The 144,179-nt window shown below is 45.7% G+C and overlaps 1 protein-coding gene across 1 annotated transcript; it reads left to right on the top strand.

Moving 5' to 3' along the window:
• The first annotated feature begins 27,015 nt into the window (after positions 1–27,015).
• SNTA1 (syntrophin alpha 1) lies at positions 27,016–143,219 on the top strand. Its single transcript, XM_073606338.1, has 8 exons — positions 27,016–27,364; positions 94,992–95,177; positions 112,759–112,957; positions 114,465–114,651; positions 119,607–119,737; positions 130,119–130,315; positions 132,385–132,572; positions 142,055–143,219. The coding sequence occupies exons 1-8, from the start codon at positions 27,022–27,024 to the stop codon at positions 142,145–142,147; spliced, it is 1,524 nt and encodes a 507-aa protein (XP_073462439.1). The 5' UTR covers positions 27,016–27,021; the 3' UTR covers positions 142,148–143,219.
• The last annotated feature ends 960 nt before the right edge of the window (positions 143,220–144,179 follow it).

Raw genomic sequence — 144,179 nt, 5'->3', positions numbered from 1 at the left:
AACTTCAGATATAGAGATGTATGGACACTAGGTTTGTTGGTTCAAATCCCAACCATGACACTACCTGCCTGGAGTTTGCCTGTTCTCTCTGAGCATGCATGAGTTTCCTCCTAAACCCCAACATGCTGGTACTGGTAGGTTTATTGGATCCTGCCTAAATTGGTCCTAGTATGTGTATGTATGAATGAGTTAAGTCTGGTACACACAATGAGATTATCGGACAAATGATCATCCTTTTTTTTTTTTTTGCATGCTAGTCTCCATATCAAAAACAAAGAGGTTACTAAAGTACAAAAATTCTCATATGACAGATTAAAAGAAGAAGTGATGTAATGTATTTGTATTGTATTTTCAGATGAAAACTGTATTGATTAATGAAAATTGTATGATCCAGTGGTGGCCTGTCCATAGGAGGCGCATGGGCGCCGCCCCCCAAAGCTAAAAATAAAAAGTAAAAATGGCCCTTTAAGAGTGTCCAGGCGCCGGACACATTGCAGTCTATGGGAAGCTTCCCAGCTTGCAATCAGCTGATTGCAAGTTGGGAAGCTGATTTGCCTGTGTTAAGGGAGGGTTCAGGGCGCAAGGGGTGCGCCCGCAAACACTCCCACTCCCCACTGATTCGTACATGGCCTCCTTTCCGATTTTTAATTGGCGGGGATGAAGTACGTCTGGGCGGTGCTTTTTGCGGCCACTGCTGCGTCACTTCCGGTATCCCGGCTCACTACTGTGTGGAGAGTGGCGTCACTCGCTATGGCGGTACGGAGCCGCTCTTCCTCCTCCTAGCTTACCTCCTCCCTGTCCTCAGCTCCTACACATAGGCGTGCTCCAGGTGGACGTCTCTCACGCTGTGACTGTCCCCAGGTAAGAATCAGACCTCTCTTTGGGAAGCCTGCAATCGGCACATAGTACTCTGGCATCAGTGACTTGTCATGGGACTTTTCTCAGCTCTGCCATCCTTACTGACAGGTCGGCAGATTAGGGATCTCAAGAATGTGAGGAGATAATGTGAGTCAGCGATTGACAGCATCAGCTTTAACCCCTGTCAGGCTGAGCAGTAATTATTGCAACATCTCAGCCATATTTTTGGAGACAGTGAACAAGTGCAAGAAGGCAAAGTGTAGGGGGATGGGGGCCAATGTGTACAAGTAGGATGCAATGCATGAGGGGTTTGTGCAAAAGGAAGGGGGGGTAAATGTGGGCAAGAGGGGGTATTGTGTACAGGGAGGGTGTACAAATATGTACAGGAGGGGGTAATATGTACGGGGGGTAATATGTACAGGGGGGTAATATGTACAGGAGGGGGTAATATGTACAGAGGGGGGTAATATGTTCAGGAGGGGGTGGTAATATGTACAGGAGGGGGTAATATGTACAGTGAGGGGGTGTAACATGTACAGTGAGGGGGGTGTAATATGTACAGGGGGGTAATATGTACAGGAGGGGGTAATATGTACAGGGATGGGGGGTGATATGTACAGGGGGGTAATATGTACAGGAGGGGGTAATATGTACAGGAGGGGTAATATGTACGGGAGGGGGTAATATGTACAGGGAGGGGGGTAATATGTACAGGAGGGGGGTAATATGTACAGTAGGGGTAATATGTACAGGGAGGGGGTTAATATGTACAGGAGGGGGTAATATGTACAGGGGGGTAATATGTACAGGAGGGGGTAATATGTTCAGGAGGGGGGTAATATGTTCAGGAGGGGGAGGTAATATGTACAGGAGGGGGTAATATGTACAGTGGGGGGTGTAATATGTACAGTGAGGGGGTGTAATATGTACAGTGAGGGGGTGTAATATGTACAGGAGGGGGTAATATGTACAGGGAGGGGGGGTGGTATGTACAGGAGGGGGTAATATGTACAGGAGGGGTAATATGTACAGGAGGGGGTAATATGTACCGGGAGGCGGGGGTAATATGTACAGGAAGGGAGTGTAATATGTACAGGGAGGGGGTAATATGTACCGGGAGGGGGTAATATGTACGGGAGGGGGTAATATGTACAGGGAGGGGGGTAATATGTACAGGAGGGGGTAATATGTACAGGTAGGGGGGTTAATATGTGCAGGTGTGTGTAATATGTACAGGGAGGGGGTTAATATGTACAGGAGGGGTTAATATGTACAGGAGGGGGTAATATGTACATGGGGGGGTAATAAGTACAAGAGGGTGTAATATGTACAGGGAGGGGTAATATGTACAGGGAGGGGGGATAATATGTACAGAAGGGGATAATATGTACAGGGGGGGTAATATGTACAGAAGGGGCTAATATGTACAGGGAGGGGGGTAATATGTACAGGAGGGTGTAATATATCTGTGACTGAGGCTGCACTATATACCCTGATCTGAGACTGCGGCTGCACTATATACCCTATCTGTAATGCTGAGCTATATACCCTGATCTGTGAGGCTGAGCTGTACACTCTGTCCTGTGATGCTGAGCTGTACACTCTGTCCTGTGAGGCTGAGCTGTACACTCTGTCCTGTGATGCTGAGCTGTACACTCTGTCCTGTGATGCTGGGGCTGTATACTCTGCCCTGTGATGCAGGGGCTGTATAATCTGTCCTGTGATGCTGGGGCTGTATACTCTGTCCTGCGGTGTGAGGCTGTATACTCTGTCCTGTGATACTGGGGCTGTATACTCTGCCCTGTGATGCTGGGGCTGTATAATCTGTCCTGTGATGCTGGGGCTGTATAATCTGTCCTGTGATGCTGGGGCTGTATACTCTGTGCCTGGATGCTAGAGCTGTATACTCTGTGCAGTGATGCTGGGGTTGTATACTCTGTGCTGTGATGCTGGGGCTGTATACTCTGACACTATGGGTGGAAGCAAGTGGAATACAGGGGGCGGCGTGAGTAGATTCTATAAGGGGTGGGGCGTATGAGAAGTGGGAGAGGTAAAAAAGGAAGGGCGGGGTCTGGCACCCCCCATCCTAAAACTTCAACAGCCGCCACTGGTATGATCTGATATCATATGAGAAAAATTGTCACGTTTGTCCCTTCGGATAATTTCGGATGAAAGCTGTGTACTAACGATCAGATTATCGTACGAATGATTCGAAAGCGGTATTTTTCATCTGGTTTTCTGATCATGTGGCCTTTAGGGACCTTAGATTGAAAGCTCCTTGAGAGCATGATGTACAATATACACTCACCGGTTACTTTATTAGGTACACCTGTTCAATTGCTTGGTAACACAAATTGCTAATGGGCCAATCACATGGCAGCAACTCAATGCATTTAGGCATCTAGACATGGTGAAGACGACTTGCTGAAGTTCAAACTGCGCATCAGAATGGGGAAGAAAGGGGATTTAAGTGACTTTGAACATGGCATGGTTATTGGTGCCAGATGAGCTGGTCTGAGTATTTCAAAAACTGCTGATCTACTGAGATTTTCATGCACAGCCATCTCTAGGGTTTACAGAGAGGTCCGAAAAAGAGAAAATATCCAGTGAGCGGCAGTTTTGTGGACGAAAATGCCCTGTTGATGTCAGAGGAGAATGTGCAGACTGGTTCGAGATGATATAAAGACAACAGTAACTCAAATAACCACTCATTACAACCACGGTATGCAGAATACCATCTCTGAACGCACAACACATCGAACCTTGAAGCAGATGGGCTACAGCAGCAGAAGACCACACCGGTGCCACTCCTTTCAGCTAAGAACAGGAAACCAAACCTACAATTCACACAAGCTCACCAAAATTGGACAATAGAAGATTGGGAAAACTTTGCCTGGTCAGATGAGTCTGGATTTCAGCTGCGACATTCAGATGGAAGGGTCAGAATTTGGTGTAAACAACATGAAAGTATGGATCCATCATGCCTTGTATCAATGGTTCAGGCTGCTGGTGGTGGTGTAATGGTGTGGGGTATATTTTCTTGGCACACTTTGGGCCCCTTAGTACCAACTGAGCATCATTTAAACACCATGACCTACCTGAGTATTGTTGCTGACCATGTCCATCCCTTTATGACTACAGTGTACCCATCTTCTGATGGCTCCTTACAGCAGGAAAATGCTCCATGTCACAAAGATCAAATCATCTTGCCACTGGTTTCTTGAACATGACAATGAGGTCAATGTACTCCAATGGTCTCCACAGTCACCAGATCTCAATCCAATAGAGCACCTTTGGGATGTGGTGCATCTGCAGCAACTGTGTGATGCTTTAATGTCAATATGGACCAAAATCTCTGAGGAATATTTCCAACACCTTGTTAAATCTATGCCAGAAGAATTAAGGCAGTTTTGAAGGCAAAAGGGGGTCCAACCCAGTACTAGCAAGGTGTAGTAAGGTAAGGTAAGGTAAAGTGGCTGGTGAGTGTATATATGTAAAGTGTTGCGTAAATTGATGGTGCGTAAATTGATGGTGCGTAAATTGATGGTGCTACATAAGTACCTGTAATAAATAAATGAATAAAATGTATGGATTCGTATAGCTGTGCTGTAAAGTATTCTGTGTTTTGGATGTTGTGAATGCATTTATGGAGATTGGATTTTTGAAGGCTCAGCTGGGTACCTCCATTTCAAAACTATTAAAGCTCTGCTTTTTAAGCTATTTGTATTTGGAAACATTGGGGAACTGTCGGTAAAGTAGATCTTTTCATGGAGGAGGGTCAACTTAAAGAGGAGTTCCACCCAGGGGGTCGGGTAAAAAAATAAATAAAAGTCAGCAGCTACAAATACTGCAGCTGCTGACTTTTAATTGGACACTTACCTGTCCCAGGGTCCAGCGATGCGGGGGATCTAAGCCCCGCTCGTCTCCCCCTCTGTTCAGCGGCACCGGCATTGCAACTGTGGGCGCCGGGCTGTGGCTTCACAGCCTGGCACCCACTGCACATGCGCGAGTGGCGCCGCGCCGTGATTGGCCGCTCAGTCACCTGGGAACTGTAATGGGTCCCAGATGATTGACAGCGGCGAGGGAGCAGAGCGGAGCCCTTCCTGTGCCGAGGGGGAAGTGATGTCACCAGCCCAGGCACTGGAAGGGGCAGACTACGAGCGACCCCCTAGCAACAGGCATTTAGAGGTAAGTTAAAAAAAAAAAATATCCAAATTTTTTTGGGGTTTTTTTTTAGGATTTTTCATGTATTTTTGTTTTTTTGGGTGGAACCCCACTTTAAATATCCTGCACAGAAAATGGCACAAAAATACCAAACATCTCCATTTCTGTTTGGTTACTTTTATGAAAATATTTTGGAATATTTAGTCGGGCTCCTTCATACAATGTAATGACTGAGGTTTACTGCTCTTTACATGATAGGAAACATCCTTGGTAACCGTGAAAGTATGTTAATTAACAAAAAAAAGATACAACTGCTGTAACTTAGCAGTTGACAGTTCAGCCCTCTTGACCTTTTTTTCCTGCTGTGTACCATTAACGCAAAACAATGGACATGTACGTTATTGCTGTAATAAAGGTTTTGTTTAAGGATGTCAGCGAATCCAACAGCAAACATCATCTAGAGAACAAAAGTACATGTTGGCTTTTTGGGTTTAGAAAAGGCAAAACTGGATGGCATACTGGACACACTCTGAGCAAGCTTTCCTTATATAATGGTCCTGCGTGACCAATGCTGAGCTTATGGTGGGGTAGGGAACCTCATGAAAAAAATGAACATCAATTGGCCTATAGAATTTTAGCTGGGCTAGAAGTTGCCGGGAGATTTTGGGGCAACCCGAGGTAAAAGCTTTGCTTTCACCTTACCAGACCACCTCATTCTTGCATGAATATTGGATTTGTTAGAAGCTCAAAGTTGTCACAAGACAGTAGAACCTTTAAAGGGACCACGGAAGGCCTCCTTATCAAAAAATGTGAGGTCCAAAAAGTTGGATTGTCCTCTGATAACTATAGATTTATTATAAATCTGATCTTCATGCAAGGTGTGCTGGTGAGAATCACTTCATAGAATTTTGGGGAAGACCCCAACCATCTTGTCAGTGTCGCATCTGCTATAATTGTGGCTTTTGACCTACCTTTTTAGGCTCTACATCAGGCCAGCACTCAGGGTGCCTCAGGAACACATCATGCATCCCCTTTTGAGGCCTGTGTTAACGAAGCTGAAGGTGAACCAGTGACTAGGCTATGGACATTTTGGTTTTATATCACACAGGAAAGGGTGTATTAAAACAAACCCTCAAGTGATCTCTTTTGTTACAAGCACTGTGGAGAAATGCATCTTCAAAGTTTCAAAGTTCATAGCAGAAGCACTTGTTCTCTCAGCGGCTCAGATCCTCTTGCTCTGTAAGCCTGCTTAGTCGCTATGTGGAAGGGGGAGCTGAGCCGCTGAGAGAACACCTTTAAAGTTCTGAACTTTTTAGTTGGGATTACACCACAGTGTCTGCAGCTACAGAGGTCAGTGAAGACTTTCTTTACCACTTCCGGACCACCCACCATCATTATACGTCGGCTGTTTGAAGGAGGTTATCGTTGTTATGGCAACAGCTAGCTGCCATAACCCCGGCATCCTCTTTTTCAGTGATCCAGCTTGAGCTAAAAGTGGTCTCTGCGGCGGATTCACCGCAAGATCAATTTTATCGGTGATGGGAGAGGGGCCCCCCCTCCCTCCGCAATCCGGTGCCCACCGCCGCTTACCGGAGCCGTCAGCAGCAGCGGAGTCGATTGGATCCTTCCTGTGGCCTGACTTGGAGATGAGTGAGGGGAAGATGGCCCCCATCCGTCTCCATATCTTTGCAGGGCGGACGCGATGTAAAAAAGTCACTTCCACCCATAGCTCTTAAAGGGCCATTTTTTTCCCATTTTTTTAAATGACAACATTTTTTTTTGTTTTAATGCATTTTAGTGTAAATATGAGATCTGAGGTCTTTTTGACCCCAGATCTCATATTTAAGAGGTCCTGTCATGCTTTTTTTCTATTACAAGGGATGTTTACATTCCTTGTAATAGGAATAAAAGTGACGCAATTTAAAAAAAAAAAAAAAAAATGTGTAAAAATAAAAAATAAAAGGTAAAATAAATAAGAATTAAAAAAAAAAAATTTTTTTAAATGCGCCCCATCCCGATGAGCTCGCGTGCAGAAGTGAATGCATACGTGAGTAGCGCCCGCATATGAAAACGGTGTTCAAACCACATATGTGAGATATCACTGCGATCGGTAGAGCGAGGGCAATAATTCTAGCCCTGGACCTCCTCTGTAACTCAAAACATGCAACCTGTAGAATTTTTTAAACGTCGCCTATGGAGATTTTTAAGGGTAAAAGTTTGTTGCCATTCCTCGAGCGGGTGCAATTTTGAAGAGTGACCTGTTGGGTATCAATTTACTCGGCGTAACATTATCTTTAAAAATATAAACAAAAATTGAGCTAACTTTACTGTTGTCTTATTTTTTAATTCAAAAAAGTGTATTTTTTTCAAAAAAAGTGCGCTTGTAAGACCGCTGCACAAATACGGTGTGACAGAAAGTATTGCAATGACCGCCGTTTTATTCGTGTATAATGTTTTGGGTTTCTAAGTAATTTTCTAGCAAAAAAAAACTGTTTTTAACTTGTAAACAGCAAATCTCAGAAAGAGGCTCGGTCCTTAAGTGGTTAAAGCGGAGTTCCGCCGAAATTCTTTTTTCAAAAGTTAGCAGCTACAAATACTGCAGCTGCTGACTTTTAAAATATGGACACTTACCTGTCCAGGGCGCCCGCGATGTCCTCACGCGAAGCCGATCTGTCCCACGGCTCTCGGGTGGAGGCGCCACTATCTTCGGTAAGGGAATCAGGAAGTGAAGGCTTGCGGCTTCACAGCCTGGTTCCCTACTGCGCATGCGCAAGTCGCGCTGCTCATCCTCACTGGTCTCTTCTGGGACCTGTGTCCCCCCCAGAAAACAGCGGGGGGGACGGAGGAGGGGCCGGACATGGCGTAGATCAATGCGGAGCCGATCTATGCCCGTAAGTGGGAGCAAATACCTGTATTATACAAGTATATGCTCCCCCCCTCCGCCCTGAAAGGTGCCAAATGTGACACCGGAGGGGGAGAGGAATCCGAAAAGTGGAAGTTCCATTTTTGGGTGGAACTCCGCTTTAACAACTTGCCATCCAGGCCAATTCTGACACTTTGCTCCTACATATTACTTAGAACCCCCAAACATTATATATATTTTTTTAACAGGGGCCCTATAGAATAAAATGGTGGGTGTCACATAGTATTTGCGCAGCGGTTTTTCAAATGCAATTTAAAAAAAAAAAAAAACACTTTCATGAATAAAAAACCCAAAACACAAAAGTAAGCCCAATTTTTTTGTATAATGTGAAAGATGATGTTACGCTGAGTAAATAGATACCTAACATGTCACGCTTTCAAATTGAATCTGCCCGATGAATGGAGGCAAACTACGGTGCTTAAAATTCTCAATAGGTAGCTCTTTAAACATCTTTGCAGGTTACCAGTTTAAAGCTGCACAGGAGGTCTGGTGCTAGAATTATTACTCTCGCTCTGACATTCGTGACAATACCTCACATGTGTGGTGCCATCACCATTTACATATGTGTGCGGGAGTAACGTATGTGTTTGCATTTGCGCGTAAGCACGGTGGGACGGGGGCGCTTTAAATTTTTTGGATAAACTTTATTGCTATCACAAGGAATGAACAACATCCTTTGTGACAACATGGGCTGTGACAGGTCCTCTTTATGGAGAGATCTGGGGCCTCTAGGTTCCCATGTAGCCGATCAGAGACTATCTGATCAGCTGCTTTCCTGGCTGCTTGCGTCCAGGTAAACAAAGAGGCGGAACATGAAGTGATGACATACTCGTTCTTACCGGTTTCTGGGGTTGCAGAGAGAGAGGAGCGATGTCAGTTCCTCTCTCTCTGCTCAGGGCAGCCATCGCTGCCGGCCGCATCGCTCCCATACACCGCAATGGGACCGGAGAGCCCGGGAGAGGCGGGGGCGGGAGGGGGTGAGACCCCCCTTCTGCCACCCGCATACCTCCCAACTTTTTGAGGTAGGAATGAGGGGCACCTATCAGGAAAAGTATGCAGGCATAGGACACACCCCTTGCCACGCCCCCTTAAAGGAGAATTGTACAAAAAAACAAAATTGGTTAAACCCACAAGTGCTTTTTTTACCACTACTATCCCTTTATATTGGCTTTTGGAATTTACAAATGCAGCAATTTAGAAATCAGATGAAAGGTTTATCACTGGAAAACACTTTTTGATAGGTAAAAAATGCATTTTATATACATCTATATAGATCAGACCAAAATGAGGAGGAATGAGGGACAGAGGGACATTGCTCCAAATCAGGGACAGTCCCTCGAAATCAGGGACAGTTGGGAGCTATGCACCCGCTGAAGTGATTGAGTGGCTAATTAGCCACTCGGATCACTTCTGTTTGAAAGAGAATCGCTGGCTGAAAATATACATATCGGAATGATGTCTGTAGGTGCAGTCATCATTCCGGTATAACCACTGAAACCAGAAGACGTCCATGGACGTCCTCCGGGCAGGAAGTGGTTAACACTTGAGCTTCCGAAGGTTTTACCCCCTTTGTGACCAGGGCATTTTTTACTATTCAGCACTGTGCTAATTTAACTGGTGATTGCGCGGCCATTTTAACACCTTGCCAACCAGCTGCCATCGTTATACAGCCGTAGTTGTACAGCGGTCGCTTTAAGACCTATAGGGGGCGCGATGCGCATGGCCGGCAGCCGCAATCGCTCCAGAGAGAGACAGAACGGGGATCTGTCAATGTAAACGGACAGATCCCCGTTCTGTCAGGGAAGTAGAGAGAGATCTGCTGTTCCTAGCGATCAGGAACAGCGATCTCTCTCTACTCCCAGTCAGTCCACTCCCCCCACAGTTAGAAACACTCCCTAGGACACACTTAACCCCTTGATTTCCCCCTAGTGTCAACCCCTTTCCTGCCAGTGACATTTACACAGTAATCAGTGGCTGTTTTTATCTCTGATCGCTGTATAAATGTCAGTGGTCCCAAAAGTGTCAAAAGTGTCCGATCTGTCCGCCGCATAGTTGCAGTCCCACTAAAAATTGCTGATCGCCGCCATTACTAGTAAAAAAAGAATTATGATAAAAATGCCATAAATATATCCCCTATTTTGTAGACGCTATAACTTTTGCGCAAACCAATCAATATATGCTTATTGCGATTTTTTTTACCAAAAATATGCGGAAGAATACATATTGGCCTAAACTGATGAAGAAATTAGTTATTTTTGGGGGGGATATTTATTATAGCAAAAAGTAAAAAATATTGTTTTTTTTTTTCAAAACTGTCGCTCTCTTTTTGTTTATAGCGCAAAAATTAAAAACCGCAGAGGTGATCAAATACCACCAAAAGAAAGCTCTATTTGTGGGAAGAAAAGGACGTCAATTTTGTTTAGGTACAACAGCGCACGACCCCGCAATTGTCAGTTAAAGCGACGCAAGGCCGCATCGCAAATAAACGGCCTGGTTAGGAACTGGGTAAATCCTTCCAGGGTTAAATCTTTACATTTTTATCAAAATTGTTCACACAAACAGAGTTTTCTTTTGGTAATATTTGATCACCACTGGATTTTTTTTTATTTTTTTGAGATATAAATGAAAAAAGAATGAAAATTAAAAAAAAAAAAACTATATAATCTACTTTCCGTCATAAAACATATTCAATAAAATCAAATTTCGCCATAAATTTAGGCCAAAATGTATTCTGCTACATGTCTTTGATTAAAAAAATCCCAATAAGCGTATATTGATTGGTTTGTGTGAAAAATTCTATAAAGTATGGTATATGTACATCATATTGTCGAAAGTATTGGGACGCCTTCCCTATAACAGCTTTAATTCTCCTGGGAAGGCTGTCTACAAGGTTTAGGAGTGTGTCTATGGGACAGAAGCCCATTTGTGGGGTCAGGCACTGACGTTGGATGAGAAGGTCTGGCTCGCAGTCTCTGCTCTAATTCATCCCAAAGGTGTTATCAGGTTGAGGTCAGGACTCTGTGCAGCACCAGTCAAGTACCTTCACCCCAAAATCGCTCATCCATGTCTTTTTGGGCCTTGATTTGTGCACTGGTCCAAATCATTTGGTGGGGGGGGGGGGGGATTATGGTGAGGGGTTGTTTTTCAGGGGTTGGGCTGGCCCCTTATTTCCAGTGAACTCCTAAGGCGTCAGCATACCAAGACATTTTGGATAATTTCATGCTCCCAACTTTGTAGGAACAGTTTGGGGATGGCTCCTTCCTGTTCCAAGATGACTGTGCACCAGTGCACAAAGCAAGGTCCATAAAGACATGGATGAGCGGAGTTGACAATTGACCAATCCTGATGTACTGACAGCTCATTTCCCTAAAATGTCAGGGAAGAATTTCCCCCAAATGACCCCTTTTTGTAAAGTAGATAGTAGTATAATACTATACTATAATACTGCAGTATTTAGTAAGATGCATGGTGAGCTTTTTGAAGTTGTAATTTTTTTGTCACAATTTTTTGAAAGTGAAGAAGTTACCTTTTTTTTTTACAATTTTTTTTTTTTACATGCCATTGCCATGTCACCAGTGCAGTACAGCGTCATCATATAACTGATGTGGCGGTGATCAGGGACACTGGTGACAGCATGTTAAAAAAAATAAATAAAAATAATTTTTTATTAAATTTTTCTTCATTGTTTACGTTTTTTTTTTTTTTAATTCTGTTTATTTTACATCCTGTCATCAGAGTGATTCAGTGTCACCATAGTAACACTGTACTAATCTGGGCGGAAGGTGATCAGGTTTATTTTTTTTTTTTTCTTTTTACATTTTGTTTGTTGTTACAATGAAGATCATTGTAACAGCAAATTTTTAAACTGCCACAAATGGGTTAACTATTCATGGCAGCTGTGATCACTAGTGATCCGTGATTGGCAACAGCTAATCACATGGTACAGGGTCAGCGCTGCTGTTAGAAGATACGGGGCCTAGGGTGACCACATTTCCAAACTGACATTCAGGGACAACCCCTCCCCCCTTCCCAAAAAAAGATAAGGGGGGGGGGGGGGGTTTGGGGGAATGTAGTCTCAGGGACAGGGAATTCGGTGGCGGGGGTGATTTGTCGGGCGAATGGCTGGTGTTGTACTACATTGTAATATATAATGAAATAGTTCAACGCACCATAAAGCAGAATCAGTGGGAACCCTGAGCTTGTCACTTGCCACCAGATGTAGCATGTCACTTGCCACCGTTGCCTGCCGCCAGATGCAGCATGTCACTTGCCACCGTTGCCTGCCGCCAGATCCAGTGTGCCACTTGCAAGTTGCCACCCATAGCCTACCACCAGATGCAGTGTGCCACTTTCCACCCATAGCCTGCCACCAGATGCAGTGCCACTTGCCACCCGCAGCCTGCCACCAGTCCGACACACCGGAGCCCCGGGAAAGTGAATGCCCCTCCCGCTCATGATGTGACTCCCCCCATGAGGGGTCAGGGGGGTGTCACATCTTCTCCTCTGAGGGGTTCATGCTGGGACTTGTAGTCCTTCACTTTTGGGGGGGTCACATCCCCCAAAAGTGAAGGACTACAAGTCCCAGCATGAACCCCTGATATCTAAGAATGTGACTCCCCCTACAAAAAAATTGAAGTAGTACAAGTCCCATCATGAACCCCTGAGAATAAAAGGTTTGACCCCATAGATTTCACAGGCTCATGCTGGGACCTGTAGTTCTTCACTGATTGGGGAGGGCATCACTTCTTCAGCTCCCATCACATCCCCCAAAAGTGAAGGACTACAAGTCCCAGCATGAACCCTGCCCTGATATCAAAGGATGTGTCCTCCTTCCATCCCTCCGAGGATGTCATATGTCAGTGTCCTTTCCCTTATCTGCCGACCCTCCTCTCTGCACAGTGCGCTGATAGGCTTGCTAGCTCCAGGCTGACACACACTCAGTTCAGCATAGAACAATGGCTGCTGGGGGTGAGCTGACTGAGGATTTTAACCCCCAATCTCTTATCTGTTGGTGAGTGCTTTGGAATTTACTTGCCTTTCTACCTAAACTCATCTCTCTGTTTTTGCACTGCAGTCAGTGTCCCAGATGTTTCTTCTGCATGCCGCTGCCTGCCTGGACTCGAGAAGATACAGGGAGAAGGTGGGTGGAGCTAAGCAGTAGGCGTGAAGGAGGAGGAAGTTAAATCCTCCTCCGCTGTGAATGCTGGGCCTCTGCCTCTCTCCTCCTTGTGACGTTCAGGGTTGCTAGACGCCAGGTGGGCGGCGGCTAGCAACCAGTTTGGGCAGTGAGCTAGCGGCGGTGGTGAACAATGTAAAAGGGGTCTCCTCCAGCCAGGGGTCCACCACAGGCTGACAGTGAGTGACAGCGGCGATGCGAGGGCTAATTTAGGGGCCTCATATCAGGCCAGGGGGCAATGCTGAACACTGTATTGTCCTGGAATGAGGGATCCCAGGACCCAGGACAGAGCTGCCAATTACGGAACTGTCCCGGGCAATCCGGGACATGTGGTCACCCTAACAGGGCCCCATACAGCCAACCTGACAGGGCCCCCCACAAATAAACACAGCTTCAATTATGAATAAACACAGTGAGTGAGTGGTACATTCATTGTGTACATTCAGGAAAGGAAGGGGCAGGTAAATGTGACATTTTTACTGAAGCCTTCCCTCATTCTCCATCCTAAAGGATCCTATCGTGTGTTTGCAGTTGCCGGTGGGAAGGGGAGCAAGGAAAGCACTGCAGGCGTGAGGGGGGCATACAGGAGAGCAGGGGGAAATGTATGGTGCACACACAGGGAGGGTGACCAGTACAGTAGGGGGAGGGTAATTACTGGAACCAATCCCCTGTATGGCTCTCTCTGTGGCAGCTGAAAGCTGGGGGGAGGGAGAGAAGAAGAAGCCAGCTTTCAGTTGCTACAGAGAGAGCCATACAGGGAAGCAGTTCCAGTAATTGCCTCTCCTCCCTGCCCACATCCGATTCACCCAGTTGGCTGTGCCCCCTGCCAGCCTGGGCCCCGCACAGGAGGACTGGTTGTACCCCCTTATCCATTGCTCTGTGCAGGTGCTGTTATTGGCCCAGGTACCATGTGATAGCTGCTGGCCAATCACAGCATAGGCAACACAGCTGTTATGAATTCATACATTCATAGAAACTTTGTTGACATTGTGATCATGTGATTGCACTGGGCACCGACTACTGACACAGTGGTCATGGGGGTGGGGTAGATTGGGTGAGCAGCGCGGTCCTAAACTCGGTGCACTCACATGACATAGAGGTACGTGATTGTTCCTGCACGTCCCGACCTGCCACAGTATATGTACTGTGGCAGGTCGGCAAGTGGTTAAAGTGGATGTAAAGACGATTCATGAAAATTTGAGCTGGGCACATATATCTGCAGTGTTTTCTTATCTCTCTTCAAAGCACTAAGTCCTGTAGCTGTCTCCTGCTCCATTCTTCTGTTATCAGCATGATAACTCCTGACAAGGTTTCCGTCATGTGATAAAAGCAGCCTGAATTTTGTGTTGGGGAGGATGCTATAAATGGATTAGCAGATTGAATCATTTGGTGGAGGAAGTATTATGGTGTGGGTTGTTTTTCAGGGCTTGGGCTTGGACCCTTAGTTTTTCAGGGGTTGGCCTTGGACCCTTAGTTCCAGTGAAGGGAACTCTTAAGGCGTCAGCATACCAAGACATTTTGGACAATTTCATGCTCCCGACTTTGTGGGAATAGTTTGGGGATGGCCCCTTACTGATCAAACATGACTGCACACCAGTGCACAAAGTAAGGTCCATAAAGACATAGATGAGCGAGTTTGGGGTGGAGGAACTTGACTGGCCTATACAGAGTCCTGACCTCATCCCGATAGAACACCTTTGGGATGAATTAGAGCGGAGACTGTGAGCCAGGCCTTCTTATCCACATAAGTGCCTGACCTCACAAATGCACTTCTGGAAGAATGGTCAAACATTCCCATAGACACACTCCTAAACCTTGTGGACAGCCTTCCCAGAAGAGTTGAAGCTGTTATAGCTGCAAAGGGTCGGCCAACTCAATATTGAACCCTACGGACTAAGAATGGGATGCCATTAAAGTTCATGTGTGTGTAAATTCAGGTGCCCCAATACTTTTGACAATATAGTGTAAATATATATGTGATCCTGCGCAGCGTGGCCCCCTTGTAGCAGTAAAACTGCTATAGGGCGGTCGGCAAGCGGTGATCTCTATATCCAAAACTTTTTTTGTTTTACTTTTGGATAGTGCGAAAAAGGACTTCAACCCCTGTGAGGATTTTCTCTGACGGTCTCACTGGGGATGTTTCCCTTTACACCTCATTCAGGAAACACAACACGAGAAAGGAAATCACTTCATAATAATGGAAAATTCCTGTCTTTGGCAGTTATCACTGCAACAGGTGTCACTACTAGAAAATTTTCCCTCACCCCCTATTATGGTGACAACCATAAAATGATGACGCCGGGTGTCATTTAACCTGTAAAAGATGAGTATTGCAGGGAAAGCTGCTTTAATTTAATTTAATTTTTTTAAAACTTGCTGGGCAAAATATTTTTTCATTTGAGGCTGTATTTCATGAACCTGCTGCTTTTACCTATATGGGCAAAGTACACATTTACTTAAAATACTGGACTTACCTTATTAGCAAAATTATCACTACCAAACCTTAACATCCTGTTTCAGAACACAACAGCACCCAATCAGGAAATGGTCTTTTTTAAAAAAAATTTATTTATTTATTGGTATGCATCAAAAAAATTTAACACAACATGACAAAACAATATGAATGGGTACAAAATAGGCCATGAAGAATAATCATCAGCAACACTAAATAAGAAAACCATAGAAGTAGAGAGTGTACAGAAGATTGCACTGCAATACAAATTGGTCACCAGCACCATAAAGGAATACTTCCCAATCAAAACTAGGGAATGGTCTTTTATTACTAATACTATTGCCTGGGAGTAAGGGTGTCTTTTATAACACCCACTGAAGCTGGGGCACTTTATACTGCTACAGATCACCAATGCTGGGGCACTTTATACTTTACAGACCACCAATGCTGGGGCACTTTATACTCTATAGGGCACCAATGCTGGGGCACTTTATAATCTACAGATCACCAATGCTGGGGCACTTTATACTCTACAGATCACTGATGCTGGGGCACTTTATACTCTACAGATCACTGATGCTGGGGCACTTTATACACCTACAGACCACCAATCCTGGGACACTTTATACTCTACAGACCACCAATGCTGGGGCATTTTATACTCTACAGGCCACCAATGCTGGGGCACTTTATACTCTACAGACCGCCAATGCTGGTGCATTTTACACTCTACGGGCCACCAATGCTGGGGCACTTTATACTCTACAGGCCACCAATCCTGGGGCACTTTATACTCTACAGACCACCAATCCTGGGGCACTTTATACTCTACAGATCACCAATGCTGGAGCATTTTATACTCAACAGGCCACCAATGCTGAGGCACTTTATACTCTACAGACCACCAATGCTGGGGCACATTATACTCTACAGACCACTGATGCTGGGGTACTTTATACTCTACAGACGACCCAAGCTGGGAGACTTTATACTCTACAGGCCACCAATGCTGGGGCATTTTATACTCTACAGACCACCAATGCTGGGGCACTTTATACTCTACAGGTCACCAATGCTGGGGCACTTTATACTCTACAGGACACCAATTCTGGGGCACTTTATACTCTACAGGTCATCAATGCTGGGGCACTTTATACTCTACAGGCCACCAATGCTGGGGCACTTTATACTCTACAGGCCACCAATGCTGGGGCACTTTACAGGCCACCAACGCTGGGACATTTTATACTCTATAGGCCACCAATGATGGGGCACTTCACATACCACTAATGCTGGGACATTTTATACTCTACAGGCCACCAATGCTGGGGCACTTCACAGACCACTAATGCTGGGACTCTTTATACTCTACATACTTCCGATGGTGGGACATTTCATACTCCTACAAACCACTGACACTGGGGCATTTTATACTCTGCAAACCACCAATGTTGGCCAATTTTATACTCCTACAGTTTACTGACACTGGAATTTTATACTCTACAGATCACGGATGAGTAACATTGTACAATTCTACAGACCACTGACACTAGGGCATTTTATATTCTACAGACCACCGATGTTGGGGCACTTTATATTTCAGTCTATAGACCTCTGATAGTGGGGCATTTTTTACACCTATAAACCACTGGCAAAGGGCATTTATACTGTACAGATCACCTATGTTGGGGCATTTTAGGCACCTTTTATACAGGTGGAAAGAATTAAGCTTTTAGCTGCGGATAGATGAAGTTATCTACCGCACCTATACTCTCACAATGTTTTCCCATGGCTCCATTCACACACTGCATTTAGCGATGGTTTTGTTACATGGGGTTTTGTGTGGTTAAATAAAATAAATTTGACTGTGACCAGGACCGATATAGCGCAGCTGTCTGACATAACCGCAGGTAATCGCAGTGTACTATTTCTCCTGTGGATGGTAGCGGCAACGAGGAAAGGAAAACAACAGGAAGCACATTAGAAATGGCAAGAATGTTCCACCGCAGCCACATGTAAACGCTGCTTATCATCAATGTACAACTGTAAGTGATCACTGTGCCTGGAGTCTTGGAATTATCAAAATAACAACACATGCTTTTAAGAGTGGCAGAACAGACGTCCGTGTGAAAGAGGCCTTATACAGAGGCCTTATACCCCTACACATAGTAAACCACATGCTGCACTAAAATCTTGTGATTATAAAATAATGTGAAACATAAAGGACCAAAAGTTGAAAAAAGTTCATATAAATGATGTGATGAGTCTGCAACCATAAGCTAAATACAGGTGATTCTGATTAGAATATTCATGTGTCTTGGCTCCACTTTAAACACAGCATGTATGGCCATCATTGGATAATGATTTTTTTTTTTTAGATTTCTCATTTGTAAAAAAAAAAAAGTTTGGACAGACAGATGTGGGTCCCATAGAGGGGCAGACAGATGTGGGTCCCATAGAGGGGCAGACAGATGTGGGTCCCATAGAGGGGCAGACAGATGTGGGTCCCATAGAGGGGCAGACAGATGTGGGTCACATAGGGGGACAGACAGATGTGGGTCACATAGGGGGACAGACAGATGTGGGTCCTAAAGAGTGACAGACAGATGTGGGTACCATAGAGGGGCAGACAGATGTGGGTACCATAGAGGGGCAGACAGATGTGGGTACCATAGAGGGGCAGACAGATGTGGGTACCATAGAGGGACAGACAGATGTGGGTACCATAGAGGGACAGACAGATGTGGGTACCATAGAGGGACAGACAGATGTGGGTCACATAGGGGGACAGATGTATGTGGGTCCCAAAGAAAGACAGACAGATGTGGGTCCCATGGAGGGACAGACAGATGTGGGTCCCATAAAGGGACAGACAGATGTGGGTCCCAAAGAGGGAGAGACAGATGTGGGTCCCATAGAGGGACAGACAGATGTGGGTCCCATAGAGGGACAGACAGATGTGGGTCCCAAAGAGAGAGAGAGACAGATGTGGGTCCCATAAAGGGACAGACAGATGTGGGTCCCAAAGAGGGAGAGACAGATGTGGGTCCCATAGAGGGACAGACAGATGTGGGTCCCATAGAGGGGCAGACAGATGTGGGTTCTATAGAGGGGCAGATAGATGTGGGTCCCATAGAGGGGCAGACAGATGTGGGTTCTATAGAGGGACAGACAGATGTGGATCCCATAGAGGGACAGACAGATGTGGGTTCTATAGAGGGACAGACAGATGTGGGTTCTATAGAAGGACAGTGAAGTGTGGGTTCCATAGAGAAACAGACAGATGTGGGTCTCATAGAAGGACAGACAGATGTGGGTCTCATAGAAGGACAGACAGATGTGGGTCTCATAGAAGAACAGACAGATGCGGGTCTCATAGAAGGACAGACAGATGTGGGTCCCCCATAGAAGGACAGACAGATGCGGGTCTCATAGAAGGACAGACAGATGTGGGTCCCCCATAGAAGGACAGACAGATGTGGGTCTCATAGAAGGACAGACAGATGTGGGTCCCCCATAGAAGGACAGACAGATGTGGGTCTCATAGAAGGACAGACAGATGTGGGTCTCATAGAAGGACAGACAGATGTGGGTCCCATGGATGAACAGACAGATGTGGGTCCCATAGATGGACAGACAGATGTGGGTTTCATAGAAGGGCAGACTGATGTGGGTCCCCCATAGAAGGACAGACAGATGTGGGTCTCGTAGAAGGACAGACAGATGTGGGTCTCGTAGAAGGACAGACAGATGTGGGTCTCATAGAAGGACAGACAGATGTGGGTCTCATAGAAGGACAGACAGATGTGGGTCTCGTAGAAGGACAGACAGATGTGGGTCTCGTAGAAGGACAGACAGATGTGGGTCTCGTGGAAGGACAGACAGATGTGGGTCTCATAGAAGGACAGACAGATGTGGGTCCCATAGAAGGACAGACAGATGCGGGTCCCATAGAAGGACAGACAGATGTGGGTACCAAAGAAGGACAGACAGATGTGGGTCTCGTAGAAGGACAGATGTGGGTCTCGTAGAAGGACAGACAGATGTGGGTCTCATAGAAGAACAGACAGATGTGGGTCCCATAGAAGGACAGACAGATGCGGGTCCCATAGAAGGACAGACAGATGTGGGTACCAAAGAAGGACAGACAGATGTGGGTCTCGTAGAAGGACAGATGTGGGTCTCGTAGAAGGACAGACAGATGTGGGTCTCGTAGGACAGACAGATGTGGGTCTCATAGAAGAACAGACAGATGTGGGTCCCATAGAAGGACAGACAGATGTGGGTCTCGTAGAAGGACAGACACATGTGTGTCTCGTAGGACAGACAGATGTGGGTCTCATAGAAGAATAGACAGATGTGGGTCCCATAGAAGGACAGACAGATGCGGGTCCCATAGAAGGACAAACAGATGTGGGTACCAAAGAAGGACAGACAGATGTGGGTCTCGTAGAAGGACAGATGTGGGTCTCGTAGAAGGACAGACAGATGTGGGTCTCGTAGGACAGACAGATGTGGGTCTCATAGAAGAACAGACAGATGTGGGTCCCATAGAAGGACAGACAGATGCGGGTCCCATAGAAGGACAGACAGATGTGGGTACCAAAGAAGGACAGACAGATGTGGGTCTCGTAGAAGGACAGACAGATGTGGGTCTCGTAGAAGGACAGACAGATGTGGGTCTCGTAGGACAGACAGATGTGGGTCTCATAGAAGAATAGACAGATGTGGGTCCCATAGAAGAACAGACAGATGCGGGTCCCATAGAAGGACAGACAGATGTGGGTACCAAAGAAGGACAGACAGATATGGGTCACATAGAAAGACAGACAGATGTGGGTCCCCCATAGAAGGACAGACAGATGTGGATCTCATAGAAGGACAGACAGATGTGGGTCCCATAGAAGGACAGACAGATGTGGGTCCCCCATAGGACAGACAGATGTGGGTCTCGTAGAAGGACAGACAGATGTGGGTCTCGTAGAAGGACAGACAGATGTGGGTCTCGTAGGACAGACAGATGTGGGTCTCATAGAAGGACAGACAGATGTGGGTCCCATAGAAGGACAGACAGATGCGGGTCCCATAAAAGGACAGACAGATGTGGGTACCAAAGAAGGTCAGACAGATGTGGGTCACATAGAAGGACAGACAGATGTGGGTCCCCCAAAGAAGGACAGACAGATGTGGATCTCATAGAAGGACAGACAGATGTGGGTCCCATAGAAGGACAGACAGATGTGGGTCTCGTAGAAGGACAGACAGATGTGGGTCTCGTAGAAGGACAGACAGATGTGGGTCTCGTAGGACAGACAGATGTGGATCTCATAGAAGGACAGACAGATGTGGGTCCCATAGAAGGACAGACAGATGCGGGTCCCATAGAAGGACAGACAGATGTGGGTACCAAAGAAGGACAGACAGATATGGGTCACATAGAAGGACAGACAGATGTGGGTCCCCCATAGAAGGACAGACAGATGTGGATCTCATAGAAGGACAGACAGATGTGGGTCTCATAGAAGGATAGACAGATGTGGATCTCATAGAAGGACAGACAGATGTGGGTCCCCCATAGAAGGACAGACAGATGTGGGTCCCCCATAGAAGGACAGACAGATGTGGATCTAATAGAAGGACAGACAGATGTGGGTCTCATAGAAGGACATACAGATGTGGGTCTCATAGAAGGACAGACAGATGTGGGTCTCATAGAAAGACAGACAGAGGTGGGTCTCATAGAAGGACAGACAGATGTGGGTCTCATAGAAGGACAGACAGATGTGGGTCTCATTGAAGGACAGACAGATGTGGGTCCCATAGAAGGACAGACAGATGTGGGTCTCATAGAAGGACAGACAGATGTGGGTCCCATGGATGAACAGACAGATGTGGGTCCCATAGATGGACAGACAGATGTGGGTTTCATAGAAGGGCAGACAGATGTGGGTCCCCCATAGAAGGACAGACAGATGTGGGTCTCGTAGAAGGACAGACAGATGTGGGTCTCATAGAAAGACAGACAGATGTGGGTCTCATAGAAGGACAGACAGATGTGGGTCTCATAGAAGGACAGACAGATGTGGGTCTCATTGAAGGACAGACAGATGTGGGTCCCATAGAAGGACAGACAGATGTGGATCCCCCATAGATGGACAGACAGATGTGGGTCTTATAGAAGGACAGACAGATGTGGGTCTCATAGAAGGACAGACAGATGTGGGTCCCATGGATGAACAGACAGATGTGGGTCCCATAGATGGACAGACAGATGTGGGTTTCATAGAAGGGCAGACAGATGTGGGTCCCCCATAGAAGGACAGACAGATGTGGGTCTCGTAGAAGGACAGACAGATGTGGGTCTCATAGAAGGACAGACAGATGTGGGTCTCATAGAAGGACAGACAGATGTGGGTCTCGTAGAAGGACAGACAGATGTGGGTCCCCCATAGATGGACAGACAGATGTGGGTCCCCCATAGAAGGACAGACAGATGTGGGTCCCCCATAGAAGGACAGACAGATGTGGGTCCCCCATAGATGGACAGACAGATGTGGGTCTCATAGGAGGACATAGAGATGTGGGTCCCCCATAGAAGGACAGACAGATGTGGGTCCCCCATAGAGGGACAGACAGATGTGGGTCTCATAGAAGGACAGACAGATGTGGGTCTCATAGAAGGACATTGAGATGTTGGTCCCCCATAGAAGGACAGACAGATGTGGGTCCCCCATAGAGGGACAGACAGATGTGGGTCTCATAAAAGGACAGACAGATGTGGGTCTCATAGAAGAACAGATGTGGGTCCCCCATAGAAGGACAGACAGATGTGGGTCTCATTGAAGGACAGACAGATGTGGGTCCCCCATAGAAGGACAGACAGATGTGGGTCTCATAGAAGGACAGACAGATGTGGGTCTCATAGAAGAACAGACAGATGTGGGTCCCCCATAGAAGGACAGACAGATGTGGGTCTCATTGAAGGACAGACAGATGTGGGTCTCATAGAAGGACAGACAGATGTGGGTCCCATGGATGAACAGACAGATGTGGGTCCCATAGATGGACAGACAGATGTGGGTTTCATAGAAGGGTAGACAGATGTGGGTCCCCCATAGAAGGACAGACAGATGTGGGTCTCGTAGAAGGACAGACAGATGTGGGTCTCGTAGAAGGACAGACAGATGTGGGTCTCGAAGAAGGACAGACAGATGTGGGTCTCGTAGGACAGACAGATGTGGGTCCCATAGCAGGACAGACAGATGCGGGTCCCATAGAAGGACAGACAGATGTGGGTACCAAAGAAGGACAGACAGATGTGGGTCTCGTAGAAGGAAAGATGTGGGTCTCGTAGAAGGACAGACAGATGTGGGTCTCGTAGGACAGACAGATGTGGGTCTCATAGAAGAACAGACAGATGTGGGTCCCATAGAAGGACAGACAGATGTGGGTACCAAAGAAGGACAGACAGATGTGGGTCTCGTAGGACAGACAGATGTGGGTCCCATAGCAGGACAGACAGATGCGGGTTCCATAGAAGGACAGACAGATGTGGGTACCAAAGAAGGACAGACAGATGTGGGTCTCGTAGAAGGAAAGATGTGGGTCTCGTAGAAGGACAGACAGATGTGGGTCTCGTAGGACAGACAGATGTGGGTCTCATAGAAGAACAGACAGATGCGGGTCCCATAGAAGGACAGACAGATGTGGGTACCAAAGAAGGACAGACAGATGTGGGTCTCGTAGAAGGACAGACAGATGTGGGTCTCGTAGGACAGACAGATGTGGGTCTCATAGAAGAATAGACAGATGTGGGTCCCATAGAAGGACAGACAGATGCAGGTCCCATAGAAGGACAGACAGATGTGGGTACCAAAGAAGGACAGACAGATATGGGTCACATAGAAAGACAGACAGATGTGGGTCCCCCATAGAAGGACAGACAGATGTGGATCTCATAGAAGGACAGACAGATGTGGGTCCCATAGAAGGACAGACAGATGTGGGTCCCCCATAGGACAGACAGATGTGGGTCTCGTAGAAGGACAGACAGATGTGGGTCTCGTAGAAGGACAGACAGATGTGGGTCTCGTAGGACAGACAGATGTGGGTCTCATAGAAGGACAGACAGATGCGGGTCCCATAAAAGGACAGACAGATGTGGGTACCAAAGGAGGACAGACAGATGTGGGTCACATAGAAGGACAGACAGATGTGGGTCCCCCAAAGAAGGACAGACAGATGTGGATCTCATAGAAGGACAGACAGATGTGGGTCCCCCAAAGAAGGACAGACAGATGTGGATCTCATAGAAGGACAGACAGATGTGGGTCTCCTAGGGCAGACAGATGTGGGTCTCGTAGAAGGACAGACAGATGTGGGTCTCGTAGGACAGACAGATGTGGGTCTCATAGAAGGACAGACAGATGTGGGTCTCATAGAAGGACAGACAGATGTGGATCTCATAGGACAGACAGATGTGGGTCCCATAGAAGGACAGACAGATGTGGGTCTCCTAGGACAGACAGATGTGGGTCTCGTAGAAGGACAGACAGATGTGGGTCTCGTAGGACAGACAGATGTGGGTCTCATAGAAGGACAGACAGATGTGGGTCTCATAGAAGAACAGACAGATGTGGGTCCCCCATAGAAGGACAGACAGATGTGGGTCTCATTGAAGGACAGACAGATGTGGGTCCCCCATAGAAGAACAGACAGATGTGGGTCTCGTAGAAGGACAGACAGATGTGGGTCCCGTAGAAGGACAGACAGATGTGGGTCCCCCATAGATGGACAGACAGATGTGGGTCCCCCATAGAAGGACAGACAGATGTGGGTCTCATAGAAGGACAGACAGATGTGGGTCCCCCATAGATGGACAGACAGATGTGGGTCTCATAGAAGGACATAGAGATGTGGGTCCCCCATAGAAGGACAGACAGATGTGGGTCCCCCATAGAGGGACAGACAGATGTGGGTCTCATAGAAGGACAGACAGATGTGGGTCTCATAGAAGAACAGATGTGGGTCCCCCATAGAAGGACAGACAGATGTGGGTCTCATTGAAGGACAGACAGATGTGGGTCCCCCATAGAAGGACAGACAGATGTGGGTCTCATAGAAGGACAGACAGATGTGGGTCTCATAGAAGAACAGACAGATGTGGGTCCCCCATAGAAGGACAGACAGATGTGGGTCTCATTGAAGGACAGACAGATGTGGGTCTCATAGAAGGACAGACAGATGTGGGTCCCATGGATGAACAGACAGATGTGGGTCCCATAGATGGACAGACAGATGTGGGTTTCATAGAAGGGCAGACAGATGTGGGTCCCCCATAGAAGGACAGACAGATGTGGGTCTCGTAGAAGGACAGACAGATGTGGGTCTCGAAGAAGGACAGACAGATGTGGGTCTCGTAGGACAGACAGATGTGGGTCTCATAGCAGGACAGATAGATGTGGGTCCCATAGCAGGACAGACAGATGCGGGTCCCATAGAAGGACAGACAGATGTGGGTACCAAAGAAGGACAGACAGATGTGGGTCTCGTAGAAGGAAAGATGTGGGTCTCGTAGAAGGACAGACAGATGTGGGTCTCGTAGGACAGACAGATGTGGGTCTCATAGAAGAACAGACAGATGTGGGTCCCATAGAAGGACAGACAGATGTGGGTACCAAAGAAGGACAGACAGATGTGGGTCTCGTAGAAGGAAAGATGTGGGTCTCGTAGAAGGACAGACAGATGTGGGTCTCGTAGGACAGACAGATGTGGGTCTCATAGAAGAACAGACAGATGTGGGTCCCATAGAAGGACAGACAGATGCGGGTCCCATAGAAGGACAGACAGATGTGGGTACCAAAGAAGGACAGACAGATGTGGGTCTCGTAGAAGGACAGACAGATGTGGGTCTCGTAGGACAGACAGATGTGGGTCTCATAGAAGAATAGACAGATGTGGGTCCCATAGAAGGACAGACAGATGCAGGTCCCATAGAAGGACAGACAGATGTGGGTACCAAAGAAGGACAGACAGATATGGGTCACATAGAAAGACAGACAGATGTGGGTCCCCCATAGAAGGACAGACAGATGTGGATCTCATAGAAGGACAGACAGATGTGGGTCCCATAGAAGGACAGACAGATGTGGGTCCCCCATAGGACAGACAGATGTGGGTCTCGTAGAAGGACAGACAGATGTGGGTCTCGTAGAAGGACAGACAGATGTGGGTCTCGTAGGACAGACAGATGTGGGTCTCATAGAAGGACAGACAGATGCGGGTCCCATAAAAGGACAGACAGATGTGGGTACCAAAGGAGGACAGACAGATGTGGGTCACATAGAAGGACAGACAGATGTGGGTCCCCCAAAGAAGGACAGACAGATGTGGATCTCATAGAAGGACAGACAGATGTGGGTCCCATAGAAGGACAGACAGATGTGGGTCTCCTAGGACAGACAGATGTGGGTCTCGTAGAAGGACAGACAGATGTGGGTCTCGTAGGACAGACAGATGTGGGTCTCATAGAAGGACAGACAGATGTGGGTCTCATAGAAGGACAGACAGATGTGGGTCCCCCATAGAAGGACAGACAGATGTGGGTATCATTGAAGGACAGACAGATGTGGGTCCCCCATAGAAGAACAGACAGATGTGGGTCTCGTAGAAGGACAGACAGATGTGGGACCCCCATAGAAGGACAGACAGATGTGGGTCTCATAGAAGGACAGACAGATGTGGGTCTCATAGAAGAACAGACAGATGTGGGTCCCCCATAGAAGGACAGACAGATGTGGGTCTCATTGAAGGACAGACAGATGTGGGTCCCCCATAGAAGGACAGACAGATGTGGGTCTCGTAGAAGGACAGACAGATGTGGGTCCCCCATAGAAGGACAGACAGATGTGGGTCCCCCATAGAAGGACAGACAGATGTGGATCTCATAGAAGGACAGACAGATGTGGGTCTCATAGAAGGACAGACAGATGTGGGTCCCCCATAGAAGGACAGACAGATGTGGGTCTCATCGAAGGACAGACAGATGTGGGTCTCATTGAAGGACAGACAGATGTGGGTCCCCCATAGGACAGACAGATGTGGGTCTCATTGAAGGACAGACAGATGTGGGTCCCCCATAGAAGGACAGACAGATGTGGGTCCCCCATAGAAGAACAGACAGATGTGGGTCTTATGAAAGGACAGACAGATGTGGATCCCCCATAGAGGGACACGTGGGATGTGTGAAGTTCCATACGATCCCGGTTCCTCTCTCTTCTATGACAGATGTGATTTGTTACATTGACCGATCCTTTCCTGTCCCCCCGGTGACCCCTGTGCGGCTGACCTGTGCCGTAGCGCAGCACCTGCTGAGGACTGGTAGTTGGGGGGATCGGGTGACCCAAGAGGGGGCGGGGGGTGTGTCAGTGTGGGTGGAAGGATTTGGGGATGGGCGTTCCCAGCTCCCCTCCCCTCCCGGAGAGGTTTCCCCTCTGTCCCCCTCCTTCCATCACTCCCTCTCCGGGCTCACCGACCATGGCTTCCCCAGCCCGGACTGCCAGGAGCGGCTTGCTGGAGCTCAGGGGTCCCGGGGAGCGCTGGAGCCGGATCCTCCTACTGCTGGGCGAGGAGACTCTCAGCTTCACCCCGGAGCCGGAGAGCGGGACAGCCGAGGAGAAGGCGGTGAATGGAGGGGAGCCGGCTGGAGGGGTCCCGGACTCAATCGTCAACCTGCGGAGGACTGTCCGGGTGGTGAAGCAGGAGGCTGGAGGACTGGGGGTCAGCATCAAGGGTAAGGTGACATGTCTCTGGATCTGTCCCTAAAAATGTCCATGGAAATGTCCCTGGATCTGTCCATGGAAATGTCCCTGGATCTGTCCATGGAAATGTCCCTGGATCTGTCCATGGAAATGTCCCTGGATCTGTCCATGGAAATGTCCCTGGATCTGTCCATGGAAATGTCCCTGGATCTGTCCATGGAAATGTCCCTGGATCTGTCCATGGAAATGTCCCTGGATCTGTCCATGGAAATGTCCCTGGATCTGTCCATGGAAATGTCCCTGGATCTGTCCATGGAAATATCCCTGAGTCTGTCCATGGAAATTCCCCTAAATCTGTCCATGGAAATGTCCCCAGGTCTGTCCATAGAAATGTCCCTGGAGGTGTCCCTGGATCTGTCCATGGAAATGTCCCCAGGTGTGTCCATGGAAATGTCCCCGGAAATGTCCCTGGATCTGTCCATGGAAATGTCCCTGGATCTGTCCATGGAAATGCCCCTGGATCTGTCCAATGCAATGTCCCTGCATCTGCCTAGGTGAGTGTTTCCAGAGACGTCTCTGGAGGTGTCCCTGGATCTGTCCATGGCAATGTCCCTAGAGGTGGCCATGGGGATGTTTCTGGAGGTGACCAACGGAATGATTTCAGAGATGTCTCTGGATATGTCTATGTAAATGTTTCCAGATATGTTCCTGGAGCTGTTCTCTGGATCTGTCCATGGGAATGTTCCTGGCGATGTCCCTGGAGGTGGCCATGGGAATGTCTCTGGAGGTGGCCATGGGAATGATTTCAGAGATGACCCTGGAAATGCTTCTAAAAGGTTTCCCGGGATCTGTCCATGTGAATTTTTCCAGAGATGTCCCTAGGGATATCCCTGGATCTGTCCCTGGAAATGTTTCTGGATCTAGCTCTGGAAATGTCCCTGGATCTGTCCACAGGAATGTTCCTGGAGGTGTCCATGTGAACGTTTCCAGAGATGCCCCTGGATCTGTCCATGGGAATGTCGCTGGAGGTTTCCCTAGATCTGTCCATGAGAATGTTCCTGGAGATGTCCATGGGGATGTTCCTGGAGATGTCCCTGGATCTGTCCATGGGGATGTTCCTGGAGATGTCCCTGGATCTGTCCATGGGAATGTTCTGGAGGTGTCCCTAGCTCTGTCCATGGGAATGTCCCTGGTAGTGTCCCTAGATATGTCCATGGGAATGTCCCTGGAGGTGTCCCTGGAGGTGTCTCTAGATCTGTCCATGGGAATGTCCCTGCAGGTGTCCCTGGTTCTGTCCATGGAAACATTCCTGGAGGTGTCCATATGAATGTTCCTAGAGATGTCCCTAAATACATATTTCCGGAGATATCCCTGGAAATGTCCCTGGAGATGCCCCTGATAATGGGAATGTCTCTGGAAGTGTCCCTAGGCATGTCCCTGGATCTGTCTATGGGAACATTCCCAAAAATGTCCCTAGAAATGTTCCTGGAGATTTCTGTGGAAATGCTCCTAAATATGTTCCCGGAGATGTCCCTGGGAAACTCCTAGGATACAGTATGTAGCTGGAAATATTCCTGAAAATGTTTATGGAGATGGTTGTGGAAATGTTCCTGAACATGTCCCTGATCTCATTTGACATGTCTATAAAGGCAACCTGTGGCCAGGTTGGGTTGATTGCAGGGACATGGGCCAGGTTTGTCCCTGGAATTTGTATTTGATCATGTCTGTGGCATTATTTTTGGATGGGTATGACCTCCAATCACACATGAGTGTAACATATGAAGGTGATTTAGAGGGATTGTAGCTCACGTGTGTGTCTGTGTCTTTAGGAGTGACGTGCCATACAGGACCGTCTATGGGGCAGGATGGCACATATTGGCCTATTTTATTATGAGATCCTGAAGAACGTTCAATACATAACACACGTTGGAGCATTTTATACATTTCTTTCGCACTCCTATTGAAATCAATGGAGCCCAATACACTCCATTCTGCTTCAAAACTAACTCCCGTCTTTGAGCCTCGGGCACCTTAAAGCTCCAATGTGGACACAGATATGATTTACAAACCTGGGATTTTGGTTGTAGAACGTTTTGATGCTTTGAGCTTCAGGCTAGAAATGTGATTGATGGATGAAGCTGGCCATACACACAGAGGTTGGCTTTAAATTGGAACTGAGTGGCAAAAGTGAAGCATTATTTTGTTATAGATCAGGGGTGTCAAAATTCAATTGCACCACGGGCCGAATCAGCATTATGGTTGCCCTCAAAGGGCCGGTTGTATCTTTAGGACTAGATGTCAAGAGCCCTCCTTCATCAGTCCCTCACCCTCCCTTACATCATAGTGCACCCCCTTACCTTGTGCTGCTGCTGGGAAGCAGATGGGGGCGGAGCTGGGAGGTAGAAAGTGCAGGGTCTGGAAGAGGGCCAGAGTCCGCTGAATGCCAAGACTAGGGGAGGAAGAGATGTGGGGGTGCTGTGGCTGCACAGAGAGGTGCGGGATCTGGTGGAAGAGTTCATCTCACTTGACAACTGCTGAAAAGGGGGGGCAGAGACGAGGCTCTCCCTGGCTGCACAGAGAAGACCAGGATCTGGAGGGGGAGTTCTATCCTCTCTCCTGCCAACTGCTGAAAAGGGAGGGGGGGGCGGATGTGAGCCTCTCCATGGCTGCGCAGAGAAGCGCAGAATCTGGAGGAGGAGTTCTGTCCTCTTTCTTGCCAACTGCTGAAAAGAGGGGGGGGGGGGGCAGAGACAGGCCTCTCTGTGGCTGCGCAGAGAAGAGCAGGATCTAGAAGAGTAGTTCTGTCCCCTCTCCTGCCCACTGCTAAAAAAGGGAGGGGGCAGAGACGAGCCTCTCTGTGGCTGTGCAGGATCTGGAGGAGGAGTTCTGTCCTCTCTCCTGCCAACTGTTGAAAAGGGAAGGGGCAAAGGCGAGCCTCTCCGTGGCTGCGCAGAGAAGCAACAGGATCTGGAGGAGGAGCTCTGTCCTCTCTCCTGCCAATTGCTGAAAAGGGATGGGGGCAAAGATGAGCCTCTCCGTGGTTGCGCAGAGGATCTGGAGGAGGAGTTATGTCCCCAACTGCCGAAAAGGGGGGTGGGGGCTGAGATGAGCCCATCCGTGGCTGCACAGAGAGGCACAGGTTTCTAGAGGAGGCGTTCTGTCCTCTTCTCTGCTGCCAACTGCTGAGACAAGGTGGTGGCGGAGATGAGTGGGTTACTGCAGCTGCAGGAGAGGTGTTAAGGCCACATGAAATGTCCTGGGGGGCCAGACTCGACCCGCGGGCCTTGCGTTTGACACGTGTTACAGAGAATCTCTAGAAGTGTTAATTGCGCCTGGGCACTACCATGAAAAATATACCTGTTTAAAAATTCCTTCTACAAAATTGCAGCAGACTTCCTGGTGTGTGAGTGTGCCTAGGCACTTGTGTATCTACAACCTGTATACCTGCAGTGTGGGATCTCAGGCACACCAGCCTCTGCTTGCTGGAGGCTCCAACATAGGGAAGCAAAGCCCTGTCTCTACCAAGATGGCCGCCTCCTCATGGCGTAAATCAGAACAAGCCATGGTAAGTCAGTACTGGGGAAAGATCAGCTGAAGAGAGCCCACAGACAATAATGGTGACTATTCCTTTGTCCTCCAAATTTTGGGCACAATTTCCATTGTTCATTTCCTCTTTACAATATCCCCATTGGTTTGCCAAGTGATATTTAAAGGGACATTCTGCCCAAAGCAATATTTTATTTATTGGAGGAGCCTGGTGGGCAGAGTCAGCCTCTGGCTTCTTATATGTCTTGGATACTCCAACAAGAAGATCTGTCTCTTAGTTCCCGACTATGTTCCTGTCCACTTTGGAGTTTTTGTGTGTTCTCAGCTCCTCCTCTTACATTCCCTATAATATAAATTACATTCAGATCCTCCATGGAGAGTGGGGCCCCTCATAATGGACACAACAGGTATGCAGACCTACGAAGTCAGAAAAGATCTCACCAGTAGAGTCCACGGAATACCTAAGATACTGCCCAGTGGTTTAAGCCCCCGTTCTCATTGGAGCGACTTGTCATGCAGATCGCCATATCGACAGGCCAAATCGCATGACAAGTCGAAACATATTGCCGGCAATCGCACCGTTCAAATCGGTGCGATGCCAACTTTGTGGTGCCGCATCGATTTGAAAAAGTAGTACATGCACTAATTTTAGTGATTTTGGACACAACTTTAATAGACATCTGTGCATGAAGCCGCACAGATCTTCAAAGTCGCACTGACATGTGACTTTGAAGTTGTGCGATTTCAGATGAAGCTGCAGTCAATGTGAATGGGGGCTAATTTGTCAGCATTTATCAAAAACTAGAATAGCAGTTTTTCGGTGGACTGGCTCCTTAAGGCTTCATTTACACTTTGTGTGACTTGTCATGTGACTTTGGACACTACACCCCATGGTTTTTAATGACAGCCATTCAAATATGTGCGACTTAGACTCAGTTCACATGTACGTGATGCGGGAAATTCAGCAATTCCTGAGCACTTCCCGCACTGCACTGAAATCGCACTTCGGTCATGGGATCTGCCACCAGTGTCAAAACAGATTGCAGAACACAGTGCAAATGCAAGAATCAGATCGCATGGGTGTGAGCACCCATGCGATCCAATTCTAACCAAAAACAAAAAGATGCCTGCAACTGTTTTATGCAGTATGAATTGGCTTAAATCACACTGCAAAGAATCGCATGTGATTTGAATAGGAATGTGGTGCGATTTCTATCCGAATCACACGCGGTGTCTCATGTATGTCATCATATATGTGAACCCAGCCTTAAAGTCGCAGCAACTTTAAAAAGGTTTCTGCACTACTTTGGTCCGACTTTCATGCGACTTGAGTGCCATAGACAGCAATGTAAACCCTCAAAAGTCACATTAAAGTCGCACCTGAATGTTACACATGCGACAGTTGTGCAACAGTTGTCCATTATCTTTGAAGTCGCATCCAAGTGCACCCATCTAAAGTTGCATCCCAAAGTCGCACAACTTTCACTAGTCTGAATGGAGCCGAACATGTGCCTGTCCAAAAAATATAATTCTGCAAAAAGATACCTCTCTTGCTGCCTACTCTCGTGAACCCCGCTCCAACCAGAGAACTCACAGCCCAAAGTTTGTGCAGAACCAGCATTTCTGGCAATCTTTAGGTCGTTACGTTGTGCTCAGTTGTTCCCCAGGATGTCCAGGAACCAGGAGATCGACACTCCCAGGAAGGCCCTTCATCATTCGCCAGGCGCGGGCAGCGGGAAAATATTTACTTTTTTTTTGCAGGGACGTCATTTTGGGAAAGGGCAATTTTCGGGACAGGGTTACTTCAAGATGCCAAAATAATGTATGCGATTATCCAGCTAGATTTGGGGATTAAATTATGTGTATGGTGCTGGCTAAATATGCAAGATCTCAACAAATCCTGACTTGTTTGACCCTCCATTCTCTTTGTATGGATTCCCTACACCCCTGCACTGCAACCAATCAAGGCATTGCTATCATTTAGAGTGGCCATTCTCAACCAGGGGTCCATGGAACCCTAGCATTCCCCTAGAGCAGTGGTCTCCAGACTGTGGCCTGGGGGCAGGATGTGACCCTTTGCTTGCCATTATCTGGCCCTTGAGGCACTATATTCTCACTGATACGAGACACTATTCTGCCAATTGACATCAACAATGGGGCACCATTTCTCTCACTGACACCAACCATGGGCCTCCTAATAATAAGAATGATGGGGCACTATTCCTCCACCTTATACCAAATGTTATGATATTTACTCCCACTGATGCCAGGAAAATTTCCACACTTGCTGGCCATGGTCCAGCCCCCCTAAAGTCTGAAGGACAATAAACTGGCCCTTGGTTTAGAAAGTTTGGAGACCCTTGCACTAGAGGTCCCTAGGGGTTCTTTGATCTGTGGCTGATTGACCCTCCAATTGATGGTGCTGGCATGGTTTTGCGGCTAATGCCACTTGGCAGCACCAGGTATGTGACACCCGTCATCTTTTTAGTGGTCTGTAAAGGGTATTCTTCCCACTGGCCAGCAATGTAAGGAGCACTTTGACCACTGACCCTCAAGAATTGGGGTTCCCTGAGACTTGAAAATTATTTCAAGGTTACCTCTGGGGTAAAAAAAAGAGAGAGGCTGATTTAGAGCAGCGGTCATAACCAGTGGTGGTCATCAACCAGTTTGGAGGTCTCCAGGGGTTCTGATGCAAATCCATATTGTGGCGGATGGTGTTTTTCTTAATGTGCATTGACGGTTGATACTGTCAGCGCGCATTGATACCCAATGCCTCCTCTGTAGTTCCGGCTCATGTGAACTCAGAGGGAGGTGCCGGGAGTACTGCAGAGAGCGTGAGGTAAAGAAGGAGGGGACTTCCAATGGCAACGCTGATCACAGACTGTGGGAGGGAGCACGGAGCTCGAGCACATGGCTGGATAAGGAGAAGAGATCACATGATGAGTCTACGTGTAAGGCAGCAGAGGGATGCAGATATTTACTACTCCATGGAGTCCAGCATTGTCTACCTTCCAAGTGAAGTTCTCCACCAGCCACTCTGGTCCTATGCCACCATCTTGAGACAAGATCAAGCGCATGCGCAAACTCAGCGCGGCTTTCCACCAGGTCCATGGCATGCCTGTGCTAGTGCCAGACTCCCCCACACACCCGCAGGCACACCGTGCCTCTGGGCACTGGCTAGACCTCACAAGCTGCCTCCTGGGATGTGTGTATTCAGAACTTTCTTTTTAACACCTTCCGTCCGGCCAATGGCAGAATGACAACCGGGCAGTAGCTTTACTATTGTAAGTGGACGTCATACGACGTCCTCTCAGAAAGCACCACTCGCGGAGCAGCATCAATCTGTCACCGGCTGCCGATGAGTGATCAGTTTACCGGTTTGCTGCTGGTACCATGTGACCGCTGTGACCAATCACAGCTGGTCACATGACAGTTGTAAACTATGGATGGCTTCCTTTCATGCCACCCATTGTGCACAATTCTGGTTGCTAGCTGTGATTGGTGAGAGTGATCACATGGTGCAGACAGGGCCAATCACAGCCCATCTGTGCCCATCTATGTGATTAGCTTTGACCTTAGCTTTCAATTAGCTTTCATGCCATCCATTGTGTACAATTCTGGTTGCTAGCTGTGATTGGTCTGTACCATGTGATTAGCTTTGACCAATCACAGCAAATCACAACAAAACAAACTGAATGAATCAGTTTCATTCAGTAAAATTCTTGCTTATAGCAATGTAATTCACTGCTATAAACAATCATATTGTGTAGTAAAAAAAAATCCTGATCACTTCCCCAGAGTAGTACAATGTAACTACGGTAACATTATATTGCTCTGGTCACAGTATGTTAAAAAAAAAAAAAAAAATCATAGCAAAAAGAAAAAAAATGTAATTTAAAAAAAAAAAAAATGGAAGAATAAATTCTTCCATTTTTTTTTTGTACCGTAACCAGTCAGTGTCTTTGATCATCGCCACACCAGTTATACGATGATGCTGTACTGACAGTATGTAAAAAAAAAAAAAAAAAAAAATCGTGAAAATTGAGAAGAAAAAAAAATAATCCTTAATTTTTAAAAACATTATGACAAAAAGTTACAACTTCAATAAACTTGCCATACCTCCTACTAAATACATTGGACTGTCTACTTTCCAAAAAGGGGTTATTTGGGGGATGTTTGTTCTGGTCTGGCATTTTAAGGCTTCAAGAGTTGGCCGACAGTACATTAGAGCTGCACAATTAATCGTCAAGAATCGTTATCGTGATCTAGACTAAAGTGTTTCACAATTCTTTCTATGTAAAGAATTCTCTCTGCTATTCTGAAGCCACAGCCCTCAAAAGAAAGGAAGATAAAAACCGGGCAGTCTGCCAAGAAACAAAACATTCTTTATCAGTTGAACTTAAAGTGGAGTTCCACCCACTTTTACAACTCTTCAGCATCCCTCACTAAACTGTGCACTGTAAACAAATTGGATATTTTTTTATTTTTTTTCTCAGCACCTACTGTATATCTGCTGTATTCATTTTTCACTTCCTCCTTCCTGGCCATGGCCCATCGCCTCATTTCCTGTTTGCAATGCCTTCTGGGAAGGGGCGGCAACTTCCTCTGACACTGCCGTTGCTATGGAAACCTCTCTTGAAACCTATTACACTGCTTGTGCTGCACTGAGCATGTGCGAGATCTGCAAAGATGAGATGCAGGAAGAAATACAGTCTGGCTTCAGATGCCCACACTTAAGATGGCCACTGCCTGCTGTAAGTTTATAAAATAACAAACTACTGCTATAAACTAACAAAACAGACCTTAGTTTACAGACTAACTTTACTAGAATACGTTAAGCTAGTGTATTATAGGGGTATTTTTATTTAAAAAGTATAATTTCGGCCGGAACACCACTTTAAGTATAAACATTGTAACAATTTGTCAATGGAATAGACTTTGTGTGTAAGTGAAAAAAGTTTAACCACTTAAACACTTTTTCTGACATTTGTTGGTTTCAAGTTAAAATCTTTTTTTTTTTGCTAGAAAATTACTTGGAACACCCAAACATTATATATATATATATATATATATATATATATATATATATATATATATATATATATATATATATATATATATATATATATATATATATATATATATTTTTTTTTTTTTTTTTTAGTAGACACCCTAGAGAATTAAATGGTGGTTGTTGCAATATTTTATGTCACACTATATTTGCGCAGCGGTCATTCAAATGCAATTTTTTTTTTCAAAAATTACTTTAATACATTAAAAAAAAAAAAAACTAACCAGTAAAGTTAGCCCATTTTCTTTTGTATAATGTGAAAGATTTTACGTCGCGAGAATCGTGAGAGAATTGTGATCTTTTTATTCTAAGCAAAAAATCGTGATTCTCATTTTGGCCAGAATCGTGCAGCTCTACAGTACATCAGGATTAATTAATTTTCAGACACTGTATATACCATAGTTTGTGGACTCTATAACTTTTCTACAGACTAAATAATATACACTGATTTGGGTTATTTTCACCAAAGAAATGTAGCAGAATATATTTTTGCCTAAATTAAATGAAGAACATTCTTATTAGGCCCCTTTCACACTGGGGAGTTTTTCTAAGCGCTTTTGCGTTTAAAAAAAAAAGTGCCTGAAAAGCCCAAGAAAAATGCTTCCCTTTAAAATCAGTGAATACTTTCACACTGGGGCAGTGCGCTTGCGGGGCGGTGAAAAATAATCCTTTTGAGCTTGTTTGGGGAGCTGAAAAATGTGCACCAAAAAAACACTCCTCCCCATTAAAAAGAAAGGGAAGCTCCTGAAAAGTGCATCAAAAACACCCCACAGTGTTTTTGGTGCAGTCACGTGTCCTTTAAAATACTGCTTTGCAAGCGCCGCAAAAGCGTTTGGCGTTTTACTGGCAGTTTTGAAGCCAACTAGTGTGAAAGGGGCCTTATTTGCAAAATTTTATAACAGAAATGAAGAAAAACTGTTTTACTTCAATTTTTTTTGTCTTTTTTTGTTTATTTAGAAAAAAAAAATAAAAAACTCAGTGGTGATTAAATACCACCAAAAGAAAGCTCTATTTGTGTGAACAAAATGATAAAAATTTAGTTTGGGTACAGTGATGTATGACCGCGCAATTGTCATTCAAAGTGCGACAGCGCTGAAAACACCTCCCCAGGGAACACACTTAATCCCTTAAACTAGTGTTAACCCCTTCCCTGCCAGTGTCATTTACACAGTAATCGGTGCATATTTTTAGCTCTGATCGCTGCATAAATGTCAATGGTCCCAAAAAAGTGTCAGAAGTGTCAGATCTGTCCACCGCAATGTCGCAGTCCCGCTAAAAATCGCTGATCACCACCATTACTAGTAAAAAGAAAAAAAATGAATAATAAAAATGCCATAAATCTATCCCCCATTTTGTAGGCACTATAACCAATCAACATACGCTTATTTTTTTTTTTTTTACGAAAAATTTGTAGAAGAATACCCTAACCTGTCCATCTTTAGGAGATCCCAGAAAACTCATTTATTCAGGGAAGCCTGTCCCACACCCACCTAACAACCCCCCACCAAATCATTCCCCGCATCTATTACCTTTTGTACCACCACCCCCTCCCTGTAGAATGTAAGCTCTTCGAGCCGGGCCCTCCTGTCCCTTCTGTATTGTACTGTAATTGTGCTGTCCCCCCTCTACATTGTAAAGCGCTGCGTAAACTGTTGGAGCTATATAAATTGTGAATAATAATAATAATAATATTGGCCTATACTGATGAAGACATTTTTTATTTATTTATTTTTTATTTCATTTTTTATTTTATTTATTTATTTTATTTATTATAGCAAAAAGTAAAAAAATATTGTTTTTTTTTTTAAATTGTCGCTCTTTTTTTGTTTATAGCGCAAAAAATAAAAACCACAGAGGTGATCAAATACCACCAAAAGAAAGCTCTATTTGTGGGAAAAAAAAAGGACATCAAATTTGTTTGTGTACAATGTCGCACAACCGCGCCATTGTCAATTAATGTGGTTGAAAACCCTTACAGACCACTTTTCCCTAGAGGTAAGCCTATAATAAGGCTTACCTGTAGGTAGTGGAAATATCACCTAAACTTGCACGGTTTAGGAGATACGTACCATTTACGCTTGCGCCAACGTCATCGGCGCATGTGCACTTTAGAAAGGGCGCGATTGTGCAGTTTCTATAGGGCCCGTGCCGTGACTGTCGGCTCCCGCGCGCATGCAGGGGGGTGACGTCACGTGACTCCGGTCAATCACAGAGCCGGAGTCTGCGGCCCTGGAAGGAAGTGGGTAAAGATCGATGCTTATATATACCCAATGTGCAGTGCTAAGAAAATATAATATTCTAAAAATGAAAAAATAAAAAATAAATAAGTAATAAACAGATGATATTATATAAAAATACCCCGAATTACAGTGCAAGTGCTCAGTAATAGTAAAGTGCAAGTGCTCAGTGTGTATATATAGTCCTCAATAGTGATAAGCAAGAAAAAGTCCATAAACATATGTTTATGGACTTTTTCTTGCTTATCATTATTGAGGACTGTATATACGCACTTTACTATTACTGAGCACTTGCACTGTAATTGGGGGTATTTTATATAATATTATTATTTTATATATTATTATTATAATATTATTTTTTCATTTTTAGAGTTTTTAGTATATTATATATTTTTTTAGCGCCGCACATTGGGTATATATGGTCATATTGTCACATTTTGAAGAAAGTGGTGAGTGCTGGCAGCTATTCCCTAGTATATTTCTATATTGTTTTTTTTAGGTTTTTGAGGTTTTAGTTTTGGCAGCTCACAAGGTTTATACATATATAAAGATCGATGCTTCCACCCACCAGCTTCGTTTGCAGGTAAGTGGCACATAATGGGCTAGTATGCGCTGCATACTAGCCCATTATGCTTTTACTTTGAAGGGGAATAAAGAGGAAGTAAAACCCATCAGGGTTTACTTTGTCTTTAAAGCGACGCAGTGACGTATCGCAAAAAATGGCCTGGTCATTAAGGGGGGAAATCCTTCCGTAGCTGAAGTGGTTAAAGGGGCGCCAGGGCGGGAAGGGATTCAGTCGCCCCGCACAAAGTTTTTTGCTTACTTTTGGCCAATAATCTTTTTTGCATTGGAAGCGAACAGATTGTGTTTTTTTTTTTAAATCGAGGGATCGATATCCTATTATCGATTGCGCCAAAAATCACCAAGCGTTCGGCCAAGCGTTAGACATCCTGTTCCTGCAGCAAAGTGTCCCTGGAAACAAAAAGAAAAAAAAAATGTCACCGCCTGTTCCTGATGCCTGTGACTCTCCCAAAATAAATCCCCCTCTTGCTATGTTTAGCGCGCTGTGCATCCGTGTTGTGGGGGATCATATGTTACTTTCATTTTAGGAGCATTATATAAGTACCTTGTCGCTGACAGATTGGCTGCCTGAAGTTTTATAGGCGTCAGGATATTGTGTCCTGAATGTGCAAATGGCACGGCAGCCTCATGTTCACAGCGAATGGAAAAAGTGAAAAAAGAAGTTGTTTTGTAAGCATATTAGATGTGAGCCGGGATCCAGCATTCCTGTGCTGGGAGAGTCGCACTCCCTGCGATCTGTTTACTGGGCAGCCCACCAGGGAGGAGGAGGAGGAGGGGGGAGAGGACCTTTCATGCTGCTGGCTCTGGAAGGGGATCTAAAGTTTGATAAATGGCCTCTACTGAAACAATGTTGTCACCTTTTTAAAGAAGATATATATATTTATTAGCAGTGTGTGTTATATTTAGAGTTATGACCACAGTGTTTGCGTGTATTTGTGTTACAACATTCAAATGTTACATGTTTGCTCTTCTGTAATTTTTCTTACAGTAAAAGTCCCCTTTCACACCGATCGTTTTTTTCTTCAGTTTTTACCTTAGGCCCCTTTCACACTTGTGCGACTTTTCCTGCGACTTTGGACATAAAAAAAATATACTTTAATGCAAAAAACCACAATACATAGAATAGATAACACATATATATGAGTTGTTGGAGCTGCACACCCCCGAAGAAGATCCCTCAAGGGGTTTTTAGAAGCAAAGTGATATTCAAGGCAAGTAACAATGATTTTCTTAAAAATAGAGGGATATCATGTGAAACTCTACATACGTTTTATGGTTTTTAATATAAATTGAGTTCATGTGCAGTTTTTCTATTGTTGATGGGATATGCTTTTTTATGTCAAGACCAGAATTGCTTTTTACGACTCCTATGTGTTCATGAGAGGTAAACGAGAAATCCTGGACAGCTGCACTCAAAAGTAATCTTCGATCGTTATTTAACTGCTTGCTGACCACCGGCTGTCAATTGACGGCCAGGCGGTGCAGCTCTCGTTGTGGGCGGGCGTCATAAGATGGCCTCGCTTTCCCGGCCCACCAGGGGGCACACGCGCACGCCGACGGCGATCGCGCGTGCCCGCCGTGTCACTGGGCACCTGGTGCGCGTACCCGGCGGCCGCGATGTCCGCCGGGCACCCGCGATTGCCAGTAACACAGCAAGACCATGGATCTGTGTGTGTAAACACACAGATTCACGGTCCTGTCAGAGGAGAGGAGACCGATGGTGTGTTCCCAGTACAGAGGAACACCGATCAGCCTCCTCCCCTTGTGAGTCCCCTCCCCCTACAGTTAGAAATATTCCCTAGGAACACAGTTAACCCCGCGATCACCACCTAGTGTTAACCCCTTCCCTGCCAGTCACATTTATACAGTAATCAGTGCATTTTTATAGCACGGATCGCTGTATAAATGTGAATGGTCCCAAAAATGTGTCAAAAGTGTCCGATATGTCCGCCGCAATATCGCAGTCACGATAAAAATCACAGATCGCCGCCATTACTAGTAAAAAAAAATAAATAAATAAAATAATAATAATAAAAATGTTATAAATCTATCCCCTATTTTGTAGACGCTATAACTTTTGTGCAAACCAATCAATATATGCTTATTGCGATTTTTTTTTTTTTTTACTAAAAATATGTAGAAGAATACATATCGGCCTAAACTGAGGAAAAAAATAGTTTTAAAGAAAAAAAAATTGGATATTTATTATTGCAAAAAAGTAAAAAATATTGTGTTTTTTTTCAAACTTGTCACTCTTCTTTTGTTTATAGCGCAAAAAATAAAAACCGCAAAGGCGATCAAGTACCACTAAAAGAAAGCTCTATTTGTGGGGAAAAAATGATAACAATTTCATCTGGGTACAGTGTTGTATGACCACGCAATTGTCATTCAAAGTGTGACAGTGCTGAAAGCTGAAAAATGGCTTGGGCAGGAAGGGGGTGAAAATGCTCAGTATTGAAGTGGTTAAGTATAATCATAAAAATACATGCCACAGCATCACAAAGCAGGAAAGCTGACACGTTTCACACTGTAGTCAGTGCTTAATCGCTATGATTAAGCACTGACTACAGTGTGAAATGCGTCAGCTTTCCTGCTTTGTGATGCTGTGGCATGTATTTTTATGATTATACTTAAATGAAGATCGAAGATTACTTTTGAGTGCGGCTGTCCAGGATTTCTCGTTTACCGCTCAATTACCAGGATTGCCTGCACCTGTTACTTCCAGCATGGAGAAAATGTTTGTTCCTCACAGACCTCTTTCAGAGCGGTGATATTTTTCTCTCTCCTATGTGTTCATGTCATATATCCCCTTTTTTGATATTATGACATAAATAAAGAACCACTCATTTTTAAGAAAATCGTTGTTACTTGCCTTGAATATCACTTTGCTGCTCAAAAACCCGTTGAGGGATCTTCTATTCGAAAAACCACAATACATAACCCAATTTTTTTTTTTCGTAAAATATAAAAGATGAAGTAATGCTGAGTAAATAGATGCCAAACATGTCACACAAGTCATACCCCATGATTCCCAATGATAAACATTCATATCTGTGCGATTTTAAAGTAGTCCCTGTACTACTTTGGTCGGACTTTGATGCGAGTTGAGGTCCATAGACCTCAAGTTTACGCAGGTGTTGAAATCGCGGCAAAATCACGGCTGCAAAATCATGTGACTTTCAAGTGTGAAAGGGGCCTTAACAAAAGTGGAAGAAAAATCCATGACAATGACATCCTATGGTGCTCCTCACATTGTCAGTTGCATTTTTAACTACAGTCCGGGCCTTTTCTGGCACTTTTTGTCCACATATAACAATCTGTATTTTTTTGCTAGAAAATGATTAAGAACCCCCCCCCCCCCAAATATTATTATTATTTATTTTATTTTTTTTTAAAGCAGAGGCCCTACATCAGGGATGCGCAACCTTTTGAGGAGCGATTGCCACTTTAGCGACTTGGTAACCAGTCGCGGGCCACAATGAGCGGAGCGGGCTGGTGACAGGCTTGTGTCCGCTCTGCATATGCAGAGACTGACTGGACTGATCTCCTCCATGGGCCCTCTGATCTTATTCGCTCAGACAGAAGGGGACGGATCCCATTCTGTTTTTTTTAAGTGGATCAGATTGGACATAGGCGGGTGTAGACGGACATAAGTCCGTTTACATCTGCCGCTCCATAGAGGTGAATGGAAGGTCCGATTGGGCACACCTGAAAAACAGATAGGCAGACCGATCGTTTGCTTTCACACTGATGCACTGCGGTTTACCTGCACCTCAACTGACCTCAATCTTTATTTCTTCCTCAGGATTCATGCAGGTATTGCGGCTGCTGCTGTCCCCCAGGCGGGTATGGCTTGTGGCTGCTGCTGTCCCCCAGGTGGGTATGGCTTGTGGCTGCTGCGGTCCCCCCGGGGGGTATGGCTTGTGGCTGCTGCTGTTCCCCAGGAGGGTATGGCTTGTGGCTGCTGCTGTCCCCCCCAGGGGTTATGGCTTGTGGCTGCTGCTGTCCCCCCGGGTGGTATGGCTTGTGTCTGCTGATGTCCCCCAGGCAGGTATGGCTTGTGGCTGCTGCTGTCCCCCAGGCGGGTATGGCTTATGGCTGCTGCGGTCCCCCAGGCGGGTATGGCTTGTGGCTGCTGCGGTCCGCCAGGCGGGTATGGCTTGTGGCTGCTGCGATCCCCCAGGCGGGTATGGCTTGTGGCTGCTGCGGTCCCCCAGGCGGGTATGGCTTGTGGCTACTGCGGTCCCCCAGGCGGGTATGGCTGGTGGCTGCTGCTGTCTACCAGGCGGATATGGCTGGTTGGTACTGCAGGCGGGTACTGAGCCAATGCTTCCTGTATTGCTCCTGTCACAGGCAGAGTACCTTTGGTATCACTCCGCCTGTGACCGGAGTTGGCGCTATACAGGAAAGTATGTGCCCTGCTTTCTCTAGTGCCGACTCCGTTCTTCACACTGATGCTCGGGGATGGCGGGTTGGGAACCCGCAATCTGGGCATGCCGACCCGCCATCCAAGAGCAGAAGGAGGCGGGCCACATCAGAGGGTGGTTGGGACCCCTGCCCTAGAGAATAATTTGATAGGTGTTGCAATTTTTTATGTCGCACTGTATTTGTGCAGCGGTTCAAACTCAATTTCTTGGGGGAAAAAAATGTACTTTTTTGAATTTTAATGCAAAAAAACCACAACACATAACCCAGTTTTTTTCGTAAAGTATAAAATATGAAGTTATGCTGAGTAAATAGATGCCAAACATGTCACGCATTAAAATTGCGCACTCCCGTGTAACGGCGACAAATTACATAAATTCAACTATCCATAGGCGACACTTTAAAAGCCTCTACAATTTACCACTTTAGATTTACAGAGGAGGTCTAGTGTTAAAATTACTGCCCATGATCTGACGTTCGCGGCGATACCTCGATCAAAGCGCGTGTTTGCCTTTGCACGGGAGGACGGGGCACTTTAATTTTTTTTTTTCTTTTTACACTGTTGCTTTCATTTATTTCTTTTTTTTAATCATTTTTATTGCTGTCACAAGAAATGTAAACATCCTTGTGACAGCAATAGGCATGTATCAGGTACTCTTTATGGAGAGATCTGGGGTCTATAAGACCCCTTTCACAGTCACAGTGCGGCCGAAGAAAGGTTAAATGCGGCCGAAAAGCGGCGCTGCTGAAGCGCTTTGCAGGTGCTTCGGCAGCGGTGCCCATTTATTTCAATGGGCAGAGGAGGTGGAGGGACAGTGTATACAGCGCTCCCAAACCGCTTCAAAGATGACTTTTTCTAAGGTCCTGCAATCGCACCGCCCCAGTGTGAAAGCACTCGGGCTCTCGCACTGGGACTGCAGGGGAGGCGTATTTCAGGCGCTTTACAGGTGCTATTTTTAGCCCTTTAGTGCCCGAAAAACGCCTCAGTGTGAAAGGGGTCTAAGAACCTGACTCCCTCCTCTGCACTTACACCAAGATCGGTGTTTCTGAATGCTTTAGATTTTTAAAAACTAGCGCTGATTGTTTCCAAGTAAACCGAAATGTCATGTCATCGCTTACGGTTTACTATAACGAACAGCCGATCAAAGCCGATCCCGGGACAGGAGAGCCCGATAGAGCCTGTCGAAGGTGGTAATAGCAACTGAGAGGCTGGGGAACCGGGATAGCAGGGTGATGACTGTAGCTACAGGCATCATCCCGGTATAACCACCAGCAGCACGTACCGGTACGTCGCTGGACGAGAAGTGGTTAACCACTTGCCAACCAGCCGCCGCAGTTTTACTGCGAAAGAATTGCAAGGCTGGACGAAACAACGTTATGTTACGTTGCTTTGTCCTGTGGCCACTAGGGGCACGCGCCCCCTGCTCGCCCCCGGAGCCGATGCGAGTGCCCGCTGGGCGTGATGACCGCCGGGCTCCCGCGATCGCTTGTGTCATACCGAGAACTGGCATCTGTGTCTGTGACACCGAGAACCGGGATCTGTGTCTGTGACACCGAGAACCGGGATCTGTGTCTGGCACACCGAGAACCGGGATCTGTGTCTGGCACACCGAGAACCGGGATCTGTGTCTGGCACACCGAGAACCGGGATCTGTGTCTGGCACACCGAGAACCGGGATCTGTGTCTGGCACACAGATCCCGGTTCTCTGAGGGGAGAAGAGACAGAAGGTGTGTTCATACGAAGTATGAACAGCAATCTGTCATCTCCCCTGCACAGTCCCCTCCCCCCTTCAGTTAGAACACATAGAGGGAACACAGTTAACCCCTTGATCGCCCCCTACTGTTAACCCCTTCCCTGCCAGTGACATTTTGACAGTAATCAGTGCATTTTTATAGCACTGATCGCTGTATAAATGCCAATGGTCCCAAAAATGTGTCAAAAGTGTCCGATGTGTCCACCATAATGTCGCAGTCCCGATAAAAATCGCAGATTGCTGCCATTACTAGTATAAAAAAATAATAAAAATGCTACAAATCTATCCCCTATCTTGTAGATGCTATAACTTTTGCGCAAACTAAATCAATATACGCTTATTGCAACTTTTTTAATATGTAGAAGAATACATATCGGCCTAAACTGAGAAAAAAATTAGCTTTTTTTAAAAAGGAATGGGCATATTTATTATTGCAAAAAAGTACAAAATATTGTTTTTTTCAAAATTGTCGCCCTTTTTTTGTTTATAGCGCAAAAAATAAAAACCGCAGAGATGATCAAATACCACCAAAAGAAAGAAAGCTCGTTTTTCCAGAAACATAAAAATGGGTTCAGACACAAAAGTTTTCCACGTTTCAGACGCCAAACGTGGCTAAACGCCGGTACCCGCGTTTAGCCGCGTTTGCGTTTATAAGTATTTTTAAAGGAACCCTATTATTTGGACCAGAAAACACAGAAATATGATGGTAAACTGCAGCAGAGAATGACATTTTGCAACCCGAATTTGGGGCCCCGTTTCTCAGAAAGCATGATAAATTTTAACTATTTCTGCCATTTTAATCAGAGTGAGCAGCAGAGAGAGCAGTTGTATACTTGCATTTGCCTCTCTTTCTGTGGTATTTTTTTGGAAATGGATCCCATATTGAACATATTGCAGAGAATTACATTTTGCGACCTGACTTTGGGGCCTGTATCTCAGGCCCCAAAGTCCGGTCGCAAAATGTCAAGCACTTTTCTGCAGCAGAGAATGACATTTTGTGACTGAAATTTGGGGCCCCATATTTTGGGGCCACTTGATGCTAGGAACCCCAAATTAGGTGTGCAAACACAGGGGAACTAGCACTAAAACATATCCAAAGTTGGGGTTCCTAGCATCAAGTGGCCCCGAGATACGGGCCCCAAAGTCAGGTCGCAAAATGTCATTCTCTGCTCTGCAATATGTTCAGTATGGGATCCATTTCCAAAAAAATACCACAGAAAGAGCGGCAAATGCAAGTATACAACTGCTCTCTGCTGCTCACTCTGATCAAAATGGCAGAAATCGTTAAAATTTATCATGCTTTCTGAGCTTGGGGAGGGTCTTTGTTAGCTTAACTAAACGCTTCTAGACGCAAACGCGGTTAAACGCAGCAAAATGGGCGTTTCTAAACGCAGGTTTCAGCTTTTAAAAACATGTTCAGCAGAGTTTGCACCGGCGTCTCGTGTGCATGAAGCCTTATGCCGCGTACACACGAGCGGACTTTGCGGCATACTTTGTCCCGCGGACTTTGACGGACTTTCCGAATGAACGGTCTTGCCTACACACGTTCAACCAAAGTCCGACGGATTCGTACGTAATGACGTACGACCAAATTAAAACAAGGAAGTTCATAGCCAGTAGCCTATAGCTGCCCTAGCGTCGGTTTTTGTCCGTCAGACTAGCATACAGACGAGCGGACTTTTCGACCGGACTCGAGTCCGTCGGAAAGATTTGAAGCATGTTTCATTTCAAGGTCCGTCGGACTTTTGGGGAAAAAAAGTCAGCTGGAGCCCACACACGATCGAATTGTCCAACGGACTCCGGTCCGCCGAACCAAGCATGCCGTAAAGTCCGATCGTGTGTTCGCGGCATTAGAGGTGGTTGGAGAGGGTGGCAGTGTCTCCTTATTCTGGTATAATAGCCAAAGTTCTACCTTGACGTTGGTCAACTTCAACCAGACTAAAACTCAAAATTCCACTTCAGAAAACGTTCCATGGTGCTCCAGTTCCAGGTCAGATGGCATTGGGGCGTCAATGTCAAAGAATCTTAAGTGAAAGTGTATGAAGTCTATTTTGATGTTGGAGCCTGTCAATACGTCTCGTGGCTGTTGTGGGTCTTTTAACGCTCCAGACCCTACCCTCATCTACCCTACCTTCTTACCTTACTAGGATCCTGAAGCAAGGCCTGCGTTACCCCTTAAAAAAATGATACGGTCACAAGATACAAGGTTTTTATCTATATTTAGTGACAACCTCCCTGTGTATATAGTTCAGATATTGATTGTAGGGACTGTATGTGGAGCTCACTGGGCTGCCATGGGGCATCTAACAGACTGCAAACTTCTTTTCTTTCAGATATTCTAGTTGTCTCTGCTGATGAAGTGCAGAAGACGTCCCATTATATAGTGCCTCCTGAGTAATGAGCAGATTGGCCAACGTAAGCAGTTGAGTGGAAGTGCATGTCAGGTCAACAGAGGATGCATGTGACGATTGGGATCTTTCTAGTCGTCTCTGCTGATAATGTGCAGAAGACATCCCATTATATAGTGCCTCATGAGAAATGGGCAGATTGGCAGAAGTGTAAACGTGTGTGTAAGCAGAAGAGTGGAAGTCAGGCACCAACAACCATGCCTTAAAGTCACTTTAAATCCCCTTTCTTCCCCATTCTGATGCTCGGTTAGTACTTCTGAAAGTCGTCTTCACCACGTCTAGATCCCTCACTGCATTGAGTTGCTGCCATGTGATTGGCTGAATAGCAATTTATGTTATCAAGCAATTGAACAGATGTACCTAATAAAGTGGCCAGTGAGTGTATGTGTCCATGCACACAGTGCCATTTAGAGGAGTTTGTAGACAGAAGAAAATAAAATATGTAGAAGAATACATAAATACATATTGGCCTAAATTGATGAAGAAATTAGATTTTTTTGCCATTTTTGTTATGGGATGTGTTTTATAGCACAAAGTAGAAAAAATTTTTTTTTTTAAATTGGTCTTTTTTTGTTTATAGCGCAAAAAATAAAAAACGCAGACGTGATCAAATACCACCAAAAGAAAGCTCTATTTTTGGGGAAAAAAGGACATACGTTTTGTTTGGGTACAGCGTCGCACAACCGCGCAATTGTCAGTTAAAGTGACGCAGTGCCGTATTGCAAAAAATGCCCTGATCAGGAAGGGGGGTAAACCTTCTGGAACTGAAGTGGTTAAAGTGGTTGTAAAGGCAGAAGGTGTTTTTATCTTAACGCATTCTATGCATTAAGATAAAAAGCCTTCTGTATGCAGCAGCCCCCCTAAAACATACCTGAGGTCCCTCTCTGTCCAGTGATGTCCACAAGTGTCTCAGCCATCCGATATTCTCTGTCCTGATTGGCTGAGACACAGCGGTGGTGCCATTGACTCCCGCTGCTGTCAAAGTCAGCTAGCCAATCAGGAGGTAGAGGGGGCGGGGTCTGAATGGACACACGGTGCTGTGACTCGGCTCGGGTGCCCCCATAGCAAGCATCTTGCTATGGGTGCACTCAACAGGAGGGAGGGGCCAGGATTACAGAAGAGGGACCCGAGAAGAGGAGGATCGGGGCTGCTCTGTGCAAATCCACTGCAACAGAGCAGGCAAGTATAACATGTTTGTTATTTTTATAGGGAAAAAAACAAGACTTTTTCAATCACTTTAAATCCCCTTTCTTCCCCATTCTGATGCTCGGTTTGAACTTCAGCAAGTCGTCTTCACTACGTCTAGATGCTTAAGGCCCCTTTCACGCGGATGCCTCCAGCATGTGGAATCCACTTGCTCAGCGGGGATCTCTCCGCTAATCTCACTAAGCAGGCGGATGACAAGTCTGTGTCCGTTCCGCTATGCAGAGCAGAAACGGACACAGGCCTGCTCTCTTCTATGGGGCACTCAGATAGAAATGGACCGCCTGTCCGTTTTTATCCGATCCGCGGGATGGATGGAAAATGGGACCACCATCCATCTGTTTTGGGTGGACAGGATCGGGTGGCAGTGGACATGCGCCGCTCCATAGAGGACAATGGAGGGTCCAATCAGGTCCGCCTGAAAAACTGACAGGCAGACCTGATCAGACAGCCCACATGAAAGGGGCCTAAATGCATTGAGTTGCTGCCATGTGATTGATTGATTAGCAATTTGTGGTACCAAGCAATTAAACAGGTGTACCTAATAAAGTGGCCGGTGAAGGTATATCCTTTGTGGTTTTGAAAAATATACTTCATTGAGGCTCTTCACACTGATGTAATCAGTATTAATTTTGTCGACTGAAACATTTTAGTTGACTAAATGAGTCCAGCGGACAATCCGACCATGTGTGGGCTTCATCGGACATGCAGCTGACTTTTTCGGTCGAAAATCTGCCGGACTTTAGATTTGGAACATGTTTCAAATCTTTACGTCGGAACTCCGCCGGACCCAGTTCCTACCGAAAAGTCTGCTCGTCTGTATGCTAATCTGACGGACAAAAACCGACGCTAGGGCAGCTATTGGCTACTGGCTATCAACTTCCTTATTTTAGTCCGGTGTACGTCATCACGTACGAATCCGTCGGACTTTGGTTGATCGTGTGTGTGGGCAAGTCCAATCGTTAAAAAGTCTGTCAAAAGTCCGCTGGAAAGTCTGTCGGACAAGTCCGGTCGAAAAGTCCGACCGTGTGTACGCAGCCTTAAAGATTTGGTATCCAAGTAAGAAATGGCTGCACCTCACGTGAGTTCGAAATATTGTTTATTGGGATATCCAAAGTGACACCAAAGGACACCAGTAATGGTCTAAGTAGACGCGTTTCACCAGCCGCCGTCGTTATACGTCGGTACTTTGATGTAGAATACAGATAGCTGCCATAACCCCGGTATTTTCTTCAACGGCAGGCGGTCCTCTTTCGGATAAAAGTGATTCGCCGTGAGATCACTTTTATTGGTCGTCCCTGCCCCTTACCGGAACCGCCAGTAGCGATCCTATCCCCTCAGTAGCATGGAGTCGAGTGAGGGAAAGGTGGCCCCCACTCAGCTCCATAACATTGGATGACGGAAGCGGCGTCAAATGTCACTTCCACCCAAGGGTCTTAAAGGGGAAATTTTTTAATTTTTTTGAAAAAAAAGACATTTATTTTATTTTTTACATTTTTTTGTTGCATTTAAGTGTGAGATCTGAGGTCTTTTTGACCCCAGATCTCACATTAAAGAGGACCTGTCATGCTTTTTTCTATTACAAGGGATGTTTACATTCCTTGTAATAGGAATAAAAGTGATCCAAAAATGTTTTTTTTTTTTTTTTAAAAAGGACAGTGTAAAAAAAAAAAAAAAAAAAAAAAAAAAAAAAAAAAAAAGTAAAATAAATACATTTAAAGCGCCCTGTCATGCCGAGCTCACGCACAGAAGCGAACGCATACATGAGTAGCGCCCGCATATGAAACCGGTGTTCAAACTACACATATGAGGTATCGCCGCGATCGTTAGAGCAAGAGCAATAATTCTAGCCCTAGACCTCCTCTTTAACTCAAAACTGGTAGCCTGTAGAAATTTTTAAACGTGGCCTATGGAGATTTTGAAGGGTCAAAGTTTGTTGCCATTCCACGAGCAGGCGCAATTTTGAAGCGTGACATGTTGGGTATCAATTTACTCGGCGTAACATAATCTTTCACAATATAAAAAAAAAATTGGGCTAACTTTATTGTTTTCTTATCTTTTAATTCAAAAAAAGTGTATTTTTTCCCAAAAAATTGCGTTTATAAGACCGCTGCTCAAATACGGTGTGAAATAAAGTATTGCAATGACCGGCATTTTATTCTCTAGGGTGTCTGAAAAGAATATATATAATGTTTGGGGGTTCTAAGTAATTTTCTAGCAAAAAAACTGATTTTAACTTGTAAACAATAAGTTTGAAGAATAGGCCTGGTCCTTAACCACTTGCTGCCCGCCATATAGCAATATGACGTCGGCAAAGTGGTTGCGCTATCCTGACCGGACGTCATATGACGTCGCCAGAATATCAAGCTGGGTGCGCATCGCGGCGATCGTTGTTGCGGGGTGTTAGTCTGACACACTGCAACTCCGATCTAGGTAAACAGTCTCTGACGGAGACTCTTTACCACGTGATCAGCTGTGTCCAATCACGGCTGATCACGATGTAAACAGGAAGAGACGTTGATCGGCTTTTCCTCACTCACGTCTGACAGACGCAAGTAGAGGAGAGCCGATTGGCTGCTCTCCTGACAAGGGGGGGTCTGTGCTGATTTTTTATCAGCACAGCCCCCTCCTCGGATCCCACCCAGGACCACCAGGATGCCGCCAGGACCACCAGGGATGGCCACCACACTGGACCACCAGATGTTGCCCCCAATATCACCAGGGAAATGCCAGTCAGTGCCCAGGCAGCTGCGCAGCTGCCAATAAGTGACCAGGCAGCTGTCAATCAGTGCCATTGAAAAATGCCTGCCAGTGCCAGTGGTGCCTATCAGTGAAATCCAGTGCCAGTCATCAGTGCCGCCTAACAATGCCGTCTATCAGTGTCACCCATAATTACCCATCAGTGCAGCCTTTCAGTGCTCACCAGTGCCACCTATGAGTGCCCATCAGTGTCGCCTATCAATGCCGCATATCAGTGCTCCCTATCAGTGCCCATCAGTGTCACCTATTAGTGCGCATCGTCAGTGCCCATCAGTGCCATCTCATTGGTGCCCATCAGTGCAGCTTATCAGTGAAGGAGAAAACGTACTTATTTACAAAATTTTATCCCAAAAACATTGAAAAACTTTTTTTTTTTCAAAAATTTCAGTCTTTTTTTATTTGTTTAGCAAAAAATAAGAGGTGATCAAATACCACCAAAAGAAAGCTCTATTTGTGGGAACAAAATGACAAAAATGTAGTTTGAGTACAGTGTAACATGACCGCGCAATTGTCATTTAAAAAGTGACAGCGCTGAAAGCTGAAAATTGGCCTGGGCAGGAAGGGGGAAAGTCCCCGGTAGTGAAGTGGTTAAAGTTTTGGTGTGTGGAGCTCAGCTCTAACAGGTGGGTTATTGAGTAGACTTTTCTTGTACTTTAAGCAGCCCCTGTTTTAGAAGTCCCTTTGCGTCTGTTGGAAGCTGAACAGTTGAGAAGGTGAAGGGGACAAAATGACAAATGGGACATTGACTGTCACCGTAGAGGGTGACCAGGACAGAAGTATATATTTCCAGGCTGGATTATAGCAGGCGGGGGGTGGGGGGGGGGGTGCAGTTGTAGGACGAGGCCCAGCAGACAACTTCCTATGTTGGGTTCAGCGTGTAGCTCGTGCTTTTCAGCCCTCGTACCAGGGAAGTCAGACTTCTTCTGATTGGCTCGCAGACATCTCTCCCATTGATATTGGGTGTCATGGTAGGTGTGGCACTGAAAAAAAACTTGTCACTTGGCGTTATTCATCAGCTCACCCCCTCAGTCTTCTCCTTCCTTTCACGGCTTGGCAGGCTGAATCCTTGCAAGCCCCCCTTTGGTGCCGCCATTGATTGGAGGATTCTTTTGCCGTGCTCTGGAACTTGCACTGAGTGCTAATTAGTATTTTTCTCTGTCTTTGTTACTGACCTGAAATGCTTTGCAAAAAAAAAAAAAACTATTTTGTCGACTGAGGCTAAAGTTTTTCTGAACGCCGATTACAGTATTTTAAAAACATTTATTTTATCGTAGCTTAGCAATTCTTAGATGTGATGGCTGCATTTGTTTCCTTTTTTTTTAAGGCTTTCTTCTATTTTCATCTGGTGATCCAGCCAGTAATGCTGTTGGTTTTCACAAGCTCAAACTCTCCAGCAGAATGTATCAGTTTACATGGATGAGACAAACCACTGGCAGGGATGCTTATGATGATCAACTTTTATGTATAAATGTAAAACCTTTATACCGAAAGAGGAAAAAAAACACTTTTGTAACTGATTAGAGTGTGTGCTGGAGTTTTCCTTCAGTTTGTTAGTGTATCTAAATCTGCTAATCCATTTAAACACTCCCCACCCAGACTGACAAGGCTGCTGTCTGCTGTGCCTCCTGTGCTCATTCAACTAGAGTCATGTCTCACTAATACAGGAGGTGTGTCTAGTTCACTTCCCTCCCTATACACTGACAGGGCTGCTGCCTGCTGTGCCTCCTGTGCTCATTCATCCAGAGTTGTGTGTCACTAATACAGGTGGTGTGTCTAGTACATTTCACTCCCTATACACTGACAAGGCTGCTGTGCCTCCCGTGCTCATTCATCCAGAGTTGTGTCTCACTAATAGAGGAGGTATTTCTAGTACACTTCCCTCCCCAGACATCGCTGGATGAATGTTCACAGGAGGCACAGCAGACAGCAGGCTTGTCAGTGTATAGAGAGGGAAGTGTACTAGACACACCTCCTGTATTAGTGAGACACAAATCTGGATGGATGTGCACAGGAGGCACAGCAGACAGCACCATTGTCGGTCTGAGGGAAGGGGGTGTTGGGCATAATCGTTCCAAGCGGATCACTGCTCAGCAGGCAGATGACAGCATTGTCAGTCTGGGGGGAAGGAAGTGTACGAGACACACCAGCATGTGAACGTATTAGTGAGACACAACTCTGGATGAATGAGCACAGGAGGCAGATCAGACAGCATTATTGTCAATGTATGGGGAGAGAAGTGTACTAGACACACCTCCTGTATTAGTCCAGAGTTGTGTCTCACTAATACAGGAGGTGTGTCTAGTACTCTTCCTTCCCCCCAGACTGACAATAATGCTGTCTGCTGTGCCATCCAGAGTTGTATCTCACTAATACAAGAGGTTACTGGCCATACCACCAGGTGAAAACAGAGGGAAAGAAGGCAAAGAAAACTAATGCAGCCACCAGTCACATCTAATGATTGGTGTATGACGTCATCACGCACGCTGGATCTGGAACCAGCGGTGCTGAATTGTTGGAAGGATTGTGAGAACATACACAATATTATAATAAATCAATCGGCCGGTTTTACACTATGGAAAGCTGGTATTTGCTAAACCCACAACAGTAAAATCAGTTTGTATATGCAGTAGAGCTGCACGATTCTGGCTAAAATGAGAATAATGATTTTTTTTGCTTAGAATAAAGATCACGATTCTCATGGCGTAACATCATCTTTCATATTATGCAAAAAAATTGGGCAGACTTTATTGTTTTGTTTTCTTTATTCATTAAAGTGTATTTTTTTTCCAAAAAAATTGCATTTGAAAGACTGCTGCGCAAATACAGTGTGACATAAAATATTGCAACAACCGCCATTTTATTCTCTAGGTCTAGGGTCTCTGCTAAAATATATATATATATATATATATATATATATATATATATATATATATATATATATATATATATAATATAAAATGTTTGGGGGTTCTAAGTAATTTTCCAGCAAAAAAAATAATGATTTCAACTTGAAACCAACAAGTGTCAGAAAAAGGTTTAGTCTTTAAGTGGTTAGCCTGCCCTCATTTACAGGCCGATTTTCATTCCTTTGATCTAAAGAACAAAACATTACAATGTTTATAGTTAGCTCAGCACCTGAGGAATGTTGTGATACTTGACAGACTGCCTGTTTTTTTTTTTTTTTGACAGCTGTCAGCTTGAGCAGAGAACTTTGCATAGAATCGGGAAAATGCTTTGTTAAGATCACGAAGGGGAAAACATCGCGATCTCAATTCTTAACGATTAATCGTGCAGCTCTAATATGCAGTAAAGCATCCTGGTTATACTCACTGTGGTACCTAAGGGGTTAATCCTCTGCATTGTGTAAAAGGGCTGTTTGATCCTGTCTTCTCTGTTCCTCCCCTTCCACTGTCCCCAATCAATCTCCTGATAATACAGAGCCTTGGAGGGCATTCTGCACATGCTCAGTTTGGTGTGTATTGCTAGAGTTTTTTTTCCTTCTCTGTTCCTCCCCTTCTTCCACTGTCCCCAATCTATCTCCTGATAATAGAGAGGCTTGGGGGGCATTCTTCACATGCTCAGTTTGGTGTGTATTGCTAGTTTTTTTTTCCTTCTCTGTTCCTCCCCTTCTTCCACTGTCCCTAATCTATATCCTGATAATACAGAGCCATGGGGAGCACTCTGCACATGCTCAGTTTGGTGTGTATTGCTAGAGTTTTTTTTTGTTCCCTTGGAGAGTGCATGTGATCAGCACAGGGCCAATCCACACTATCCAGACAGAGGGTCAGGGGACCTGCAACCTCATAGGACAGTCAGAGTAGAATGAAAACTCCTCCTACAAGCTTTAACCAGACACTGATAGAAGTCACAAGACTGCTATATACCGCTGATGAGAAAAGGTATTTAGCAGTTTATATTTATTTAAACGTTTGCATTTCCATGTTCTGTGTACTGTGGGAGATCATATATAGTGAATGCAGGGTCCTGGGATTAGTAACACTATAATTACAAACCTACAGAACCTCGATCTTGTTGTAACCTGGGGACTGCCTGTATATTCTTTTGGATGGAGTTTTTTTTTTTTTTTCTTTTCTTCAAACAAGCTTTATTAAGAGAAAATGAAGCGGTACAAAGGTCTGTTAAGTTACAGTAACAATATTAGAGCCATGTAAAAACTTGTCAGAAGGGACGAAACATGCATTTTATATAAACTGAGAGGGATTGACAAGTACATTCGAACATACTGGGTAGTTGCATACCAGAGTAACGTTGAAGTTTCCATGTTCTCTTCTTCCAAAAACGGTATGTAGGCCCAATGTTGCCTCTTTTCCACGTGTGTAAAATGAGGTGTACCGAAGAGTAAAGAGCATCACATTTAACTTGAGTCTTGAATTTTTACTGTAATGTTTAGGTTGGTAAATCTGTGTCATCTAGGAGACTGGGTCTAACCCTAGTCACCAAGGGGGATGAGTGCATTGTATGTGGATGTGTCATGTGCGTACAATCCAGTGTGCTTTGTCCAGTGTGGGGTGATGGCAATGACAGTCGGCCTGGAATCTCAAAAGTTGTCTTTCAACCGTATGGAAGTGGTCACCAGACCTCCAGCAACCAATACGGAGGGAGGGGTATCTAGGAGGCCTAGTTTACACTCAAGTCTCTTGGGCGGGATAATTTGGATTGTTTGCTACCTACTCTAGAGGGGGAAATTGGAAGTGTTTCGTATCGGGAGGGGGGGTAGTGAAGAGAAACAGTGGGTCTGGGGGAAGGGGGGGGGGGTAGTATATGGTTAGGGAAACAGTCTCTGGGGGATAGAGGCTATGTAGGGGGTACCATGGTGGTAGAGAGATAGGAAAATCAGGAGGGAAGGGAGGAGAGAGATTGGGGGGGGCCTTCCCCCTCCTCCGATCTGGTAAAGTGTATGACCGATCTTTAATGGACCATTATTTGGGAGTACTCGTTAGTTGTTTTAAAATTTGGAGATGTGTCGTTGGCTTGATGGACCAGGTCTTCCATTTCCTCAACCTTGTTTATGCGCCTGAGCCAATCCGCAATGGTTGGCGAGTTTGGTGATTTGGCCGGTATGGTCATTCTGGCTGCGTTAACTAAGTGTAAGGTGAGGGAGCGCTTGTAGTCTTTTTGATGAGTAGAAGAATGATGTAGGAGCATTTGGGCCGGAAAGAGAAGTCGACCGAGTAGGTGGTGATATGAGTAATTCGGCGGTGTACTTCTGTCCAGAAGGGTTGGATTATGGGACAGGACCACCATATGTGTAGAAGTGATCCAACCTTGTCTGAGCAGCGCCAGCAGTTTGGGGAGATAGCAGAGGATATTTTGTGAAGCCTGATGGGGGTTTTATACCATCTAGAAAAGACCTCAAATCCCTTTTCCTGTGTAGATACGTTGATTGTCCCCTTATGTATACAAAAGAATATGTTCTCCCATTTGTCATCTGAGAGGTTTATCGCAAGTTCTCTTTCCCACTTTCGGCCAGCTGGACTTTTCTTTTTTATTCCCATGTGGTCACTTGCTGACCGTACAACGACATTATATGGCGACAAAATGTCTCTACTGTGCCGGATCACATACCTATTATGTGATCCGGCACTTACGAGTAGGGGGGGGGGGACATGCGCCACCTTTGCTGTGAAGCCGATCAGCGGGTTCCAGCCAATGGATGTCTGCCGGCACCCGCTAATTAGCAAGGAGAACAACAGAACAGAGCTCTGCCTATGTAAACAAGGCAGAGCACTGTTCTATGTAAACAAGGCAGGGATCTGTTCTATGTAAACAAGGCAGGGATCTGTTCTATGTAAGCAAGGCAGGGATCTGTTCTATGTAAACAAGGCAGGGATCTGTTCTATGTAAACAAGGCAGGGATCTGTTCTATGTAAACAAGGCAGGGATCTGTTCTATGTAAACAAGGCAGGGATCTGTTCTATGTAAACAAGGCAGGGATCTATTCTATGTAAACAAGGCAGGGATCTGTTCTATGTAAACAAGGCAGGGATCTGTTCTATGTAAACAAGGCAGAGCTCTGTTCTATGTAAACAAGGCAGAGCTCTGTTCTATGTAAACAAGGCAGAGCTCTGTTCTATGTAAACAAGGCAGAGCTCTGTTCTATGTAAACAAGGCAGAGCTCTGTTCTGTCAGCAGGGATGTGGTGGGTTTTGTTTCCCTGCAAAGCAGGGAGTAAAATCCAGCACATCCCTTAGTGAAAGCAGCACACACAGTACACATAAACACTGACTAGGCACACATTTAACCCTTTGATGGTGGAGGTGGTGGAGCACATTTATAAAAAGGAGCACTTTTAAGTAAGAAGAGCATGGATCAGAAATGAACAAGTGGTTACAAGAGAAATCGCATAAAGGACTGTTATTGTTTTAATTGATTACAAGATATTCACTTAGACCCCTTTCACACTGGGGCGTTTTTCAGGCGCTTTTGGGCTAAAAATAGCGCCTGTAAAGCGCCTAAAAAATGCCTCCCCTGGATCCCCAGTGTGAAAGCCCGAGTGCTTGCAGGATGTTAGAAAAAGTCCTGCAAGCAGGATTTTTCTGGTGCTGGAGAAGCGGGTGTATACACCGCTCCTGCCCATTGTAATGAATGGGCACCTCCTGCAAAGCGCTTCGACAGCGTCGCTACACGGGCGCATTTAACTCTTCGGCCGCTAGCGGGGGTTTTAAAGTGCCCCGCTATCGCCTGAATAGCGCTGCTAAAACGACAGTAACGTGCCGCTAAAACTAGCTGCGTTTTACCGTCAACGCCCGCCCCAGTGTGAAAACAGCCTTATTACCTTTATTCACTTAGTTTTTGCTGTTTTTGATGTGGATTTGTATACAAGATATTTGATCTACACGTTATTAGCTACAACAGTGCCTCAACATAAAAGAGGTGATCAAATACCACCAAAAAGAAACCTCTGTTTGTGGGAAAAAAAATGACATAAATGTAATTTGGGTACAGCGTCGCACAACCTCGCAATTGTCAAAGTAACGCAGTGCCGTATTGTCTGGTCGTAAAGGAGGGTAAATCTTCCGGAGGATAAGTGTTTAAAATACATTTCTGTTAATTTGTTTATTCTGAATTTAATTATAAAATATTTTATTTAATACTATATTATAATATTATTATTATATATCATTATTATTATTATTATTATAATATTCTAGATTGTAAGCTCTAACGAGCAGGGCCCCCTGATCCCTCCTGTATTGATTTGTATTGTAAGTGTACTGTTTGCCCCCATGTTGTAAAGAGCTGCGCAAACTGTTGGTGCTATATAAATACTGAATAATAATAATACAAAATTATATATATATATATTTTTTAATATATATATATAGAGATATATAAATATTTATAACATTCACTCATTACTGGATTTATATTGATGTGGATTTATTAATACTAATAATAATAATAATAATAATAATAATATTATACAGGATTTATATAGCGCCAACAGTTTGTGCAGCGCTTATCAAAATGATTTAGGGCTGGTTCCCACTGGTGCGATGTCCGACATCGCATGTGATTCACACCGCACTGCAAATCACATGCGATCTCTGTGCAATGCTATTTCAGCCATACAGATAGCTGAATTTGCATCGCATTCGGACCAAATTCGCACAGGACCCTTTTTTTCGGTCCGCAGCAGAATCGGATCGCATGGGCATTTACACCCATGCGATCCGATTCCCGTTTGAATTTGCAGTTTGCACTGTGATATGTGAAGTTATATGGGGGCGTCATTAACTTTTAATCGACGCTCCCAGCAGTTCGCATAGGGAAGTGTGAACTGCCCGCTGGGAAACATGCGATGCGGGAACCCGCAGTGGATTTGCAGGGTTCCCGCATCGCTGCAGTGTGAACTGAGCCTTAAAGGGACAGCACAAGCAATATTTTTTGATGTTTTTTTGAGTGCAGCTGTTAAATATTTGTGTTTATTGATTTGCCACCAAGTGTTTTTTTTTTTTTTTTTATTACACGTTTTTGGGAGAAAGCCTTGCCTGGGCAAGACAGGTGAAAGTGTAGCACAAATAAAATAGTAATAATATCCATTGGTAGGATAGGGAGGGGGCAAGGCAGCACAACGTGATGGGGGTGAAGGTTCGCTTTAAGGGATCTACCACCAGAAAACTGTCGTAATTGCTTTAGTGAATTCCCCAGTGTGTGTCTAAGACGGATCATTTATTTTTAGCCGATTGGCGGCGGTATGTATTACAAGCCGGCTCCGGTGACACGATCCACCTCCTGCTGAGCCCATAATGATGGTCCTTGTCCCCACTCTATATTGTATGTATCCCCTATAGAAAGGGGAACCGTAGCTCCGCCCCCTGCCCTCAATTCTTTCACCGTGATTGGATGCGAAATGATAACATAAAGCAGGTTTAGTGCCATCAGTTTATTTTTTTATTTTTTTTTTCAGCTCAGTGTGGTGGATTCATGGCAGGCGCCCGCGTCGTGTTGTCACACCGCCGCTGCGCCCAAAATAGCACAAGCCAGCATGTGGAATTTAGTTGAAGTCTGTTGCTGTCCTTCCAAGCGGTTCAGTGACATACTTTAAGAGGACAGAAGTCCCTCCCCGGACCGGAGTGTAGTGGGAGCTCCGAGTCCTGGCATGTTTAATACATGATCCTCTCCAGACGCAGCGCTGCCTTAACCCAGAAAATAAAAAGACGCCAACAAGACGGCTCTTTACAAAGAGCGATTCCGCCCGTCACATGTCAGCCGGGATGAATAGAACACAGCCTGACCCATATTTGTGCAGAAAAAAGAAACGTCCTCAAATCCGGGCTTGTTAATAGAAATGTTAACATGAGGCTTAAAGTGTATGTCAGGGTGAAAAAAAAAAATGCAATATAAAAAGGTGGCCATACACTATACAATTTCCCGAAGACTCCTTTCACACTGGGGTCGCCCGTGCGTTAGCGGTAAAGCGCCGCTTGTTTTAGGGGCACTTTACTGCTGTTTAAGCTGCGCTTTTCTGCCGCTATCAGTGCGCTTTTAACCCCAAAGAAGGGGTTAAAAAAACGCCCGCGTTGCGGCGCTTTGGAAGCGCTGCCCTTTCATTTCAAGGCAGGGGTGTTTTGGGAGAAGTGTATACAGTGCTCCCAAACCGCCCCAAAGATGCTGCTTGCAGGACTTTTCCCAACGTCCCGCAAGCGCAACGCCCCGGTGTGAAAGCACTCGGGCTCTCACACTTAGGCGGCACGGGAGGCGGTTTTCAGGCGCTATTTCTAGCGCTAAACCGCCTGAATACCCCTTTGTGAAAGGATATATATGTATATACACATAGATAGAGATATAGATACCGTATATACTCGAGTATAAGTCGAGTTTTTCAGCACATTTTTTTGTGCTGAATGTGCCCCCCTCGACTTTTATACTCGAGTCAAGCACTTTTCTGCAGCAAAAAATTTCATTTTCCGAACCGAATTTGGGGCCCCGTATCTCAGGGCCACTTGGTGCTAGGAACCCCAAATTTGTTGTGCTAACCCAGTGGAACTGGTACCACAACATGTCCAAAGCTGGAGTTCCTAGCACCAAGTGGCCCCAAGATATGGGGCCCCAAAATAGGTTCGGAAAATGTCATTCTCTGCTGCAGAAAAGTGCTTGACATTTTCTGAACCAACTTTGGGGCCCCATATCTCAGGGCCACTTGGTGCTAGAAACCCCAGCTTTGGATATTATAGAGTGCTAGTTCCACCCACTGGGTTTGTACACCAAATTTGGGGTTCCTAGCACTAAGTGGCCCTGTGATACGGGGCCCCAAAGTCGGTCAACTGTGTCCATCTGCAGCAATGTCATTTTGGGACCCTTTAGATAAATCTATCTATCTATCTATCTATCTATCTATCTATCTATCTATCTATCTATCTATCTATCTATCTATCTATATCATTGGCTTATAACAGTATAACACGCACCTTATCTATCTATATATAGATAGATACACAGACTATATTTATTGGCGTATAACACGCACCTTTTCACCACGAAAATCGGGTGCAAATAGCGCGTGCGTGTTGTACGCCGATACCTCAATTTTAGCTGCCTCGGAGGGGACAGGGAGGGGGCGTTACAAGCGCCATCAGATTACATACAGTGAGAATCTCCTGTTTACTTGGCGGCCTCTGTAATAGGAAGTCCCGTCTCCTGGGCTGGCATTGGACCACTGTTCTGTCTATCTGTCTGTCTAGGAGTATGTAATCTGTCGGCGCTCATCCCGCCCCCCTCCCTGTTCCCTCTAAGCTGCAGATGGGCATCGATCAGCCTGCACTGATGGCAATGGTGAGGCTGCATTGATGTGGACTGATGAGGCTGCATTAATGGCACTTGTGAGGCTGCAGATGGGCACTGACCCTTTTTTGCTTCAAAGTTCCTGAGCCTCACTCATCAGTCCACATCAATGCAGCAGCCTCACTATTGCCATCAATGCAGCAGCCTCACTATCGCCATCAATGCAACAGCCTCACCATTGCCATCAGTGCAGCCTGATTGATGCCCATCTGCAGCCTAGAGGGGACAGGGAGGGACGAGCGTCGACAGATTACATACAGTGAGAATCTCCTATGATAGACAGAACAGTGGTCCAATGGCGGCCCAGGAGACAGGACTTCCTATTACAGAGGCTGCCATGTAAAAAGGAGATTCTCACTGTATGTAATGTGATGGCGCTCGTCCTGCTCCCCTCCCTGTCCCCTCCGAGGCAGCTAAAATTGAAGTATTGGCGTATAACACGCACAGGGTATTTGCACCTGATTTTCATGGTGAAAAAGTGAGTGTTATACGCCAATAAATACAGTAATTATACACTATATTACCAAAAGTATTGGGATGTCTGCCTTAAAACACACATGAACTTTAATGGCAGTTTTAGTATATTGAGTTGGTCCACCCTTTGCAACTATAACAGCTTCAACTCTTCTGGGAAGGCTGTCCACAAGGTTTAGAAGTGTGTCTATGGGAATGTTTAACCATTCTTCCAGAAGTGCATTTGTGAGGTCAGGCAGTGATGTTGGACGAGAAGGCCTGGCTCGCAGTCTCTGCTCTAATTCATCTCAAAGCTGTTCTGTCGGCCCAAACTTGCACATTCATGTCTTTATGGACCTTGCTTTGTGCACTGGTCCAAATCTTTTGGATTGGGGGGGGGGGGGGATTATGGTGTGGGGTCGTCTTTCAGTTGTTAAGCTTAGCCCCTTAGTTTCAGTGAAGGGAATTCTTATGGCGTCAGCATACCAAGACATTTTGGACAATTTCATGCTTCCAACTTTGTGGGAACAGTTTGGGGATGGCCCCTTCCTGTTCCAACAAGACTGCACACCAGTGCACAAAGCAAAGTCCATAAAGACATGGATGAGAGAGTTTGGGCCGACAGAACAGCTTTGAGATGAATTAGAGAGGAGACTGTGAGCCAGGCCTTCTCGTCCAACATCAGTGCCTGACCTGACAAATGCGCTTCTGGAAGAATGGTCAAACATTCCCATAGACACACTCCTAAACCTTGTGGACAGCCTTCCCAGAAGAGTTGAAGCTGTTATAGCTGCAAAGGGTGGGCCAACTCCTTATTGAGCCGTACGGACTAAGAATGGGATGCCATCAAAGTTCATGTGCGTGTAAGGGCAGGTGTCCCAATACTTTTGGTAATATAGTGTATATGATATAAAATAATGTATTATATTATATTATAATTATATTATTCTATTCTAATGTATTATATCATATATAATATATCACAGCTTACTAATCCTTAGATGTGGTGGCTGCATTTGTTTTCTTTTCTTCTTCTCCTCTGTTTTTACCTGGTAATCTGGGCCGTAAAACACCACCTGTATTAGTGAGACACCACTTTGGAAGAATGAGAACAGGAGGCACAGCAGACTGCACCATTGTCAGCCTGAGGGAAGGGGGTGTTGGGCCCCTTTCAGACGGAGCAAGTTCAAGGGGCAAGCGGAAACTGTCAGCCTGATGTAAGGGGGGGGGCTCTGGTGATCAGAGAACCTCTTTCATCAAAATTTCCCTTTCACCACAGTCCGCAGAGTTCCCCTTCACATCGAGGTACTCAGCAGTCCCCTTCACGTCGGGGTCCATGGCATTCCCTTCCCCTTCATGTCCGGGGTCCGCAGCATTCCCCTTCACATCGAAGTACTCAGCATTCCCCTTCACGTCGGGGTCCATGGAGCCCCTTTTATGTTGGGGTCTGTGGTGTTCACTTCCCCTTCATGTCCGGGGTCCGCAGCATTCCCCTTCACGTCCGGGGTCCGCAGCGTTTCCCTTCACGTCCGGGGTCCGCAGCGTTCCCCTTCACGTCCGGGGTCCGCAGCGTTCCCCTTCACGTCCGGGGTCCGCAGCGTTCCCCTTCACGTCCGGGGTCCGCAGCGTTCCCCTTCACGTCCGGGGTCCGCAGCGTTCCCCTTCACGTCCGGGGTCCGCAGCGTTCCCCTTCACGTCCGGGGTCCGCAGCGTTCCCCTTCACGTCCGGGGTCCGCAGCGTTCCCCTTCACGTCCGGGGTCCGCAGCGTTCCCCTTCACGTCCGGGGTCCGCAGCGTTCCCCTTCACCTCGAGGTACTCAGCGTTCCCCTGCATGTTGGGCTCCATGGAGTCCCATTTACGTTGGGGTCTGTGGCGTTCACTTCCCCTTAACGTCCGGGGTCCGCAGCGTTCCCCTTCACGTCCGGGGTCCGCAGCGTTCCCCTTCACGTCCGGGGGTCTGCAGCGTTCCCCTTCACGTCCGGGGTCTGCAGCGTTCCCCTTCACGTCCGGGGTCTGCAGCGTTCCCCTTCACGTCCGGGGGTCTGCAGCGTTCCCCTTCACGTCCGGGGGTCTGCAGCGTTCCCCTTTACGTCCGGGGGTCTGCAGCGTTCCCCTTTACGTCCGGGGGTCTGCAGCGTTCCCCTTTACGTCCGGGGGTCTGCAGCGTTCCCCTTCACGTCCGGGGGTCCGCAGCGTTCCCCTTCACGTCCGGGGGTCCGCAGCGTTCCCCTTCACGTCCGGGGTCCGCAGCGTTCCCCTTCACGTCCGGGGTCCGCAGCGTTCCCCTTCACGTCCGGGGTCCTCAGCGTTCCCCTTCACGTCCGGGGTCCGCAGCGTTCCCCTTCACGTCCGGGGTCCGCAGCGTTCCCCTTCACGTCCGGGGTCCGCAGCGTTCCCCTTCAGGTTGGGGATGCTGATCCCTAAACATTTTTTGCAATGAATGCATTAAGGTAAAAAATGTTTCGGCTTTAGAACCACTTTAAGTATTCCAGTAAAAAAAATTAGTTTTTTTCATTGTATTTTTATCACTACAGGGCAATTTATTTTTTAAACCCAGAGTTCTGCTTTAATGATAAAAGGGTAGCACTGGCTTTTGCTGCTGTATATTGTGACATGTCAGGAATTTATTCCTGCAGACTTGTAAAGATATGAAAAGGTCAACTTTATGGGGTATATGAATTTAAAAAATTGCAGAGCTGTGAAAACTGCATGTACATCCGTTCTGTGCGAATTTTGGTAAAACCAAATATTGGCCTACTATTCTCCAGGTCGGGTGTACTTCATAAGAATAACGCAAAGTCAGAAAATACTGCATTACAGCCACTAGATGGAGCTAATACTTATTTATTGTGATTGTCAGCTCCATCTGGTGGCCATAATGCGGTATCTTCCTGATTCACACTGTTCCTATAAATGAAGAATATCCAACCTAGACTAAAAAAAAAAAGCCTAATTACATTCCATTTTGCCAGCATTCGCACAGTTTTGCAGGAAGACAGCTCTGCCAATTTTCTTTTTTTTTTTTTTTTTAAATACACCTCCTTAGTTTTTAAATGCTTTGTATGCCTTACCCAGTATATCCTTTCCTATTTAGTCATATTGGTTTCCTTTCGTGCAGAGTAACTTTTTCTCCCATAGGGTACATTTTGACATATTATTTATTTAGAATATCTCCGAAATTGTTCTATTCTGTGCCCGTGTCTTTATTTAACATTCCCAGCCTACAAGACTAAGTGCTTCTCTAAGTAGGTTAAACTTAACCTTTCCAAGATTTGCCAGCTTTGCCTTGAAAGAACGATGAAGTTTTCCTGTTCGTTCGGCGGACGATTTATCGCAGCGATGGAAAGTACTAACGAGGCGGACATTTTTAGGAGGTCAGGGGCCCCTAAATAGCAATGGCATTCCTAAAGAGTCAATAGGCGTCTCGGATCGGCGTGCCTTAGTGAACGTGACTGAGATCTACCAGGGTTGTAGTGATCCAGGTATGTGCCGCCATTCATCGCTAGGAGCGACACGTCTGCTAGGATCGATTCTAAATCTGGCCACATTATCCCTCTTTGTGCCTTTAGCATTTTAAAGATTAATGTCCTTCTTAAATATTAATAGAGGAAAAATGCTTTAAAATCAAATGTATCTAATCTGTCATGAATCTTTCAGAACGACATTTAGGGGTTGTCAGGATGCAGGGAAGGATGAGGGAGGAATACTGATCTGATATTAAATAATAGTAAAAAAAAATAAGTCTATGTAAAAATAACCTAACCTCCGACATGAAATATGAACAAAGCATATCCCTCTATAGTGTGTACTTGTCTCAGTCCAGAGCACTAAGTGTCATTTTTTTGTCTGCTGCTTCATTCCTCTGCTGTCAGCATGAATCACTTCTGACAAGTTTTCCTGACACCAACAGAAAAAGGGTGACAGGGGACAGAGCTCCAGCACACAGTCTGTGATTGACAGTTTTAGCACTGTTCCTGTGTGCTGTGTGGAGGGGGGTGTGTCCCTTCCCTCCAATCAGCTCTCAGAGCTCTCCCCCACTGAGTTCTACAGAGTGTGATTTCAGCTCTCCAGCTCCTTTTTTCTATCGGCAAGCTTTAAATTGGTGGTAAAGTCACTAATCACAAATCCTGGAATGCCTTCTATTACAGGAAGATATACTGTGCAGAAGATATACGGTCACGTGACCACCCAGCGCTCCCGATCCCCAGGACTACAGTGGAAGGGGCTGAGATTCCCCTCTGACATCAGGCAGGAGGAGAGGAGGAGAGCGGCGGGAGGTCATGTGAGCACACAGCGGCACCGTATATACTCGAGTATAGGCCGACCCGAATATAAGCCGAGGCACCTAATTTTACCACAAAAAACTCGGAAAACTTATTGACTCGAGTATAAGCCTAGGGTGGGATATGTAGCAACTACTGGGTAAACAATGCCCATTTGCAGCCTCACTGTGCCCATCTGCATCCTCACTGTGCCCACCTGTATCATCAGTGCCCATGTGCAGCCTCACTGTGCCCATGTGCAGCCTCACTGTGCCCATTTGCAGCCTCACTGTGCCCACCTGTATCATCAGTGCCCATCTGCAGCCTCACTGTGCCCATTTGCAGCCTCACTGTGCCCACCTGTATCATCAGTGCCCATCTGCAGCCTCACTGTGCCCATGTGCAGCCTCACTGTGCCCATGTGCATCCTCACTGTCCCCACCTGTATCATCAGTGCCCATGTGCAGCCTCACTGTGCCCATGTGCAGCCTAACTGTGCCCATGTGCAGCCGTACCTTTGATAACTAAAACAGCAGGTGTCTCCCGCTGTGTCATGCAGTCTGTTCGGCAGCCGTCCATTGTAACAAAGCCCCGCCCCCTCCTCGTCCGAGATAGAGGAACACTGATACAGTTTCCCAGCATTGTATCAGTGTTCCTCTATCACGGACAAGGAGGGGGCGGGGCTTTGTTACAATGGACGGCTGCCGAACAGACTGCATGACACAGCAGGAGACACCCGCTGTTTTAGCTATCAAAGGTATGGCTGCAAATGGGCACAGTGAAGCTGCAGATGGGCACACTTGAGACCCTCACTCGAGTATAAGCCGAGGGGGGGGTTCAGCCTTAAAAATGTGCTCAAAAACTCGGCTTATACTCGAGTATATACGGTATTGTGTTCCATAATTTAAAAAAATACACAAACACTGTACTGTATATCTTCCTGTGACAGAGGATTCCAGGATTTGGGATTAGTGATTTTACAGCCACAGTGGCCTAGCGGCAGGGAGTCGATTGCTCACACACACATATAGACTCCCAAGCTGACAGGCAGGGAGGGAGGGGGTGAGACTGGAGGCAAGTAAACTGACCACGGTTTTTATGGATCAGCAGCCATGATTACCGTGGTCAGCGCACTAAGGAGGACACAGGATCAGGCAGGATCAAGCAGGTATTTTACAGCATAGAGAGGGACAAATGACACAGCACAAGCACTATGCTGTATATCCTGCTTTAACTACTTTAGCCCCAGAAGGCTTTACCCCCTTAAAGACCAGGCCATTTTTGCGATACGGCTCTGCCTTACTTTAACTGACAATTGCGCGGTTGTGCGCCGCTGTACCCAAATAAAATTGATATCTTTTTTTTCCCACAAATAGATCCTTCTTTTGGTGGTATTTGATCACCTCTGCGGCTTTTATTTTTTGCGCTATAAACAAAAATAGTGTCAATTTTGAAAAAAAAATTATATATTTTTTTACTTTCTGCCTTACATAACCAGTAAAAAAAAATCAAATTTCTTCATCAATTTAGGCCAATATGTATTTTGCTACATATTTTTGGTAAAAAAAAAATCCCAAAAAGCGTATATTGATTGGTTTGCGCAAAAATTATAGCGTCTACAAACTGTAGGATATTTTTATGGCATTTTAATTTTTTTAACTAGTAATGGCGTGATCAGCGATTTTTAGCGGGACTGCGACATTGCGGTGGACAAATTGGACTAACTGACTTTTGACACTTTATTGGGGACCAGTGACACTAATACAGTGATCAGTGCTAAAAAGATACGCTGTTACTGTACTAATGATACTGGCAGGGAAGGGGTTAACACCAGGGGCGATCAAAGGGTTGTTTGTGCCTAGGGGGTGCTTACTAACTGTGTGGGGGGGGGACTGACTGGAGGAACACCAAGATCCATGTTCCTGCTTAGCAGGAACAGAAGATCTCTGTTTCCTTCCCTGTCAGAACGGCGATCTGCCTTGTTTACATGGGCAGATTGCCGTTTTGCCTCTCTGGGGAACAATCGCGGGTGGCCCGGCGTACATCGGGTCTGCCGAACCTGCTGATTGGCTCCCTCTCTGTCCAATGGACGCCCACACGTACAGGGACGTGATTTTGTGCTATAGATACTGTGGGCACCGATTGGACAGAGAGGGAGCCAATCAGCAGGTTTGGCAGACCCGATGTCCACCGGGCCACCCACGATTGTTCCCCAGAGAGGCCGCCCTGCGGCAGTATGTATGTGTTAGATGGTCTTTAAGTGGTTAAAGGAACAGGATCTTTTTTATTTTTTACAACCACTTTAAATATTCAGCACTTTGAATGGATGTATAGCAGGGGTCTCAAACTGGCAGCCCTCCAGTTGTTGTGAAACTAGAAGTCCCATCATGCCTCTGCCTGTGGGAGTCATGCTTGTAACTGTCAGCCTTGCAATGTCTCATGGGACTTGTAGTTTCGCAACAGCTGGATGGCTGCCAGTTTGAGACCTCGATGTAGAGAATAGGAAACTGCAGCTAAACAGGTACAACTTATGTAGGAGGGTTTGTTTCATCTCTGTGTATCACAGAGCCACTTCACTGTGTATATGTACGGGTTTACAACCACTTTAATGTACTATCTGCATTAAAGTAAAAAATGTGCCACTACTGCCCCCTCTGTCTATAAACACCTACCTGGCTCCATGTCTCTGCTCCAGTGCTGTCACGGCTCGAGCACCACAGCTTTCACTAGAGAAACTGAGAACAACACAGCCATAGGCTCCTGCTGCTGTCAGTCAAACACCTGTGAGGCGAGAGCAGGGGAGTGGCTTACTGGCACTGTGTGGGTCAATAGATGCGCACAACCCAGCTTGGGAGCCCACATGCCTGGGTGCCTCCTTTCTGCTGCCTCTACAGGACAGGAAGTGAAGGAAGATCTTCCTCATGTATTTTTTTTTTCCTTTACTGCTTTTTCTATACACTGGCTAAAAGGGAACTAAAAAAGCAGAATGCAGGCAGCCATTTTTCTTTGAAGTCACCAAAAACCCACAGATACTCCAGTCTCTGCTGTGGAACTCTGCAGCTCCTCCAGGGTCACCTTAGGTCTCTGTGCTGCCTCTCTGATTTATACCCTCCTTGCCCGGTCTGTGAGTTTTGGTGTGCGGCCGTCTCTTGGCAGGTTTGCTGTTGTGCCATGTTCTTTCCATTTGGTTATGATAGATTTGATGGTGCTCCTAGGGATCATCAAAGATTTGGATATTTTTTTATAACCTAACCCTGACTTGTACTTCTCAACAACATTGTCCTTTACTTGTTTGGAGAGTTCCTTGATCTTCATGGCAGTGTTTGGTTAATGGTGCCTCTTGCTTAGGTGTTGCAGCCTCTGGGGCCTTTCAAAAAGGTGTGTATATGTAATGACAGATCATGTAACAATTAGATTGCACACAGGTGGACATCATTTCACTAATTATGTGACTTCTGAAGGTAATTGGTTGCACCAGAGCTTTTTATGGTCTTCCTAACAAAGGGGGTGAATACATACGCACATACCAATTATCAGTTTTTTATTTCTGAAAAATAGTTTTATGTATATATTTTTCTAATTTTACTTCACCAACTTAGACTATTGTGTTCTGATCCATCACATATAATTCAGATTTAAAAAAACATTGAACTAAAGGCTGTAATGTAACAAAATAGATAAAAAGCCAAGGGGGGGTGAATACTTTTGCAAGGCACTGTAACTTCCTCTTCAGGGTGACAACACTGTTTTGCTTGCAGTAAATTCATGGCAGCGTTGTCACCTGTGGCGTTTAGACCTCTTCTGCAGAAGGCAGGAGGAAAATGGTTGGCTGAACAGTGGTTGAGTATTTTGACAGCCACCCCCTGCTCCGGCTGTTATAGAATACAACAGCCAGCAGGGGGTGCTATTTGTATATCCATGCTGCATAGCGTGGATGGCGGAATCTAAGTGCGGTCAGCTCTAAAGCGGTATTAACCCCAAAGCCAAAAATGGATTCTATTGCAGCTTACCAATCATTAGCTGTTCTAGCTGCATTTGTTTTCTTTTTTGTAGCGTTTTTTCCCCCCTCTGTTTTCACCTGGTGATCTGGCCAGTAACTCGCCTCCTGTATTAGTGAGACACAACTCTGGAGGAAAGAAAACAGGAGGCACAGCAGACAGCAGCGTTTTCAGTCTCGGGGGTGAAGGGTAGTTTTAGATGATAGCAGTGTTGGTATTGTATGGTATTGATGATGGTAGTGTTATATTAGCAGATTTAGATACATTAAAGTGGAGGGCCACCCTGAAAAAAAAAAATCACCAAAAATCCTAAAAAAAAATTAAAAAAAAACATTTGAAAAAAAAATTTTTTAAACTTACCTAAACCCTTGTTGCTAGGCAGTCTTCCTAATCTGCCTCTTCCGCGGTGTGTTCTGCTCCTCGGTGAGCAGCCCCGTTGTCTTCTGGGAACTGTCTGTGTTCCCAGAACACCACGGGGCCATTCACAGAGCGCCGCTCGCGCGTGCGCAGTAGGAAACTGGCAGTGAAGCCGCAAGGCTCCACTGCCTGTTTCCCTTACCTAGGATGGCGGTGCCGGGACCCGAGAGCCGAGGGACAGGGCGGCCAACATCGCGGGCACCCAGGACAGGTAAGTACTTATTTAAAAAGTCAGCAGCTACAGTGTTAGTAGCTGCTGACTTTTAATTTTTTTTTTATATAGGATGGAATCCCGCTTTAACAAATTGAAGCCAAGCTCCAGCTTGGCTGAGGTGTGATGGTGATGTCAGGTTCCACCTTGTCCATTCGGAGAAAGCTTTGCATGCATTCAGAAGATGCATTCATTGAGAGAATGGCACCCATGCCAAGTGGGCAACCACCACCTGTGTTCACAATGCAGCAAGGCAGCCACTCGGCACAGGACCTGGAAGCTAGTGGCGATGACTGGAGTAGTGGCGTCTACTGCAGTCGTTTCCAGATTCCACAGCGATCGGCCAGGTATGGTATATGCATAGTTACTTTGGCCAAGCCGGACCTATGGAACTGTGTATAAAATACCCATACCTGGAATTCATCTTAAGCCCGGTTTCACACATGTGCGGTGCGAATTGAAGCTCAGGTTTCACTGGGAAGATAAAAATCTGTTGTTCAAAGGCTTCTCTGCGTTCTAGCTGCGGATCAGTGAGCAGGGAGAGGGGGAAGGAGGGGGAGGTGTAGTGAGGAGAAGGAATAAAATCCTTGTTCAGAACGCAATGCATCTGCGAATCAGATGCGTTCCCATAGGAGGTAATGGGCTTGTAATTCTCACCGCAATGCCCAAAAAACGCACACGTTTTTTGTGCAATGCGCAGTGCGAATGCAACGCACATATGTGAACCAGATACATTCAAATGAATGTATTTTAAAATGTCCAGCGAATTGGATGCGGTGTAAGCAGCATCTAATTCGCATAGGTGTGAACCCGGGCTTAAGCTTTATGTCAGATTTGTCCAGAGGTCCTGTGTCCAGTAAGGAGATAGAAGTCCCAGCTTGTTCTGCTCTAAATCCCAGTTGTCTGCCTGATCGATTTATGGAGTACCTGGCATCCTTTTATTTTTCCCATGGAGGATTTGGCATCTCTTACATTAATCACAAGCAGTACATTTACAGTCCATTTTTGGACACAGTCCGCTGAACAGCGTGAAGTGGGGTGAATGAAGGTTCAGCTCCTCTGAAGACCAGCTTGAAGTACGTACACTGAAAGGACTAGAAACTGGGGCCGAAACAACTAATCCATTAATCGACAACTAATCGATTATAAAAATAGTTGCCAACTATTTTCATAATCGATTAATCGGCCAGCCGATTAGTTGTCTTGCATACAGAATGCATTATTTGTTTACATATCAGGAAATACAGTGCAGCACACATACAGCTCAGTACATCATCCATACATGTCAGTAAGTGCCTGAGAACTTGTGAATGTGTGAGGAGCAATGCCTCATGGGACATGTAGTCCTGGGCAGGACGTGAGTGGTTCTAAAGGCAGAAGTTTTTTTTTTTTACCTTTTTTACCTTGCTATACACTTTGCAGCTTGCTATTGGGGCACTCTGAAGGCAGAAAGGAGCCAGAAGCCTCGGTGCGGGACCCCAGAATAGGAGGATCGGGTAAATTGCCTTTTTTAAAACCTTACATATTAACCACTTTCCGAGCAGCCGCCGCAGTTATACTGCGGCAGGTTGGCTCCCCTCGGCAAGCCGTCGTAGCTGTACGTCGACTCTTTAAGACGCTGTAGCACCCGCGATCACTTGTGACAGAGCGAGAACCGGGATCTGTGTTGTAAACACACAAATCGCGGTTCTGTCAGGGGAGAGGAGAGAGATTTGTGTTCCTACTAAGTAGGAACAACGATCTCTCTCCTCCTCTAGTCAGCCACATTCCCCCCCACAGTTAGAAACACACATAAGGAACACAGTTAACCCCTTGATCGCCCCCTAGTGTTAGCCCCTTCCCTGCCAGTGACATTTATACAGTAATCAGTGGCTATTTTTAGCTCTGACTGCTGTATAAATGTCAGTGGTCCCAAAAAAGTGTCCAATTTGTCTGTCGCAATGTTGCAGTCTCGATAAAAATCAGATCACCACCATTACCAGTAAAATAAATAAATACATTTTAAAAATGCCATAAATCTATCACCTATTTTGTAGATGCTATAACTTTTGCTCAAACCAATCAATATACGCTTATAACTGTCGGTGCTATATAAATCCTGTATAATAATAATAGCGATTTATTTTTATTTTTTTAACAAAAATATGTAGAAGAATACATATCGGCCTAAACTGATGAAGAAATTTGTTTTTTTTTTATTTATTTTTTGGGATATTTATTATAGCAAAAAGTACAAAATATTGTGTGTTTTTCAAAATTGTCACTCTTTTTTTTTTGTTTATAGCACAAAAAATAAAAATCGCAGAGGTGATCAAATACCACCAAAAGAAAGCTCTATTTGTGGGGAAAAAATTACATAAATTTTGTTTGGGTACAACATCGCACATCCGCGCAATTGTCAGTTAAATTGACACAGTGCCGAATCACAAAAAAAAATGACCTGGTCGTGAAGGGGGCAAATCCTTCCGGGCTGAAGTGGTTAACTAAATTATACACCACACTTTTTTTTTTTTTTAAAGTGGATGTAAACCCAATGTCATCCTTTCTAAACTACTGCCATAGGGGTTATCTATAAGGATATACATGCCTCCTGCATGTATCTTTACCTGTCAAATGTCTCCTCTCTGTCTGTTATTAGACCCGAAAAACTGCAGATTCTGTGGGTGGGTCTGTTGTCTGGAGCTCAGTGGGTGGAGTCATGATGTCAGTAGACTCCCCGCCCACCTCTACACTCTCCTTGTCAATATGCATTTTCTCCTGTGTATTTCTTACACTGAACTTCTGCTATGATCTCTAACATCCAGTGAAAAGACAGGAAAGTAACCACATGACTTCAACATGCCGAATCATGCTGAGGTGTGGAACAGCCAATCCTTGCAGAGCTGCTGAAGAAAGGAGTGGGGGAGGGAATTAAAAAATAATGCATGTCTTAGGCTAGTGCACGAGATATGTAAATCACCTGTCACTCACAGCAAGGGGGAGGATTTGACAAAGTTTTTCTCTGTTTGTCAAGATTTATCTCACTGAACAATAAAAGAGGATTGCTCAGAGATGGATTAACTCTTTGTGGCAAGACTGGGCTCAAATGATAGGAAATCTTATATTCTACAGTATGATATAAAAAAAAAAAAAAAAAAACATTTTTTGGGTTTACATCCACTTTAACCACTTGTCGACCGCCTAACGTATATATACGTCGGCAGAATGGCACGGGCAGGCAGAATCACGTACCTGTACGTGATCTGCCTCCCGCGGGCGGGGGGTCCGATCGGACCCCCCCCCGGTGCCATCGGCGGTCGGCATCTGACTGGGAGCGTCGGGAGGCGAGGGGGAGACCATCCGATCGTGGCCCCCCCCTCGCGATCGCTCCCAGCCAATGGGAATCCTCCTCTGCCTGTGTATAGTTTCACACAGGCAGAGGATGTGATGTCATCTCTCCTCGGTCTGGCAGTTTCCGTCCAGCGCCGAGGAGAGAAGACATGTAAGTGCACAACACACAAACACACACAGTAGAACATGCCAGGCATACCTTACACCCCCGATCCCCCCCCCGATCGCCCCCCGATCCCCCCCCAATCACCCCCCCCCCGTCACAAACTGACATTAGCAGTATTTTTTTTTTTTTTTTTTTTTTTTTTTTCTGATTACTGCATAGTGTCAGTTTGTGACAGTTGCAGTGTTAGGGCAGTGAGTGGTAGCCCCCTTTAGGTCTAGGATACCCCCCTAACCCCCCCTAATAAAGTTTTAACCCCTTGATCACCCCCTGTCACCAGTGTTGCTAAGCGATCATTTTTCTGATCGCTGTATTAGTGTCGCTGGTGACGATAGTTAGAGACGTAAATATTTAGGTTCGCTGTCAGCGTTTTATAGTGACAGGGACCCCCATATACTATCTAATAAATGTTTTAACCCCTTGATTGCCCCCTAGTTAACCCTTTCACCACTGATCACCGTATAACTGTTACGAGTGACGCTGGTTAGTTTGTTTATTTTTTATAGTGTCAGGGCACCCGCCGTTTATTACCGAATAAAGGTTTAGCCCCCTGATCGCCCGGCGGTGATATGCGTCGCCCCAGGCAGCGTCAGATTAGCGCCAGTACCGCTAACACCCACGCACGCAGCATACGCCTCCCTTAGTGGTATAGTATCTGTACGGATCAATATCTGATCCAATCAGATCTATACTAGCGTCCCCAGCAGTTTAGGGTTCCCGAAAACGCAGTGTTAGCGGGATCAGCCCAGATACTCGCTAGCACCTGCGTTTTGCCCCTCTGCCCGGCCCACCCAAGTGCAGTATCGATCGATCACTGTCACTTACAAAACACTAAACGCATAACTGCAGCGTTCGCATAGTCAGGCCTGATCCCTGCGATCGCTAACAGTTTTTTTGGTAGCGTTTTGGTGAACTGGCAAGCACCAGCCCCAGGCAGCGTCAGATTAGCGCCAGTACCGCTAACACCCACGCACGCACCGTACACCTCCCTTAGTGGTATAGTATCTGATCGGATCAATATCTGATCTGATCAGATCTATACTAGCGTCCCCAGCAGTTTAGGGTTCCCACAAACGCAGTGTTAGCGGGATCAGCCCAGATACCTGCTAGCACCTGCGTTTTGCCCCTCCGCCCGGCCCAGCCCAGCCCACCCAAGTGCAGTATCGATCGATCACTGACACTTACAAAACACTAAACACATAACTGCAGCGTTCGCAGAGTCAGGCCTGATCCCTGCGATCGCTAACAGTTTTTCTGGTAGCGTTTTGGTGAACTGGCAAGCACCAGCCCCAGGCAGCGTCAGGTTAGCGCCAGTACCGCTAACACCCACGCACGCAGCATACGCCTCCCTTAGTGGTATAGTATCTGAACTGATCAATATCTGATCCGATCAGATCTATACTAGCGTCCCCAGCAGTTTAGGGTTCCCACAAACGCAGTGTTAGCGGGATCAGCCCAGATACCTGCTAGCACCTGCGTTTTGCCCCTCCGCCCGGCCCAGCCCAGCCCACCCAAGTGCAGTATCGATCGATCACTGTCACTTACAAAACACTAAACGCATAACTGCAGCGTTCGCAGAGTCAGGCCTGATCCTTGCGATCGCTAACAGTTTTTTTGGTAGCGTTTTGGTGAACTGGCAAGCACCAGCGGCCTAGTACACCCCGGTCGTAGTCAAACCAGCACTGCAGTAACACTTGGTGACGTGGCGAGTCCCATAAGTGCAGTTCAAGCTGGTGAGGTGACAAGCACAAGTAGTGTCCCGCTGCCACCAAGAAGACGAACACAGGCCCGTCGTGCCCATAATGCCCTTCCTGCTGCATTCGCCAATCCTAATTGGGAACCCACCGCTTCTGCGGCGCCCGTACTTCCCCCATTCACATCCCCAACCAAATGCAGTCGGCTGCATGAGAGGCATTTTCTTTATGTCCTCCCGAGTACCCCTACCCAGCGAACCCCCCCAAAAAAGATGTCGTGTCTGCAGCAAGCGCGGATATAGGCGTGACACCCGCTATTATTGTCCCTCCTGTCCTGACAATCCTGGTCTTTGCATTGGTGAATATTTTGAACGCTACCATGCACTAGTTGAGTATTAGCGTAGGGTACAGCATTGCACAGACTAGGCACACTTTCACAGGGTCTCCCAAGATGCCATCGCATTTTGAGAGACCCGAACCTGGAACCGGTTACAGTTATAAAAGTTAGTTACAAAAAAAAGTGTAAAAAAAAAAAAAAAACACATACAAAAATATAAAATAAAAAAAAAATAGTTGTCGTTTTATTGTTCTTTCTCTCTCTATTCTCTCTCTCTATTGTTCTGTTCTTTTTTACTGTATTCTATTCTGCAATGTTTTATTGTTATTATGTTTTATCATGTTTGCTTTTCAGGTATGCAATTTTTTATACCTTACCGTTTACTGTGCTTTATTGTTAACCATTTTTTTGTCTTCAGGTACGCCATTCACGACTTTGAGTGGTTATACCAGAATGATGCCTGCAGGTTTAGGTATCATCTTGGTATCATTCTTTTCAGCCAGCGGTCGGCTTTCATGTAAAAGCAATCCTAGCGGCTAATTAGCCTCTAGACTGCTTTTACAAGCAGTGGGAGGGAATGCCCCTCCCCCCCCAACGTCTTCCGTGTTTTTCTCTGGCTCTCCTGTCTCAACAGGGAACCTGAAAATGCAGCCGGTGATTCAGCCAGCTGACCATAGAGCTGATCAGAGACCAGAGTGGCTCCAAACATCTCTATGGCCTAAGAAACCGGAAGCTACGAGCATTTTATGACTTAGATTTCGCCGGATGTAAACAGCGCCATTGGGAAATTGGGAAAGCATTTTATCACACCGATCTTGGTGTGGTCAGATGCTTTGAGGGCAGAGGAGAAATCTAGGGTCTAATAGACCCCAATTTTTGCAAAAAAGAGTACCTGTCACTACCTATTGCTATGATAGGGGATATTTACATTCCCTGAGATAACAATAAAAATGATTAAAAAAAAAAAAAAAATGAAAGGAACAGTTTAAAAATAAGATAAAAAAATAATAATAATAAAGAAAAAAAAAAAAAAAAAAAAAAAGCACCCCTGTCCCCCCTGCTCTCGCGCTAAGGCGAACGCAAGCGTCGGTCTGGCGTCAAATGTAAACAGCAATTGCACCATGCATGTGAGGTATCGCCGCGAAGGTCAGATCGAGGGCAGTAAGTTTAGCAGTAGACCTCCTCTGTAAATCTAAAGTGGTAACCTGTAAAGGCTTTTAAAGGCTTTTAAAAATGTATTTAGTTTGTCGCCACTGCACGTTTGTGCGCAATTTTAAAGCATGTCATGTTTGGTATCCATGTACTCGGCCTAAGATCATCTTTTTTATTTCATCAAACATTTGGGCAATATAGTGTGTTTTAGTGCATTAAAATGTAAAAAAGTGTGTTTTTTCCCCAAAAAATGCGTTTGAAAAATCGCTGCGCAAATACTGTGTGAAAAAAAAAAATGAAACACCCACCATTTTAATCTGTAGGGCATTTGCTTTAAAAAAAATATATAATGTTTGGGGGTTCAAAGTAATTTTCTTGCAAAAAAAAATTATTTTTTTATGTAAACAATAAGTGTCAGAAAGGGCTTTGTCTTCAAGTGGTTAGAAGTGTGGGTGATGTGTGACATAAGCTTCTAGATGTTGTGCATAAAATGCCAGGACAGTTCAAAACCCCCCCAAATGACCCCATTTTGGAAAGTAGACACCCCAAGCTATTTGCTGAGAGTCATGTTGAGTCCATGGAATAATTTATATTGTGACACAAGTTGCGGGAAAGAGACAATTTTTTATTTTTTTTATTTTTTTTTGCGCAAAGTTGTCACTAAATGATATATTGCTCAAACATGCCATGGGAATATGTGAAATTACACCCCAAAATACATTCTGCTGCTTCTCCTGAGTACGGGGATACCACATGTGTGGGACTTTTTGGGAGCCTAGCCGCGTACGGGACCCCGAAAACCAAGCACCGCCTTCAGGCTTTCTTAGGCCGTAAATTTTTGATTTCACTCTTCACTGCCTATCACAGTTTCGGAGGCCATGGAATGCCCAGGTGGCAAAAAAACCCCCCAAATGACCCCATTTTGGAAAGTAGACACCCCAAGCTATTTGATGAGAGGTATAGTGAGTATTTTGCAGACCTCACTTTTTGTCACAAAGTTTTGAAAATTGAAAAAAGAAAAAAAAAAATTTTTTTTCTCGTCTTTCTTTATTTTCAAAAACAAATGAGAGCTGCAAAATACTCACCATGCCTCTCAGCAAATAGCTTGGGGTGTCTACTTTCCAAAATGGGGTCATTTGGGGGGGGTTTGTGCCACCTGGGCATTCCATGGCCTCCGAAACTGTGATAGGCAGTGAGGAGTAAAATCAAAAATGTACGCCCTTAGAAATCCTGAAGGCAGTGATTGGTTTTCGGGGTCCCGTACGCGGCTAGGCTCCCAAAAAGTCCCACACATGTGGTATCCCCATACTCAGGAGAAGCAGCTAAATGTATTTTGGGGTGCAATTCCACATATGCCCATGGCCTGTGTGAGCAATATATCATTTAGTGACAACTTTGTGCAAAAAAAAAAAAAAAAAAAAAAAATTTGTCACTTTCCCGCAACTTGTGTCAAAATATAAAACATTCCATGGACTCAACATGCCTCAAAGCAAATAGCTTGGGGTGTCTACTTTCCAAAATGGGGTCATTTGGGGGGTTTTTATGTCATCTGGGCATTTTATGGCCTTCAAAACTGTGATAGGTAGTGAGGAGTAAAATCAAAAATGTACGCCCTTAGAAATCCTGAAGGCAGTGATTGGTTTTCGGGGCCCCGTACGCGGCTAGGCTCCCAAAAAGTCTCACACATGTGGTATCCCCATACTCAGGAGAAGCAGCTAAATGTATTTTGGGGTGCAATTCCACATATGCCCATGGCCTGTGTGAGCAATATATCATTTAGTGACAACTTTTTGTAATTTTTTTTTTTTTTTTTTTTTGTCATTGTTCAATCACTTGGGACAAAAAAAATGAATATTCAATGGGTTCAACATGCCTCTCAGCAAATTCCTTGGGGTGTCTACTTTCCAAAATGGGGTCATTTGTGGGGGTTTTGTACTGCCCTGCCATTTTAGCACCTCAAGAAACGACATAGGCAGTCATAAATTAAAGGCTGTGTAAATTCCAGAAAATGTACCCTAGTTTGTAGACGCTATAACTTTTGCGCAAACCAATAAATATACACTTATTGACATTTTTTTTACCAAAGACATGTGGCCGAATACATTTTGGCCTAGATGTATGACTAAAATTGAGTTTATTGGATTTTTTTTAGAACAAAAAGTAGAAAATATCATTTTTTTTCAAAATTTTCGGTCTTTTTCCGTGTATAGCGCAAAAAATAAAAACGGCAGAGGTGATCAAATACTATCAAAAGAAAGCTCTATTTGTGGGAAGAAAAGGACGCAAATTTCGTTTGGGTACAGCATTGCATGACCGCGCAATTAGCAGTTAAAGCGACGCAGTGCCGAATTGTAAAAAGTGCTCTGGTCAGGAAGGGGGTAAAACCTTCCGGGGCTGAAGTGGTTAAGGTGGTTATCCGATTAATTGATTAATCGAAACAAAAATCGGCCAACTAATCGATTATGAAAATAAACATTAGTTGCAGCCCTACTAGAGACCTTAGCTTCTGTTAAAGGATAATTCCACCTTTTCAGGCTCCATTCAAACTTGTGCGACTTGTCATGCAACTTTGGACATCAAAGTTGCCTGACAAGTCGTTCCCCATGTGATAACCATTCAACCATTCCTATATGCAAGACTTAAAGTTGCAGCAACTTTATAGTAGTTCATGCACTACTTTGGTCCGACTTTCATGTAGCTTGAGGGCCATCGAATTCAATGTTAACCCTAAAGTTGCATGAAATTCGTACGTGAATGTTATACATGCAACAGTTGTACAACAGTTGTCCATTATCACTGGTCAAAGCCAAAGTTGTATCTAAGTTGCACCCATCTAAAGCTGCATCAATGTCATTGCAACTTTGGAGTCGTACTAGTGTGAATGGAGCCTAACTGTTACTCCAATATTAGGGTTTAACACGGTGGTCTCCAAACTGGTGCCTGGGGGCCGGATGTGGCCCTTTGTTTGCTTTTATCTCTCATCCACTTTGTTTGCTTTTATTTCATCCACTGAAACCAGCAATGGAGTACAACACAGTGACACCAACAAAGGGGCACAATTCCTCCCAATGACACCAACAATATGGCCCAATGACACCAACAAGGGAGCCCAATGTCACCAATGATGGGGCACAATTCCTCCCAATGACACCAACAATGGGGCCCAATAACACCAATGATGGGTCACAATTCCTCCCAATGACACCAATGATGGAGTGCAATTCCTCCCAATGACACCAACAATGGGGCACAATTCCTCCCAATGACACCAACAATGGGGCCCAATAACGCCAATGATGGGGCACAATTCCTCCCAATGGCACCAATGATGGGGCACAATTCCTCCCAATGACACCAACAATGGAGCAAAATTCCTCCCAATGAAACTAACAATGGGGCCAATGACACCAATGATGGGGCCCAATTCGTCCCAATGACACCAACAATGGGGCCCAATATTGCCAATGAAGGGGCACAATTCCTACCAAAGATGGGGCACAATTCTTCCCAATGACACCAACAATGATTGGGCATAATTCCTCCAAATGACACCAATGACGGAGCACAATTCCCACCAACGATGGGAGCACAGATCTTCCCAATGACACCAATGATAAGGCACAATTCTTACCAATGATCGGGCACAATTCCTCCAAATGACACCAATGATGGGGCACAATTCCTCCCAATGACCAACGATGGGGCACAATTCTTCCCAATGGCACCAATGATAGGACACAATTCCTCCAAATGACACCAATGATGGGGCACAATTCTTCCCAATGACACCAATGTTAGGGCACAATTCTTACCAATGATAGGACACAATTCCTCCAAATGACACCAATGATGGGGCACATTCCTCTCAATGTGCAACACCCCAGCTCAACAGCAGTCCAGTTGAAAATCGGCCGTACGGTAAGGCCCACAGCTTGCATCAGGACTGAGGGCTCTTGCAGGGATTACTGAGGCAGGGAGCTGTGATTTTTCAGGAATCTACATACAGCCCCCTGCCAGCCCCTCACACCAGCCATGATCTGACTACATTGTGTAGAAAAGCAAAGAGACCCAGTGATGGTATTACTGGGTCTAAAATAACGTATGTAGTGAAAATGGAAAGCTTGTATTTAACCACTTCAGCTATAGCCCGGCTTTCTCGTTCCGAGAGGGAGTCTATGGATGTCCTCCCAGAACCACACCCCCTGGGGTGTGCATTTAGTGCGCTCTGTAATCACGGTAACAGGCCAATCACAGTGGCCCTTTACCATGTGATAAGTTGTGTCCTGTAAACACACTTGCAGGTTATTGGCATTCCTCACGTGCTGTCACAGCGTGAGGAGAGGAGAAGAGGTAACTTGCAAGTGTGTCAGGGGACATCTACACTGATAATCAGAGCATTGATCATCAGTGTCCTGATGATCAGTGCAGCCCCATCAGTGCCAATTAGCGCCCATCAGTGCCACCTATCGGTGCCCACCAGTGTTACCTATTAGTGCCCATATGTACTGCCTATCTGTGCCCATCAGTGCTGGCTATCAGTGTCGCCTATCAATGCCCAGTGTTGCCTGTCAATGCCCATCAGTGCTGCCTATTGGTGACTACTCATCAGTGCCGCCTATCAATGCCCAGTGTTGCCTGTCAATGCCCATCAGTGCTGCCTATTGGTGACAACTCATCCGTGCCGCCTATCAGTGCCCACCATTGCCGCCTATCAGTGCCCACCATTGCTGCCTATCAGTGCCCATCAGTGGCGCCTATCAATGTTCATCAGTGCAGCCTATCATTTCGCATTAGTGCTGCCTACCAGTGCCAATAAGTACTGCCTATCAGTGCTCATAAGTACTGCCTATCGGTGCCTCCTCATAAGTGCTGCCTATCAGTTCCTACCAGTGTTGGCTATTAGTGCAGCCTTATCCGCGCACATCAGTGAAGGAGAAAAACAACTTCGTGCATTTGCAAAATTTTATATCAGAAAAACTTTTTTTTCAACATTTTTGGAATTTTTTAGTTTAGCAAAAAATAAAAAACCCAGCGGTGATTAAATACCACCAAAAGAAAGCTCTACCTGTCTCAAAATAATGATACAAATTTCATATGGGTACAGCGTTGCATGACTGAGTAATTGTCATTCAAAGTACGACAGCGCTGAAAGCTGAAAATTGTCCTGGGCAGGAAGGGAGTAAAAGTGCCCAGCAGGCAAGTGGTTAAAATTTTCATTCGCATGGTGATAAGAGGGAAAGGGAAGAACCAGGGAAAGCTGAACATAAGCAAATTAAAACTTGTACAGCAACAGGAAGGGCAAGATTGTAAAGATGTGGGAGTCGTAAAATGTTTTAAAATAAACCTTAAATATGCGCTCTCTGAACATTCACCGTACTTTCCATATAAGCAATTGAAATGCTTCAGGATACGAGTCATAGGAGAAGGGAGATGAAGATAGTTAGTGGATTAATTAGAAGCTGTAGTGCTTTTCAGCCTACGCAAGAGAAGTATTTAAAGTGGTTGTAAAGGCTGAAGGTGTTTTACTTTCATGCAGACTATGCATAAAGGTAAAGATCTTCAAAATGCAGCAAGCCCCCCCCCCAAGCACCCCATAATACTTACCCGAGCCTGATCCAGCAATGTGCATGAGAGCTGCTGTTCTCCTGGGTCTCTGCTTCCTCATTGGCTGAGAGCAGCAGGAGCTCACAGCCAGTGAGCCAATGAGGAGAGAGTGGGGCTGGGAAACGAGCATGTACAAGTGACCCCATAGCAAGTGGCTTGCTATGGGGGCACTTGGAGAAGAGGAGGAGCCAGAAGTGCTGGCAGGGGACCCAAGAAGAGGAGGATCAGGGATGCTCTGTGCAAAGCCATTACACAGAGCAGGTGAGTATAACATGTTTTTTATGTTTAAAAAAAAAAAAATGTATCCTTTAATATCACTTTAGCCTAGGTTCACACCTGTGCGACAAATAAAGTTGGCTGCGAATTGCGTGGGCACAAGAGCCTATTCATTTGAATGGGCTGCTGTGCCCCGTGACATGCAAAAAAGAAGTCCCTGCATTATATTTGAAATCGCAGCCCACACGGGAACCTCGGTCCCCAGTATGGTTGCGATTCCCGGTGCGGACAGCGTGCCATTAGCACAGGTCCCGCATTTTTTCTCTGTGGGTGGTTGCGGCTGTTGGTATTTGTGCAGGTCCCGCAGTGGCACCACCTGCACAGATGTGAAACTAGCCTAAAGTTAAACTCCGGAAAAGGCAAATGCTAATTACAAGATTTATGTGCATTGTCACTTTTTAGCAAAGCGGGGAAGGGTTGGAGTAATACCCCATATACACTATTAGATTTTCTGCAGATTTTTGTCTTCAGATTTACCAAAACCATGTAGTGCAAGGGCCTGCTTGATTGCATACAAATTGAAACTCTTAAGGTTTGACCTCATATATGGTTTTGGTAAATCTGAAGAAAATCTAATAGTGTGTATGGGGTCTTACTGTCAATCTTTTTATTGTTGCCTGTGCCTTCTTGTCCTGGTGACAACCAGACCCCCTGTTTCTTGTTGGGGTGTCTCTGGACCGAAAGTAGAGGAAAAGCTCCCCAATGGCATCAAAGACCTAAAAAAAGTGAACTCTTACTTTATTCCTAACTAAAGAAAAATTACTTTTTTGGCTCCGTCATCAGAGCTTAGATGGGTTAGGAAGCATTGATGTACTGTGGCTGGAGGGGTAAAGAATCCTGGGGTGTGGGCTGTCTGCAGACACCACTTTTTCTTGATTGTGCCACTGTTCCTTCCGATCTAAAAATTTAATTTTGTGTTTTTGTCAAACTGCAGGTAGATGAGTGGCACTGGACTCCAATTTTTTTTTCTAGCCACTTGCCGACCGCCGCACGACTATATACGTCGACAGAGCGGCACGGGCAGGCAAAAGGACGTATATGTACGTCCTTGCCTGCCCGCGGGTGGGGGGTCCGATCGGACCCCCCCCCGGTGCCTGCGGCGGTCGGCAAATCTCCCCCGGCGATCGGAGGTGAGGGGGAGGCCATCCATTCGTGGCCCCCCCCTCGCGATCGCTCTCAGCCAATGGGATCATTTCCCTGCCTCTGTATTGTACACAGAGGCAGAGGAAATGATGTCATCTCTCCTCGGCTCGGTATTTTCCGTTCCGGGCCGAGGAGAGAAGACTGCAATGTAAGTGCACCAACACTACACACACAGTAGAACATGCCAGGCACACTAAACACCCCGATCCCCCCCCCGATCGCCCCCCAATCACCCCCCCCCCCGTCACAAACTGACACCAGCAGTTTTTTTTTTTTTTTTTTCTGATTACTGTATTGGTGTCAGTTTGTGACAGTTACAGTGTCAGGGCAGTGAGTGTTAGGCCCCCTGTAGGTCTAGGGTACCCCCCTAACCCCCCCTAATAAAGTTTTAACCCCTTGATCACCCCCTGTCACCAGTGTCGCTAAGCGATCATTTTTCTGATCGCTGTATTAGTGTCGCTGGTGATGCTAGTTAGGGACGTAAATATTTAGGTTCGCCGTCAGAGTTTTATAGCGACAGGGACCCCCATATACTATCTAATAAATGTTTTAACCCCTTGATTGCCCCCTAGTTAACCCTTTCACCACTGATCACTGTATAACCGTTACGGGTGACGCTGGTTAGTTTGTTTATTTTTTATAGTGTCAGGGAACCCGCCGTTTATTACCGAATAAAGATTTAGCCCCCTGATCGCCCGACGGTGATATGCGTCGCCCCAGGCAGGGTCAGATTAGCGCCAGTACCGCTAACACCCACGCACGCAGCATACGCCTCCCTTAGTGGTATAGTATCTGATCGCATCAATATCTGATCCGATCAGATCTATACTGGCGTCCCCAGCAGTTTAGGGTTCCCAAAAACACAGTGTTAGCGGGATCAGCCCAGATACCTGCTAGCACCTGCGTTTTGCCCCTCCGCCCAGCTCGGCCCAGCCCACCCAAGTGCAGTATCGATCGATCACTGTCACTTACAAAACACTAAACGCATAACTGCAGCGTTCGCTGAGTCAGGCCTGATCCCTGCGATCGCTAACAGTTTTTTTGGTAGCATTTTGGTGAAATGGCAAGCACCAGCCCCAGGCAGCGTCAGGTTAGTGCCAGTACCGCTAACACCCACGCACCGTACACCTCCCTTAGTGGTATAGTATCTGAACGCATCAATATCTGATCCGATCAGATCTATACTAGCGTCCCCAGCAGTTTAGGGTTCCCACAAACGCAGTGTTAGCGGGATCAGCCCAGATACCTGCTAGCAACTGCGTTTTACCCCTCCGCCCGGCCCAGCCCAGCCCACCCAAGTGCAGTATCGATCGATCACTGTCACTTACAAAACACTAAACGCATAACTGCAGCGTTCGCAGAGTCAGGCCTGATCCCTGCGATCGCTAACAGTTTTTTTTGTAGCGTTTTGGTGAACTGGCAAGCACCAGCCCCAGGCAGCGTCAGGTTAGTGCCAGTAGCGCTAACACCCACGCACGCACTGTACACCTCCCTTAGTGGTATAGTATCTGAACTGATCAATATCTGATCCGATCAGATCTATACTGGCGTCCCCAGCAGTTTAGGGTTCCCAAAAACGCAGTGTTAGCGGGATCAGCCCAGATACCTGCTAGCACCTGCGTTTTGCCCCTCCGCCCGGCCCAGCCCAGCCCACCCAAGTGCAGTATCGATCGATCACTGTCACTTACAAAACACTAAATGCATAACTGCAGCGTTCGCAGAGTCAGGCCTGATCCCTGCGATCGTTAACAGTTTTTTTGGTAGCGTTTTGGTGAACTGGCAAGCGCCAGCGGCCTAGTACACCCCGGTCGTAGTCAAACCAGCACTGCAGTAACACTTGGTGACGTGGCGAGTCCCATAAGTGCAGTTCAAGCTGGTGAGGTGGCAAGCACAAGTAGTGTCCCGCTGCCACCAAAAAGACAAACACAGGCCCGTCGTGCCCATAATGCCCTTCCTGCTGCATTCGCCAATCCTAATTGGGAACCTACCGCTTCTGCAGCGCCCGTACTTCCCCCATTCACATCCCCAACCAAATGCAGTCGGCTGCATGAGAGGCATTTTTATGTCCTCCCGAGTACCCCTACCCAGCGAACCCCCCCAAAAAAGATGTTGTGTCTGCAGCAAGCGCGGATATAGGCATGACACCCACTATTATTGTCCCTCCTGTCCTGACAATCCTGGTCTTTGCATTGGTGAATGTTTTGAACGCTACCATTCACTAGTTGAGTATTAGCGTAGGGTACAGCATTGCACAGACTAGGACACACTTTCACAGGGTCTCCCAAGATGCCATCGCATTTTGAGAGACCCGAACCTGGAACCGGTTACAGTTATAAAAGTTACAGTTACAAAAAAAGTGAAAAAAAAAAAAAAAAAAACACAAACAAAAATATAAAATAAAAAATAATAGTTGTCGTTTTATTGTTCTCTCTCTATTCTCTCTCTCTCTATTCTCTCTATTGTTCTGCTCTTTTTTACTGTATTCTATTCTGCAATGTTTTATTGTTATTATGTTTTATCATGTTTGCTTTTCAGGTCTGCAATTTTTTATACTTTACCGTTTACTGTGCTTTATTGTTAACCATATTTTTGTCTGAGTACAGCATTCACGACTTTGAGTGGTTATACCAGAATGATGCTTGCAGGTTTAGGTATCATCTTGGTATCATTCTTTTCAGCCAGCGGTCGTCGGCTTTCATGTAGAAGCAATCCTAGCGGCTAATTAGCCTCTAGACTGCTTTTACAAGCAGTGGGAGAGAATGCCCCCCCCCCCACCGTCTTCCGTGTTTTTCTCTGGCTCTCCTGTCTCAACAGGGAACCTGAGAATGCAGCCGGTGATTCAGCCAGCTGACCATAGAGCTGATCAGAGACCAGAGTGGCTCCAAACATCTCTATGGCCTAAGAAACCGGAAGCTACGAGCATTTTATGACTTAGATTTCGCCGGATGTAAATAGCGCCATTGGGAAATTGGGGAAGCATTTTATCACACCGATCTTGGTGTGGTCAGATGCTTTGAGGGCAGAGGAGAAATCTAGGGTCTAATAGACCCCAATTTTTTCAAAAAAGAGTACCTGTCACTACCTATTGCTATCATAGGGGATATTTACATTCCCTGAGATAACAATAAAAATGATTAAAAAAAAAAAAAATGAAAGGAACAGTTTTAAAATAAGATAAAAAAGCAAAAAAATAATAAAGAAAAAAAAAAAAAAAAAAAAAAAGCACCCCTGACCCCCCTGCTCTCGCGCTAAGGCGAACGCAAGCGTCGGTCTGGCGTCAAATGTAAACAGCAATTGCACCATGCATGTGAGGTATCACCGCGACGGTCAGATCGAGGGCAGTAATTTTAGCAGTAGACCTCCTCTGTAAATCTAAAGTGGTAACCTGTAAAGGCTTTTAAAGGCTTTTAAAAATGTATTTATTTTGTTGTCACTGCACGTTTGTGCACAGTTGTAAAGCATGTCATGTTTGGTATCCATGTACTCGGCCTAAGATCATCTTTTTTATTTCATCAAACATTTGGGCAATATAGTGTGTTTTAGTGCATTAAAATGTAAAAAAGTGTGTTTTTTCCCCAAAAAATGCGTTTGAAAAATCGCTGCGCAAATACTGTGTGAAAAAAAAAAATTAAACACCCACCATTTTAATCTGTAGGGCATTTGCTTTAAAAAAATATATAATGTGTGGGGGTTCAAAGTAATTTTCTTGCAAAAAAAAATAATTTTTTCATGTAATCAAAAAGTGTCAGAAAGGGCTTTGTCTTCAAGTGGTTAGAAGAGTGGGTGATGTGTGACATAAGCTTCTAAATGTTGTGCATAAAATGCCAGGACAGTTCAAACCCCCCCAAATGACCCCATTTTGGAAAGTAGACACCCCAAGCTATTTGCTGAGAGGCATGTCGAGTCCATGGAATATTTTATATTGTGACACAAGTTGCGGGAAAGAGACAAATTATTATTATTTTTTTTTTTTTTGCACAAAGTTGTCACTAAATGATATATTGCTCAAACATGCCATGGGAATATGTGAAATTACACCCCAAAATACATTCTGTTGCTTCTCCTGAGTACGGGGATACCACATGTGTGAGACTTTTTGGGAGCCTAGCCACGTATGGGACCCCGAAAACCAAGCACCGCCTTCAGGCTTTCTAAGGGCGTAAATTTTTGATTTCACTCTTCACTGCCTATCACAGTCTCGGAGGCCATGGAATGCCCAGGTGGCACAAACCCCCCCCCAAATGACCCCATTTTGGAAAGTAGACACCCCAAGCTATTTGCTGAGAGGTATAGTGAGTATTTTGCAGACCTCACTTTTTGTCACAAAGTTTTGAAAATTAAAAAAAGAAAAAAAAAATTTTTTTTTTTGTCTTTCTTCATTTCAAAAACAAATGAGAGCTGCAAAATACTCACCATGCCTCTCAGCAAATAGGTTGGGGTGTCTACTTTCCAAAATGGGGTCATTTGGGGGGGTTTTGTGCCACCTGGGCATTCCATGGCCTCCGAAACTGTGATAGGCAGTGAAGAGTGAAATCAAAAATGTACACCCTTAGAAATCCTGAAGGCGGTGATTGGTTTTCGGGGTCCCGTACGCGGCTAGGCTCCCAAAAAGTCCCACACATGTGGTATCCCCATACTCAGGAGAAGCAGCTAAATGTATTTTGGGGTGCAATTCCACATATGCCCATGACCTGTGTGAGCAATATATCATTTAGTGACAACTTTGTGCAAAAAAAAAAAAAATAAATAAATAAATTGTCACTTTCCCGCAACTTGTGTCAAAATATAAAATATTCCATGGACTCAACATGCCTCTCAGCAAATAGCTTGGGGTGTCTACTTTCCAAAATGGGGTCATTTGGGGGGGGTTTGTGCCATCTGGGCATTTTATGGCCTTCAAAACTGTGATAGGTAGTGAGGAGTAAAATCAAAAATGTACGCCCTTAGAAATCCTGAAGGCAGTGATTGGTTTTCGGGGCCCCGTATGCGGCTAGGCTCCCAAAAAGTCTCACACATGTGGTATCCCCATACTCAGGAGAAGCAGCTAAATGTATTTTGGGGTGCAATTCCACATAGGCCCATGGCCTGTGTGAGCAATATATCATTTAGTGACAACTTTTTGTAATTTTGTTTTTTTTTTTTTTTTTTTTTCATTATTCAATCACTTGGGACAAAAAAAATGAATATTCAATGGGCTCAACATGCCTCTCAGCAATTTCCTTGGGGTGTCTACTTTCCAAAATGGGGTCATTTGTGGGGGTTTTGTACTGCCCTGTCATTTTAGCACCTCAAGAAATGACATAGGCAGTCATAAATTAAAGACTGTGTAAATTCCAGAAAATGTCCCCCAGTTTGTAGGCGCTATAACTTTTGCGCAAACCAATAAATATACACTTATTGACATTTTTTTTACCAAAGACATGTGGCCAAATACATTTTGGCCTAAATGTATGACTAAAATTGAGTTTATTGGATTTTTTTTAGAACAAAAAGTAGAAAATATCATTTTTTTTCAAAATTTTCGGTCTTTTTCCGTGTATAGCGCAAAAAATAAAAACGGCAGAGGTGATCAAATACCATCAAAAGAAAGCTCTATTTGTGGGAAGAAAAGGACGCAAATTTCGTTTGGTTACAGCATTGCATGACCGCGCAATTAGCAGTTAAAGCGACGCAGTGCCAAATTGTAAAAAGTGCTCTGGTCAGGAAGGGGGTAAATCCTTCCGGGGCTGAAGTGGCTAGATAATAGAAAATCTTGGTGGTTTTCAATTTCTTGATGGTTCTGCATACAACAGGGGTCTTCCCGATCTCGAGAGGCCCCAGGCTTAAGCAGTCTATGTATTTTCAAACCATAGGAACATCACACATAGTGATAGTCCAATTTATTTTATTGATCCACAAATGGCAAAAGTACAACCACAAGGAGCCAACATATTGACTCAAAACAATGATAACCTGTATGTGTACACTGATAAGGCATAACGTTATGACCACCTACCATAACCCGTCGAGCTGTGGACTCCACTATAGCTCTGAAGGTATGCTGTGATATCTGGGACCAAGCTACCAGTAGCAGAAACTTTAAGGCCTGTAAATTGGGAGGTGGGGCCTCCATGGATCAGACTTGTTTTTCCAGCACATCCCACAGATGCTCAAATGGATTGAGGCCTGTAGTCAACATCTTAAACTTGTTGTGTTCCTCAAACTATTCTTGAATGCATTAGACCAGGCCACCTTCTTCCATTTCTCCATAGTCCAGTTCTGATGTGCCCATTGTAGGCGCCGCTTTTGGCTGTGGACATGGGTCAGCATGGGCACCTTGACTGGTCTGCAGCCCCATACACAACAAACTGCAATGCACTGTGTGATCTGTCACCTTTCTATCGGACCAGCAGTAACTTTTTCAGCAATCTGAACTACAGTAGCTCATCTATTGGATCGAACTACATGGGCCAGCCTTTACTCCCCATGTGCATCAATGAGCCTTGGCAGGCCATGACCCTGTTGCCAGTTCACTGGTTTTCCTTCTTTGAACCACTTTTGGTAGGTCCCTGACCACTGCAGACTAGGAACATCCCACAGGAGCTGCAGTTTTGGACCTGGTTATCTAGCCATTAGAATTTGGTCCTCGTTAAAGTCAATCAAATTCTTCTGCTTGCCCATTTTTTATGTTTTTAACTTCAGGGACAGAATGTTCACTTGCTGCCTAATATATCCCACCCACTTTCAGATGCAATTGTAATGAGATAATCAATGTTACTCACTTTACTTGTTTGGAGGCCATAGGGTTTTGGCTGATCAGTGTATGAGTTAGGTAGATCCGTAAACCCAGGCTATGATTGTCCAGTAGATACTGTGATAGATCGAGAAGGGAGATTGGTCGTGAAAATGTGTTGGCTGCTTTTGGTTGTCCTTTTGCCATTGGTGGATCAGTAAAATACATGGGACTCTCATCATGAATGTTTAGCATTCCTTTGGTTTTAATATACAAGCCTACCCAAGCCGGGTGACCCCTAACATTGGGAAGACCCATGCTGTGTGGAGAACAAAGGCTATTTTAGGCCCAACTGTGCTATGTGTTTGGTGGTTTGAATATACATTTGTGTTAGGGGCATCTTATATGGCTGAGGATCTGTACCAGTCATGTCCCAACTGTCAGGAGGTCCAAGTGCACACTCAGAACCTGCTGTAGGGATTATCTCTCTCAGCTGGCTTGGAAATTCTTTGGAATCCTCTGGGGACAGTTGGAGTTTGTGGTCAGACAAAGTGATGTGTTCTCTATCTTGTTACTCTTGCTTTCTTCACAACCCTACATAATTTAAAAAATGATGATAATGGTGATGGATGTACCTTCCTAAAAAAATTGGACTTCTCTTAGTACCCTTTCGTTTTAGTTTTTCTTGCTAAGCTGTTCCTACAGTGGTGACTCATGGGATGGTGGGCATGGAATGAAATCCTTGTTATAAAAAAATAGTCTGGAAAAGGGAGAACTGATGAGAGATGACATGACTCAATGGCACTTCTTTCAATCTATGCGACTCAAAGTCGCAGCGACTTTGAAAAGATTCCTGCACTACTTTAATGTGACGAGTGCCAGAGAGTGTAAAGTTGCATGAAAGTCACATCAAAGTTGCAGTCCAAACTTTGGAGTCGCACTAGTGTGACCCGAGCCTCAGTCCCTTCCTCCTATATATCCTCCAGCTGGCATAGAGTGGAGGGTAATACTTGGGGTACATATGGACAGTTTATGTGTTGCTCCTGTAAAGTATCTAGCTCATAGAGCTACATAGAGTTGAGGGCCTCACACTGCATTAGTGTTTATGTAAATATAAACCTTTTTTTTATCAGTCTTTGGATAGAGTGGGGAAGGGTTTGACCCTCTGTCAAGTTTTTATTGCTGTCTGTGTCCTATCTAAGGAGATTCACCCTCTCTATATGTCCTGGTGATCATTGTCACTGAGGCAAATCAAAAATGACAGAGTTGTCACCAGTCCTGAGCTTTACACAGCTTCTCCACCCAGCACAGCCCTGTCTGTCAGGGGTAGAAAAACAAGCAGCGCCACTCTAAGTGTAGTATGCAATAAAGACCATTGTTTTATTAGTACAATTGGCAACTTACAGTGTAGTAAACATCAAAGCGCATATCAGACCCTTGATATTGATTTGATATGCATTCTGATGTCTACTACACTGTAAGTTGCCAATTGTAATATTAAAACAATGGTCTTTATTGCATTCTGCACTTAAGAGTGACGATCCTTGTTTTTGTGTTCTTGGATTTGCCTTCTGATTGCCCCTGCCTGCCAATTGCTGTCCTTGCTTTAGTGTGTCTCTTGGTGCCATGACCATCTGCTGTCACCTTGGATCTTCTGTTCACTCTACCTTTGCGCCATCTACCACTTGCTATGCTTTGAGTGTCTGTCGGGTGACAACCTGATTTTCCTCTGCTGCAGTTCAGGTCTTCTCTTCACCCCCAGCCTGTGATTGGACAGCAGGTGGAGAAGCAGCAGACTGATGAGCTCATCTTTAAATCACTCTCTTCCTGTCAACATGCTTCTTGCACTGTAGCACTGTAGGTTGGTCCTTATGCTGCTTCTCCCTCTTCCAGTCTGATCTCTGCTGTACAGGGAGTGCCAGAGGCTGATACCATGTTAGATTCAGATACTTACAATCCTTGTATTTAAAAACTACAATTGATGATGTATTGATGAATTCAGAGCAGCAATCATTTTCATCTTACATCTTATCCTAAGGCCCCTTTCACACTGGGGCGGTAGGGGGCGTCGGTGGTAAAACAGCGCTATTTTTAGCGCTGTTTTACTGCGGTATTCGGCCGCTAGCGGTGCGGTTTTAACCCCCCGCTGGCGGCCGAAAAAGGGTTAAAGCCACTCGTACAGCCGCGCTATAGCCGCGCTGTCCCATTGATTTCAATGGCCAGGAGCGGTTTATGAGCGGTGAATACACCGCTCCTTCACCGCTCCAAAGATTTTTTCTTCTCCTGCCAGCGCACCGCTTCAAGGGCTTTCACACTGAACAAACAGCGGAGGCTGTTTAGGGGCGGTTTGCAGGCGGTATTTTTAGCGCAATAACGCCTGCAAACCGCCCCAGTGTGAAAGGGGCCTTAATGTTTGAAGTTCCTCTTTAGGCCTTATATACATGGGAGGCAGTCTCTACCACCCCCTGAAAAGGGGGTGCATCGCTTTTCAGAGGGTGGTAGAGCAGCTGCTTCCAGGTGTTAAGGTGTTAAGGTTTTGATACTTCTGAATGGCAGTTTTTTTTTTTTTTTTTAGCTGCCAAAGGGGGATTTTCCATTTAAATATTATGTTGAAGCCGAAGCGTTTGGTTTTGCGTTTGTGGCATAATCCTATTGACTTCAGTGCGCAAATTTGACAGGTGGTGCCACCTGTGAAACTTGGCATGTTGAGTTAAATTTGCCACAACATGTGTAGGAGTGCCAAAAACTCCAATTGACTATGGAATAGTTATAATTAAAGTGCATGCCAATACCCACTGATGCTGGGGAGGTGTTAGGGGGAAGGGGGTTAGGGGTATTTTTTTGAATAGCTTGGGTGAGGAGGTCAGGGGTGGGGGGGGGGGGGGATTGCTGGATGATATAGGTGGGAAGGGGTACACCGTGTTATTTACACGGGAACTAATATTTTTTGTTTCCAATAATCTTTAGTGTAAAAGAGTTTTACAAGAATAAGGTATAAATCACAATAGAATAGAATAACATTGGGGTAATGTCAAGCCGTACATCTCCACAAACCAACAAAGATAAAGAAAAATGGTAAATATGGTAAAGGAAATCTGAGTCCATGGTTGCGGTAAGCCTAACCGTATTCACAAGGATAACAAAAATCTTACCACCACAGTACATTGCAAATTAAACAACTAATATTTTTCATATGTTTTAAAATTATTAAAAAAGCATTTTTCTATTAATTTGTAGATGTCTTATTCATGTTTTGGTACAACGTGTACAAGTGCCTCTGGCTGCAATAATAGGTTTTAGGTGGTCGGTAAAACCACGGATCAGCCACCTGTTTTTACTACCTGTTTGCTGTCCATGTACATGAGGCCCAATAAACAAAATAGTTCGCTCTGATGTTCTAAGGCATGGGTCTTAAAACTATGGCCCTCCAGTTGTTCAGAAACTACAATTCCCATCATGCCTAGTCATGTCTGTGAATGTCAGAGGTTTACAATGCCTCATGGGATGTGTAGTTCTGCAACAGCTGGAGGGCCATAGTTTGTGGATCCCTGTTCTAAGGTATGCTAAGTTAGCACCATAATCTACAATCTTTGTATTTGTTGGTGTCTTCACAGGCGGAAGAGAAAACAAGATGCCTATCCTAATCTCCAAGATTTTCAAGGGACTGGCTGCGGACCTAACAGGTGCTCTTTATGTGGGTGACGCCATCTTGTCCGTCAATGGGGCCGACTTAAGCGAAGCCACCCATGATGATGCCGTGCAAGCTCTGAAGAAGACTGGCAAAGAGGTGGTGCTGGAAGGTAAGGCTCATGTTTGGTCTTTTCCCCGGACAAGCAAAGGACAAGGCATTCTGATTAATGGGAGTTAGTGATAGAGGAGGAGTGATAAGGAGAGGATGAACTGGAATGACATGGAAAGGTGGTGACAACAGTCAGATATAGGACTGAAAGAATTGGTGCTGTAGGCTGTTTTGGTTGTAACTTCTCTCTTCCCCCACCGTTAGGCCATGGCCAGGAATTCTGATGATTCCCTCACAGCTGTTAAGAGGGACTTGCACATTCCTGGGATGCTGGGAGTGGAATGTGGGAGGCTTAGAACATGAACTGACAGTACGGCCTAGAGTAAGGAGAACAAGTATTAAATCTGATGCCAATGTCTGTACAAGCTGTAAATATCATCTGAGGATTATTTTATTTAAAAAAAAAAAAAACATATGTAAGGTGCAATCAGTTATTGTAACCCATTCACTGAAGTCATAGGATTTATAGGTGAGTTCTGGCTTTCACGGGATTATACTTGGACATTTCACGTTTCCTGTCTGCCTTATAGAAGAGCTGTTCTAGGCAACAAGTGGAGTTAGACAGTCAGTTAATAACATGGTCATACATACCTCAGCTTAGCTAAAATCAGAAAGTACCCTCAGTTTGCCTTGACCCCTTGCCACTGTCCTTTTAATGGGTGTTAAAGCCGGGAGGTGAAGGCAGCATCCCAAATGGTTTCGTTCAGACGGATGTTGACACCTGTTCTGCGTGCAGGCTGCGTTTGTTATTGCGCCTGCACCCACCCCAGGCTCCGCTCAGGAAGCCTGTAGAGGTGGATGCAGAGGCTAGAAGGACATAGATGCATGTCCCTACAAGCATATATTTGACTCCCTCTATGAGCGACACAGCACAGTCACTGGTGTGTTATAAAGCAAGATGCTGGATAGGTGTGGGCCCTAAATAAGGATTGTTGGGCTGTGTGCCCAAAGGTAGCTGAGGTAGTTCCCAGCCTATGTGTTTGCAGCAGCAGTGTATGAGGATTCACCAGGCATGAGGAAGTAGGGTGCTTAAAGTTTATTAGGAGACATGAAGGAGGGTTCAAGTGTATTTTGAGACATTGGGGGTGGAGGTGGGCCCTGTCAGGTAGGCTGTATGGGGCCAAGAGTGGGGTGGGACCGCTGTCAGGTAGGCTGTATGGGGCCTGGAGTGGGGAGGAAGCTCTGCCAGGTAGGCTGTATGGGGCCTGGAGTGGGGAGAGAGCTCTGTCAGGTAGGATGTATGGGGCCTGGAGTGGGGTGGGAGCTCTGTCATGTAGGATGTATGGGGCACGGAGTGGGGAGGGAGCTCTGTCATGTATGATGTATGGGGCCTGGAGTGGGGTGGGAGCTCTGTCATGTAGGATGAATGGGGCCCGGAGTGGGGTGGGAGCTCTGTCAGGTAGGATGTATGGGGCCTGGAGTGGGGTGGGAGCTCTGTCAGATAGGATGTATGGGGCCCGGAGTGGGGCGGGAGCTCTGTCAGGTAGGATGTATGGAGCCTGGAGTGGAGAGGGAGCTCTGTCATGTAGGATGTATGGGGCCCGGAGTGGAAGCTCTGTCAGGTAGGATGTATGGGGCCCGGAGTGGGGCGGGAGCTCTGTCATGTAGGATGTATGGGGCCCGGAGTGGGGTGGGAGCTCTGTCAGGTAGGATGTATGGGGCCCGGAGTGGGGCGGGAGCTCTGTCATGTAGGATGTATGGGGCCTGGAGTGGGGAGGGAGCTCTGTCAGGTAGGATGTATGGGGCCTGAAGTGGGGTGGGAGCTCTGTCATGTAGGATGTATGGGGCCCGGAGTGGGGTGGGAGCTCTGTCAGGTAGGATGTATGGGGCCCGGAGTGGGGTGGGAGCTCTGTCAGGTAGGATGTATGGGGCCCGGAGTGGGGTGGGAGCTCTGTCAGGTAGGATGTATGGGGCCTGGAGTGGAGAGGGAGCTCTGTCATGTAGGATGTATGGGGCATGGAGTGGGAGCTCTGTCATGTAGAATGAATGGGGCCCGGAGTGGGGTGGGAGCTCTGTCAGGTAGGATGTATGGGGCCTGGAGTGGGGTGGGAGCTCTGTCAGATAGGATGTATGGGGCCCGGAGTGGGGCGGGAGCTCTGTCAGGTAAGATGTATGGGGCCTGGAGTGGAGAGGGAGCTCTGTCATGTAGGATGTATGGGGCCCGGAGTGGGGTGGGAGCTCTGTCATGTAGGCTGTATAGGGCCCGGAGTGAGGTGGGAGCTCTGTCATGTAGGATGTATGGGGCTCGGAGTGGGGTGAGAGCTCTGTCAGGTAGGATGTATGGGGCCCAGAGTGGGGTGGGAGCTCTGTCAGGCAGGATGTATGGGGCCCGGAGTGGGGTGGGAGCTCTGTCAGATAGGATGTATGGGGCCCGGAGTGGGGCGGGAGCTCTGTCAGGTAAGATGTATGGGGCCTGGAGTGGAGAGGGAGCTCTGTCATGTAGGATGTATGGGGCCCGGAGTGGGGTGGGAGCTCTGTCAGGTAGGATGTATGGGGCCCGGAGTGGGGTGGGAGCTCTGTCAGGTAGGATGTATGGGGCACGGAGTGGGGCGGGACCTCTGTCATGTAGGATGTATGGGGCCTGGAGTGGGGTGGGAGCTCTGTCATGTAGGCTGCATGGGGCCCAGAGTGGGGTGGGAGCTCTGTCATGTAGGCTGTATGGGGCCCGGAGTGGGGTGGGAGCTCTGTCATGTAGGATGTATGGGGCTCGGAGTGGGGTGGGAGCTCTGTCAGGTAGGATGTATGGGGCCCAGAGTGGGGTGGGAGCTCTGTCAGGCAGGATGTATGGGGCCCGGAGTGGGGTGGGAGCTCTGTCAGATAGGATGTATGGGGCCCGGAGTGGGGTGGGAGCTCTGTCAGGTAGGATGTATGGGGCCCGGAGTGGGGTGGGAGCTCTGTCAGGTAGGATGTATGGGGACTGGAGTGGGGTGGGAGCTCTGTCAGGTAGGATGTATGGGGCCTGGAGTGGGGCGGGAGCTCTGTCAGATAGGATGTATGGGGCCCGGAGTGGGGTGGAAGCTCTGTCAGGTAGGATGTATGGGGCCCGGAGTGGGGCGGGAGCTCTGTCATGTAGGATGTATGGGGCCCGGAGTGGGGTGGGAGCTCTGTCAGGTAGGATGTATGGGGCCCGGAGTGGGGCGGGAGCTCTGTCATGTAGGATGTGTGGGGCCTGGAGTGGGGAGGGAGCTCTGTCAGGTAGGATGTATTGGGGCCTGGAGTGGGGTGGGAGCTCTGTCATGTAGGATGTATGGGGCCCGGAGTGGGGTGGGAGCTCTGTCATGTAGGATGTATGGGGCCCGGAGTGGGGTGGGAGCTCTGTCATGTAGGATGTATGGGGCCCGGAATGGGGTGGGAGCTCTGTCATGTAGGATGTATGGGGCCTGGAGTGGGGAGGGAGCTCTGTCATGTAGGATGTATGGGGCGTGGAGTGGGGAGGGAGCTCTGTCATGTTGGATGTATGGGGCAGGGAGTGGGGTGGGAGCTCTGTCATGTAGGATGTATGGGGCCCGGAGTGGGGTGGGAGCTCTGTCATGTAGGATGTATGGGGCCTGGAGTGAGGCGGGAGCTCTGTTAGGTAGGATGTATGGAGCCCGGAGTGGGGCGGGAGCTCTGTCATGTAGGATGTATGGGGCCCGGAATGGGGTGGGAGCTCTGTCATGTAGGATGTATGGGGCCTGGAGTGGGGTGGGAGCTCTGTCATGTAGGATGTATGGGGCGTGGAGTGGGGAGGGAGCTCTGTCATGTTGGATGTATGGGGCAGGGAGTGGGGTGGGAGCTCTGTCATGTAGGCTGCATGGGGCCCAGAGTGGGGTGGGAGCTCTGTCATGTAGGCTGTATGGGGCCCGGAGTGGGGTGGGAGCTCTGTCATGTAGGATGTATGGGGCTCGGAGTGGGGTGGGAGCTCTGTCAGGTAGGATGTATGGGGCCCAGAGTGGGGTGGGAGCTCTGTCAGGCAGGATGTATGGGGCCCGGAGTGGGGTGGGAGCTCTGTCAGATAGGATGTATGGGCCCCGGAGTGGGGAGGGAGCTCTGTCATGTAGGATGTGTGGGGCGGGAGCTCTGTCATGTAGGATGTATGGGGCCCGGAGTGGGGCGGGAGCTCTGTTATGTAGGATGTATGGGGCCCGGAGTGGGGCGGGAGCTCTGTCATGTAGGATGTATGGGGCCCGGAGTGGGGCGGGAGCTCTGTCATGTAGGATGTATGGGGCCCGGAGTGGGGCGGGAGCTCTGTCATGTAGGATGTATGGGGCCCGGAGTGGGGCGGGAGCTCTGTCATGTAGGATGTATGGGGCCCGGAGTGGGGTGGGAGCTCTGTCAGGTAGGATGTATGGGGCCCGGAGTGGGGTGGGAGCTCTGTCAGGTAGGATGTATGGGGCACGGAGTGGGGCGGGACCTCTGTCATGTAGGATGTATGGGGCCTGGAGTGGGGTGGGAGCTCTGTCATGTAGGCTGCATGGGGCCCAGAGTGGGGTGGGAGCTCTGTCATGTAGGCTGTATGGGGCCCGGAGTGGGGTGGGAGCTCTGTCATGTAGGATGTATGGGGCTCGGAGTGGGGTGGGAGCTCTGTCAGGTAGGATGTATGGGGCCCAGAGTGGGGTGGGAGCTCTGTCAGGCAGGATGTATGGGGCCCGGAGTGGGGTGGGAGCTCTGTCAGATAGGATGTATGGGGCCCGGAGTGGGGTGGGAGCTCTGTCAGGTAGGATGTATGGGGCCCGGAGTGGGGTGGGAGCTCTGTCAGGTAGGATGTATGGGGCCTGGAGTGGAGAGGGAGCTCTGTCATGTAGGATGTATGGGGCATGGAGTGGGAGCTCTGTCATGTAGGATGCATGGGGCCCGGAGTGGGGTGGGAGCTCTGTCAGGTAGGATGTATGGGGCCTGGAGTGGGGCGGGAGCTCTGTCAGGTAGGATGTATGGGGCCTGGAGTGGGGCGGGAGCTCTGTCAGATAGGATGTATGGGGCCCGGAGTGGGGTGGAAGCTCTGTTAGGTAGGATGTATGGGGCCCGGAGTGGGGTGGGAGCTCTGTCAGGTAGGATGTATGGGGCCTGGAGTGGAGAGGGAGCTCTGTCATGTAGGATGTATGGGGCATGGAGTGGGAGCTCTGTCATGTAGGATGCATGGGGCCCGGAGTGGGGTGGGAGCTCTGTCAGGTAGGATGTATGGGGCCTGGAGTGGGGCGGGAGCTCTGTCAGGTAGGATGTATGGGGCCTGGAGTGGGGCGGGAGCTCTGTCAGATAGGATGTATGGGGCCCGGAATGGGGTGGGAGCTCTGTCATGTAGGATGTATGGGGCCTGGAGTGGGGTGGGAGCTCTGTCATGTAGGATGTATGGGGCGTGGAGTGGGGAGGGAGCTCTGTCATGTTGGATGTATGGGGCAGGGAGTGGGGTGGGAGCTCTGTCATGTAGGATGTATGGAGCGTGGAGTGGGGAGGGAGCTCTGTCATGTTGGATGTATGGGGCCTGGAGTGGGGAGGGAGCTCTGTCATGTAGGATGTATGGAGCGTGGAGTGGGGAGGGAGCTCTGTCATGTAGGATGTATGGGGCCCGGAGTGGGGTGGGAGCTCTGTCATGTAGGATGTATGGGGCAGGGAGTGGGGTGGGAGCTCTGTCATGTAGGATGTATGGGGCCCGGAGTGGGGTGGGAGCTCTGTCATGTAGGATGTATGGGGCCTGGAGTGGGGCGGGAGCTCTGTTAGGTAGGATGTATGGAGCCCGGAGTGGGGCGGGAGCTCTGTCATGTAGGATGTATGGGCCCCGGAGTGGGGAGGGAGCTCTGTCATGTAGGATGTATGGGGCCCGGAGTGGGGCGGGAGCTCTGTCAGGTAGGATGTATGGGGCCCGGAGTGGGGCGGGAGCTCTGTTATGTAGGATGTATGGGGCCCGGAGTGGGGCGGGAGCTCTGTCATGTAGGATGTATGGGGCCCGGAGTGGGGCTGGAGCTCTGTCATGTAGGATGTATGGGGCCCGGAGTGGGGCGGGAGCTCTGTCATGTAGGATGTATGGGGCCCGGAGTGGGGCGGGAGCTCTGTCATGTAGGATGTATGGGGCCCGGAGTGGGGAGGGAGCTCTGTCATGTAGGATGTATGGGGCCCGGAGTGGGGCGGGAGCTCTGTCATGTAGGATGTATGGGGCCCGGAGTGGGGCGGGAGCTCTGTCATGTACGATGTATGGGGCCCGGAGTGGGGCGGGAGCTCTGTTATGTAGGATGTATGGGCCCCGGAGTCGGGAGGGAGCTCTGTTAGGTAGGATGTATGGGGCCCGGAGTGGGGCGGGAGCTCTGTCATGTATGATGTATGGGGCACAGAGTGGGGAGGGAGCGCTGTCATGTAGGATGTATCGGGCATGGAGTGGGGTGGGAGCTCTGTCATGTAGGATGTATGGGCCCCGGAGTGGGGCGGGAGCTCTGTCATGTATGATGTATGGGGCACAGAGTGGGGAGGGAGCTCTGTCATGTAGGATGTATGGGGCATGGAGTGGGGTGGGAGCTCTGTCATGTATGATGTATGGGGCCCGGAGTGGGGCGGGAGCTCTGTCATGTATGATGTATGGGGCACAGAGTGGGGAGGGAGCTCTGTCATGTAGGATGTATGGGGCCCGGAGTGGGGCGGGAGCTCTGTCATGTATGATGTATGGGGCACAGAGTGGGGAGGGAGCTCTGTCATGTAGGATGTATGGGGCATGGAGTGGGGCGGGAGCTCTGTCATGTATGATGTATGGGGCACAGAGTGGGGAGGGAGCTCTGTCATGTAGGATGTATGGGGCATGGAGTGGGGTGGGAGCTCTGTCATGTATGATGTATGGGGCCCGGAGTGGGGCGGGAGCTCTGTCATGTATGATGTATGGGGCATGGAGTGGGGTGCGAGCTCTGTCAGGTAGGATGTATGGGGCCTGGAGTGGGGCGGGAGCTCTGTCATGTATGATGTATGGGGCATGGAGTGGGGTGCGAGCTCTGTCAGGTAGGATGTATGGGGCATGGAGTGGGGTGCGAGCTCTGTCAGGTAGGATGTATGGGGCATGGAGTGGGGTGCGAGCTCTGTCAGGTAGGATGTATGGGGCCTGGAGTGGGGTGCGAGCTCTGTCATGTAGGATGTATGGGGCCCGGAGTGGGGTGGGAGCTCTGTCATGTAGGATGTATGGGGCATGGAGTGGGGTGGGAGCTCTGTCATGTAGGATGTATGGGGCATGGAGTGGGGTGGGAGCTCTGTCATGTAGGATGTATGGGCCCCGGAGTGGGGTGGGAGCTCTGTCATGTAGGATGTATGGGCCCCGGAGTGGGGCGGGAGCTCTGTCATGTAAGATGTATGGGCCCCGGAGTGGGGCGGGAGCTCTGTCATGTATGATGTATGGGGCACAGATTAGGGAGGGAGCTCTGTCATGTAGGATGTATGGGCCCCGGAGTGGGGCGGGAGCTCTGTCATGTAGGATGTACAAACCCCTATACATCTTGTAATCAACATGGGACTTTTGGTATTTTCACTTCAGCATGGACCAGGGGATTTTGTTCTCAGGGGGAAAGGTCCACTTTAAGGTGACATGAGTGGTGCACCAGCCGCCCTCCCTTATTTATCTCCGAGGTGCAGACAGTGCAGGTAATGGGAGTTCATCGCTCAGTCAGCGCTTACAACAGCCATTACTGCACTTAGTTTTAATCAGGAAATGTCAATTATATCAAATCGATGGGGAAAAGCTGAAGCGTGCAGTTGTGTGCTGGCTGTAATACCTCATCCTGACAGGCATGTATGACAAATTTTTTGTTTGATTTTGAAGGATTATTCATATTGCTGAGTTCCTTCTCTGCATATGTCATTTCCCGGAGGGAGCTGTAAGGCTGAAAAAAGTGGTGAGAAAAATGCATCAAAAACTAAAATGAGTATGTAGTTGTTTCTTGCAACTTCTCTCTATTGGAAATAATTGGGTTGATTTACTAAAGGAGCAGTGTGTTCATTTTACAAAGTGAATTAGCTTTGTGGATGAGATAATTGGATGCAGCTGCTGTTCAGTTTTTTTCAATCAAAGGATGTTGGGTGGGAGGGAGCAAACAGAGTGACCCGCTAAGCAAATTTCCCAATGAACCAGCCGAAATTCGCTCAGTGTATGGCCTGCTTAACTGCTTCCCGCCCAGGCCATTGTAAAAGGACGCCCGATCGGGAGCCTATTGTTCTGGGTGGAAGTCATATGACGTCCCCCCCAAAACGCGCTGAAGCACAGGCCGCACGGTCTGCGCTTTGGCGCGATCCGTCATCCGCTGTGTCCACCAGACACAGCAGATAACAAATTAGTGTACCGGTCTGCTGCCGGTGCCATGTGATCACTGTGACCGATCACAGCAGATCACATGACAAATGTCAAAAATAAATGGCTTTGATTGCTATCATGCTATTCATTGTGTACCATAGCTTCCAACTGTCCCTGATTTGGAGGCACTGTCCCTGATTTGAAGGGATTGTCCCTGATTTTAAGCAATGTCCCTCTGTCCCTTATTCCTCCTCATTTGTCCCTCATTTTGGTCTGATCCATATAGTTGTATATAAAATGCACTTTTTATCTTTCAATGTACATTTGAAAAGCCAATATAAAGGAATAGTAGTGGTAAAAAAAAAGCACTTGTGGATTTAATTAACCTTTTTTGTGTTTAATTTTCCTTTAAGGGGGTGTGGCAGGGGCGTGTCCTATGCCTACATACATTTGTTAGTAGGTGTCCCTCATTCCAATCTCAAAATGTTGGGAGGTATGGTATACTATTGCGCTGATCTCTATGATTGGTCACAGTAATCACATGGCACAGACAGGGCCAATCACAGCCCATGTGTACCATGTGAATAGGTGTGGGCATTTACAACAATACACACTGAATTAATCTATTTCATTCAGTAAAAATGCTTGATTATTAGAGTGTAATCCGCCACTATAAGTAAATAGTTTGTAAAAAAAAAATAAAAATCCTGATCACCTCCTCAGAGTTGTTTAGTATTCCTTTGGTAACACTATTGCTCTGGCCACACAGTATGTAAAAAAAAATGTAAAAAAGAAAAAAATAACACATACAGAAAGTTGTAGTGTACTAGTGACAGTATGTAAACAATAAAACAATTGTGACATAAAAATTACAACATTAAAAAACTCACCATGCCCCTTACTAAATACATTGGACTGTCTACTTTCCAAAAAGGGGTAGTTTGGGGGATATTTGTACTGTCCTGATATTTTAGGGCCTCGAGAAATTAGGCTTTGCAGGGAGAAGAAGCAGCCAGAACTATGATTGGCCACAGCCGATCACCTGACTTCAGCCAAAATCATTGGCTGAAATCAGCTGCGAAACTATAGATGGTTTAGGTGGCTTAGGTAAGTCCTCACCTTATATATAGCGGTTAATAAATTGCACAGCATTTGCAACATGTGTGGCCAGCTTAACCGCTTCTGGACCGCCCCATATAGATTTACTGCAGCAGGGCGGCCCTGCAGCCCGAAAACACGTATCTGTACGTGATTTCATTCGCTGGGTCTGGGGCACGTGTACCGCCGACCCGCTCCCGCTGTGATTGGACATAGCGGGAGCCAATTAGCGGGCCGATCGTTCCCGAGGCAGACAGCACAACGGTCTGCCTATGTACACAAGGCAGAGTGACGTTCTGTCAGAGGGGAAGATGGAGATCTTGTGTTTCTGCTAAGCAGGAACACAGATCTGTCTTCCCCCAGTTAAAGTATCCCCCGCCACAGTTAGCAAGCACTCCCAGAGAACACATTTAACCCTTTGATCGCCCCTGATGTTAACCCCTTCCCCGCCAGTGTCAGTAGTGCAGTGACAGCACATTTTTTTTAGCCCTGATCACTGTATTGGTGTCAATGGTCCCCAAAAAGTGTCAGATTTGTCCGCTGCAATGTCGCAGTCCCACTAAAAATCGTTGATTGCCGCCACTACTAGTAAAAAATATAAAAATTCCATAAATATGTCCCATAGTTTGTAGACGCTATAACTTTTGCGCAAACCAATCAATATACACTTATTGAGATTTTTTTACCAAAAACATGTAGCAAAATACGTATTGGCCTAAATTGATGAAGAAATTTGATTTAAATTTAAATATATATATATATATATATATATATATATATATATATATATATATATATATATATATATATATTGGGCGTGTTTTATAGCAGAAAGTAAAACATTGTTTTTTGTTTTTTCAAAATTGTTGTTTTTTTTTTGTTTTTTGTTTTTTTTTTTATAGCGCAAAAAATAAAAACCGCAGAAGTGATCAAATACCATCAAAAGAAAGCTCTATTTGTGGGAAAAAAAAGGATATCAATTTTATTTGGGTACAGCGCCTCATGAGCGCGCAATTGTCAGTTAAGATAACGCAGTGCCGTATCACAAAATATGGCCTGGTCATAAATGGGGGGGTACACCTTTCGGAGCTGAAGAGGTTAAAAGAGATTGCACAAAGATTGTATAATCAGATTGTATTGTATGTGGCAAGTTTGAAAGAGATTGTACAGAGGATGTAGAACAAGATTAAAACATGTTGCCAGTTTAAAGGAGATTGTATTGTAATTGTACGGCAGATTGTGATGTGTGTGGCCGGTCTCCCCTTGTCTTGCAGCAGCAGATGATTAGTGCTGGTGATTACAGTCAAGTCATCCATTACTCAGAGTCAGATGTGTGTGGGAGATTGGAAGACCTGACACTTCTGCTCAGTGAACTGTGAACTACTTACTGACCTGACTGCACTTGGAAGAGTCCAAAGAATTCCACCACTTCCAGAAGCCAAGATTTAACTCTTTGGTAGATCAGCCTAAAGCCTCGTACACACTATCCATTTTTTTTTATCGTTCAACCCAGCTAGCTGAACGAAAAAAAATAAAACCGAGGAGCCCATGAGAAGCTCGCTGTACTAACTATCCGATGTTAGTACAGCGATCTCCCTGCTGAGCTATTGTGTTCTGATGGGGGGATGACCCCCCACCCCCCCACCTAAACACACAGGTCAGCGATTCAGCCATTGGCTGAAGAGCACTAATCAGATGCCAATCGGCACATGTTTTTTGGGCTTGTCCTTTCGACAGAACCTGGATGTTCTGGTGGCCTCTGTTAGACTGGCTTCCATACACACGGACCCAATGTCAGACGGTTTCTGTTGAACCGGACGATATTCAGTTCATGTGTATGAGGCTTTATAAATCCACATGTATAAATCTAGAGAACGAGAGTGTATGTGCAGTCTATAGCCACTAGTCAGATCATTAACCACTTCCTTACCGGGCACTTAAACCCCCCTCCTGCCCAGACCAAATTTCAGCGCTGTCACACTTTGAATGACAATTGTGCGGTCAACACTGTACTCAAATGAAATTTTTATCATTTTTTCCCCAATAGAGCTTTCTTTTGGTGGTATTTAATCACAGCTGGGGTTTTTTTTTTTTTTTTTTTTTTTGCTAAACAAACAAAAAAATATGGAAAATTTTGAAAAAAAAAACATGTTTCATAGTTTGTTATAAAATTTTGCAAACAGGTAATTTTTCTCCTTCATTGATATGTGCTGATGAGGCTGCACTGGTGGGCACTGATAGGCACAGTTAAGGCGGCACTTATGGAGACAGATAAGGTAGCACTGATGGGCACAGATAAGGCGGCACTGATGGCCACTGATAAGATGGCACTGATGGGTGGCACTGATGGGGTGCACTGAAGGGCACTGATGGGTACCACTGATAGGTGGTATTGATGGGTGGCATTGATGGGCACTGGTAGGTGACACTGATGGGTAGCCCTGTTGATGAGGCACTGATAGGTGGCACTGTGGGCACTGATGGGTGGCACTGTGGGCACTGGTAGGTGGCGCTGGTGGGCACTGGTAGGCGGCACTGTTGTGTACTGCTAGGTGGCACAGGTGGGCACAGATGAGCTTGGGGCAATCTCCTTGATCAGAACCGATGTCCCTATCACAGCCGCCGGTGATCGGCTGTTTTTTTTTCGCTGATCACAGAGCGCGCCGTGCACACCCTGCAGGTGTGCAGGGTCAATAGATGCCCTCCTGGCAAAGCAGGTCCACGCCATAGCCGTCATTCGGCTATAGCGCGGATCTGAATAAGTTAAAGTGTTACTAAACTAGGGCTGCAACTAACGATTATTTTCATAATCGATTAGTTGGTCGATTATTGTTTCGATTAATCGGTTAATAACCTTAAAAAAAAAGTGTGGTGTATAATTTAAAAAAAAAACAATTTATTCTTAAATATCTCTATGAAGTGGTAAATATAAACAACCAACTATATGGTTAGGGAGCAAACTATTGAATCCACTCTGAGAATAACAGACAGAAGAGATATACTGTATATACACTATTAGAGGAGATATACTGTATATACACTATTAGAGGAGATATACTGTATACACTATTAGAAGAGAAATACAGTTTTTTGGTCAATTTGTTGTTGGGCAGATTTAAAAATACAAATTGCTGCAAAAACACATTACATGCTTTTCTGCAGCTTCTCCATTAAAGCACATTGAACCAAAAAAGCACCGTTTTGCGTTAAAAAAAAAAAAAAAAAAAAAAAAAGTCCTTGACCCTTGCCAAATATGCAGCGGCTGAAAAAAAGCATAGATGTGAACGTGTCCCATAGAAAAACCATGTTAAATGAACTGTAGTGTGTTTCTGCTAAAAGCACCAAAAACACATAGATGTGAACCAGGTCTAAGACATTTAGTAACATAATGGGGTTAAAAAAAACTAAAGTGAGCCCTTTATAGTACAAAAAAAGCAAATAATCGCTACTGTTAGGGGTTCATTTTTTTACTGTAGAACTGTGAAAGTAATATTTACAGTAGCAATTATTTGCTCTTTTTGTACTATAAAGGGCTAATTTTATTATTTTTAACCCCATTATGTTACTGGCCGATTAATCGATTATGAAAATAGTAATCGATTAATTTCATAATCGATTAGTTGTCGATTGATCGATTAGTTGTTTCAGCCCTATACTAAACCCCCAACAGTAAAATCAGTCTGTATATGCAGTAAAGCATGTTTGTTATACTCACTGAGGAATCTAAGGAGTTAATCCTCTACATTGTGTAAAAATGCTGTTTGATCCTGTCTTCTCTGATCCTCCCCTTCTTTTACTGTCCCCAATCCATCTGCTGATAGTACAGAGCCTTGGAGTCACTCTGCACATGCTCACTTTGGTGTTTATAGCTATTGAGTTATTTTTGTTTTTGGGAGGCATGTGATCAGCACAGGGCCAATCAACACTGCAAAGACAGAGGGTCAGGGGTCGTGCAGCCTCATTGGTAGTGGTGGCCCGCTCATTAGGGGCACAATTTTAAAGCGGTAGTAAAGTTCGCTTTGTGATTTTTTTTTTACCTACAGATAAGCTTATAATAAAGCTTACCTGTAGGTAAAACGAATATCTCCTAAATGTGCTCCGTTTAGGAGATATTCACACTGGATGCAGCCGGTGACGTCACCAGCACATGCACTCTGAAGGTCTGGCATGCTGTACCCACCTTCAGAGCTCTGTGCCAGAGCCGAAGGCTCCCGCGTGCATGAGTGACGTCATCGCGGTTGCCGGCCACTCATCCAGCCAGGGCCCGCAAACCTGGAAGGAAGACTGGGGGAAAATGGAAGATTTACTGCCGTGGTTTACAACCACTTTAAAAGCAAATTAAATCTTTTGAATGATATTCGAATGTTCTGAGAATGTTCCTAAGACTTTTTGCTCAAGATTCTATCCATCTATGGCCAGCTTTAGGGACCCTTCACACTTGTGTATTGTTTCGCCTTGAGGCACGTAGCGGTAAAACTGGCCATACATGGATCAGAATTTGGCCAGATTTTGGACCATGTATGGGCTAGCTTGTAAGAGGTGCTTTGAAATTGGCTAGTAATGGCACCAAGAGCACATGTCACTGCCTTGCTTCTGTCTTTGCCAGAACACTGTCCCCCCTGCTGAGGCCGAACACTCTGCCATATTCTGCCCCACCCTGTGCCAGAGGCCTCTCAGCAGTTGACCGTTATATCCCAAGGAAGGAATATCCACACATAAATAGGGCTGCTGCACTTTACTCAAAATGGCATAAACAGTCATAACACATCGACATTGTCATTTGACAATACACAGTCAATCACATTTAGTGGACAGTCCACAGCAGTCACATGTGAAAGCATATGCAGCACTTTAAGCAGCTATCTCCCTCTAACAGTCTCTCTTTCCACCTAAGGTCATTCATACTCACAGGAATGGGATCTCTGTAGTCACCTTCTCCATAGATACAGCAGCTCTCCAAGGAATAGCCACACTCGGGACTCTCTTAGCCTGGCCTATAAGGCCTTTTGCAACCCGCCCTAGCCCCCACTTCCATAAGCGTCAGAAAGTCTACAGCTGGGTCTCTTGTGTGCAGGTCTACTTCTCCCTGGCCTCCAGCCCTGTCCGGGGCCTCCACTGGTTATATCTGTACTGGTGTGGGGTGTTTGGCACCCACTTTGGCACTAGAGCTCCTCCCAACCTGTCTTATATGTTGGCACTGATTTACCCATGATCACTACAGGAGGGCTCTAGCTAAAAGGGGCCTAGCACTTGATGAAACTACCTACTACTACTACTACTATGATCAGTGTTGCCAGCTACAGCCTGCGCCACTGATCGTTTGGGGAAAAAACAGACAGACTGGTTGTACACAAGTCAATAGATCGATTGACTATCTACAGATCAGCAACCAGCTTGTTCCCATAGACACACTCCTAAACCTCGTGGACAGAAAAGTTGAAGTCGTTATAGCTGCAAAGGGTGGGCCAACTCAATTTTGAACCCTACAGACTAAGAATGGGATGCTATTAAAGTTCATGTGCGTGTAAAGGCAGGCGTCCCAATACTTTTGGTAATATAGTGTAGGTTACAGGGTCATTTAGTAGTGGATGTGTATTATTTTTAGAGAAAAAGGATACTGTTTAGTGTCATGTTAATGCACCAAAAAGAGTTAAATGGGCCTGATAATGGAATTATTGCACACAATGTATGTGTATTTCTTGTACCTGGAAGAACAATTCGGGATATTATATAACACCACCATGTGTGTAGTTTTTGAACAGATAGCCTTAAAAATCATTATACAACCTATCCACAGTGCTCAGGTAAGTCTTGTAGAGAAACAGGTGCAAGTTACTTCTGCATTGCAAGTCTCGATCTTTAGCACTCTGAGTTCCATTTGTTTTATTGTATTTACTTATGTTCAGTAAGAAACTGTTCCATTGCTAATTAAAATAGGCTGAAGAAAAGAAGACGTTGACCTTCCAAAAGTGGGATGACTTTCCATATAAAAATAGTTGTGAGATGAGTAAGTGCAGTTATTGTAACCAGATTGTGTGCGTTCTCCACTTCCAGCTGTTGTTTGTTCAGTGTCACACCCACAGAGATTCAAAGGCAAATGAAATAAACCCTTGACATGCACTGGGGTACCACCAATCTACCGTGAGCTGGCGGCATAGTTGGTATGTACAGGACCCAAACTATAAGGACCCATTGACATTTATGGTGAACCATCACTCAAAACATATCATCCCCCCCCCCCCCCCCCCCCCCCCGCAATTATCCTCCTCCTCCACTATTTAAAAAAATAGAGTGTTTTTATTATTTCTTTTTTATTTACTTTATATTTTAATTTATTCTTTCCTGCCACCATTCTCACTAAGAAGTAGTCTTAGGGATAGGTATTCACAGGTTATCAAAATACAGAGGGAATCATTACTTGAGCCCAATTGGCTTGTGTTCAGCAGCTCAACACAAAGATGGTAGCTCACCCAAATCAAGAAATTCAAGGGGTCTACATATGAAATGTGTAACACACATCCGCACAATCAGGAAAATTTCCTTTCTTTATTATGTTTTGTGCCTATGTTGTCAGCGCCATCTAGTGCCCACAACTTGTTTGTTTCCTGATGGAGGTATCGCTGGGATAAAAATTGCATTATGGCCACTAGTTGGCGCTGACGATATAGGAACTACACACATTAGAGAAAATATAGCAATTTTCATCCAGGTTAAGCGGATGTTTTGTCAGAATTGCACAGCAAACATTTTATACATGGATCCCCAAGTGTACTGGGTCAAAGACAGCCTCAAATGAAAAATCCTTAAGAGTCCAAAGTCTTTATTGTGCAACCGGTTACCACAAGCAGGGCAACAGACAGCTGACGTGTTTTGGGGATCACACAATTCCCCTTCATCAGGTCCTCTATAGAACTACAAAAATTGGGTATGCTGAGACTGGTAGAGGTGTGTGATGGTTCAGGAAGCGGTATCAGCTGCCAGGTCATTTAAGAAATATGTGGAAAATGGCAGAGAGAGGGGGGTACTATCCTTAATTACTGTTTGTGATACACATACAGTATACTACTTGTGCCCCCTTGAATTCCTGCTATGCTCACCAGCCAATACAAACAGCCAGAAAAAAAACAACCCCACTTACTAGGTTGGGGCCCCTATGTGGAGAAAGACCAGGGAATTGCCCTTATATGGTGGAGGACCCAGGAATTGTACCTATATGGTGAAGACCAGGGAATTGCCCCCATATGGTGAAGACTAAGGAATTGTATCTATATGGCGGAGGACCAGGGAATCGCCCCTATATGGTGCCCCTACATACATGATACTACTTGTCCCCCCTTGAATTCCTGCTACGCTCACCAGCCAGTAGAAGCAGCCAGAAAAAAACAACCCCACTTACTAGGTGGGGGCCCCTATGTGGAGAAAGACCAGCAAACTGCCCTTATATGGCGGAGGACCAGGGAATTGCCCCTATATGCTGAAGACCAAGGAATTGCCCCCATATGCTGAAAACCAAGGAATTGCCCCCATATGGTGAAGACCAAGGAATTGCCCCCATATGGTGAAGACCAAGGAATTGCCCCCATATGGTGAAGACCAAGGAATTGCCCCCATATGGTGAAGACCAAGGAATTGCCCCCATATGGTGAAGACCAAGGAATTGCCCCCATATGGTGAAGACTAAGGAATTGTACCTATATAGTGGAGGACCAGAGAAGTGCTCTCAAATGGTGGAGGACCAGGGAATCGCCCCTATATGGTGAAAACCAAGGAATTGCACCTTCTGTACATGGTGAGGACCAAGGGATTGCACCTATATGGTGAAGGAGCAGAGAAGTGCCCTCATATGGTGGAGGACAAAGGAATTGTCCCTTTATGGTGGAAGACCAGGCAGAGTGCCCTTTTTGTCCTTATTTATTCCAGCCCAGGTCATTATACAGCTCAGAACCATGTGAGAAGAAGCAGGAGTCTTGCTCATGGTCATCTTTGAGAGCTGTATGTGAAAAACGGCATTAGACTCTGAATAAGTAGCACAAAAATGTAATGAGATTTGTAGTCCTGGCCAGAAGTACAGGTCCATAAGTAATAGTGGCAATGCAGACAGTTCTTACTTCACAAATTGATAAATAAGGACAACACTTTCTTAGCTGCAATTATCCCCATATACTAATGGTTTTATTTCCATGTTGTTGTGTATTACACAATTATGTACCTTATGTGTAATTGTCCTGTCTGTGCTGTGTTCTCTCCCCAGTAAAGTACATGAAGGACATATCCCCCTTTTTCAAAGGCCCCATCCCTGGTGGCCCAGGGAGCTGGGATAATGTACCACCTGTCCCACAGAAGAGAGGTTCCCCTGCTCTGCCACCCCGGGATATAAAGGATGGAAAGAGTATTCCACTAAAGATGTGTTTTGTGTCCCGCACCTTCTTGCCTGCTGATCCAGAGCTCAGGTAAGATGTGGAGATGCTCCACATAAGTGGGCAAACTAACTTGCTAATACCATAAGCATTTGTAACAAGTATTTTTGTGCTTGCATATGCAATGCTGTTAGATCATTGGTGCTAGTGGGGTTCCATTCAACTGGGTCTGTGGTGGGGTTACATTGAAATGGGTCTATGGTGGGGTCCCATATATTTATATCTGTGGTGGACTTGCGTTAAAATAGGTCTAAATTGGAGTCACATTTAACTGGGTCTGTGGTGAGGTCCCATTCAGCTGGGCCTGTGGTGGGGTCACATTCAGTTGGGTCTATGGTGGGGTCCCTTTCAACTGGGTTTATGGTGGGGTCACATTCAGCTGGGTTTATGGTGGCATCACATTCAGCTGGGTCTATGGTGGGGTCCCATACATCTGGATCTGTGGTGGAGTTGCACTGAAATGGGTCTATGGTGGGGTCACATTCAGTTAGGTCTCCGGTGGGGTCACATTCAATTGGATCTATGGTGGGAGCCACAGTCACCTGAGTTTATGGTGGCGGTATAGTGGGGTCCCATTCAGCGGGGTTTATGGTGGGGTCACATTCAGTTGGGTCTATGGTGTGGTCACATTCATCTGGGTCTATAGTTGGCTCAAATGTGTGCTTAGGAGGCAGTGGAGTTACATATTAGTATTTGGACACATTTAGCTGGACTGTAAAATTTAAGTTTTTTCGTCACTCATACAGGTAGTTTCCTCAGTTCTGAACTTAAATCTCAAGAAGATACTTGGGTGAGCAGTGAAATGTCTTACAGTTGAATGTGACCCCACCCTAGACCCAGTTGAATGCAACCCCAACATAGACCTAGCTGAATGTGATCCTGCCATAGATTCAGTTGAATATGACCCCATCTTAGGCCCATTTAAATGTGACCTCACCATAGATCCAGTTGAATGTGACCTCACCATAGTTCCAGTTGAATGTGACCTCACCATAGATCCAGTTGAATGTGACCTCACCATAGATCCAGTTGAATGTGACCTCACCATAGATCCAATTGAATGTGACCTACCAGAGACACAGTTAAATCTGACCCCACCATAGACCCAGTTGAATGTGACCCACCACATCCTAATCTGACTAACTACTACTAGCTATACCAGGACCTGGTTAAATGAGAACCTTCACAGTCAGACATTAGTGTTCACAACACATGCATGCAGGATGCTATCGAGATATTTGGAGGCCATGAGCCATAATAAGAATCTTTTTGATATTGGACACAATACAACATCATATACTGATCTTTACCACGATAAGCTCCATGATGAGTGCAAAAATAATAGTGTACATTACATACATACATATTACTGGCCCAACTATCTCAAAACAGTCCATGATTCCATCATTGAGTTGACTTCACCAGCAAGCAGATGGAGTCCGATATGTACGACAAACAGGATTGGAGTGGAGCAAAAAACTGTTCCAAGAATTCTTGAGATGTCAGCAATTTTGACATTTTTTGTTTTCTTTTCTTATAGATATCTTGAGATTTGTTCTGCAGATGGTAGAGATGTTCTTTTCCTTCGAGCAAAGGATGCAGGGACAGCCCAGTCATGGTTCAGTGCCATTCACAGTAATGTCAACGCTCTAATACCAAGAGTCCGCGAGGATATTAAACAGATCCTGGGCAAGGAGGTCAAACACATGGGCTGGCTGACTGAACAGGTATGAGATGTCCTCCTGACATTATGGCGGCTCCTACAGCCTCCAACAGTTGGCTTTCGTGAAGAAATTAAATTCAATCTAAATCCAATCACTAAAATGTCATATAAGCTTTAACATGCCAAAGCCCAACTTCAGACTCTGTGCTACCCCCCAGCTGATACATCCTGCCTTCCCCCCACTGGTTGTAATTTATGCTCTTTGTGTTTTGGTACTTACCTTTTCCAAAGTCTTTGGGGCTGTCTTCCCTAAGCTGGGCAGTCCCCGCTGACACAGAGAGTGGGACTAGAACCCTGTGGATAAAGGGAGCCATTTGATGCCCTATCATAGGCTAGTGTGAGCTCAGTCTTCCAGGTTGAGTAATTGTGAGCTCAGTCTTCCAGGTTGAGTGATTGTGAGCTCAGTCTTCCAGGTTGAGTGATTGTGAGCTCAGTCTTCCAGGTTGAGTGATGCTGGGTACTATTCACCCTGGAAGAATGAGGACGTCATGTGGGGAAGACACAAAAAACACTTGCAGCTCTACTACTATACCAACAATATATGAGCAGAGTGTCGGTGCTCTGGCTTGAAAGTCCACCTCAAGTTTAAACCAAACAAAGCTGGCCACTCGATTTTTCTTCTTTATGAGACTTTATTAATGCACAACAGTAATGACAGAATCCCTAAAATCGAATGCGTTTTGGCTGTAGCCTTCCTCATAGCATCATGTGGGGAAGGCAGGGCTGGTGCAGCAAAAACAATGGTGTGCATTTTGCATTTGTTTTATCCTTGAAGCTTGTGGGCCCTGATGCAAAAGTTGACATGGGCCCCCCCCCCCACTACCACCCACCACTTCCACCCTGCTTGCAGATACACCCACCACATGCCAAGATACTCAAAGTGGCTTAAGAGTTTTGAGTTCCCAGAGTTCCTCCTTACATCAGAGGACAGGGATCACCGCAGAAGAATCAGAGGATAGGGATCACCGCAGAAGAATCAGAGGACAGGCTCACCGCAGAAGAATCAGAGGGCAGGGACCCCTAGCAGGTCACTTGGCAGAGCTCCTTTCCCATCCCAGCACTGTATACAGCTCCTCTCCCCCACACTACACAGGGCTGGAATCACATTCCTTTACACACAGTCTTTCAGCCTTCACAGGGTGTATCTGGCTTTTATGTTGCCGTTCTGACCTGTAAAATTCTCTGGTCGGAAAGGCAGTGTAGTTGCAGTAGGCAGATACACCTTGTGAAGATCCTGGCTGACTGGCTGTGTTGTAAAGGAATGTGATTTCAGTCCTGCGGAGGTGGAGCAGTATAGAGTGCCATAATGGGAAAGGAGCTCAGCAGCCATGCATAGCATCCAGGGCAGAGGGGGTGGTCAGGGGGCTTTGGGGGGGGGGTTCAACTTAGATCGGGGGGGGGGCAAAGCCATGTGACACAAAATCTGGAGCCTGCAGTCCCTCAGGGCCCCCTTAGGAGGTGTTAAGGGATTTGTTTTTAGCAATTTCTGAAGGTTTCTCTGTCGGTGTTGGTAGGTGTTGGGAGAAAGTCACCTCCCGGAGGTGTGTGTCTTTTTCCCAGTTGTCACGGAAGTGGGGTAAGCAGACATCTCCGGGTGGGGGGGGGGTACAGAGAATCCCAGCTGGTGACTAGAAGACACTGAGCGGTGTCTTAGCTCACCAGTGACATCAGTCCCATCGTGGCTACAGGACTGCATTCTTCTCCTCTTAACTCGCTGAACTCGCTTACCATTCCATGTTGCCAGCACACAACACAGACACTTCCCCGTCTTGGGCTGTTCTCACCCCATGCTCCTCTCCATTCAGGAAATGGCTCACAGTGGACTGTGGAAGGCAAAGTGGAAGCCCAGTACTGGAGCGTGGCTGTGTTGCCCTAGGGCAGATTGGAGCTGGATTTTGTGGAGGATATGATAATATGACAGGAAGGCTGTAGGGGCCCCCTGGAGCTAGGGGCGGGCTTGCGATTGTGACCCCTTGCTTTGATGAAGGCTTCTTAGCCGAAACGCGTCAGCGTAGCCTGTACCTGTGTACCCATGTAACTCAATAAAGGACTTTTATTCAAGAGCATCCGAGTCACCAGCCCTTTTCTGATTCAAGTACTGCATTTTGGGGCCTGAATGTCCTGGCTAGAGCACCAGATCACAGTTCATAGATCATCATATTGGCAGTGGAGCTGGGGTATTATTTTGCTTCTCTTGTGACCCATGCAACCCCTTATGCTATGCCCATGCTCTGACCTTTTGAGGCTGACCATTGACCCTTACCTGGACCTTGGACCTTTACCTTGACCCGAACAATAACCTTGACATTCCACTAGATCAATCCTTGATCTAGCTATTTTTTTCTTTCTTTTTTATTTTTTTATTTTTCTTATTATTTTTTACACACTTTTGTTTGTTTACATATTTCTCCCCTGGCAAGGAGAGACAGATGCAATGTATCATTCTCTCCATTCAGAGGAGAAAAAACTCATGGGCGGGCTGCACAGTGACTGATCACTGTGATAGCCAATCAGAGGCTATCACAGTGATCAGGTGATCAGGAATCAGGAGTCCCGGTTCCCGATCGTTAGTAAGAGACCTGGAGCTCTCAGTGAGAGTCTGGTCTCTGTGCTCTGTGCAGCACGGTCTCAGCACAAACACTGTCGGCAGGAAGGAGTTAAAAATCCAACCCCCCCATTGCCCCCCATCCTGGGGCCTAAGCAGCCTTATGTCGGCCCTGGGGAAGTACTGTGGAGAACAGCTCTGGATTAAAGGTGAGTATTGCAGTCTGAGTTATTCTGGCATTAAAGTGATTTTAAAGGCTCAAGTTTTTTTACCTTCATTCATTCTATGTATGAAGATAAAAAACCTTCTGTGACACTGGAGCAAGTGCATGTAATCAGGAAGTGGCTGAAAGAGGCTGGAGACAATCAGCAGAACTAAGGTGTAAAAAAAAGTTACAAAATAAACATTGAAAGGAGCATTTTATTTACATATAATATATATATATATATATATATATATATATATATATATATATATAATCAGTTGTTGTTGATACACAGTGCTTTAGCAAACAAAATGTCATCTGCATAAGGTTTAAACTTGCGTTAAAGCACCCTGCAGCTGTAGCATAGGGTTGCTAAATACAAATGTTCATGGGAATACCACCTGCAACGTTACGCAAGGCTTTGATTAAACCTTTCAAAAGAGAAATGCCTTTGCAAATATCCTTCTGAAATTGCTAGTTGCCTGGCTGTTTTGCTGACTGACTTTTTAGTACTTCCCGAGTCACTGTCCCAACACAAGTATGCAGATCAGCAGAGTAAAATCAAAAGCTTTTCTCTGCATGCCTGTTGTGGGTCAGCAACTCAACAAATTGAGGGAAGGGAGTATACACCATATTATCAAAAATATCGGGACGCCTGCCTTTACATGCACATGAATTTTAATGACATCCCAGTCTTATTCTGTAGGGTTCAATATTGGGTTGGCCCACCCTTTGCAGCTATAACAGCTTCAACTCTTCTGGGAAGGCTGTCCACAAGGTTTAGGAATGTGTCTATGGGAATGTTTGACCATTATTCCAGAAGCGCATTTGTGAGGTCAGGCAGTGATGTTGGACGAGAAGGCCTGGCTTGCAGTCTCTGCTCTAATTCATCCCAAAGGTGTTCTATCGGGTTGAGGTCTGTGCAGGCCAGTCAAGTTACTCCACCCCAAACTCACTCATCCATGTCTTTATGGACCTTGCTTTGTGCACTGGTCCAAATCATTTGGTGGAGGGGGGATTATGGTGTGGGGTTGTTTGTCAGGGGTTGGGCTTGGCCCATTAGTTTCAGTGAAGGGAACTATTAAGGCGTTAGCATACCAAGACATTTTGGACAATTTCATGCTCCCAACTTTGTGGGAACATTTTGGGGATGACCCCTTCTTGTTCCAACATGACTGCACACCAGTGCACAAAGCAAGGTCCATAAAGACATGGATGAGCGAGTTTGGGGTGGAGAAACTTGACTGGCCTGCACAGAGTCCTGACCTCAACCCCATAGAACACCTGGGATAATTAAAACGGACACTGCGAGCCAGGCCTTCTCATCCACATCAGTGCCCGACCTCAAAATGCCCTATTGGAAGAATGGTCAAACACTCTCATAGACACACTCCTAAACCTTGTGGACAAGCTTCAGAGAAGAGTTGAAGCTGTTATAGCTGCAAAGGGTGGGCCAACTCAATATTGAACCCAACGGACTAACACTGGGATGCCATTAAAGTTCATGTAAAGGCAGGTGTCCCAATACTTTTGACAACATAGTGTATATGACAGCCAAGGTACTAGCATATGCAGAATAACAATTCAGCATCCGTGACTCTTGCAGGAAAGTTTTCATTAAATCCCATTTGAACTCTCAGAAAATGTAAATTAATTCAATGGAAGATGAAAAAAGGTGAAAAAAGAAAATCTGTGATTTATAATTGTCTTTTAGGTTCTTTAAAGAGTCCCATCGGCAGAAACTCAAATGGGACATCGTAACGCTTGAGTCCAAAAGAAGATTTATTCTAAATACAAAGAAAAACCAACATGTTTCGGACCCTGTACACCACTTCATCAGGGCCAAATGATATGAAAGATAAAAAAAAATTATAATAATAAAACTAATAAATAACTGTTATATAATATTAACATAGTCCATATTAATAAATACTGTATCTTTTATACTATCATTTTAAAATAAGTCCATAATATGATAAAATAAGATAAAAGTTAATAATGCTCGAACAATAATATTTCTACCGATAATAATTGTAGTAAGATTGTAATATAAACACAGATGGCAAAAAATCTGGCGGCTTTCATCCATTTCCTACTCTATAAAAAAGAAGAAAAACTATTTAGACACACTTTCTGTAAGTGCTTTGTTCTATATCTTTGGCTAATAATCAATATTGATTGGATTGTTTCTCCTTTTCCCGGCTTTTAGCTGATGCCAGAGGGACAGCGGAACCTGCTGGCCGTTCTTACAGAAAAAGATTTCCTATTGTACAATAGCCTCCCGCACACCAGAGAGGGGTTCAGTAAACCAGCCGGATGCCACCCGCTCATTGCCACCAGGTAAGGGGTAAGCTGTGTGATACAAATCTATCTAATTATTATACCTCAATTTATACAGCACTGATAATTAAAGCAAACACAATATACCGAAATTATTCCCAAAAAAGAAATGAACAAAAAGCGATACAAAAGGCCTCCAAATGTGACACAATCAAAATCCATATAAATACTCCTTCAGCAAAATGTATGTACAGTCCAGTGGAATATGGTCCTAAAATTTCCACCACCATAAGAAACTTCAATATATCCTTAGAGCTGGCCATAGATTATGCAATTTTCTTCAGGCTGGGTTCACATACAGTATCTCACAAAAGTGAGTACACCCCTCACATTTTTGTAAATATTTTATTCTATCTTTTCATGTGACAACACTGAAGAAATGACACTTTGCTACAATGTAAAGTAGTGATTGTACAGCTTGTATAACAGTGTAAATTTGATGTCCCCTCAAAATAACTCAACACACACCCGTTAATGTCTAAACCGCTGGCAACAAAAGTGAGTACACCCCTAAGTGAAAATGTCCAAATTGGGCCCAAATTGTCAATATTTTGTGTGGCCACCATTATTTTCCAGCACTGCCTTAAGCCTCTTGGGCATGGAGGTCACCAGAGCTTCACAGGTTGCCACTGGAGTCCTCTTCCACTCCTCCATGAAGACATCACGAAGCTGGTGGATGTTGGAGACCTTGTGCTCCTCCACCTTCCGTTTGAGGATGCCCCAAAGATGCTCAATAGGGTTTAGGTCTGGAGACATGCTTGGCCAGTCCATCACCTTTACCCTCAGCTTCTTTAGCAAGGCAGTGGTCATCTTGGAGGTGTGTTTGGATTTGTTATCATGTTGGAATACTGCCCTGCGACCCAGTCTCCAAAGGGAGGGGATCATGCTCTGCTTCAGTATGTCACAGTACATGTTGGCATTCATGATTCCCTCAATGAACTGTAGCTCTCCAGTGCTGGCAGCACTCATACAGCCCCAGACCATGACACTCCCACCACCATGCTTGACTGTAGACAAGACACACTTGTCTTTGTACTCCTCACCTGGTTACAGCCACACGCTTGACACCATCTGAACCAAATAAGTTTATCTTGGTCTCATCAGACTACATGACATGGTTCCAGTAATCCATGTCCTTAGTCTGCTTGTCTTCAGCAAACTGTTTGCGGGCTTTCTTGTGCATCATTTTTAGAAGAGGCAATTTGATGCAGTGTGCAGCATATGGTCTGAGCACTGACAGGCTGACCCCCCACCCCTTCAACCTCTGCAGCAATGCTGGCAGCACTCATATGTCTATTTCCCAAAGACAACCTCGGGATATGACGCTGAGCACGTGCACTCAACTTCTTTGGTCGACCATGGCGATGCCTGTTCTGAGTGGAACCTGTCCCGTTAAACCGCTGTATGGTCTTGGCCACCGTGCTACAGCTCAGTTTCAGGGTCTTGGCAATCTTCTTATAGCCTAGGCCATCTTTATGTAGAGCAGCAATTCATTTTTTCAGATCCTCAGAGAGTTCTTTGCCATGAGGTGCCATATTGAACTTCCAGTGACCAGTATGAGAGAGTGAGAGCGATAACACCAAATTTAACCCACCTGCTCCCCATTCACTCCTGAGACCTTGTAACGCTAACAAGTCACATGACGCCGGGGAGGGAAAATGGCTTATTGGGCCCAATTTGGACATTTTCACTTAGGGGTGTACTCACTTTTGTTGCCAGCGGTTTAGACATTAATGGCTGTGTGTTGAGTTATTTTGAGGGGACAGCAAATTTACACTGTTATACAAGCTGTACACTCACTACTTTACATTGTAGCAAAGTGTCATTTCTTCAGTGTTGTCACATGAAAAGATATAATAAAATATTTACAAAAATGTGAGGGGTGTACTCACTTTTGTGAGATACTGTATAATCGAATTGGATGCGGGTTTCCTTGCATCATATTTGCATGACAGGTAAGTGTGATCGGCTCTCAGTGGAGCCAGTTCACACAGGTCCGGGGCAGCCGTGGTCCGGATTGCAGAAGGGACCTGTGCGTCTTTGGGTCCGGTTCAGGTGCGAATTCAGGCAAACATTCGGACCTGAGTTGCACCTGAACTGGTAAACAGTGATGCACCAAACCCCTGGCCTCAGGGTGAAGGAAAAAAAATCACTCGATTTCCCCCTTCAACACAGTCAGTGTTGATGGAGGAATGGCGCTCGCTGCACTATTGTATTCTGCCAGTAGGGGGCGCTGGGAGCATTTCTGGCCAGCAGAGTACAATGATTACTGCTAGCGGCTATAGCCACGGACAATAACTGTATGTCAAAAATCCAACATGCTGGTTGTACCCAAGTTAATCAATCAACTTGGGTACAATCAGCCTGCCCGTACATGGTTCAAATCTCGGCCGGTCCCTGCTGAGATTCAAACGATGTATGGGCAGGCTGATTGTACCCAAGTTGATTGATTCAAACCGTCTGGGTTAAAGTGTTTCCTTAGGAAAATGCACTTACAAAAGTGCATGCCTATCTTGTTATAGAAGAGGCAAAAATAGCTTGTGCAGGCTCCAAACAGATAGGAATTACACTTGTTTCTCATTCAGGGTAGTACTCCTCCACCTTCCACTTAGGCCCCTTTCACACTTTTGCAACTTCAAAGTTGCACAATTTTGTCGCGATTTCGCGCCTGCGATTTTGACAAGACAGTCGTATGACTGTGGATCCGACTTTGCCCTGCGACTTGAAGTCCAACTTCAATGAACAGGGATCCGACTTTGATCCCCAACAATATCAAAGAAAAAAGGGAATATTTTTTGGACTTTAAATGAGACGCAACGGGGAATATTGCGCCTCGATCCCTGGTTGCTTTTGCAAAAAAGAGGGGGGAGGGGGGGACTTTAGATGAGGTGCGTGGGGTAGAGCCAGACAAAACCATATACATATGTAAAAAATTGTATTCTTTATTAGACCAAAGATAGGGCGTGGATCAACCCATATAAACGCATAATAGAACATTGGCATATAAAATACAAAGTATCAACATACATATTAAGGATAGTCACCAACATGACACAGAAAGTAAATATTATACGTCACAGTCCCTCAAATAGAGTAGGCATAACATTATGTCAGGGTGGTAGAGCAATAAAAACCATCTGGAATCATAAATATGGAATGGATGCATCAAAATAAGCTTGACGATGTTTCGTGGACTTCTATCCACTCATCAGGAGCAAGTGCATCCATATACTAAAAGGGGATAAAAAAAAAAAAAAAAAAAAATCACCATTATAGTTTAATATAACCACAGACTGGAGGGGTAGAGGGATTAAAGATGATGATGAACAAATAAATGGCCATAACTGAACAATGAAAGTCAAAAAAATAGGGAGTGGCGCTGTGTTAGAACTAAGGGTGTGGCTGTAAATTAAATAAGTGCTCAAGTGTATAATATAATGGCTTTTTAGAAGTGGAGAATTTGTTATAGTACGAAAGTCCCAAAAAAACGATGTATCCCTATTTTAGTGAAAAATCCTTATTTAGTGATAAAGAGAATTTGCTACTGTAAGTGCAAACAATAACACACATTTTAAATCATCACCATTATATAACATATATAAATCTTCTAATTAATAATTATAAAGTGACAAGTGCCCAAAACTGTGGTTATCAAACCATAGTGCATTGATGTGCGAGAACCATAATAGTAAATCATTAATAATGTGTAAAAACCGCAACTTTGTATCAAAGAAAATCCCATGTACTGTTTGTTGCAAAATGTTCATAACAGTAATATAATGTGCCGTGCACCAAAACCCCATAGAAATCGTGCAGAAAGTTCTTCTTTAGTAGTAAAGAGCCGTGCTGTAATTACTGGCAGTCACCCCCCAATGTGGTTGCACTCACCGGAGCACCCCACCCCTGCAGGGGTACAAGCGTGTGATGTTGATCCTGTCTCCCCGGTTGTATGGGTGCCAGTATCCTTCCACATGTCCCAATCCTAAACGCAGCTACTTGCATACAAGGAGGTGGGGACTTCCTGTCCCTTGATGTAATAAAGGTCCCCACTGGATATCCACTTAGGTGTTAGAAAAATAAAAAAGGTTTCCACATAGCGTGATTCTGTTTTAAAATGGATTCCTTTATTTATGTAAAACAGTCCAATCACAAAAGACCGATATCACACTGGCGAATAAAATAATTAATGTTCCCAGACAGGAGAGTGAGCTCACAGGCTCGTATGCTCTCCACACAATCCGGGGACGCAGCGCCAGCATGAACCGCCGCTTGCGTTCCACCAGTCAGATATCCGGAACCACGATCCGCGGAAGTGACGTTGTGCGTGCCAAGATAGTCCCGCCTTACGCGTTTCGTCATACGGACGTCATCGGAGGCACCTACGAGATGGCAAAGATGGCATACGAGCTCACTCTCCTGTCTGGGAACATTAATTATTTTTTTTGCCAGTGTGATATCAGTCTTTTGTGACTGGACTGTTTTACATAAATAAAGGAATCCATTTTAAAACAGAATCACGCTATGTGGAAACCTTTTTTATTTTTCTAACACCTAAGTGGATATCCAGTGGGGACCTTTACTACATCAAGGGACAGGAAGTCCCCACCTCCTTGTATGCAAGTAGCTGCGTTTAGGATTGGGACGCGTGGAAGGATACTGGCACCCGTACAACCGGGGAGACAGGATCAACATCACACGCTCGTACCCCTGCAGGGGTGGGGTGCTCTGGTGAGTGTAACCACATTGGGGGGTGACTGCCAGTAATTACAGCACGGCTCTTTACTACTAAAGAAGAACTTTCTGCACGATTTCTACGGGGTTTTGGTGCACGGCACATTATATTACTGTTATGAACATTTTGCAACAAACAGTACATGGGATTTTCTTTGATACAAAGTTGCGGTTTTTACACATTATTAATGATTTACTATTATGGTTCTCGCACATCAATGCACTATGGTTTGATAACCACAGTTTTGGGCACTGGTCACTTTATAATTATTAATTAGAAGATTTATATATGTTATATAATGGTGATGATTTAAAATTTGTGTTATTGTTTGCACTTACAGTAGCAAATTCTCTTTATCACTAAATAAGGATTTTTCACTAAAATAGGGATACATCGTTTTTTTGGGAGTTTCGTACTATAACAAATTCTCCACTTCTAAAAAGCCATTATATTATACACTTGAGCACTTATTTAATTTACAGCCACACCCTTAGATCTAACACAGCGCCACTCCCTATTTTTTTGACTTTCAGTTTTCTGGGGGATCACTTAGGTGTCCCCTTCCTATATAGGGGGGCTGCAGGTGTAAACCAGTCTGTAAGCGCGGATCTGTCGATATATTCATAACTGAACAATACTAGGCACTGTATGGTATGAATCTTTAGGGGGAACTCCACGCACAACGTAAAAAAAAAAAATCTGGCATGGGTTCCCCCTCCAAGAGCATACCAGGTCCTTCGGTCTGGCATGGATTTTAAGGGGAACCCCCACGCCGAAAAAAGGCATGGGGGTCCCCCCAAAATCCATACCAGACCCTTATCTGAGCACACAGCCCTGCAGGTTAGGAAAGGGGCTGGGGACGAGCGAGCACCCCCCCCTCCTGAACCATACCAGGCCACATGCCCTCAACATGGGAGGGGTGGGTGCTTTGGGGCTAGGGGGCTCTTCGCCCCCCACCCCAAAGCACCTTGTCCCCGTGTTGATGAGGACAGGGGCCTTTTCCCGACAACCCTGGCCGTTCTTTGTCGGGGTCTGCGGGGGGGGGCTTATCGGAATCTGGAAGCCCCCTTTAACAAGAGGGCCCCCAGATTCCTGCCCCCCACCCTATGTGAATGAGTATCGGGTGCATTGTACCCCTACCCATTCACCTAAAAAAAAGTCTCAAAAATAAAACACAGTACACATGTTTTTAAAGTAATTTATTAGGCAGCTCCAGGGTCTCTTCCGACTTCTTCTCCCCCCTCCGGCTCTTCTGCCTCCTCCACTGATGTCTTCTGCCTCTGCCGGTTCTTCTCCCTTCTCTGGGTCTTCTCCGCTCTTCGCTGATGTATTTTGGCCCTCTCCGGCTCTTCTCCCTCTGTCCGCTGTCTTCTGCCTCTGACAGGTCTTCTTCGCTATCTTCTTGCTCTTTTGCTGGGTCTTCTCCTCTGTCTTCTCCGCTGTCTTCTCCCTCTGTTCTTCTTCCGATGTTGACTCAACGCTCTCTCCCACTCTAATGCTTGGTGCATGGTGTGCCACTACTTCTATTGGCATGGGACGGGGCCACCGGAGGCCCGCCCCTTATAACATCACCGCCCAGGGCATGATGGGGCATGACGTCACCACCCGGGGCATGATGGGGCATGACGTCACCACCCAGGGCATGATGGGGCATGATGTTACCACCCGGGGCATGATGGGCGGTGATGTCATAAGGGGCGGGCCACCAGTGACCCCTCCCCATCCCAATATAAGTAGTGGCACACTGTGCACCCAGCATTGGAGTGGGAAAGAGCGTCAAGTCAACATCGGAAGAAGGCAGCGGAGAAGACCCAGCAAAAGAGCAAGAAGATAGCAGAGAAGACCTGGCAGAGGCAGACAGAGGGAGAAGAGCCAAGGAGGGCTAGAATACATCAGTGGAGAAGACCCGGAGAAGGAAGATGGCCCGCTGCAGGACCAAAATAACGGGTCCACTGATATAAGTAAAGGGCCCTGGGATCAGTGGGAAGGGCCAAGGGGGCCCTTCATGGTTTCTTGCAGTGGGGCCCTGAAGGTTCTAGTTATGTCTCTGCCTGTAAGTGATTTTTTTTTTTTTTTACGTGTTACCCTTCTAATTGTTTTTTTGGAGCAGGTCTTAGGGCAGACCGAAAGTCGCCCTGAACAATTTCAAAGGGAGGGACAAAGTGGGGACAGACTGGGTTTCCTCTCCTTTTTCTGGACAAGATAGTATTCAAAACTAGTTTACAAATGATAATGAGATCTGCCAGAACAGTACAGACGGGGTTGATTATTATACATGAACTCCCCAGGCCCTTCCTTAACCCATTCTCGCCCAGCCCCGGGATCCCTTTAGCAGGGCCTATGGGGCGGGAGGGACTGGTTGATTACATATAAATTGTGATTGCCTGTCACAGTGGTCACATGATTCAAACCAGTCTCACCAGTTCTCGATCATTAGTAGAAACTGAGAGCTGTCTATGAAGACAGGACAGATTGAGAGCAGCGGGAGCCATTGGTTGTGAGGAGGGAGCAGGGGCGGGGCCAGGGTCAAGCCACGCTGTGTGTGTCTATGGACGCACACAGCCTGCCTGGCTCAAGAATGCATCTCACGTGTGAACTCATAGCATGGGGAGGAGGAGGAGCCGAGACCGCTGCTGGGGGACCCCAGAAGAGGAGGTAAGAGGGCCGTTCTGTGCACTACCATTGCACAGAGCAGGTAAGTTTGAATCTGTTTTTTTTTTTTTTATTTTAGGGAAAAAGAGGAATTTACAACCACTTTTAACATTACAAAGCAGAGAAAAACGTTGGTTTTGAAGTATTCAGAAAAGTCATAAAAATGTGCGCAACACTTTGTAAATATTGAAGTTAAATAATGCTGTGTGAATGGGGAAATGTAACAAATATAAAGTAAGTGTTATCCCAATGTGGCTGCAAAAGAGGAAATTCTGTAAACGTTAAAGTGTGCTACTACAGGTGACTGTCCTGCCATCTAGTGGCGGTAAATGGGAAGTGCACCACCATTGGCAACAATATGAATCACCATTTACAGTGTTAATATGGAACATGCCCTTAGCTTAGGCAGACTGCGGGATTGAAAATATTGGCTGGACTTCTTCCCTGTTAAGACTCTTTAAATATTATGGGAATTTACTTCTTTAACAGTAAAGCATGACAGATTTTTTTTTTTTTGCTATAATATATTTAAATTTTTTATATAATATTATCAGCATAGTGCTTACCTAACCGCTTGCTGACCCCCCTTTAGCAGTTTTACTGCTACAGGGTGGCAGCTCTGCACCGGATCATGTGTATATATAGATGATCCAGCGATGCCTGGTAGGGGGGTGCGTGTGCGCGCTGTCAGTGGCCCGCTTCCTGTGTGATTACACACAGCAGAAGCCGATTGGTGGGTGCCGGGCACTGGATGTCCACTGGTGCCTGACGATTGTCAGGCAGAGACACAGGACTGAGATCCGCCTATGTAAACAAGGCAGATCTCTGTTCTGACAGGGGGAGGAGGGGGTAAGGGATGGATTTTGTGTCCCTGCAAAGCACGGAATAAAGTCCATCTGCTCCCCTAGTAAAAGCACCTTACACACACAAACACTGGCTAGGCACACAGTTAACCCTTTGTTCGCCCTAGATGTTAAACCCTTCCTGGCCAGTGTCATAAGTACAGTGACAGTGCATATTTTTAGCACTGATCAATGTATTAGTGTCACTGGTCCCCAAAAAGTGTCAGTGTCAGAATGTCCGCCGCAATGTCGCAGTCCCGCTATAAGTCACTGATTGCCGCCATTACTAGCAAAAAAATAAATAAAAAATTAAAAAATCCCAAAGTTTGTAGACGCTATAACTTTTGAACAAACCAAACGCTTATTAGGATTTTTTCATTTTTTTTACCAAAAATATATAGCAGAATGCATATTCCCTTAGATTTATGAGAAATTGGGTTTTGAACGGTTTTTTATTGGATATGTTTTATAGCAGAAAGTAAAAAAAAAATATTGTTTTTTTTTTTTCTTCAAAATTGTTGGTCTTTTTATGTTTAGCGCAAAAAAAATAGCAACCGCAGTGGTGATCAAATATCACCAAAAAAATGCTCTATTTGTGGGAAAAAAGGACATCAATTTTATTTGGATACAGCATCGCACAACTGCGCTATAGCCAAAAGACGGCTACAGCAAGGACCTCAAATGCCGGGAGGGCGTCCATGTACATCCACCGTTCGCATGCGGCGTGCTCTGTGATTGCCAAGTTCTTCGGACTCGGCTGATCATAGAGAAGGGTAAAGGGCCAATCACAGCGGGCCTTTACCACGTGATCAGCTGTCAGCCAATGACAGCTGATCACGGAAGTAAACAGAAGCCGGTTACCGGCTTCTTTTTTTTTTTCTTTCTTCACGCTGTCAGCGTGAAGAATAGAATAAAGCTGGTAACCGGCTTCTGTTAGAGGGACATCAGTCCCCTAAGTGCCAACCAATGCTGGTAATCAGTGCCCTCCAGTGCTGTAAATCCGTGCCCACCAGTGCCATCTTATCAGTTCCCATCAATACTGCTAATCAGTGCCCATCAGTACTGCCTATCAGTGCCCATTAATGCTGCCTATCAGTGCCACCTCTCCGTGCCACCTATTAGTGCCCATCAGTGCCACCCATCAGTAACGCCTCATCAGTGCCCATTAGTGCCACCTATCAGTGCCCATTAGTGCAGCCTACCAGTGCCACCTCATCAATGCCCATCAGTAAGACCCCTTTCACATTGAAAGCACCCGGGCGTCGGCAGTAAAGCGGCGCTATTTTTAGCTCCACATTACCGTCGTTTTAGTGGCACTATTCGGCCGCTAGCGGGGCAGTTTTAACCCCCCTGCTAGCAGCTGAAAAAGGGTTAAATCTGCCCGCAAAACGCTGTTGCAGCAGCGCTTTGCCGGTGGTATAGTAGCGCTGCCCCATTGTTTTCAATGGGCAGGAGCGGTGTAGGAGCGGTGTAGGAGTGGTGTATTCATCGCTCCTACACAGCTGCAAAGAAGCTGCTGGCAGGATTTTTTGTGATGCCTTGCCAGCGCAGCGCCCCAGTGTGAAAGCACTCGGACTTTCACACTGAGTTTGCAGATGAGGCTTTTTTCAGGCACTATGCAGGCGCTATTTTTAGTGCTGTTGCGCCTGAAAAATGCCTCCAGTGTGAAAGGGGTCTAAGGGAGAATAATTACCTGTTTGCAAAATTTTATAACAAAATATGAAAACGTTTTGGATTTTTTTTCAAAATTTTCGGTCTTTTTGAGTTTGTTTAGAAAAAAATAAAAACCGCAGTGGTGATTAAATACCAACAAAAGAAAGCTCCATTTATGTGAAAAAAAATTATAAAAATGTCATTTGGGTACAGTGTTGTATGACCGCGCAATTGTCATTCATGAAGGGGGGTAAATCATCCAGAGGTCAAGTGGTTAATTTTAGTGCACACAATTTTTGGTAAAATATAAAAGATTATGTTGCACCGAGTAAAGAGGTACCAAACATGTCAAGCCTTAAAATTGTGTGCACCTGTGAATTTTAATCCCCCGAATTTTTTTATCTGTGTTTTTAGCTGTTTGCCTGGCGTTGGGCTTTAATAATTAAACAGGGGGCACTTTTCTCAGGTAAATTTACTAAAATATTTCTGTCATCCTTCACAGGCTTGTACACTCTGGGCCCCCCAAGAGCTCACCGGTCTACGACACTGAGCTGGCCTTCGCTCTTCGTTCTGGCACACAGAAGGGGGTGGAAACTCATTTGTTCAGCGTGGCAATACAGAGAGAGCTGGCGGAGTGGACACGGGCATTAGTAGACGGATGCCACAATGCAGCGGAGCTTATACAAGAGGTGACAACAGGTGAGAGAAGTGCAGCTCAAAAACATTGCAAGACAAAATAAAAAAAATAAAAAAAACATGCATTCAGGAGGTGACAAACTGCTGCTCAACTGCCTCTGAAAAGCAATCAACCATAAATCTCTTTTCAGTGAGATGGCATATTCCACTATCAGTGTGAAAAAGGCCTAAAGAAAGGATCATTAGGAGTCAGTTCTTAATTTGCTTGCATTCCTGTACTGCCGGACTGGCCATGATTCCCGTGTACAGCGAGCCATACACAGCTAGATCTCTCTCTGCAGGCTGAAGCAGAGAAAATTAACAGATTCCAACATCCACACTAAGCAGATGGAGGAATCTCCCCTGCCGCAAATTTTTTCAAGCAACTGCGGGGGACGACTGGATGAATACCCAAACAGTGACTGAATGTGGGTGGACAATCTTCCATTTTATCAAACACTGTGTCCTATCATTGGTGTCAGTGGGAGGAATAGTGCCCCATCATTGGTGTCAGTGGAAGGAATAGTGACCCATCAGTGGGAGGAATAGTGCCCCATCATTGGTGTCAGTGGGAGGAATAGTGCCCCATCATTGGTGTCAGTGGGAGGAATAGTGCCCCATCATTGGTATCAGTGGAAGGAATAGTGCCCCATCATTGGTGTCAGTGGAAGGAATAGTGTCCCATCATTGGTGTCAGTGGAAGGAATAGTGTCCCATCATTGGTGTCAGTGGGAGGAATAGTGTCCCATCATTGGTGTCAGTGGAAGGAATAGTGTCCCATCATTGGTGTCAGTGGGAGGAATAGTGCCCCATCAGTGGTGTCAGTGGGAGGAATAGTGACCCATCACTGGTATCAGTGGGAGAAATAGTGTCCCATCATTGGCGTCAGTGGGAGGAATAGTGTCTCATCATTGGTGTCAGTGAGAGGAATAGTGTCCCATCATTGGTGTCAGTGGGAGGAATAGTGTCCCATCATTGGTGTCAGTGGGAGGAATAGTGTCCCATCATTGGCGTCAGTGGGAGGAATAGTGTCCCATCATTGGTATCAGTGGGAGGAATAGTGTCCCATCATTGGCATCAGTGGGAGGAATAGTGTCTCATCATTGGTGTCAGTGAGAGGAATAGTGTCCCATCATTGGTGTCAGTTGGAGGAATAGTGCCCCATCATTGGTATCAGTGGGAGGAATAGTGTCCCATCATTGGCGTCAGTGGGAGGAATAGTGCCCCATCATTGGTGTCAGTGGAAGGAATAGTGTCCCATCATTGGTGTCAGTGGGAGGAATAGTGCCCCATCAGTGGTGTCAGTGGGAGGAATAGTGCCCCATCAGTGGTATCAGTGGGAGGAATAGTGACCCATCACTGGTATCAGTGGGAGAAATAGTGTCCCATCATTGGCGTCAGTGGGAGGAATAGTGTCTCAGCATTGGTGTCAGTGAGAGGAATAGTGTCCCATCATTGGTGTCAGTGGGAGGAATAGTGTCCCATCATTGGCGTCAGTGGGAGGAATAGTGTCCCATCATTGGCGTCAGTGGGAGGAATAGTGTCCCATCATTGGTATCAGTGGGAGGAATAGTGACCCATCACTGGTATCAGTGGGAGAAATAGTGTCCCATCATTGGCGTCAGTGGGAGGAATAGTGTCTCATCATTGGTGTCAGTGAGAGGAATAGTGTCCCATCATTGGTATCAGTGGGAGGAATAGTGTCCCATCATTGGCGTCAGTGGGAGGAATAGTGTCTCATCATTGGTGTCAGTGAGAGGAATAGTGCCCCATCATTGATGTCAATGGGAGAAATAGTGCCCCATTATTGATGTCACCACCGGGAATTATGCACCATTGTTGGTGTCAGTGGAAGGAATAATGTGTTGTATCAGTGGGAGAAAAAGTACCCCAAGGGCCGGATAAAGGCGAACAAAGGGCCACATCTGGCCCTTGGGCAACAGTTTGGAGACCACTGCTCTACTCTATTTAAAACAAAAGTAAACATTTTGGCTTTAGATATACAATAACATTTGTGTATAGTTTAGTAGATAGCATCATCTATACAATACTATTCTCCTCCTAAACATGAATATCTGTTTTTACCTACCTAGCATGTACATGGGGTGGAAAAGAGTGTGCACTCTCTATACATATCGACAAAGGATTCACACTCTTCACGGAGGAGCCTGGACTCAACAGAATCGTTCACCTTCATAAACCCTTTGAGAAACTCCGGATGTCTTCTGACGATGGTGCCAGGATGTTGTATCTGGACTTTGGCAACCCCGAGGGTGAACTTGTACGTAAAGAAAGTTCTATTTCATACACATTGTTCTTTATAGGTACACTGTATTTCCAAAAGTATTGGGATGCCTGCCTTTACACCCACATGAACTTTAATGGCATCCCAGTCTTATTCTGTAGGGTTCATTATTGAGTTGGCCCACCCTTTGCAGCTAGAACAGCTTCAACTCTTCTGGAAAGGCTGTCCACAAGGTTTAGGAATGTGTCTATGGGAATGTTTGACCATTCTTCCAGAAGAGTATTTGTCAGGTCAGGCACTGATACTGGACGAGAAGGCCTGGCTTGCAGTCTCCGCTCTAATTCATCCCAAAGATGTTCTATCGAGTTGAGGTCAGCACTCTATGCAGGCCAGTCCAAGTCCCTCCACCCCAAACTCGCTCATCCATGTCTTTATGGATCTTGCTTTGTGCACTGGTGCCCAGTCTTGTTGGAACAGGAAGGGGCCATCCCCAAACTGTTCCCACAAAGTTGGGAGCATGAAATTGTCCAAAATGTCTTGGTATGCTGACACATTAAGAGTTCCCTTCACTGGAACAAAGGGACTAGGCCCAACCCCTGAAAAACAACCCCACGCCATAATCCCCCTTCCACCAAATGATTTGGAGGGGAGGCCCATTACTTTTGCAATATAGTGTGGATGAACAAGTTTGGGGTGGAGGACTCCTGACTTTGTGGAAACAGTTTGGGGTTGGCCCTTTCTGTTCCAACATAACTGTGCACAAAGCAAGGTCCATAAAGACATGGATGAGCGAGTTTGGGGTGGAGGAACTTGACTGGCCTCACCCCAATAGAACACCTTTGGGCGGAGACTGCGAGCCAGGCCTTCTCGTCCAACACCAGTGCATGTTTTCACAAATGTGCTTCTGGAAGAATGGTCCAACATTCCCATAGACACACTCCTAAACCTTGTGGACAGCCTTCCTAGAAGAGTTGAAGCTGTTATAGCTGCAAAGGGTGGGCCAACTCATTATTAAACCCTACGGACTAAGACTGGGATGCTATTTAAAGTTCATGTAAAGGCAGGTGTCCCAAAACTTTTGACAATACAGTGTGTGTGGTTTTTCTAATGGTCACAAGCAGACCTGTCTTTGTGTACACATATAGCTTGAATGTAGAGCATTTTCCTGCTGACTTATCTAGCAATTGCTTTTATTTCAGCAGTTTTTCAGCTCATAACCTGCAATGTTGTGCTGCCAATTAATACCTCCAGTGTTCACCAACCTAACCCCAAATTTAATTGCTCACTGTTTTGACTTAAACTACTTAAAGGAGCTTTGGTCTACGCCACCATTCCATAATGCAATGCAGTGGCAAACATGGAGGTTTTTACTTTGCATTGTGAGAGGTCTGGGGGTGGTTGAGAGTTTTGACATTAGAACCCAAGGCATGCATTGGCTACATGCTGTGCTCATTTTCAGAGGCTCCTTGGCACTACTGAAGCCATTCTCTTGATAGATGAAGGTATGTTATGGCCTTACATATTCACTAAAGAGCAGGAAGAACATACCACAACACTGTGGGGTTGATATACTAAACGCAAATAGACTGTGCACTTTGCAGGTGTAGTTGCACTCTGCAAGGGCAATGGCTCCACAGCTTAGTAAATGAAGTGATGCTTCACTTTACAAAAATACCCAATCGCATGCAAGGAAAAAAAAAAACAGCATTTCTGGTGGCACATGATTGGATGATGAAAGTCAACAGAGGTTAACCTCATTTAACAAGCTCTGGAGCAAACCGCAGTTACAAAGTGCACGGCCTATTTGCCTTTAGTAAATTAACTCCTGTATGTCACAGAAAATGGGCATGAGGTAACCATTACAATATAAGAAACCTTTTTTATTTGCTTTAAAGCCCAACTCAAAGCAAAAAAAAAAAGTTTTCCCACGCAGTGGGGCTATGCCCGCACTGCACGGATAAACTGATCGTTTTTGTCTAGGGAATTGGAGAATGGAGATATTCTTACCTAATCCTCCCCAACACAAGACTGGTCCCTTTGGTGCCTGTCCCCCTCCCACCCTGGTCTAGCAGTCTTACGCAGTGGACTGTTCCTGAAGTCATCACACCCATAGACTTGCTCTGGATGTGAGGATGACGGGAACAGTCCAAGGATCGGGTGAGTATAGAGCTTTTTCCTCATTCCTAGACAAATTGAGCAGTTGACCCATGCTGTGTGGGCACAGCCCCACTGCACAGCATGGGATTTTTTTTGTTTTTTTTTTGCTAAGTGATGGGCTTTTAGCCCTGTTTAACCGCTTGACATACGGAGGACGTCATATGACGTCCTCGACTTTCGGGGCTTATATCTGAATGATGTCTGAGGCTACAGACATCATTCAGATACCGGCATTTTCAGCCGGCGATTCCGTACACCATAAGAACGATCATAGTGGCTGTTCCGCCGCTTGATCGTTCTTACGGGCGGCGGGAGGGGACTTCCCCCTCCTCCCGCCGCCCTCCGGTGCTACTACCGACTCACCTCAGCGATCGGTGAGTCGGATAGCGGATCCGCCGGCGCCGGATGTTCACCATAGAGATTTCCGGCTTCCCAGCCTAGAGGTGAGATGTGGGGTCTTATTGACCCCATATCTCACTGTAAAAGAGGACTGATCGTGTCATATTCCTATTACAAGGGATGTTTACATTCCTTGTAATAGGAATAAAAGTGATCAAAAAAAAAAAAATTTTTTTAAAGTGTAAAAATAAAAATTTTTTAAAAAGTAAAATTAACAATAAAAAAAAAAAAAAAATTTTTAAAGCGCCCCTGTCCCCGTGAGCTCGCACGCAGAAGCGAACGCATACGTAAGTCCCGCCCACATATGAAAACGGTGTTCAAACCACACATGTGAGGTATCGCCGCGAACGTTAGAGCGAGAGCAATAATTTTGGCCCTAGACCTCCTCTGTAACTCAAAACATGTAACCAGTAAAAAATGTTAAAGCGTCGCCAATGGGGATTTTTAAGTACCAAAGTTTGGCGCCATTCCACGAGCGTGTGCAATTTTGAAGCGTGACATGTTAGGTATCTATTTACTCGGCGTAACTTCATCTTTCACACAATGCAAAAAAATTTGGCTAACTTTGCTGTTTTGTTTTTTTTTAAAGCATGAAACTGTTTTTTTTTCAAAAAAACGCGTTTGAAAAATTGCTGCGCAAATACCGTGCAAGATAAAAAGTTGCAATGACTGCCATTGTATTCTCTAGGGTCTCTGCTAAAAAAACATATATAATGTTTGGGGGTTCTATCTAATTTTATAGCAAAGAAATGATGATTTTTGACATGTAGGAGCGAAGTGTCAGAAATGGCCTGGATGCGAAGTGATATGTACCGCGTGTTCACCTGATCATCACATCTATAAGACAACCCATTCTGGAACCATGGGCGTTATGGTAGAGATAGCCACCCTTTGGGGCTTTAACAGCCTCCACCCTTCTGAGAAGTCTTTTCACAAGATTATAGAGGGTGTCTGTGGGAATTTGTGCCCATTCAACCATTATTTGTGAGATCAGGTTTTTGGTTGAGATGACCTAGTTCAAAATCTGTGTTCCAAATCATTCCAAAGGTGTTCAGTAGGATCGAGATCAGGGCTCTGTGCAGGACACTCAATTTCCTCTACACCAGACTCATCAAACCATATTTTTATGCACCTAGCTTTGGTGATTCACCATATGGTGTAGCTACCATGACACATAAGGACCTGCCCGTTAGATCATACTTGTCTCAGCGCTAGTTTACACTTGCTTCAAAACAAGGCTTCGGACACTTTGTTAAAGCTCTCTGAACACCAGTCAAAGCCCCTGTGTGGTTAGCTTACAGTTCTGTTTAAACCTTGCTTTTGCTTGGTGCTTCGATGAGGCTTCGATGAGGCTTTGGTGGGGCTTCAATGAGGCTTTGGTGGGGCTTCGATGAGGCTTTGGTGGGGCTTTAGTGGGGCTTTGGTGGGGCTTTGGTGGGGCTTCAGTGAGGCTTTGGTGGGGCTTTGTGAGGCTTTGGTTGGGCTTCAAGCGAGCTTTTCCATAGACTTCTATTGAGGCTTTGAAGACACTTTGAAGCACCACTAAAACTACATGGAAGCTACATGGGTTATACATTTTGAAGCAAAGCTGAAGCAAAGCAAAAGCAAGGTGTAAACAGGACTGTAAGCTAACCATTTTATTTAGTGACAGGGGCTTTGACTAGCATTCAGAGAGCTTTAACAAAGCCTGTCCGAAGCCTTGTTTTGAAGCAAGTGGAAACTAGCCATTAATGTGTGTTGAAGCCGATGCAAGTGTAAATGAGCCCTTACACTTCCTGCTATATAAGTGTAGCACTACCCCCAAAGGAGCCGCTTACTAGATTGCTCTGAGTAATTTCCCCAATAGTTGCCCTACAGCCAAGCGCACGGTCAAGGTCACTCTTTGGCTCAGTGAACAGTCCAGGGGTTTTCTTTTTAGACAAAGCTCTTCAGCACACTGGACACTATGCCCCCTTTACACACAGCTGACTCTAACACAGGAGGGATGGCCTCAGCCCACAGTCTCTAGGATCCCTCTCTTTAGTCTGTACTCACAAATGTCCTTAGAAAATTGGTTTCCTCCTTCCAATATCCTTGCAACACTTTCTCCCTGTGATACCAGACTTGATCCTCAGACAACAGTCCCTCAGTCGGCTTTCTGCAGCTTCTGGCAAAGCTTGTCTCTAGGTAGCCCACCTGAGACCTCGACACCCCACAGGCACATGGCAGGATGGCCTAAGGGGGCAAGCAGCTCCCCTTAGGCTGTGATCACCTTGCTGCTTTCTGTCTCAGACTATTTATACAGGCTCTCATCTAATATCTTGGCAACCCTCAGGGATTGGCCAGGGCTGTATAACTATTTAGCTGCTGATTAGACACTTGTCCACTAATCTCGAGAGCTTTCTAGACCGGGGCTTCTGTTAGAAATCAAGGGGCCCTGTACAGCCTACTTGACAGGGCCCCTCTCCTTTTTTTTTACATTCTTTTAACAGCGTTGTTGGGGGGCTTTGGTGAAATATCAGGGGTCTAAACAGACCCCTGATGTCTCACATTTGAGACTGAGAAAGGGACTGAGGACAGATTCCCCAGTCCCTTGCTCTGCAGCCTCAGCTACACTGGACAGTGAATTAATGGGAAGCACTCGGAGGCTCCCTATTCCATAGTACACAATTTACTATGCTTTAGTGATAAATGGACACAGTGAGTGATCAGTGCCAATTGCTCACTGTGTTCATTCAGGAAAGGAAGGGGCTAGTAAATAGGACATGATTACCGCACAACCCCCCTCTCCATCCTTAAACCTCCCCGTGTGCCCTCAGCAGCTGCTGGCGGGAGAGGAGGGAAGCTGGCAATGCTACAGGGGAGGGGGGCACACAGGAAGGCCCGGACAGCAGGGGGGTGGGGACCCAGATACCAAACCCCCTGCAGTACAGGCGGATGAAGAACAAGGAGAAGCCAGCAGAGCTGCAGGGGGAGCCACAAGAGATGGCAATAAGCAGTACAGCATTGCTCCAGCTCAGCAGGCGCCCGGGTACCCCTTTTGGACTGATGGGGCCTGTGCCCGGTACTGGAGGGCTGGCTGTACTGCCTTATCAGTGGCCCTGTTCTGAACTAACCAGGGGGAAGCAGTTAATCCTGCAACTTCTGAAACATAGAAAAACTAAAACAATTAACAGCCACATTCCAGTGAGCAAAAACTAAATTTGCCTAACAACGAACAGCAGTTCCACTGAGTACAGTGGGCCAAAACTAAATTTACCTAATTCTAGCACCTACCGTGTTTCCCCGAAAATAAGCCCGGGTCTTATATTCATTTTGTCAGTAAAAGACACAGTAGGGCTTATTTTCAGGGTAGGTCTTACCATGTTATGTGCTGTCTTCTCTCCCCCTCTCTCTCCCTGCCTGACAGGAATCCCCAGTGTGAACCGAGTTAAAATGCTTGTAAAATCCTATAATCCACTCTATTACAGTATTATATAATGTACAATGTGTGTGTTTCTGTAAAATAATTGTGCCAAATACCTTCATTATAGCGCCGCTCTGCGCTTCTGTGACCCGCCGGAGCTCTCTTCCCTGCAATTATATTACAGAAACACACATTGTACATTATATTCTACTGTAATAGAGTGGATTATAGGATTTTACAAGCATTTTAACCACTTGCCGACCGGGCCATAGTCGAAAGACGTCTACAGCGCGGTCGGCTAGTTCTGGGTGGACGTCCATGGACGTCCTCCCAGAATACTGCTCTCGCGCGCCCCCTGGGGCGCGCACCCGAGAACTTCCGTGACCGCCGGGTCCATAGGACCCGGCGCATCACGGATCACGGTAAACGGCCGCTAATCGCGGCCGTTTACCATGTGATCGCTCCGTCAAATGACGGAGCGATCACATGTCAACAGACCGGCGTCATGTCATGACGCCGGTTCCTCCCTCCCCTCTGTGTACCGATCGGTACAGTGTGAGAGGAGAGGGGGAGGGATCGGATGGCAGCACCGCTGTGGGCTGCATGTGTAGTGCCCACAGCGGTGCTCAGTGACAATTGCTGTCACATCCATCCATCCCTCCATGCTCAGCCATCCCTGCAATACTCTGCATAATACTCTGCATAATACCCTGCAATACTCTGCATAATACTCTGCATAATACCCTGCAATACTCTGCATAATACTCTGCATAATACCCTGCAATACTCTGCATAATACTCTGCATAATACCCTGCAATACTCTGCATAATACCCTGCAATACTCTGCATAATACTCTGCATAATACTCTGCATAATACCCTGCAATACTCTGCATAATACCCTGCAATACTCTGCATAATACTCTGCATAATACCCTGCAATACTCTGCATAATACCCTGCAATACTCTGCATAATACCCTGCAATACTCTGCATAATACTCTGCATAATACCCTGCAATACTCTGCATAATACCCTGCAATACTCTGCATAATACCCTGCAATACTCTGCATAATACCCTGCAATACTCTGCATAATACCCTGCAATACTCTGCATAATACTCTGCATAATACTCTGCATAATACTCTGCAATACTCTGCATAATACCCTGCAATACTCTGCATAATACTCTGCATAATACTCTGCATAATAGCCTGCATAATACTCTGCATAATAGCCTGCAATACTCTGCATAATAGCCTGCAATACTCTGCATAATACCCTGCAATACTCTGCATAATACCCTGCAATACTCTGCAATACTCTGCATAATACCCTGCAATACTCTGCATAATACCCCGCACTACTCTGCAATATACCCGGCACTACTCTGCAATATACCCTGCAATACTCTGCAATACTCTGCAATTTTTAACCAGTTCCCACCCACAGTCATATGACGTCCTTGACTTTGAGCGGGGATATCTGAATGATGGTTGCAGCTACAGGCATCATTCAGATATCAGCTTTTTCAGCCGGCGATTTCCTACACCATAAGAATGATCATAGCAGCTGTTCCACTGCTTGATCGTTCTTATGGGAGGCGAGAGGGGACGCCCCCCCCTTCCCGCCACCCTCCGGTGCTTCTACCGACTCACCGCTAGATCGAAGCCAAGATCGTTTTTTTTTTTTTGTTTTTTTTTCAGGCTTCCCAGCCTAGAGGTGAGATGTGGGGTCTTATTGACCCCATATCTCACTGTAAAGAGGACCTGTCATGCCATATTCCTATTACAAGGATGTTTACATTCCTTGTAATAGAAATAAAAGTGATCAAAAAATTTTTTGGGGGGAAAAAAGTGTCAAACTAAAATAAATAAAGTAAAATAAACAATAAAAAAAAAAAAAAAAAAATTTAAAGTGCCCCTGTCCGTGTGCTCACATGCAGAAGCGAACACTTACGTAAGTCCCGCCCACATATGAAAACGGTGTTCAAACCACACATATGAGGTATCACTGCGAACGTTGGAGCGAGAGCAATAATTTTGGCCCTAGACCTCCTCTGTAACTCAAAACATGTAACCAGTAAAAAATTTTAAAGCGTCACCTATGGAGATTTTTAAGTAGCGACGTTTGGCACCATTCCACGAGCGTGTGCAATTTTGAAGGGTGACATGTTAGGTATCTATTTACTCGGCGTAACTTCATCTTTCACATTATGCAAAAACATTGGGCTAACTTTACTGTTTTGTTTTTTTTTAAAGCACAAAACTGTTTTTTTTTCCCCAAAAAACGCGTTCGAAAAATTGCTGCGCAAATACCGTGTGAGATAAAAAGTTGCAACAACCGCCATTGTATTCTCTAGGGTCTTTGCTAAAAAAATATATATAATGTTTTGGGGTTCTATGTAATTTTCTAGCAAATAAATGATGATTTTTACATGTAGGAGAGAAATGTCAGAATTGGCCTGGGTACTCCAGAACGCCTGAAGGTGCTCCCCTGCATGTTGGGCCTCTGTATGTGGCCACGCTGTGTAAAAGTCTCACACATGTGGTATTGCCATACTCGGGAGTAATAGCAGAATGTGTTTTGGGGTGTAATTTGTGGTATGCATATGCTGTGTGTGAGAAATAACCTTCTAATATGACAATTTTGTGAAAAAAAAAAAAGAAAAAAAAAAAATCTTGATTTTGCAAAGAATTGTGGGAAAAGATGACAATTTCAAAAAAACTCACCATGCATCTTTTCAAATACCTTGGAATGTCTTCTTTCCAAATAGGGGTCATTTGGGGGGTATTTGTACTTTTCTGGCATGTTAGGGTCTCAAGAAATTTGATAGGCCGTCAGTACTTCAGGTGTGATCAATTTTCAGACATTCGCACCATAGCTTTTGGACTCTCTAACATTCACAAAGACCAAATAATATACACCAAGTTGTACTTATTTTTACCAAAGATATGTAGCAGTATAAATTTTGGCCAAAATTTCCAAAGAAAAATTACTAATTTGCTAAATTTTATAACAGAAACAAAGAAAAATTCATTTTTTTACCAAATTTTCAGTCTTTTTTCTTTTATAGCGCAAAAAATAAAAAACCCAACGGTGACTAAATACCACCAAAAAAAAGCTCTATTTGTGTGAAAAAAAGGACAAAAATTTCATATGGGTACAGTGTTGTATGACTGAGTAATTGTCATTCAAAGTGTGAGAGCACCGAAAGCTGAAAATTGGTCTGGTTAGGAAGGGGGTTTAAGTGCCCAGTGGTCAAGTGGTTAAACTAGGGCTTATTTTCAGGGTAGGGCTTATATTCCAGCCCTGCTGGAAAATAACGCTAGGTCTTATTTTCAGGATAGGTCTTATTTTCAGGATAGGACTTATTTTCGGGATAGGTCTTATTTTCAGGATAGGTCTTATTTTCGGGATAGGTCTTATTTTCGGGATAGGTCTTATTTTCGGGGTAGGTCTTATTTTGGGGAAAACACGGTATCTAGGAGGGTGCTACATAAGTATAATGATAAAATCAAATATATAGACTTTCAACTCTTTTAATTTTCTTCTTTTTTTTTTTTCCCATTCAGCAACTGGATCTTCACTCTTGTCCCAAAACCATCGTCTTCATCATTCACTCGTTTTTGTCAGCCAAGGTGTCTCGCATGGGTCTCTTACCGTAAGGAAGAGTTCCGGGGAAGTCCTACAGAGAACCAAAGTAGTTCCTGCACTAATCCACTCATAAATGAAAAGAGCTTCTTGGGTTGCCTAAGCCATCCTTGAACAATTGTCGGCACTGGAATAGTTCCTGCCGCAGTTGTCGCTGTGTTATACGATACACTTTAACCCTGTGTTACCTGGTGCCAATACCTTTCACAGCAACGTAGTGCCTTACATGTAGTTTTATGTAATGGTTTTCGATGCACAGATATGAAGAGAGCAGGCACCTCATCGTTCCTGTTTTGATCAAGAAGGAGATTTTCGGTGCCTTCAGCTGTTTTCTTCAAAAATTGTAGATAGAGCTGTAAAATACAACACTGGGTCCTAAGCTGTATTCTTATTTCTACATCTGACTTAAAATTTTGTGCATAATAATTATATATATATTATATATGTATATTCATAAGAAGAAGTCAAATAAGATATATTTAGTTTTTATTAGAGTTGCTAAAAAAAATTGATTGGCAAGATGGTGTCTGTTTCGTTTTTCCACTGTGGTCAAGTGAGACGGTGATGACATGGCAGCTCTCCATTGGCTGGAAAATATTTGTGTGCCCTTGCTGGTTACTCTCTTGTTTAAAGGGAATCATGCAACTGATTTAAATTACATTGTTACAAATGGGTCTAGTTATAAAAAAAATTTGCATTCGCACAGGTGTCATGAATAACCCCCATAATTTGCCTAATATGTTTATTTCCTGTGATCGCCGTCTCCATCTAGTGGCCATACTGTAGTATTTTTCTGAAATACATCAATCAGGAAAGTTCTGCATTATGGCCAGAAGGTGGAGCTGATGATCATAGGAAATAATGACGGCTGTGCGATTGCTTGAGACATTTGCACTGCAAATTTTTTGGAAATAGGTCCCAAAGTGTGCCATATTGAGGTGCTAGCTTCTGATGGTGACATGGCTGCTTCATGTGTTTAGACCAAGGATACGCCATAAAGACAGTATGTTATATTTTAAATGTTTTTTTTTTTTCACAAATCAGTGTGAAGCTTTAAAATTCTTTAATAAACTTTTAAGCCAGAAATGTCTGGATTTGGATACGGCTCTTTCTATAAATATAACTTGTCTGATGTTAGACTGAATTTGACCTGTAGTGTTAATTCTACATCATAGGATGCGTCTTCTTCAGTGAACACAATGAAAAAATTGGATGAAATGTCCTAAAATGGACATTAGGCCAGGCTATCAGAATTTTATACATACACTATATTGCCAAAAGTATTGGGGCGCCTGCCTTTACACACAGAATAATTTCAATGGCACGTACGTAAATTACTGCACTCAAATGTAAAATTTTAGTTTTTTGGGGGGTTTTTTTTACGGCTCTGTACTCATCGCTCTGTTACTCATTTTTATGCAGCTGTGTGTTTTGTTCCATAGACTTCAATGCATCTACACTATATTACCAAAAGTATTGGGACACCTGCCTTTACACGTACATGAACTTTAATGGCATCCCAGTCTTAGTCCGTAGGCTTCAATATTGAGTTGGCCCACCCTTTGTAGCTATAACAGCTTTCACTCTTCTGGGAAGGCTGTCCACAATTTTAGGAGTGTGTCTATGCGAATGTTTGACCATTCTTCCAGAAGAGCATTTGTGAGGTCAGGCACTGATGTTGGACGAGAAGGCCTGGTCCGCAGTCTCCACACTAATTATGGGAGGGGAAGGGGTCTTGTGCTTTGTTGGAAAGGCTACTTGCAAGAATGATTTGCCTTCACTACTGACCATGGGAGGAATCTGGTCTTTGTGGGAGGGACTGTGAACCAGTGGGAGGGGTTTAATAATTGCAGGAGGGACTGCAGGCCAGAGGGAAGGGTTGTCCTCTGTGGGGGGAGGGGGGGTTACTTGTTATGCCCTGTACACACGATCGGACATTCCGACAACAAAATCCATGGATTTTTTCCGACAGATGTTGGCTCAAACTTGTCTTGCATTACACACGGTCGCACAAAGTTGTCGGAAAATCTGATCGTTCTGAGCGCG

Source organism: Aquarana catesbeiana, linkage group LG12 (assembly GCF_042186555.1).
Source record: "Aquarana catesbeiana isolate 2022-GZ linkage group LG12, ASM4218655v1, whole genome shotgun sequence".
Classification (NCBI taxonomy): domain Eukaryota; kingdom Metazoa; phylum Chordata; class Amphibia; order Anura; family Ranidae; genus Aquarana; species Aquarana catesbeiana.
Note: the sequence above shows the minus strand (reverse complement) of the source record. Positions and strands in the feature narration are given on the sequence as shown.

What these genes read in the sequence shown, in the direction of transcription:
- SNTA1 (XM_073606338.1), top strand. Translation starts at nt 27,022, where the DNA reads ATGGGCGTTCCCAGCTCCCCTCCCCTCCCGGAGAGGTTTCCCCTCTGT. An exon ending in CAAAGAGGTGGTGCTGGAAG is followed by an intron (nt 95,178 to 112,758) that starts GTAAGGCTCATG and finishes TTCTCTCCCCAG; the next exon opens with TAAAGTACATGAAGGACATA. An exon ending in TGGGCTGGCTGACTGAACAG is followed by an intron (nt 114,652 to 119,606) that starts GTATGAGATGTC and finishes CCCGGCTTTTAG; the next exon opens with CTGATGCCAGAGGGACAGCG.